Below are 144,179 nucleotides of genomic sequence, written 5' to 3' on the forward strand. Positions count from 1 at the left end.
AGACCGCCCCTCCCCACCAGGTAAGATAGTCTTCAAAGTATTTAGCTGCTGGAACACACATATGCACTCACATGCACACACATGCACACGTGCCGCTAGGGCAGACACCACTTTTCAGAGTTTCCCAGCTACCTGCAGTGGAGCCAGCGCTGAGCTTCCGTTCTCTCTTCCCCTCCCTCCACACCGTATTCACTGGGCCCTGCTGGAAAATAGGAATCTATTTTACTCATGACCAGTATCTCTCGTTTTTAAAATTTATTTATTTATATGTATTTTTTACAACATTGTTCATTTTTAAACAAAGTTTGCTCTCTCTCTCTCTTTTTTTTTTTTTTCAGGGTAGTCCCCATAGAGTTTCCTTCCCCAATGCACCCATGCTCCTCCCTCCCTCCCTCTGATCCCTCTCCCTCCTCCTCCCCTGCAGGATGTCTCTGCTTTATAATTGTCCATTTTTGCTTTGTTGTGCTTTGTACTGTTATTATTTTTTTACACTGATGTTTTATTGGGTTCCCCTATATTCCTGCTATAAGTGAAACCATCCGATATTTTTCCTTCTGGCTTATTTCACTGAGCATAATTCCTTCTAGTTCCATCCATGTTGCTGCGAATGGCATAAGTTTATCTTTTTTAATTGCTGAATAGTATTCCATTGTGTATATATGCCCCCAAATAGATGGCTGGATCAAGAGGATGCAGTGTGTATATATATATATATATATATATATATATATATATATATATACACAGGATGGCCAGTGTCTCTTAGTGAACGTGCTTCTACCACAGCCAGGTCAAGAGGAATATCCCAGCTGTGCTGGGGGATGGGAGGGTAGCCTGGTTAAAGTGGGGGTCACCTGTATTGAAAGAGGAATAAAGAAGAAAGATAAGAGCCAGTAAAGACCAAACTAGAAATAGCACCCAAAATGCAAGCTCTAGTGATGAACACACCCGGGGTTGTGCTTCTCACTCGCCGGCCTGCTGTGTGGGTGCCCCTGCGAGAGGGAGCCTGGGCAGGAGAGCAGACAATGGGTGGGGTGGGGGGCATGATGGTGAAAGGCATAGCCCCCACATCAAACCAATGGTACCCCAGTATCAAAGAGCACACCTGTGCCCAGCCCGTGGTTTCTAAACACCATTCTCCACTCCAGGGAACTAGGGCTCCCTGGGGAAGGGCAGCAAGGGCTGAGGGAGAGAGAACACAAGATGGGCCTGGAACACCTGGTGCTGGTGAGCGCTCCCAAGGGTAGTGGGATGCGCCAAGGGACAAGAGCCAACTCGAGAGGTGCTCACCAGACACAGCTTCAGCCTCAAAATACATGGCAGCAATCAGTTATCGGACATGGGAAGAGGAAGACCCCCTGAGTCCCCGCTTTGTTAGTGACCAACGGGGGGAGAAGGGAAATCAATTACAGGAGAAAACCAGCTCATACCTGTTGGGGGAGTGGTGGAGGTGGTGCCACTCTGTACCACATCGGAGCACCAGGGACTCCTGAGGAAGCAGCAGGTAAAAATTTGAAGACAGCTCCCCGTTTCCGTTCAGTCAAATTACCCAAATTACTTACTAAATATCAAGGGAAAAGTAGCAACCTGTACTAGAGAAACCTGCCAGAGCACCCCCTAATCAAATGCCTAAAGCTCACATTGCCAGAAATGGAGCAAACAGCATCATGAGTCTCCAGATGAAACTGAGAACTTATCATGACTGTGAGGGATTCCTGCCTTAGATGCACAACCTGCATTTGATTATGAGAAAATATTGGACAGACCCAAATAAGGGAAATTGGGATAAAAAGAACAGCTGTTCAACAATGTCAATATCACAAAAGTCAAAAAAGTGTCAAGGAATCATTCCAGATTATAAGAGACTAAAGAGCGATGAAAACTGCATCAGAAACTAACAAGAACTGTCGATCTATGGAATTTACTCTACGCAATTAGTTCACAGAGCTTTCCAAAGTGAACTGCAATTGCACGGCTTTCCAAAGAACAAATACAGCACAGAGTTACATGACTGTTCCACCCACTGCCTCAAGTTCCCGTCCTTTGGTATCCCAATATTCTAGGGCTAATCCCTCCCATCTAAAAGCCAAAGTCTGAGCATCCTGCCCTGACCCCGGAACAGAATGCAGACGCATATGCTGAGGCCCTAGGGTTGTCCCAAACCTCCTGAAGGATGCAGAGCCTCACTGCAGCCCTGCGTGCTGGGGAGCACACTCACTCAGGTCCCGGAGGGAATCAGGGGGTCCTTAGGCTTCAGGGGACATTCTTTCCTTCAGATGTTACATAGTCCTGATATTTTATGCCCAAATGGATGAGGAATTTCAGTGTGACTGATTTGGGGCTCACTCAAAGCCTTTTTAAATAGTAGGTTCTTTCCCCTACGATGGCTGTTCCTTCTCAGCCCTGGTGCTCCTGTCCTGTTAACTAAAGCACTGCAGACTGGGGAAAACAGAGGGTAGATAATGGGGGGGGGCAGGTAATGGGGGAGCTGAGAACTAAAATGTTTGCTTTTTTATTGAGTCATAAGTCATCCCTGTATAGCATAAGAGAAGAGAAACAAAACTACAATTAATTCCCCAACAGAAAATTTTTCTCCTTTTTCAGCAAAAAACAAACAACAACAACAACAAAAAAACCCTCCGCTCTGATAAAAATTCATCTGATTTAATAAGAATATTGTGAAAAGATAGAAAATATATTCTGGTCTCTGTTGCCAGCTTTTGACACAAGTTTCCTGAATCCCTTGTGATTTCCTGGGTGACAGGAGTGTCCTTGGTCCTAAGGCAGGAAAGACCACGCCGGGACCAGAAGCTAAGAACCATCAGCCCCTCCCTCTGTTCTCTTGAATGGAGCAATCTCTGTGTGATTGCTGTGTGATGAAGCCCCATAAAAATTCCAAAAATATGAGGTTCAGGAAGTTTCCAGGCTGGTAAGCACACCCAAATACAAGGAAGAGGATACACCCCAACTCCACAGAGAGAGGAGTTTCTGCATGCGGGACCCTCTCAGACCTCACCTTCTCTCTCTCTTTCTGGGAGTTCATCTGTATCCTTTAAAATATCCTTTAATAGGGCCTCCCCGGTGGCGCAGCAGTTGAGCGCTGGGTTGCGAAGCTGCTTGCAGCCTCTGCAGCGCCGCCGGTTCAATCCCCAGCTGCTCCCCGGCTACCAGAGGCGGGTCCCACATGGCGCGCAGTCCTCTCCTGCCGCCTGCTGCTCCCCTCAGCAGTGTACTTCGGTCCTTCTGCCTGCTCTGCTCCCTGCTCTGGCTCTGGTGAATTCTCTCACCCTCCCGCGCTTCTGACTGTACCCAGTGCTTGTATAAATAAATAAATAAATCTTTAAAAATATATATATCCTTTAATAATTTGGTAAATGTGAGTTTTCCCTATTTGTGTGAGAAATTCTAGCAAATTAATTGAATCTGAGGAGGGGCTTTGGGCGTTCTGATTTGCAGCCAAGTTTGACAGAAGTTGTGGGCAACATAAGGTCCTAATGCTGACTGGGATGAGGGGGAGGCTTATGGGACTGAGCCATTAGTTTGAGGGGACTGACAGTATCTCCAGGCAGAGTTAGAATTGAGTCAAAGTGCAGGACACCCGACTGGTGTCCAGTAAATGACCTGGTGTGGGGAAGGCCCTCCACACCTCGATGACCAGAAGTGCCATAAGTGAAAAGCTTTGTCTGCAACTGAGGGAGATAGACTGGGGGAAGCAAGCAGTAGCAAAGAACATGGCTATTCCCTACACAGAGAAAGGAAAAAAAAACTGAGTTTTTCCTTTATTTGCATACACACACACACACACACACACACACACTATGAGGAGCTTCAACAGGCCATGCCAAAAGCTTCCAGATCCTTTCACCAAAGGCCTGGTGAAGACGCTTAACACAGGTTGCCAGAGTGCTGGTTCACTTGCAAGAGTTTTGGCCCTGACAGGCTCTGGTTGTTTGGATTCAGCACCTTCTTCTCAACACTCTATCCCCGTGTAATCATAGTGCTTTCTTTGTCTTCGCTCATGCTCCTGCTCAGACTCCAGCCCTCCACTAGCAGCCCATTTCCTCCAGTCCCTGTTCTGCAGTGACCCCGGGCTGCCCTGCTCTTCCAAGGGTGCTTCCCCAGGCTTGGCTCCCCGTCTCTCTGCTTCTAACCCAACAGCAATGACATTAATCCCCACATGACAATAAGAGTCATATTTGGTTGTAATACTGACTATAAACTTTATTATACTTCTGGATGATCCGATATCATGCGTCCTGTGCTGACACACAGTAGGGAGTTTCTCCCTGAGTCTTCCATTGAAATGAAAACACACTCCTGCCTTCTTCCTCTTCTGAGTCTAGTCTCCTCTTCCTCTCCACAGAGGCTGGTTTCCTCTTCTGCCACATCAGAAAGGTAAGAAATGAAGACCTTGACCAAGTGACCCAACAGCAGAGCTGCAGTGTCCTCCCCGCTAATAACACCAACTGAGGGGTTTGAAGTGAGGTAATCCTGTCGGTAGCACAGTGGCCCTGGTAACCAGCAGATGAGTCCTTATAACCTTATTGTTGCTATTTCTTGCAGGGTGTCCCCCAACCTGTGGGGACAAGGTAGAGGCAGAGGCAGAAAACCCCAACTCAGCAGCAAGTTCTCTGGGTCCCACGAATATCCAGCTCTCTCCGTCAGTGGGGAACCAGCCCCCTGGGACTGTTTTGGAACTTTGTGGTGTTCTTGGTATGAAGGGTGGCCCTTCTGTCATTCGTGGAAGGCTGCCACCCCCACCTTTGGATGTGCTGCCAGGTATTCCTCCAGGCAACCCTTTACTTTTTTTTAATTTTTAATTTTTTTAAAAGATTTATTTATTTATGCGAGAACCAGGGTACAGGTCAGATGTGCAGGAGGGTGAGAGAATTCACGAGAGCCAGAGTGGGGAACAGAACAGGCAGACTGACGAAGTACACTGCTGAGGGGAGCAGCCGGCGGCAGGAGAGGTCTGCGCGCCATGTGGGACCCTCCTCCGGTGGCCAGGGTCGAACCGGGGCTGCAGAGGCTGCGGGTAGTTTCGCAACCCAGCGCTCAACCGCTGTGCCACCGGGGAGGCCCGGAAGTATCAATTCTTGATCAAGAATTGCTCTTCTTGGGGTCAGCCACGTCACAGCACAATGCCTCAAGACCATGTCCACACAGAACACCCGGCTGCCTCTGCACTGGAGGCTGTCACAGCGACCCACGGAGAGGCACTTCCGTGTGCTTGTTCCATAGCAGCCCTTACTTCAAAGTGCCAAACAGACAGAAAACCTTCAACAAAATGACTATCTGCTTTCCAATTTTATTCATTTTAAGTGAGGACCAACATCTAATCCTTTGACTAAATTTTCTAGCAGTCAGGTGTGACCATTTACATGTTACAGAGTATATAAATTGCTCATAGATTGCTTTCCTTTTCTTTCTCCTTTTGCTATAGTGCTTATGGTTAGGACTTCATTGACTTTCTTAAAAAACATGTATCCAGGCAATTTATCCTATTTTTGAATTTCATTTTGTATAGTAGAGGGTAATACTTTCTATGAAGGGCATGTTGTGCCTGACAGTGCTGAGAAGCACTGCTCTGTATTTATTACTTAGTCCCAAGCATTCTGCTCTGTAAGAAAGCCCCTTTAATTAAGAAGGGTTGGGATTAGCTTGTGATGGGGATAAGCTAAGTTGAGGCTGAGAAGATAAAGTGAACTAGACACACATTAAATATTAAGCTGGATTAGAAGAGCTGAAGCAACGTCAGCCTGGGGTTTAGCACAGGCAACAGGAGACATTTCCATCAGCCAGATGTCAGGGTGTCAGCTCTCAAACAGACTGGAGACAGGTTAGCACCAATTTTGGTTTCTCATTATGAGTGAATATCAAACCATCTTAAGAAAGGTTAAACTATCAGTTAATTCTTACAAGGGATAAGAATTTTCATCTGAATTAACAGTACTTATAAAGCTATTGTCTCAATGACCTTAGGTCTTCCCTGTTGACCACATAATTGATGCTCAAGAAAAAGTGAAATAATGAATGACCAAACAAGTGAATGCATGCATGATTTCACAAACGCTGAAGCCCACCAGCCGACAGAGTGTGGGAAGCATCTGGTTGGGGATCCATAGCCATTTAACTATGCAGAGTCTGGGCTGCACCTACCTGGCCCCTGGGCAAGAGTCCAACCCTCTCACTGTAACTCTACCCCCCAACAGGGCACACACCCCTACACTAAGGAGAGGTGAGAGTTGTTTCTAAGGGAGACGGCACCTGGGTGAAGGGCTCTACTATCCCAGGGCCCTCCTGCCAACACTGTGGGCCAGCAGCTGGCCCCCATAATACCATGGGGGGGGAGGGACTATGAGTGGGGCAGCATGCATGCCTTGCACTTGCACCCCCCACTTCCCAGACCCTACGGCTACCACATTGAGCCAACAGCCTCCCCTGGCCTGTGCAACTCCTGGGAATAGTAGCCTCAGCTTCGCTTAAGCAGCTTGTTAGGATTTGGGGATGAAAGAACCAGATTCCATAATTCCCTTTTGGATGAGTCAGCAAACCCCTGCCACTCCCTCTTGCAGGTGTTCACCTCAGAAGACTCTGCACCTGCACTCCTGCCCTAAGACCTATCTCTGGGGAAGGGGAAGCTTTGGCTAAGCACCCAGTCTGCACCTAGGTTAGAAATGAAAACTTTAATTAAAGTGGATGTATCCTCTATCTAGAAAATCCTACAGAATCTTCAAATGAGCCTTACACTATGCTAGCGAGTTTAGCAAATGTATAGGACACAAGATGATTATACAAAAATTAATTTCTTTCCTATATATTAGCACGAATCAAATGGAAACAAAAATAACTATGAATAACAAAAAAAAACCCACTATGAGATAAAGTGTAGCCTGCTATGATTTGCTAGATTTCTATCCAGAATGCATAAAACATTGCTAAGAGTAATTAAAGATGATCTAAATATATGGACTGAAAATAGTACCTGGGTCAGAAGATCAGGTGAGGCATAACTTCTCTCTAGATTTATCTGTAGATTCAACAGCATCCCTAGCAAAATTCTAGCAGCTCATCAATTCATTCATTTATGTATTTATCTAGTATTATTTGTAGAAATGGAAGGAACTTTTATTTATTTATTTTTATTATTTTTATTTTTTAATAAATTTAGCGATTTTTATATTCCCCATACAATTGCAACCCCCTTATTTTGACCCCAATCCCTCCCCTCCTCACCCCCATCCCCCCAAAGAGTGTGTCTGGTTCCTAGTTTTTTGTTGATTTTGATTTTTTGATTTTCACTTTCTTATAGTTATTCATTTTCCTTGTCCCTTATTTAAGTTTTCTAGATTCCTGCTATGAGTGAGACCACCCGGTATTTTTCTTTTTCTTTCTGGCCTATTTCACTGAGCATGATCCCTTCCAGCACCATCCATGTTGCTGCAAATTGCATGTGTTTATCTTTTTTGAATGCTGAGTAATATTCCATGGTGTATATGTACCACATCTTCTTGATCCAGTCATCTATTTTTGGGTTGTTTCCAAAGCTTAGCTATTGTAAACAGTGCTGCTATAAATATAGGGGTGCAGGTAACTTCCACAGATACAAGAAAAGTGAGATCAGAGAGAGGACGTGGTTGCTCAGGGTCTCAGTACAAGTTAAATCGCTGACCTCCTGCCCAGTGGTCTTTCCTTGACAGTGGATGCCAGTGTGTTGAATCAGCCACTGAGGAATTAGCATTCCTTTGCTTGTCTTTTATATATAAAAAAATATATATTCCTAAGAGTGGATTTGCCTCATTAGCTATTGGGAGAGGAATTTGTCTGGGTGGGCAGTTGAGACAATATAAGAAAATAATATCCTTTTTTTCTCCAAGCTCAGAAATGTGAATATGGTAGATGAGCTGTCACTGAAGCTGAGATGAGCAATATTAAGCTATAGCATCGAACTGAATTAAAATAATTGATTCTGAAAGAGAAAATGATGTCTTGAGGCTGGGAAAATCCCCAGGTATAGAGACAGATGTAAAATCAGGTAATTTGAGAAAAACGGGCAGTGTCAAGTGAGCAGGTACTAACATATGGGTGATGAATCACAGATTTTCTCAGGTTCTTAGGCGCCTTTCAGTGAGGGATCTGTCTGGCTTTTCATGTTGAGAAGGACAGTGGACAGGCCTTCTCTATCAGTTTCTTCGAGGCTCCCAAGGATGTGGGTCAAAAAATCTTGGAAAAGGGAAGTTTTTTTTTTTTTTTAATGAAACGTTTAATCTCAAAGCACTTGTAGATTCACATGTAGCTTTAGAAATAATGTAAAGAGATCCTATGTGCCCTTTACCCATGTACCATTATATAAGGTAATCTTGGGAAACTATAATACACAAGTATAACCAGGCATTGATATCACCCACAGGTCTTATCTAGACTGCATTAGTTTTTTTTTTAAAAAAGGATTTATTTTATTTGTGCAAGAACCGGGGTACAGGCCAGAAGCACAGGAGGGTGAGAGTATTCACGAAAGACAGAGCAGGGAACAAAACAGGCAGACTGACGAAATACACTGCTGAGGGGAGCTGTGAGAGAGACAGGAGAGGTTTGCCTCTCCATGTGGGATTCTCCCTCGTGGGCCGGGAATCGAACTGGAGCTCAGAGGCTGCGGACAACTTCACAGTGCTGTGCTCAACCACCTGCACCACCAGGGAGGCCGTAGACTACATTAGTTTTACTTGTACCCAGTGTATGTCTGTGTGTGTGAATGTGTGTGTACATGCACATTTTGCTCTATGCAGTGTTAGCTTATGTTCCCGTAGCCACCACCACACACAAGATATGGGGAACAGTTCTAACAGCACCTGGATCACTTGTGCAAGCGTTTATATTTTTTATTTTTTAAAGATTTCTTTATTTTTGCATAGAACTGGGGTATAGGCTAGAAGTGGGGTGTGTGTGTGAGAGAGAGGATTCACCAGAGACAAAGTGGGGAGCAGAACAGGCAGCTCTACTGTAATACACTGCTGAGGGGAGCAGTGGGCGAGGCAGGAGAGGTCTGCTGTGCCATGTGGGTAGCTCCCTGGGTGGGGATGGAGCTCAGGCCGCAGTGGTGATAGTGTTGAGACTTAACACGCCAGCCACCAGGGAGGTTGCTCTTCTACTTCTTTTAAGGATGTCAGTCATATTGAATTAGTGACCCCCATGAGCTCATGTAACCTTAATTATCTCTTTAAAGGCTTTATTCCAAACACAATCACCTCTAATACAGGTAGTGAGGGCTTGAACATGAATTTTGGAGTGGGAACAATATAGTCTAGAACACTGCATTCTCTGGAACCTCAAAATTCAAGGCTTCCTTACATGCAAAATATATTCACTGCCATCCAACAGCACCTAGAGTTGTAAACCATCCAGCATCAATTCTAAATGCATAGTCTCATTTAAATGTCCTCTCAGTCAGGTGTGGAGTATGATTTATCATGAGACAAAATTCCTCTCCAGCTATAAACCCATGAAATCAATCAAGTATGTGCTTCAAAATATAACGGTGCGATAGTCATAGGATAGATATCTCCATTCTTTGGAGGAAAATTGGAAAGAAAAAAGGGGTAACAGATTCCCGGGACAAACTCCATGAGATTTTCAGGCTTGAGAGTAATCTTCTGTGACAGCCTTTCAGGCCCACTGGGGTGTCAGTGGTGCCCCCTCTGTGTGGGTACCACCTCATCCCACCCCTTCAGCTCTGGCTGGTGGTCCTGTCCCTGCAGATCTGGGCAGCAGCCTTCCTGGAGACACTAGCCTTATAAAAATGAGGAGACAGACTTGCTTTCCAGGCCTGTGGTAGCAGTGGCAGCCATGCCAGTTTCTGAATCAACTTCCAGGTCATTCTTCCCTTACCTTATAAGATAACACTGTTGTCTCATCCTCTAAAATCTTGTGTTTCCTTCATTTTGTCCTGTGGTCCTCTTTAGTACAACCTGGCAGTGTCTCCCTGGCATTATCCCATTTATATTCCTGACTTCTACGAAATGACCAATTAAATCCAAGGCACAAGCCCATGGTCTCTTTATTAAATGATTTTCTAGGCACATCCTTGGTTTTTTCTTCCAGAACATGTGTTCTTGGTTTGGGTAATATGGATGGGCTGAGAACTTGTTAAATCTTCAAACTGAGTTTCCTTTTTGAAGGAGTTTAACAACTCCTTCAATTTATCTCTCTTCCTGCATTTTACTGTAGACAGTAAGGACAAACAAGGGCCTGACTTCAATGCTTTGCTTGGTTAAATACCCAAGTTCATCACTTTTAACTTCCACTTCCACACTAGAACACAATTTAGCCAAGTTCCCTGGTACCCTATAAGAGGGTTTGGTTTGCCTTTCCTCCTTGTTTCTAAATTCACGTTTCTCTTTTCCACCCGAGATCTCTCTCACTAGAATCGCCTTTAATGTTCACATTCCTACCAACATTTTCTTCAAGGCAATAAGCTTTTTGAAACACACACTTCAAAATTCATCCACTTTCTACCTATTGCCTACGTGCAAGGCCACTTCCACATTTTTAGGCTTTTATTATAGCAGTAACCCCCTCTTGGCACCTGAATCTACGTTAGTCTCCTACGGTGGTCACGACAAAATACCATTGACCAGGAAGCTCAAATGAAGAGTTTATTTTTCTCACTGTGCTGGATACTCAAAGTCAAAGGTGGAGGCAGTTTTGGTTCCTCCTGGGCATGTGTCCTGGCCCAGCAGGTGGCTGGCTTGGGGCTGAGCTCTCACATGGTCTTTGTTCTGTGTGTCCACCCCTGGTATGGACACACACTCATTCTGGATACCACTAGGATAGCACTCATATTGGATTAGGGACACACTCTTATGGGCCATTTAAACATTATTATCTTTTTAAGGGCCCTATCCTCAAATGCAGTCATATTGGTGATTAGGACTGCAACATGAATTTTAGGGAGAAACAACTCAGTCCATCATATAGATCTATTCAAATTTTCTGTATCTTACTGAGTCTCTTTTTTTTAGTTTGGCTGTATTATTAGGACTTTGCCCATTTCATCTGTGTTATCTAGTTAGTAGGCGTATAATTGTTCATAGCATTCTCTTACAATGCCTTTAATTTCTATAATATTGAAAATAATATTCCCAGGTTCATTTCTGCTTCAATTTATGTCATCTCTCTTTTGTATTGGTTAAATCAGTTAAATTATTGCCAAATTTCTGATCTTTTCAAAGAACCAACTGTTGGTTGTAATTATTATATCGTTTTTCCGCTCTCTATTTTGTTATAACTGCTATAATCATCACTTTCTTCCTTTTGCTAGCATTGGACTTAGTGATTTCTTTTCTTCCTACTTTCTCAAGGCATACAGTACTTTTTTAAAAATATAAGTGTTAACCGCTATAAATTTCCCCCTAGGTCCTATCCTGCCTTTGTTTTCCTCCAACTTTGAGTATTTCTTATCTCCCTATGAATTCTTATTTTATATATTAATGATTAAGAGTATGTTGTTTAATTTCTAATTATTTATGAAATTTCCAGTTTGCATTTTATTATTGATTTCTAGCTTCTTTGCATTTTGTTTGTAAATGATACTTTATATGATATTAATCTTTTAAAATTCATTAAGACTTCTTTGGTGGCCTAACATATCATCTATCATGGAAAAACGTTCTGTGTGCTCCTGAGAAGAATGTATATTCTGCCATTGTTGGATGAAGTGTTCTGTTCATGTCTGTCAGACTCAGTTGATTTTGTTCCGTCCTCTATTTTCTTATTGATCATCTGTCTAGGTGCCTATTCATTATTGAAAGTGGAATATGAATATTTTATTATTATAAAACTGTATTTTTCTTTTCAATTCTATTAATGTTTATCTCATATATGTTTGGACTGTTGTTGGTGCTATAAACTATATTGTTATAGCTTATCACTTGTAACAGTAAGTAACTTTTGTCTATTAATCTAGTATTTATAGTTACCCCAGCTCTCTTTTGCTTACTATTACATTAAATCTATTTTTGTTCTTTGACCTTCACTTTCACAACATTTTGTCTTTGAGCTAAATTGTGTTATTTGTAGACTTTTTATATTTGGATGATGTTTCTCAAAATTCATTCTGTTGACACTTGCCTTTCTAATGAAAAGTTTATTTCATTTACATCTTAAGTAATTGGTGAGAAAGGACTCACTCCTGCTCTTTTGCTATTTCTTTTCTGTATGTTCTACATAATTTTACCCTATTTCTTCCATTACTGTCTTCTTTTGTACTTACTTGAATTTTTTTGTTATATGCCTTTAGAGTTTCTTCTCATTTCATTTTGTGTAATATTTTAGATATTTTCTTAATGGCTTAAGAGTTAATATAGATTTATAACAATTTGTTATAAGCTGTTGCTGTTTATTACAATAAATTCAATTGATAACTTAATTTCATAACATACAAAATTTCTGCTTTTAAGCTGCTCTATCATTTATGTAGTTATCATGAATTATACCTTTACATATTGATGTGTCCAGTAGCATAGATTTGCAATTATCTTATCCATTCATCTTTTATTTATTTTTTTAAAGATTTATTTTATTTACTTATGCATACAAGAACTGGGGTGTAGGCCAGAGGTGCAGGGGGAGAGGTGAGCAGATTCACCAGAGATAGAGTGGGGAGCAGAACAGGCAGATCTACTGAAATACACTGCTGAGGGGAGCAGCACGAAAGACAGGAGAGGTCTGTTGCACCATGTGGGTCACCTCCTTGGCTTGGGATCGAGCTCAAGCCACAGTGGCTGGTGATAGCATGATAGCATTGAGAATTTAATCCCTGTGCCACCAGGGAGGCCCTATCCATTCATCTTTTAAATTGTGCCAGTAATAAAAAGTGGGCTTAGAAACCAAAAATGCAGTAATGCTGTCTTTTATATTACCCTGCATAATTAGCTTTACTCCTAATTTTTTTGTGCAGCTTTCAGTTAATGTCCAGCATCCCTTTCCTTCTACCCAGAGAACTCTTTTTATCATTTTTGACAGGTGGGTCAATGATTAATTAGACCCTCAACTTTTGTTTATCTGTGAATCTCTAAATTTCTCCTTAACTTTCTGTCAGATAGTCATGCTGAATGTAGAATTCCTGGTAAATCATTTATCCTTTCAGCTCTTTACATTGTCATCCACTACATCTGACTCCTATGGTTTCTGGTGAGAAACTTGTTGTAAATCTTATTGAGGATTCCTTGTATATAATGAATCCATACTTTCTTGCTGTTCTCAACGTTCTTTGTCTATGTCTTTTGGCAGTTTGACTATAATGCATCAGTGTGGAACTCTGAAATAACCTGTCTTGGATTTTGTTGAGCTTGAATTTGTATGTCTATGTCTTTCATCAAATTTAAGAAGTTTTCTGCTATCATTTCTTAACATTTTTCTCCTGTTTTTTTTTTTTTTTCTCTCTCTTTCCATCTCTCGGTCACCCATCAGCCTATGTTTTTCTGCTTGATTGTGTCCCTCAGACTTTGTTGACTTTCCTTCCTTCTTTTTCTCTCCCCTACTCAAATTAGATAATTTGAATGATCCTATCAAGTATGCTGAATTTTTCTTCTGCCTGCTCAAATGTTGATCCTTTTTGGTGAGTTTTTCATTTTCATTATTATTCTTTTCAGCTCCAGAATTTTTGTTTGGTTCCTTTTAAAATTCATATCATTTTATATTTCAGTTTTCTTTAGTTCATTGTCCACAAAGACTTTAGTTCTTTGGATGGTTGATTTTTAGTACATGTGGTAAATTCAGTGTTTGGGCATCCTCAGGAATGGTTTCAACCAATTTTTCTGTGATTTTTTTTTGGTTGAAAATTTAACATGAATATCATTTAATGTGAATATTATTTAACAGGAATATTTGAAAATCAGATTCTCCCCTTCCCTAAGCCTTCCCTTTTTTATTGTTGAAGGTTTCAATTTTCCATTTGTTTAATGACCTTTTCAAATAGTTTTTGCAAAGACTCTATTCCTTGTGATTTGTGGCCTTTGAAGACTGTTATTTTAGCTTTCAGATAGGGATTAGAAATCTATTTCCTTGAATCCCAACCACCAAAAATAATTTCAAATGCAATCATGCCCTGCTCCCCAACAAACATTAATGACAGCATCATCATCATCATCATCATCAACAACAACAACAAAAGCCCCACTCCCATTCTTTGCAGTTTGGCTCTGAGGTTTGATATTCTGTCATCACCTACTCAGGTTATTTGATACTCTGCGTAGCCTTCATTTCCTGCTTCTACTAGAGATAAGCCAGAGGTGAAAACTTAGAATATTTTTAGGTCTCTTTTGATCATGCAGCCTGCCCCAGCTATGTGTGGGAGAGCTAAATCCCTCCCACATACACAGGTGCTTTTTGAATGCCCTAATTTCTCAAAGAAACTCTTTTTCCAGCTTTTTCTCCTTGGTTTTAGATGTCCTATGTATATGTCAATTGGATACTTTCACCCCAGGAAGATGCAGATGTTATGTTTGACTTACATATTTTTTTTAAGATTTATTTATTTGTGCATACAAGAGCTGGGGTATTGGCCAGAGATGTGGGGGAATGGGGGGTGAGAGAATTCACCAGAGACAGAGCGGGGAACAGAACAGGCAGACTGACTGAAGTACACTGCTGAGGGGAGCAGCGGGCGAGTCAGGAGAGGTCTGCTGCGCCATGTGAGTAGCTCCCTGGCCGGCTGGGGATCGATCTTGTGCTGCAGAGTCTGTGGATTGCTTCATAGTGTGGTGCTTAACCCCTTGCACCACCAGGGAGGCCCTGACTTGTATTTTTAAGCCATTTCTGTTCCTTTTGTGCACCAAATGACTTCTGAGTTGGTGGAAACAGAGACAAGCACCTTCTGTCTGTCCTTTAGGTAATCTTATTACCTTTGTTACAACAAACACAATGATTTGAAAATAAATTCAATTTTATCTCTCTGAATGGAGGAAATTTATCCTACTCAGCATGCAGGTTGTTTTCTTTAAGACCATCCCTGAGCTGATAAGGGGTTGGGTATGGGCAAGTAAAAAATGCCACAAAGCTTTCTTATTATTTTAAGTTGCCTTTTTTTGATTCAATATTTGCTTGGTTATTTAGAGTTCCTTAGCTTTTTTCTATTTTTCCTTCTCTGTTCTAGGATACATCCAGGACTCCAAATTATATCTAGATGTCTGTTTCCTTAGCTTTCTTTTGTCTGAGCCAGTTCTTGGCCTTCACTAGTTTTAGATTCTCTTGACAGCTTTGAAGAGTACCATTTATGTATTTTGTGGGATTGTCTGATTTTTCTTTCATAATTAGGCTATGGTTATGGGTTTTTTGAAGGAAGAACATAGAGATAAAGTGCTCCCTTCACGCATTATATCAAGGGTGTAAATTACCAACATGATTTATCACTATTGATGTTAACATTAATCAACATTAAAGCTGAGATAGTGTTTGTAAAATTTCTCCACTGTAAAAGTTATTCTTCCTTAGACCTTCCCCTTTTGTACAAGGTCCCTTTTGGAAGTAAGTGACTAGCACTAGCAGTCAGCACTAAAGGATCAGTGAATTATGCTCTACCTTCTTGAGAGCTGAATATCTACATAAATGGGTTGGAAATATTTGTGGGAGATTTCCCTTTTCTTAACCAAATAACTGTTAATGTAGTCAATCATTTATTTATGTCAATATGGATATTCATGTTATACGTTGATTATAATCTAATATTACATTATTTTGCTTAAGTTGTTCAGACTTTATCTATGGGCTCTTGTGACCTTTTGGTACACCCCCAATATTGTGGATTTATTTTCTTTTTTTTTAACATATACTTACTTTCTGGCATTACAGAACATTCTAGACAGTGCAGGATATTTCTGTCCCAGGCTAAAATCAATAATCTCTTTAAGAAGCCTAGTTCTTCTTGTTGGAGAATGGTATTAGAAACCAAGTTATGAATATTAGATGTGCTCATTGTGAGTACATGCCTTTGCTTCTAGGTCCTCTAAGCTGATGGAGCAAGGAAATATATGTGAGCACACTAACTTGTGTCTATCTATATACATCTAACATATTTCTAAATGTAATCCATCTTCATTTATACTATGATAAACATGAGTTCATACTGATTACCCAACTCCAATCCAGTACCATATTGATGATATTAGAATCCTTCCTTTGTTTATCTGAAAACTCTCACTCCAAAATAAAAAAAAAAAAACTTGCCTCCTACCACTTCCCATCCTTTTACATAATTATTCAATTTCATTATATGTATAGAGAAATATCAGAATTGTTAAACAGTACACTGTGTGAAAAAAACCTTTATCAGCTACTGTCTATATTTCTTTGACCTTTAGTCTTGTAGACTTCACCCCAAAGTGACTTAAGTCAGCACCTTTTGTTTTCCCACTCCATTCAGTGAGGTTGTTCCATACGTTTGTAATACTGTGCAATTCTTTTGTTACAGTCTGCATTGTATCCTGGGATTCTGCAATCTCCTAAATGACTGTATTAAATTTTTGCATGCATTAGGTTTCACTTTGCATACTCTAAAGTTCTATGATTTTTGACAAGTGCATAATGTTAGATAATCACTGTTTCAGTATTATGCAGATTACATTACCACTTAAAAAATTTCCTCAGCTTAACCTATTCATCTTTCCTCTCCCCTTAAACTCTTGGCAACCCCAACTCTTTTGTTATCATATAGTTTAGACTTACTTTTACAATGTTATGTAGTTGGAGTCTTATAGTATGTAGCTTTTTTAGGCTGACTTATTAATATATATATATTACATATATATGTAATATTTATCCATCCTTTTTGTAATTAGTAATTCATAAGTATTTGTATTGCTGAATAGTATCCCATTATATAGCTATACCAGGGTTTGTTTATCCACTGACATATCAAAGCTCACCTAGGTTGCTTAGAATTTTGACCATTGTGAATAAATCTTCCATGTAGGTTTTTATGTTTTCATAAGATTTATATTCATTTGGTAAATACTTAGGTATGCAATTTCTGTATTGTATTATAAGACTATAATTTGGCTTCCTAAAAAACTGTCAAATCGTCTTTCAAAATGTCTTTACCATTCTTCATTTCCACTAGCAATGAATGAGAATTGTTAATTTTATGGATTTTAGTCATTCTAATAGATATGGAATGGTATCTCATTGTTGTTTTAATTTGCAGTTCCTAATGACAACATGAACATCTTCTCATAGGCCTATTTACCATCTGTATATCTCCTTTGGTGAGATGAGTATTAAGATATTTTGTCCATTTTTTTATTGTTGTTTGTTTTAATAAAGCTGCCTTTTGAACATTCTTATATACTAGATATGTCTTTTGTTTACTGTGCATATTGCAAGTACTTACTCCCTGTCTCGTGGTTTTGAAACAGCACAAAGACTCTTAAAAGCATGCTCAAACAGTGCTAAGGGACAGGGACCAAAGAGGGGGACAGGTCACTGTCAATGAGTCCTCACCCATGTGCACAGCTGTGAGACCACTCAAGCTCAGGGGCTAACGACCACAGGGTTTATTTAACAAACAGGAGATCAGGGAATAGGAAAGAGCATTTAAGACCACAGTGGTTGCCTGTCTCACCCTCAGGGAGTAGCCAGAAGTCCCAAACAAAGTCTCATTGTGGAAGATGAGGCGACACTGCACAGTCCATAGTCACATTCTGAAATCTGGGCCAGATGTTGACCCAGAGAGTGACAGACTCAAAAGCCCCACGAGGTGGTACCAGAGAACAAAACCTTTGACATAGTAGGCCTACCCAGGGATCCTGAGGCAGGTGTAGTGGCTGAGTCTCTGTGAGAGTAAGTGGAGGTCTGGAGTCTGGAAGTCATCTAGAAGTTCTATGGAGGGCTACAGAAGTTTGCTGAATCCTCTTGAAGTTGACTCCTTGATGCTTCTCTTTCTTTAGAGGCCATTGCCAAATCCTTTTCTGAAGGTTGTCCAATGAATCCTTCCTCTTCGAAAACTGGGACCATAATCTTTTCTTCAGAAACCAGGAGCAGAATGAGTCAAGCTGACCCTTACTCTGCCTTATATCCCATTTAGGGTACTCTTCCTACAAGCCTGATTGAACCATTTCAAACCTAAGTGTTTCATTGGACCGTGTAGCACCAATCACCTAATTTTCTATTTTTCAATCCTAGTAATTAACTAATGAAGTGAGATTTAACCTGATTGGTCCACTTAGTTCTCACCTGATTCCTCCACTTTAGAACCCTACTGCCAGATGTAAAAGGGAGAACTGCCCAGTCTTACCTGCACTCAGATTGGGGCAGGCTGGTGGGCCTGTTGGCTCCAGGGAACCATGCCTCAGTCAGCCTTGCTGGGGCTTTGGGAAGGAGAATGCCCACAGGTGGTGGGCTGGGGCTGGCAGGCCTCAACCCCAACAAAGCAGCCTTGCCCTGCAGTCTGGGAGCTGTGGGGATCCATTTACAGTGTAGCTTTTTTTTCTCTTGAGAACTCATTACCAAATCCAAGGTCTCCTAGATTTGGGAGCAGGCTTTTGATATGAAAAATTCAAATTTTTGTTCCTTATTGTATTTTACTTGTAAGTTGCATCTAACAAAGTGGATTTCTCCTTCCTGATATACTTCTTATAATTGAGTATTCGGACACCACACTCTGTTTTTTTCTCCTACACTATGAATTATTCTTTGTTTTCCTGGCTGATTTCCCCTTAATTCCTTAATCTTTTAATGGAGGAGTGCCACAGGCATCTGTTCTATGATCTCTTTACCCTTTTTTTTTTTTCACATTCACAGTCTTAGTGAGGCTATACAGCCCTGTGTCTTTAAACATCGTCTATATAATGTTTACTTACAATTGTTTATACCCTTCTAGGCCCTCTTATCTTAATTACAGGTTCACATGTGCCTGATTGTATCTCTACACTGATTGCATCTGGAGTTTAGTGGGTCTTAATCAAATTCCTCCTGTCTAGTCCCTGCGCTTGTGCTTCCTGGCAACTTCTCATTTCAGTTATGTGCAGCTGCCAAGGGGTCAATATTTTCCTGGATGGTGGAAATTAAAGATGGTACCATTTTTATGGAAATAGTCTGGGAACTGGTATGTAGAGGAAAAAAGCAATGATTCCTGTACTTGTTTTCTGTGGAAGATGATTAGCCTTAGGGTTGCCTACATCATTTTCCTTTATATACTATTGAGTCTCCTCCCATGTGACTCCTGGCTCGGCCATGTGACTTACTCTGGCCAACAGGATGTAGAATAAATGATATTGTATAACATCTGAGCCTCAGCTTCCAGAGGCTTTACAGCTTTTGTTTTCTTTCTCTTAGATTACCTCTTCTGGGAGAACCAGTTGAAAAAGCCTGGCTTAGCTTACTGCAGGGCAGAGCAGAGATGAGGCTTCCAAGCTGAGAGACCCTAAATCAACCAACTACCAGATGTTGACTGAAGGACATCTTGACCTCCAGCCCCAGTTGTGTCACTGGATGACTGTGGTTGCACATGTGACCCAGGCAAGATAAGGAGCTGAACTTCTCAGATGAGACCAGGCCAAATAATTGACTCATAAAATTGTGAGCAAATGAACTAGTTTTTTGTACTAAATAGGAAGGTTTGGAATGGCTTGTTTTGTAGCAAAAAATAACTTCATGGGGGCATCCAAGCTAAGCTTTTTATCCTCAGTGTCTCACAAAGTACGGTACACGTTTAGGGAGCTGTGGAATGTGTGTTCACTGGGACCTCACCAGCTGGCCTTGTTCTGTGAATTGAGCAATATTTTTTCTCAAAGAAAGTGCATTCTGTACAAATCATGTTCAGCTTGTGGACATAAAGGACCAATGTACCAAGGAAGGTTGAAGGTCTCCTGGAGTCAGTGTGGGGCTTTCAGTTGGACCAGAGGGAGAGAATCCAGATCCAGCAGAGGTGAGACTGAGCAGAGTCTGGTCATTCAGTTCCAATTTCTTCCCTCACAGCAAGGTCTAAAGACCTTACTTGTTGATGGCAACTTCTTCCTTCCTATAATCCTTTGTAAGCTCCATTGTCCCCATCTAGGTGTTGGCTCCTTACTCATCATTCATTCATTCACCATATAGTTATTTAAGATCATCCCTAGCGTCAGTCCCTGTGGACCAAGCATCACAGAAATTACTTAATTTCAGCCCAAGGAACAGACGAATAATAAGATAATTTTAATATTGTCTAGTAAGCAGAGTTAGAAAGATCAGGACGCATTTTGGGGACATTGAAAGGGAGCATGGAGTCAGGAAATAGTCTCAAAGGTGATGGCACCAGGGTAAGTCCAGAATGGAATGGGAAATAGAGGGACAGTTTCCAATCTGCAAGGACATCGAAGGCTGGTGGGGAAAACATGTAATGCCAATATGGAAAAATCTGGTGGTCCCAATCAAAGCTGAGATCAGGGTCCTGATCTCAGCCATGGCCCTGGATCCATTGCAGGGGTCTCTGCCTGTACTTTTGCTTGGAACAGGCCTGTTGGTTCACTGCTGGCAACATTCCATGATAGGTCCACACATAATTCACATTTCCATTCCCTGATGATGGTGTAGTGCCAGGATAAGCACAGAGCAGGGGTATCTATGATCCGAGCAGATGGGAAAAGGAGAGTCCTGGAGCCCTCGGTGGCTTTCTCAGGCTTTTATTGAGCTTTTACACGTAGTGCATCAACCAGGTACACAGCAGGCAGGGGTACGGGGGTGGCAGGCCCCCAATCCCCCAGCAAGTCTTCACTCTGGGCTTCTTTCTCCCCTTCTCTCTCTTCTGCCTCTTCTCCTGCTTCTGCTTCTCTTGGCAGATATCTCAATACTGCAGCCATGGCCCACAGAAGTAAACACAACTATAACAATGTAACAAACGCAGGTGCCCCATCAGGCAGGGCAATCCCAATGGCAGGAGGGCCTAAAAGCCTGAAAATCACTTACCCTACAGATGGACATTTGGTTTCACTATTCTGGAACTACTCTAGATAGTGCCAGAAGGAACACATTTGAGGATGTTACTTGGTGCATGTACACACACATTTCTGTTTGGAATATAACTAGCAGTGGAATGAGAATGTTCAGCTTTAGTAAATACTACTAAGCATTCTTCCAAAACCGGGTTTCACTTGTTTATTTATTTTGTGGTGAACCAGTCTGATTTTATCCATCTGCTTTAACTGAAATTGTGGCAAGGGTCCCAATCCCCCAATGGTCTTGGTGAACCTTTTTGCCAGCTCTAAAATTACCAGTGGGCACTGAAATATTAGAACATGAAAGGGTTTTGGAGCCAGAAAGGCTTGGTGTCAAATCCTGCCTCTGTGACTGGTTGGTGGAGGACCCTGAGCAAGTCCTGTGACTGCCTCAAGGGTGCTTCCCTTATGAGGTTGGGGTTATGGTGCCAACCTCATCAGGCTGTTGAAAGGAGTTAAACACAGAGAGCCTAGCCCATAGCCTGTATACACTAAACCAGGCCCTGTTAGTAATGTTGCAAATTTTTTTGTAGGTGATGACCAAAGATGCACTAACATGGTGCAGCAGACCTCTCCTGTCTAGCTCACTGCTCCCCTCAGCAGTGTATTTCAGCAGATCCACCTGTTCTTCCCACTCTGTCTCTGGTGAATTCCCTCACACACACCCCCACCTCTGGCCTGTATCCCAGTTCTTCTTTGCAAAAAGAAATAAATTAAATCTATAAAAAAATAATTCTCTGGAGGAGACAGAGACTACAAAGTCATGTGAACTTTCTCAAGGCCTCCAGGCCTTCACAGTTCACATCCTCCATGGACACAAACACCTCACTGCTCAGAGGTGAATGGAGTTGGCACATATACCTGTGGGCCGTCTCTGTGCTCACATCCCCAGTTCCCCCCACTACACACACACAAGGAGGGGCTCCAGCCTGGGTGTGTCCCAGCCTTAAGTTTTTTAGGAAAACAAAGGTAGATTGGAAGGATTTACAACTTTCAGTTTTGTCAAATTGGGATATTTTTTTTTAAATTGATTGTTAGTTATTGCTAATAATTTCTCTAAAAAAAGGGTATTTCATTACCAAAAGAAAGTATCTCAGCATAAAGGGCAATCCTAACTAAAAGTTTCTGGTATTTTCTCTTTTTCTTTTTTCTCATTTCTCCAAGAACTAGAAATCTCATTGTGGACCAGGACAGCTAAGAGGATTTCAGGTTGTCCCAGGTTCAAAACTGTAGGCCTCAGAAAATATACCAGTCTTTGGGTACAATACTTAACCTCTCCAAGTGTGGTAGGGTTCTCTGGAGAAATAGAAACAGTAGGGGGTGTGTGTGTGTGTGTGTGTGTGTGTGTGTGTGAGAGAGAGAGAGAGAGAGAGAGTGATAGGACTGTGTGCATATCTGAGTATGTGTGCAAATGTGTGTCTGTCTGTGTCTGCATATATCCCAAAGGCTGTTTGCTGGTTGAATTCTTTTTTACTTAAGAAAACTAAGTCATTGTTCTATTCAGACCTTCAATTGATCAGATGAGCTCCTCGTACATTACAGCAGTCAGTCTGCTTCTCGCAGAGGCCACAAATTTAAATGTCAATCTCAACCAGAAAACATCTTGACAAAATTTGATCCAGAACAATGTCTGACCAAATATATGAGACATGCCATTTATGGGCTCGACCAAGTTGACACAGAACGTTAAACCTTCATACTGAGCTTATTCTTTAAAATTCAAAATGATAATAGTCGTTCTTTATGAGTAAGATTGGTTAAGAGGACTAGAAAATAGCACACACAGGTTGCCCCAGGAAGGCTGCTCAGACCTCTTCCAGACTCTAGGGAGCCCCTGTGAACTGAGTCCTAATGCTCTGGGGTGGAGCTGATAACCCTCCGGAGGCCTCGCCCAGGGGCCTCAGCCAGCTCTGCCGTGACTTTGCCAGGACTGCCTTATGCTGTACCTGATGCCCTACTGACACTGTGTGGAGAGACTGAAGAAATGTATACATGAGGGCATTAAAGGTGAACTTGGGGTGCTCTCAACAGCTTTCCAAAAGCTGGGCTCACCCTTTGCTCCTGCCTCTGCCTGCTTCCGCCCTCATGGCTGATAGGTGGATTCCAGCCCTGGGTTCTGAGCAATCATATCTTTCCCAGACCCCCTTCCCCTGTGTCCACAAAGGACAACCATCTGTCACCTACACATGCCAGCTGTCTTTCCTGACCTTCTGTGGCCCCCTCCAACTTCAGGAGTCTCTCCAGCCCATGCAGGGCTGCCAAAGGGTGTGCACTGTTCCTCCTGAGGGCTTCAGGGGTCCTCTCTCTGCTCCCCAGAACCTCCATGTATCTCCCCACAATCCCAGATGATGGTTCTGTGTTGGTATCCTGCTTTACTGGCTTCCGCTTTTCAATGGGCCTGGCAGGTACCATGAACCTTGCCCACCTCAAGCACCGCACTTCACTGGGGACGCAGAGAACGAGCCCCTCCCTTCTCTCCATGCCCCTCCCGGAGGCCCCTGCATGCTGGTGAGCACCTGCCATCCTTTCCACCTGCTCTCTGTCCGGGGAGCAAGATGCCTCCTGCTGAAATCAATCCCGCCCACCCCCTCCGCCCCCCTGAGCCCCGCAGCCTTGCTGAGCAGAGCAAGATGGAAAAGAAAATGTCTGCGGAGTCAGATGGAGCCACTTCTTTGGAACTTGGGGCAAAGAGCTTCGCATCTCTGGACCCCCAAAACCTCATCCTTCATTCTTGTCATTCGGTGAAGTCACGACCTGGAAGACATAACTACTAAGCTTTCAAATGCTTGGCAGGGCTTGACACAGACAGGGGCGTGGGGGTTCCCACCACAAGCCTTGGCTCCCCAAACACTCGACTCCCCCGCCCCCACTGGCGTGAAAATAAGCCTCGGTGTCTATGATTATCTGTCCCCTGCTCCCCCTTCCCCACCTCCCCTGTCCCCTCCACTGAGCGCAGGACAGAGCTGCCCTCTTTCTTTCTTTCTTTTTATTTATACAAGAACCAGGGTACAGGCCAGATGCACGAGAGGATGAGAGGATTCACCAGAGACAGAGTGGGGAGCAGAAGAGGCAGACTGACGAAGTACACTGCTGAGGGGAGCAGCGGGCGAGACAGGAGAGGTCTGCTGTGCCATGTGGGTAGCTCCCTGGCTGGCCGGGATCGAACCGGCGCTGCAGAGGCTGCAGACAGCTTCACAGTGTGGCGCTCAACCACCTGCGCCACCAGGGAGGCCCAGCGCTCCCCTCTTTCTCCAGCAAGCAGAGTGAGGGTGGTCACAGGGCCACTGTGGCCTGGGAGCAACACCCCGTGGCCGGATGGCCTCCCTGAAACTGGCCTGGCTCCCACTCACCCCATCTAATCCTCTGCCCACTGTTGTCACTGCCCTCCCTCCTGGCTCTTCTCTGAGGGCCTAACTCCCTTGGGGTAAGTTTGACCTTTGCTCTCTTGCCCGGGATTGAGGCCTGTCCTCCCCATGGCCTGCAGCTGTCTCCCAGGGCTCACACCACAGGTGACCCTTCACCCCACTGGCCTGGTTCCACTCCAACATCTGGGAACCTCCCAAACCAGCTCTGCGCCTCCTCCATGCCAAAGGCCCCTCTCCGCGTGAGGCCCCTCTCCTGGTAGCCGTCTGCTCAGCCCACTAGCTCGGCCGCAGCTGGCTGGCCAGTGGGGAGCAGGGACTGCCCGAGCCTGCGCCTGTCATGAGGGCCCCACCATGTGCTTTCATTGACCAATTAAGACTGAATTATGTAATGACAACTAATTAGCAGGAAGTTCTGGAAAAAAATAAAAAGACGGGCTTGCAAGGTAGAGACAACTTGATTTGGGTTATTTATTCAGTGGTGGAAAGAAAAGTGTGTAATTAAGCATTTACTGAACATCAGGGCTCATCATTAGAGTTTCTGCTTCAAGTGCAAAACTTGCTGCAGGCTTAGGGCTGTGCTCATGCCACCTGCCGGGAGGGCCTGGGGTGCATGGTGTTTGTTGAGGGGCCTCTGGTCGTTCCACAGGGCAGTCCCTGCGATGGCCAGTGCGGGGGGGGCAGTCTCCTGACACCAGTTAGGGGCGGACGGAGCACTTCTGAGTCGGATGGAGCACTTCAGCCCAGCATGGCGCCACCACTCAGTAGTTTCTGTCTCCTTCCAGATCTGGTGTTTGATGAGTGCTAAGCTGCTCCATGACTATTTCTGTTTTACTTCTTCCTGCAGTGGAGTAGGATCTGCCCAGGGACACGGGGGAGAGTTGGGGCTGGATCCAAGGAGCTGCCCACCCACACTGGCTCTGTGCTCAGCCCACTATTCTAGTCCAGCACCCCAGGAAGGGCACTGAGCCGTGTGGGCGTGCCGCCAGCCCTGGCATCTCCGCCACATCTTCCTGTCTGTCTGTCCTAGCATCCTCGAGCCACACATTCAGTGCCTGGGCACCTGGGGAAGCACCAGCCCACTGGGCTTCCCTGCTCGGGGCTGATCCCATCGCTAGCATGCTGGCAAGTTGCAGACCGTGGTTCTCAAGCTGCAGTGGCCTTGAAATTACCCAGAGTTTATGATTTAGGAGGTCACTAACCTTTGCCTTTCCAGCAAGGGTCCAGATGCTGCTGGGGCTGCTGCTGGCTGTAGGGCAAGTGGGGGCCACAGTGGATGGGGAGAGCAGGGCCTGGCTGGAGTGGGCCAGGTGACTCTGCTCTCTAGTTGTGTGACCTTGGGCAAGAGCCAGAGGCGCTGGGCTGACTCCCCTCATTTCTAAAGTGGGATGTCCACATGTGTCTCGTGCCATTGTTTTGGAGGGACAGGAAGGGCAGTGGTGATGGGGATCCCCCTTTTGTCTTCAGGCAGGTATACCCTCTGTGTCGGAGTCCTCAAGTCCCTTTGGCCCCCACCCACCAGGGTAGAGGTGTCTCCTTGGGCCTCCTCACAGACAGCACGCTCCAGGAACAGGAGGAGGAAGAAGTGAGGAGGCAGAGTCCTACCCACCGCCCACTTTCCCTGTGATGGGAGAGTCGTCAGCAAACTGCAACTACAGGTCAAACACAGGAACATAGCCGAGTAGCGCCCAGCTCGCACAACCGCAAGCTGGTGTTTGGTCAGAATCCTTGCTGCCCTATGCGGTCTGTCCATTTGTCTCCTCCAGCTTTGCAGGGTGCCGCACTGAGCCCCAGGCACACACTGTTCATGGGGATCCAGGACTGGTGGCCAGACAGCCTGGTTGGGAGCCTGGGGCCACGAGGCCCTGCACTGCCTCTGGTTGGGGCCCTGGCCTTGCTCATGACAGCTGTCCTCCTGACCGCTGTTCCCCCAGGAGCACTCCGCAGGCAGCACCGCCCTCCTCCACCCCTCCTGCTTCCTGTCCTGTGACCTCAGGCACCCTGTGGCTGTGCCACGTGCTCTGAACTGGTATTTCACTAGCCCAGGGGAGCTCAGTTCTAAATTCCATTAACCACAGAGTTCCCTGCAATCCTCCCTTAGTGCTGTCCAGCCTCCTCTCACTTTTCTTCTACAAACACCTCCCAGGAATGGTCAGCCTGGCCTGTGTCGGGATCCAGCCTCTTCTGGAAACTTGGTGGAGGACCCACAGGCAGAGAATGAGGTGGTTGATAAGAGTAGCTGGATTGCAATGTCTCCTGTGTCCGACTCTGAAATAGCAATCCTGGCTGACTAGACTTTGTGCTTATATTCCTCCATCTAAATCTGTTCTTTTTCAAATGAAGAAACCCAGGTGCAGGGTGTTGGGTAACTTGCACAAGGTCATGCAGCAAGAGAACGTCCTTGCTAATAGTCTGGCTGGTGAGAATACAGCCTTCACCAACATGCATCCTACCTTTGCTTGGTTGGTCCTGCCAGAGCACCCCAGAAATCTCCTGCGAGGAAGTGATTAGAAGCCAAAGCCTTTCCAGACAACCTGTCTCCCCAGCCCCCAACCTCCCTGCGGGTGGCTGAGCTAACCTGCCTGGTGCCTGCTCAGCGCTGCTGGTCTGTGCCTCGGTTCCAGGCAAGGGTGCCGGATGCATCACTGTACCTCTTCATGGAGCCCCACACAGCTCTGTCAGCCACTGCCTCCCCTTGCTGACTGTCCTTTGTCCTGTTGGAGCCCACGAATGCCACAGAAAGAAAATTCTTTGCCAGAGAAATTCACTGTTCATCCTTCACAACTCATCCTAAGACTGCTCTGTCCTAAAGACCTTGAGATTTTCCTTGAGGCTCTGTGTTCTGTGCACATGTGGCCACTCAGGTGGAACTGAGCTGGGTATCCAGGGCCTGCTGACCAGGTCCTGTTGGCCTCTGAGTACCCAGCCTTTCTAGGGTGCACTTTAGCACATTACAGGGTTGCTGGATGGGGCCAGATCACATGGGGGCCTGTGATGCAAGTTGGAGCTTGCGTCAGGCAGTTCCTGTGGGAGCCGGGAGCAGTTGTGGGAGACGGGGTGGGCCAAGGCCTGATGGCCTTATATCTCACAGTGATCATTTTCATGACCACTTTCAAAGCTTGGGGTGCTGGGCTGATTCTCCCCTCCTGCGCTGATGGAACACTTTGGGGTCTGTGTCTTTGTAGAGAGGACAATGGGATGCAGCCTCACACTCAGGGAAGGTCACGCCAGATGATTTTTCCTTCATGGGAACCAGGAACTAAAATCATCAGGATGGATCTGAAGACAAATATTTCAAGAAATCCTTCAGGATCCTTAGACTGAAAGCAAAGGTGCCCTCACTGAGAGCCGTGTTAAGAGGACAGACGTGCAGGTCGGTGGTTCCAGAATCCATACGGTACTCCAGAGGTCTGGGGGGACCCAGAGGTCTTCCATCTTTGCCCTCTGCCACGCTGTCCTTGCCAGGGATGTCACCCCCTGGATGAAGGCAGAACACACACAGGCTTCCTTCAGCAGGAAGATGGAGCACTTTCCTGACACCCCTGATCAGTAGGGAGCACCTCTGCCAGGAGCCCCACAAGGCTCCTCAAGTGTCATTGGCCAAGACTAGCTCCCCACGCCCGGGGCTCTGCAGCAGCATGGGGAGTGTGAGCGTGGGTGCTGCCCGAACCTCTGGAAGGCAGGCGGGCTGAGCTAACGAGGGGCCCCGATGGTGTGAGTACCCCCAGCTCTGCCACATCCCATCATTCAACCCCATCAGGCTCATTCCCACTGCCTCTCTGTTGGGACTCACAATGCACTTCTTATATTAAGGGGGGTGGGGAAGGGGCCTTATTTTTATCAGGATGGGAGTGAAAGGTTCGTGTCCTGTTTCACAGCCAGGCTTGGGGAGCACCCATGGACCGCAGGGTCACTGAGATAAAGGAGGCAGGCTGAGGGAAGAAGAAAGAAAGGCTGAGGGCTCTGTCCTGCAATCCTGAGCAGACCAGCGGTTTAATCAGCTGCCAGGAGGCGTTTGGAAGTGGCCATGCCTAGTCCTAGGGAAGAGCTAGGAGCTGCCAGCGTTGGAGAGGTTGCTGTGAGCCAGTCAGCGTGGGAGGTCTGTGCCTACACCCCCTAGCACCCCCCAGTCTAATCTGGCCAGGTGGGCGTCACATCTGATTACCAGTGAGGCCTGGCACCTGGTGGCCGATAGCGCCTTCTCTGTTTTCCTCTCTCGGCCCCAGCCTCAACCTTTCCAGGGGACTCTGCATTTGTGGTGATGCCTGATTTCTTGGGAGGGAGGTATCCTTGTTCTGGGCTCCTTGCTGGCCCAGGAGCTCAGCCTGAGACCACAAGTAATGACTGCTTGTGATTGTTTCAGGGCCATTTGCATTTTGCGTGAGCATTTGCGTGGTTGTTAGCAAAGGGCCCAGCCCCCATGGAGCTGCAGTGAGGAAGGACAGAATACTAGCACTGCAGACTCCAAGTTCTCTACCCTCTCTCTGCCCAGCTCTGCTGAGAACCCCCCTTGTTCCCAGAGACCTCTGCTGCTCTGCAGATCTGCCCTGGTCCACTCTAGTCCCCTCTTTCTGGGGCGATGGCTTATCTGCTGATTTCCCTTGTCCTCTAACCGCTTGGCCTCCGCCTTCTCCCGGGGTACACGCATAGCCCTCTGCATGGTGTCTGCTCCAAGGGGGCATTTTATAAAACTTCTCAGACTTGGGCACCACTTGGGAGGCGACAGCGCAGGAGACGCGAGTGTCATGCTGAGTCTCATGCACGTGGGCAAAATGTCTGAGGCCTGACCTGGTCTGCGTAGCCTCGTGAAGAGCAGGGTGTCAGGGTATGGGGGAAAGGGAGACTTGCTTTGTGGTTTGAACTTCCACAATTTTGCACTTAAAATTTTGCACCACATGCTTTTATATTCCCTTTCCAACCCAATCAGTCTACCAGGAAAAAGCCAGGCACTGCTGTTTCTGCAATCTAGGAGCCTTCAGAGGTCTCCTGTGTCCCTACTCTGCCGTCCTGCGGGCCTGTGTCCTTCCCCGGGACCCAAGTCCTGGCGCACTGTCAGACAACAGCAAGAGCCTCTCTCCCCTCACGTGTCTCCTGGTTGTCCCCTGAGCTGTCCTGACCCCTGGGCAGCGAGGCTGGTGCTCCACTATGTAGTGTACTCTCACCCCGGCTTCAGTTTCTATAGAAGAGGATCTGAACTTAAACTGCATAGCCCAAATTTCCATGGAAGATTTTGCCTCATATGGAGATGTCCAGAAATCAAAAGTCAACTGAAGAAAGTTCTGGAAAGAAAGCTGAAATTTTTAAGTTTATTTTTTACATCATTGTTCATTTTCAAACAATGTTTGCTTCCCCCCACCCCCTCAGGTGCAGTCCCCATAGAGTTTCCTTCCCCAAGGCTCCCGTGCACCATCACCTCAGTCCCCTGTGCTCCTCCCTCCTTCTCTCCCTCTGATCCCTCTCCCTCCTCCTCCCCTGCAGGATGTCTCTGGTTTATAATTGTCTGTTTTTGCTTTGTTGTGTGTTGTACTGTTATTATTTTTTTACACTGATGTTTTATTAGGTTCCCCTATATTCCTGCTATAAGTGAAATTATGCTCATTTCACTGAACATAATTCCTTCTAGTTCCATCCACGTTGCTGCAAATGGTGTGAATTTATCTTTTTGGATTGCTGAATAGTATTCCATTGTGTATATGTACCACATCTTCCTCATCCAGTCATCTATTTTGGGGCATTTTTGTTGTTTCCAGGTTTTAACTATTGTAAATAGTGCTGCAATAAACATAGGGGTACAGGTGTTCTTTTGAATCACTGTTTTTGTGTCCTTTGCGTAGATCCCTAGGAGTGGAATTGCCAGGTTGTATGGTAGCTCCATTTTTAGTAGACTGAGGAAACTCCAGACAGAGAAAGTTAAATTTTTGCAGTTATACGGGCTCTTGGAGATCTCCTGTGCATCTGACCAATGGAGATGTTGAGAGTCTGTGGGGAGACCGGACTGGGGCTTGAATTCCTCTCCATACAGAGATCCCCACTGCTCCGTCACAGGAGGGCATCCCTGCATCCAATTCTCTCTGGATCTTTGGGATGCAGAGTGGTGTCTGGGGTGCCTAGAGTGGGATCCCCCTCAGCTCAAGTCACTGCAGAGTACTCACACGGTGGGAAGAGGACAAGTTCAGAGGCTTATCTGGGCAGAGCTGTGGCGACTGGGAGGTGCCGCAGCACTGAGAACAGGTTTGTGGGAGACAGGGGAGGGCCCCTTTCTCAGAGACTGCTCCTTCTTGAGTCTCCGATCAATCCTAACTGCTCATTACAACTGTGTGAGACCACTTGTTAAGCCTATAAATACTGTAAGCCCCTAAGCCACTGGGGAGAATAGTTCAGTTTTAGGCTGACTCTGTGTTCCCCCAATCACAATTCTTTATACCCAACTAATTTTCTTCACAGTTTTCCCTCAATTTTTCACACTCCTACCTCTCTCAAGCTCCAAAGGGGCCTTCTCCCTTCACCTGGAACACTCTTTTGTGTTCACCTCTTTGCCATGTCTTTCTTCCAGCTGGGAGTACCCAACCATCTTCATGCTCAAAAGATCCCCTGGTAAATTCATCCCAGTCCCCTGTGTTAACCTCAAACAAGGAACAACTGGTTATTTCACCAATAAGATGGATTTATTCAGAGACAGAGATAAAAAAGGGATTGTAGAATGAGCAATCTCGGGGGAGACACAGACCCACTCCACAGAGCAAAATCTGGAACCAGTTTACACATTTTTTTAGTGGGAGTGTTATAACCAAAAAGTTCATTGGCGAAAGCTAGAAGTTTGCCATGTGGTGGCTATTTATTAGTTGGTTTGAGGCATTTACTCATTGGCTGAGATGTTGCTGGGCAGAGAGAAACTTCAACTGGGACAGGAAAGCAGCATTACTTGTTGACCATGCAAGGCATTTGGGGTCTGTGGTTTGCTGATTGTACTTACGTGAGAACTCTCTTCCAACTTCTTTGCCTCAATTAAAAAAAGGTTTTTGAATATTAATTTTCGTGCTTGATTCCCTATTACTTTCACAAACTATGGTTTGGGTTGTATCCTACTTCACAATTTAAAATCGGATAACTCTCCAGTATGTTGACGGTGGTCCCACACTGTCTTTGGTCTTTTTAATAATATTCTCTTGAATGTTATGTTCACCAAAGCAAGTGGCCACATGGAGAATATCCATACAGAAAAGCTGCCAATGAATAATATCTTGCCATGGAGCATATGACTTAGCAAGGAATTTCTTCACCAAATGATGTTGGGAAATTGGACAGCCACATGAAAAGAAATGAAACCGGACAACTATTTAACATCACACACAAAAATCCATTCAAAATGGATTAAAGAATTGGTGGAAAACCTGCAATTATAGAGGAAAGAATAAGCAATATGCTTTTTGACATTGACTTCAGAAATGTGTTTGCAGACTTGACTTCATTAGCCAGGGGAAAAAACCCAAAAATAAACAAATGGGGCTACACCAAACTAAACAAACAAACAAACAAACAAACACATACGCAGTGGAAGAAATTTGCCTAAAAACAAAAGCATCCCACTGAAAGGGAGAAGATAGTTGCACATCATGTATTTGACAAGGTGTTAATATCCAAAACATATAAAGAACTTCTAAAACTCAACAGGAAAATCAAACAACTCAATGGAAAATCAAAACAGACACTTTTACAAAGAATAGATACAGATGGCCAAAAGGCACATGAAAATATGTTTATCATCTCTTATTATTGGGAAAATACAAATCAAAACAACAATGAAATGATGAGATATCATCTCACACCTCTGAGATCTGAGAATGGCTATTATCCAAAAGATAAGAAACAAGTGCTAGAGAGGATGTGGAGAGATGGGATTGTAAATCCATGTGGCCATTACGTAAAGCAGTATGGAGAATGCTCAAGAAATTAAAAATAGAAATTCCATATAATCCATTATACCACTTTGAACATTTACCTCCTTCCAATATAAAAACACTAATTAGAAGAGATGTATACATCCGCCTGTTTATTACCCTACTATTTATAATAATAAAGAAATGGAAATAAGCTCAGTGCCCCTCACAGACAACACATAAATGTATAAAGAAGATGTGGTATACACACACAGTGGAAGACTACTCAGTTAGAAAAAAGGATGAAATCCTGTCATTTGCAACAACATGGATGGACCCAGATGCTATTATGCTTAGTGAAATAAGTCAGATAGAGAAAGACAAATGCCATATATTTTACTCGCATATAGTATACAGAGAAACTAAACAAAGGAAGGAATTAAATAAAACAAAAGCTTTTAGACTATAAGCCTAATTAGTGGTTATCAGAAGGAAGGGGAGAGAGAGGTTGGTATGTTGGGTACAGGGTATGATTATATGGTGAAGGGTAGAACTGGATTTTTTAAAAAGATTTATTTTATTTATTTATGCATACAAAAGCTGGGATGTAGTCTATTTCTACTGAAATAGACTGCTGAGGGGAGCAGCGGGCGAGACAGGAGAGGTCTGCTGCGCCATGTGGGTCACCTTCTGGCAGGGGATCGAACTTATGCTGCAGTGGCTGGGGATAGCTTCACAGTGCTGAGATTTAACCCCTTGAGCCACCAGGGAGTCCCAGAATTGGATTTTACTGGTGAATTTAATGTAGTATATACACATGACAATATTCAATGAAAATGATGTAATGATATAAATGCTATGATACTTCAATAAAAAAGAAAAAGCTCTTTCCATTGTAATCCAATTTTTGATCATCATATTTAAATAAAATTTTTAAAAAATGGCAAAAAAAAGGTGTTTCTGAAAGTGGTATCTACAGGATGCACTCTGTAGAGTATTTGTGGAAAGAGTGGGAAGAGATAACTCCTCTGTATTGCATTCTGAGTTTACAAACACTTATAAAAAAGTGTTTAAAATGTGTTTCCCATTCATTTGAAGTAAACAGTGTTTTTTATGTGGAAGAACAGTCAGATGATTCTTGCCTCTATGTTCTATTTTCATTTCCTTGAACACCTAGGCAAGTGTTACATTTATTTAGAAAAGGAAATAAGACAAATGAATGCATGTCCATACAAATGAAGGGATGTAGGCAGAAAGAACAAATAATGAGGAAATGATTGCTGAACTGGTCCTCCCTTCAGCTTACCCCCAAATAGCCAGTCCTGGTGACTCACTTTTGTCTTCCTTCCTGAGTCTCCTCCTTCTTTATAAAGTAGTTGAGATAGGGGGATGACTTAATTTGACTTGATTTCATCAGTTCGATACTTACTAGCTGAATCCAGTGAGTTCAAATAAATCTTTTAAAATCAACCTCCCCCTCCCCATTTTATTGTGTTTATCCCCATTCATTGCTTGGTGGATAGCCCCTTTCTATCCTGGATTTAGAGAACTTGCAGATGGGAGGGGCAACCTGAAATCTGAATTCCATAGCCAGATTATCAATGGCCTCTGCCCACTTTTTCCTGCAGTCTGTTACCCGTGCTAGCTGAGCTATTTATACTTTGTCAGTCAGCTGCCTTGGAACAATGCACTGTAAGCAGTTTAATTCCTTGGCTAACTTCTTTACTCACTGAGTGTTAGAAGAAAGCTTGAGGAGTGCTGGGGAAGAGGGCGGGGTGGCCCTGGTCTTGATGCTATGGACTTGTCAGCACCTCGCTCTCCAGCAAGTCATACATTGCCAACACCTAAATTCCTTGTGTTCCTTGATCGGTATTTCCCAGGTCATTTCAAGTGTCCTAAAGGATTTGGGTGATTACCAAGGACTTGTAACCACCCATGGGTGTATGGGTTATTCTATCTGGGTTGTGATATAGGTGACAACTTGCAGGGAGATCCAGGGGACTCCATTAGCGTAATGACCTGAGGTTAGATGCAAATAGTCCAAATGCAATGTCCACCACCCTCATCACCCCCATCCCTTGATGTCCATGTTATTTTTTTGAGTCCAGAGAGGTTTCTATATAGAAAGTCACATTGAGCATATCGATAGTCAAGGGCCATTCAAACAATGGACATTTATTGGGCATCTATGAAGGATTAATGTGGAGGCGTGAGCAAGAGATGATCAGGGCAAAGAACCAGGAGCAGAACAGCATGCGGAGGAGGTGCATTTGTGTGAGAAGGAGCCAGAGTGTTCCTGAGAAAGGAGTTAACACCTGCAAAGGTGCTGAGGTGGGAAGAACTTGCCCTACCTGAAGAATACATAGGAGGGTGCGCTGGAGCCCTTTGGCCTTGTTTACTATAGGGTAAAATTATACACCCCACCCATCCTTATATTAGATTAATTTGGATCCTGTGTGCTTAACATCTGCTATCACACTTAATGCATGCTTTGCATGTGCTAAACACTAAATGAAGAGCTGTCAGACATTACATTTCTTTGCCTTTAAAATCTTTCATCCTGATGCCTCTTCCAACTCTTGGCAACTCATGGCTGGTGGGAGGATGTGATGACTTTGATAAGCAGGTGAGTGAGGATGGCATTTATAAAGTAGTTAGTGAATTTTATTTTTTTACTAGAAACTGTGAGAAGTCAGGTTGAGGTGGGGAAACCAAGACTACAATACAATTTGTATTCCTCTCCTACTAGATCCTGCCAATGAAAGTGTACCACTTGGATATGCACTGTTTCTCGAAAGTTTATTTAAAAAAATCTTGGAGAATGAGGTATTTGACATTGTTGACCACAAGCCTCTAAGGGACACAAAGCAGGGTTTTTGTCTTTCATTACCAACCCTCATGATTTAATTTTCCATATGTAAATATAGATCCCAGTGACCACCTTCTGTTAATGACACAGAACCTGCTGTTTAGGTGCTATCTGCTGACCTTGAGTTTGAATTATAGATGCTTCCAATGATTTATATTCTAGAAGAGATGTTGCAGGACAGAATAACCAGAAGTGCCAGGCCTGTGTTATATGGAGTGAACTGGGTACAAGAGTTGACAACTATTCTCTTCGTAATGACATCTTCAACTGCATTTTTTTGCTACAGGTTCTGCTTGCTCGTTAATCATGTAGAAACACTCATTCCTTCTACAAAGAAATGCACTCTTCCAAACTTCCTGAAATGACCAGACCTCCCACTCTATCTTCCATAATGAAGCAATGCAGGAACAGTGATAAATGATAGTCAGGAAGTGATGGGGGAGTGGAAGGTCATGGTCACACAGAATGAACCACCGACAATGGGCCGCCATCACTTACTTCCAACATGCCAGAAAGGGAAAGTCCAATTTCCTGCTATTGTGATTTTTTAAGAGAATCTAGAAATCCAAATATTTATAGGATGTCTTCTATTTCTAAATGTGGGAAAGTAATTCAATTTTTTTTTTCAAAACTCATTGTAGAGGTTTGTGTGGTCCTCATGGGTGGAATGTGGAGCTCTGATCTGGAGGTGAGAGGAGATTTGCTGACTCTCTCCGAGCTTCTCCAAGTGTGCTCTCTGAGGACACAAAGTGTGACACAGCATGTGATGCCTATAAACAAGGGGTTAGATTACCGTGAGCGCCTCAGAATTTTATTTACAAAATTAAGAATCTGAGGATGAAAGATGGCATTTGAGGCGGTTCCTTGCTTTGCTTCCCAGAGGACGATCTAGACTAACCAGTGGAGTGCTGCACCCAAAGACCACTGTGACGTTGAACAGAGCTTGAACACCTCTCAGACATCAGAGACCAGGCACACTGCACCAGAAAGGATACAGAGGAGATTCATGCTTTACTGAACAAGAAGCAGACATGAGGCTGTGGTTAGGGCAGGAGGAAACCATAATGTGTGTTTCACTGCCACTTGACCAGAACCCTGGGGAGGAAAGAGTTGAAAGGTGTGGAGTCACACATCTTTGACCAGGGAATGCATGTAAAAGCAATGCTTGCAGGGCCTCCCCGGTGGCGCAGCGGTTGAGTGCTGGGTTGCGAAGCTGCCCGCAGCCTGTGCAGCATCGGTTCGATACCCAGCCGCTGGGCAAGGGTCGCACATGGTGTGACAGACCTCTCCTGCCGCCCGCTGCTCCCCTCAGCAGTGTACTTTGTCAGTCTGCCTGCTCTGCTCTTCCCCCTGGCTCTGGCGAATTCTCTCACCCTCCCGTGCTTCTGACTGTACCCAGTGCTTGTATTAAAAAAAAGACAGTGTTTGGGCTGTGATTCCCCTCACCCACCTCTTGGGACTCATCATTGATGACAGCAGAGTCCAGAATCTGAACCCCATAGAAAGGGGATATTTGTAGCACCACAAATAGGAACCTGCCCCACTGCAGGAGATTTATACGAGTGGCTTGACCCCTTCAAGTTCCACCCCTACTTCCTGAGTCAACAGTTATAAGCTCACGTTCCAGAAATACAGAATCTCAGAAAGGTCAAACACAAAAAATCACATACAAAACCACAATACCACCTGTAAGAAGGGTATAAATAATATCTCTAAGATCTACAGCAGCAAAGTGGGTCAAAAAAACCACAACACATGGTACCATGACACCTCCAGGGAATATGACAATACAAGGAGAGAACAACTATCCAGAAAAAAAAAAACAAAACACAAAAACATGGAGGATTTTATTTTCCTAGAAAGTAGAGTTCAAAATTGCCATATTAAAAGAGTTCAAAGAGGTGGAAGAAAATGCAGAAAAGTAAATCAAGGTGATATCAGAGAATTTTGAAAATCTAATAAAAAAGATACACCAAAATTCAGAAAAACAAATCAATGTCATGAGGAGTACAATTAATGAGCAGAAAACAGAAATTGAAGATTTAAATAAGAGAGTAATGGAGTTACAGTATGTAAAAAGATCCATAGAAGAGATAAAAAACATTCTGGGGAAAGCTGCGGCAGTGGAACATACCAAATGGTAGATCAAACCGGTGCCCTTGACAATAATAACACTCAAAGGAACCAGGAAGAAAGTGATATATGAAAAAATAAATGAGAAGAAACACTTTGGGAGCTATCTCATTCCATTAGGAGAGGCAATATAAGGAGAATGTATATTCCTGAAGGGGAGGAGAGAGAAGGGAGTGGAGAACTTATTCAAGAAAATGATGGATGAAAAATTCCTGAATCTGAGGAAGAAACTAAGTATGCAATCCATGAAGCTAAAAGAAAACTGGTTATCTAGATGAAATAAGACCTACATCAAGACTCACAGTCATGAAAGCATCAAGAAGTCAAGAAAAAGAAAGAATATTGTAAGTTGGCTAAGGGGCACTCAACTCCAATAGAGAAATAAAAGTAAAAATAAACAAATGGGACTATATAAACTACATGCTTCTACGCAGCAAAATAAACTATCATTAAACCAAAAAGACACCCTACAGAATGTCAGAAAAGATGTGCACATCATCCATCTGACAAGAACATAATATCCAAGACATACAAAGAACTCATTCAACTTAAGAACAACAAAACCCAGTCATAAAATGGAGAGAATTGTTAAACAGACTATTCTGCAAAGAACATTCCCAGATGAGCAGCAGGTACATGAAAAATGCTCATCATCCCCTATCATCAGGGAGATGCAAATGAAAAAGACCAGAAGCAGCAAGAGTCAGCAAGGATGTGGAGTCTGAATTGGTGGGAATGGAGACTGGTTCAGCCCCAATGGAAAAGAGTATGGATATTTCTCAAAATATTATAAATATGTCTACCATGTGACTCAGCAATTCCACTCCTAGGTACCTACTTGAAGAATGCAAAAACACTAATTTAAAATATTGAGTATGCATTTCTCTTCACTGCAGCACTATTACTATGTAAGCTTCCTAACTTCCTCAGGGCACGTGAATGGATTAAGAAGATATGGTACAAGGGCGTCCCTAGAGGTACGAGTGGTTAAGATGCAGCACTGTGAAGCTGTCCGCAGCCACTGCGATCCCTGGCCAGGAAGGTGACACACATGGTGCAGCAGACCTCTCTGCCTTGCCCGCTGCTCCTCTCAGCAGCGCATTTCAGTCAATCTGTTTGTTCTGGTGAATCCTCTCACACACCTCCACACACCTCTGGCCTGTACCCCAGTTCTTGTATGCATAAATAAATAAATGTTGAAAAAAGAAGATATGGTCCATATACACAATAGGGTAGTATTCACCTATAAAAACGGATGAACTCTTGCTACTTGTGACAACAGTGGTACAACTGCAGGGCATTATGCTAAATGTAATGAGTTAGAAGGAGAGAGAAAAATGCTTCATGGTTTCACTTATATGTGGACTATAGAGAAACAAACCCTTGGGTCAGACAAAACAAACCGAAAATGTAACCTAAAAATATGACTGCAGAACTGAGGCTACTGGAGGGGCAGCAGGAGGATGGAGAGCAGATGTGGGTGGGGACAGCGGACCATGGTGGAGAACGATGTGTGCCTTGGTGGAGGATGTGTATGGTAACAGATCTGGATAGATGTGATCCCTCACCTCTGCATCACACACATGATTGTAAGCCAATGTTACATTAATTAAAAAAAAAAATGAATCTTGTCCGTTTAGCCCAATGTGGGGGACATTTTTGTCCAAAGCCCTACACCTGGCATCTGGGTCATTTTGCCTGGCCCACCCGTATGGGAGGACTGTGCTGTGTTCTCTGCACTCAATTTAAAAACCCCATAGAAAGCCTCAGTTCAACTTGAGCCTAATGCCCTCTTCTGGATGAGTCATAGAGGGTGGTACTTGAGCTGTGTTTCACTTGACTTGGGTCAAGGGTTTCCCTGGACCAATCAGCAGTGACCAATGGGCATATCTCTCTGAATCTGGTGGGTCCTATGCAAATGGCATGGGATTGGTGGCAGGGAGAGGGGGGTGGTAAGATAGCGGGGGAGGGGGGGCAGAGAGGTGTGTCCTTGAAGAAGGGAGGAGCACTGCGCAAGCTGGTTTGAGGATATTCCTGACAGTGAAGGGTAGTGTGATCATGCTGTCATGATCTGAATGCTTGTGACTGCCTGAAATTCATTTCTGAAGTCACACCGCCAATATGATGGTATTTGGATGTGGGATCTTTGTGAGGTCATTAGAGCTAGATGAGGTTTTAGGGACCCTCTATCCTCATAGGGTTGCTAGTTGGGTTTATAAAATAAATGCAGAGCAGATTAATATGAGAATGAGGTATACACATTTATTAATTTTTAATATTATATTAACAAGAAAATCACAGGGACAAAAACAAATGCCCTCAAAATCAGTGCAGATTGAGAGTTTATATATCATGTTCAATCAGGAAAGGGAGGGAGATGGAATTGACATAGGAAAAATGAACGTGTCCTCAGGAGAGTAAGAGGGAGGCATGTGTTGGTGACAAAGCTTGTCTGGGGTGGTGTTGACCTCTAGTCTCTTCTCTGACAAGACCCAGCTTTCCCTGATTGATGAATCTCCCGGGGAGTATATTTAGGACAACTGAGTCCCTTTTGGAGAAGGATCCTTCTTTTGATAAATAAAGTTCAGAGAAATCTGCTCCCTGTGCTCAGTGTTTTTCGAGTGTCTTTAGCTCAAAATAACCACTGTGTCAAAGGGGCATTCATTTCCTGAATACCTTCAAGGTGAGGAGGACGGGATTTCACGTCGGGAATTCTTGTAGGATTAGCGCCCCGACAAGAGACCAGAGTAAGCTGGTTCTCATCAGGGCCAACCATGTTGGCCTTCAGTAGCCAGAACAGTGAGAAATAAATACTCTTTTAGACACCCCGTCTGTATTTGTTGTAGTCGTCCAAGACAACGAATGCACTGCCAGAGGCAAATGAGATTTTTAGGAGAATCACTCCTGTCATGTCATTGCACGTGAACCAATTGTTGAAAACAAGCTGTCCTAACACCAGGCTTTGGTCTCGGCCTTAGGACTTACTAGTTCTGGCACCTTGGACAGGTTTTCTGTTTTGTTTTGTTATTTATTGTCTCTCTCCTGAGATGGTTGTGAGACTTCAATGAGATGCTGCATTTTTGGTACCTAGTATAGTCCTTAGCATACTAAATAACAGGGAGGTCCTGTTATTATTATTACTGCTGCTGTGGCTTCAGTTGACATTTTTTCTTCTAGATTCATCTCTTGGGGTTTGGGTTCTTTCTTCCTTTCTTTCTTTCTTTCTTTCTTTCTTTCTTTCTTTCTTTCTTTCTTTCTTTCTTTCTTTCTTTCTTTCTTTCTTTCTTTCTTTCTTTCTTTCTTTCTTTCTTTCTTTCTTTCTTTCCTTCTTTCTTTCTAAAATTGCAGTGGCTCTTTTTTTAAAAAAAAATTATTTATTTATGTGTTTATTTATCTTTAAAAAAAAAAAGATTTTTTTTTTTATGTGTTTCCTCTCCATGGCAGTGACAACCAAATCCCGATTGCTACTTTCCACCATTTGCAGACCCATCTCACTTACTCCTTACACCCACCAGCCTCTCTCAGCAGGATCCCCTCCTTAGGTCTGGGTCCCAGATCCGGACAGAGGGGTTGACAAGAACTGGGGTATAGGACAGAGGTGCAGGGGGTGAGAGGATTCACCAGAGACAGAGTGGGTTGCCAAACAGGCAATGAAATACACTGCTAAGGGGAGCAGCAGGAGAGGCAGGAGAGGTCTCCTGTACCATGTGGGTTGCTCCCTGGCAAGGCTGGGCATCGAACTCATGCTGCAGTGGCGGGATAGATTGATAGTGCTGTCTTTAACTGCTGCGCCACTGCCATCAGGGTGGCCCTGGGGTTTGGGTTTTCTAATTTCTACAATTAAATTGTAGTCTACTGCTTCCTCCCCCACATTTGCTAAGTCAGTGCTGCTTTGGTAGACATATGAACTGACCATTGTGCATGCCCTGTGGCACTCTGGGAAGTTGGGCAGCAGCAGTGAGAGGCTTACAGGTAGACAGGGGTTGTTGGAACATATCAATAATGATGGGTGCCTTGAGTGACCAGTCTCAGGAGGCATCGTCCACACACGCTGCTAGAGCCAAGCTCAGGCTTTATTCAGTCCCAGTTGGCTGAGGCCTATTTTAACATTGGGTGGAAAAGACCATGTTTCTTGGTCATGCATCAAGACTGCAGTCCCACACCTGAGACTGCTGCTGTCCCAGAGCCTCCACTGGCATAAGGCTGAGAGAGGTGGGGAGTGCCCTGAGCCAGGCTTCTGCGGTGTCTGGGGAAGGAATCCCTAGCAGACAGAGGGGTTGACATTGGCATGTCTGAGTGGGGTAGTGGTGGGGTGTCTGATGAAGAGGCTTTACGTGAAGAAACGCCTGAAGTGAGATGTGGGTCAGAAGCACAAAGGAACAGGGAGTCAGCAAGAGGGACCCTGGGCACCGTGGGCCCGAGGCACTTGCCTCCTGTGTGTGTCAGTTTATTATCAAAGCTCTTGTTTCTGGGCCCTGAACTCTCCTTCCATAATTCCCCTTGCGACACTGGGTGTCTAAAAGAGTATTTATTTCTCACTGTTTCAGCTAGTGGAAGTTCAAGATCATAGGCTGACATGGTTGGCTCTGATGAGAACCAGCTTACTCTGGTAACAAGGTTTGCAGAGTCCCAACTTGGGCACCACCTCGCCATGTTTCCTCTCCGTGGCAGTAACAGTTTCTTCCTGAGGCAGCAACCAAACCCCGATTGCTGCTTTCCACCATTTGCAGACCCATCCCCCTCATTCCTCACACCCCCTAGCCTCCCCAAGCAGGACTGCCTCCTTAGGTCTGGGTCCCAGATCCATGGAGTTGCCTGAGACCTCAGAGACTCCAGGACCAGTGGCAAAGATCAAGATGCAGGAAACTGTGCACCCCTTATTTGCTCTAAAATCTACTTTCACCTAGAAGAGGAGCTTGTGCGCCCTGTCGTTGCCTGGGTCTCCTGCACATGTGGCCTGTCACTCGGTTCCCTGTTCCTTCCCATTTGTCTTTTCTCCCCTTCCTGCTTCGATACTTCATTGTCTAATTACGTGACATTTGTCATGATTTCTGCATAGTATCTGCCAGGATAATTCTTCTCACTTAATTTTGCTTCTTCAAGACTATCTTTGCTACTCTTACTCTTTATTCTTCTGCGTAAAGATCAGAAATGACAGGCCAAGTTAGGCAACCACACACATGTCAGAATGAAAGAACCACACATCTCAAGCACTTCTGGGTTTTTGATTAGAGAGCATTGAAGACAGAAAAGTACTGTTCTTTAATCCAGTGTCTAATTTTGTCTATAGAGGTCATTTATACCCACTGTTAGATTTAATTATGTTGACTTCTTATTCTTGAGACAATTTTAAATGTTATAAAAGAAGCATTTTTGCAAATGATTGTTGCTAGTGAGTAGAAATGCAATTTAAAAATCTCACTTTGAGTTTAATTAGCTTGCTAAAGTTACTTATTAATGTAATCATGTGACAGTGTATATAGTAAACCCAAAGAATTTACAGATGAATTATTAATGCAACAATTCATCTGTAAATTCTTTGGGCTTACTATATACACTGTCACATTATCTGCAAGTAATGACTGTTTTGGTTCTTCTTGTCCAATCTTTATGACAACATTTCTTCCTTGCTTTCTGTGCCAGCTGGGACATCCAGAGTGATGTTCCACGTAAATGATGGGAGTGGGCCTTTTACTTATTCCTAATCTTAGGGAAACACTTTGAAAGTGTCACTATTGTACATGATATTTGCATTATCAAATTGAAGAAATTTCCTTCTATTTCTAGGTTGTTATGAATTTTTATAAGGTATACATGCTAGTTTTATCAAATGTGTTTTCTTCATCTGGTAGAGATATTTTCTCTTAGATTTGTTAGTGGATGACTTGAATTCATTGATTTTTTTTTAAAAAGTTCAATCAAAACTTAGGTTCCTAGAATAAACCACATATATCATATGGTTTTTCACATGTGTTGCTGGCTTCAGTTTGCTAATACTTTTTTTTAGGATTTCTTACATCTATATTCATGAAAAATAGATGGCCTACAATTTAATTTCCTCATACTACTGAGGTTGAATCTGAGAAACCAGTTTATGTCAGCCTTAGCCAATGGGCCCTTTGCCCTTTCTCTGGAGTTGCCGGTAGAACTAAAAATGTGTATCTCCTGGATATCTGGTGTCCTTCTGTGGACCCATGCGCCCGGGTGTCTCTTGTGGGAGGGTTTAACTATTGGCCCATATTCTTTAATGGTGATAGAAAAACTCACAATTACTGTTTCTATTTTTCCTCAGTGCTGACCTTGTAATATTTTTTAAGAAATTGAGCATTTCGGGCCTCCCGGGTGGCGCAGCGGTTGAGTGCTGGCTTGCAGAAGCTGCCCGCAGCCTCTGCAGTGCTGGTTCGATCCCTGGCCACTGGACAAGAGTCCCACATGGAGCACAGAGCTCTCCTGCCACCCGCTGCTCCCCTCAGCAGTGTACTTCGTCAGTCTGCCTGTCCTGTTTCCCAGCTCTGGCTGTGGTGAATTCTCTCACCGTCCTGCACTTCTGACTGTACCCAGTGCTTGTATAAATAAATAAATCTTTAAAAAAAAAAAAAGAAATTGAGCACTTCATCTAAGTATTCAACTTTATTGCTATAAAGTTGCTCATAAAGTCATTGTATTGCCTTTTTAATATCTATAACATTTAAAGCTATGCTTTCTGCTTTATTTCTAAGTAATTTATTAATGCTTTCTCTCATGCTTTTCTTGAGTACTTTTGCCTGAAGTTTAAAATTGGCCTTTTCAAAACAGCCAATTGTTGGCGTTATTTCTCTTCCTAGTGCATGTTCTTATTTTAATTGATTTTTGTTTTCAACCTAAGTATGCTCTTTTTTCCATTTTCTTTAGGTATATTCTATTGTTTTTTCTTCTTATTTTAGGCTATAGATTCCCATCTATATATCAAACTACTATTCTATTGTATTTTGATATGAAGTCTTTTCTTTTTTCTTTAAGATTTATTTATTTATTTATATAAGCACTGGGCACAGTCAGAGGCACAAGAGGGTGAGAGAATTCACTAGAGCCAGAGCGGGGAACAGAACAGGCAGACTGACGAAATACACTGCTGCGGGGAGCAGGGGGCGACAGGAGAGGTCTACGTGCCATGTGGGACCCTCGCCCAGTGGCCGGGGATTGAGCCAGTGCTGCAGAGGCTGCGGGCAGCTTCGCAAGCCAGCGCTCAACCGCTGCGCTACTGGGGAGGCCCCTGAAGTCTATTCTTAACTCTGTTTTTAATTCTTGCTAATATCCATTTTTATTTTATTTGCTCATGTAAAGTTGTGGAAATTATATATATGTAGTAATTATATTTGTTATTGATTTGTAACTTAATTACACCATCATCAGACAATATAGTTTGCAATTTGCTAAGATACCAGTGCTTTAAAGAAACTGAGACTTTCAGTCTTTTGGTCTTAATACGTAGATAATTTCTGCAACTCTTCTATATACAACTGAAGAAGCTGTACATTTCTCCATTTCTCAACTGCTGAATGCTTTGGATATTAATTGATGATCTGTCTTTCTATTTATATATTATTATCATCATCATCTATCACCTATCAATACCTATTACATCCAGATTGATGTCTGTTTTTCAAATCTTTTGTCTCTGATATTTTTGGCTTGATTAACGTACAATAGCTATTCCCAAGAGAGTTGTGTATCTCATAAACGAATGTTTGTTTTGTCTTTTGATCCTTGCAAGTCTTTCAGTAGTCACTTTACATATCTTTAGACCATACTTTTAAATGTATGTAAGTTTATAATTTTATGCTAGCTTTTGAGGGAATCAACATTTACTTGGTATATCTTCTCACTGCTCTACTTTTTTTTTTAAATGCATCAGTATGTTTTAGACTTGTTTCTTGTGAACATCTATTTTGACAATCCATTTTTTAAAAAGCAAAATGAAGAAACTTTTCATTTACCATTTTTCTGAAATAATTGGATTGTTTCCAAAAACCCACTTTGTACTTTCTGTCCAAACTCTTCCATGTTTATTCTTCTTGTTTTCTTTTGAATTCATGAAATATTTTTCCCTCATGTTCTTTTTATACTTCTAGTTTAGAATTTATGTGTTTTCCTATTTTACTTAATATGTGTATTTAAATTATCAAAGTCAGAATTTAATTAATATCACTGTCATTTTTCCAAACAACACAAGACCCAAGAATATTTTAATTTTAGCTCTCTTTCTAAAGATGGTGGTTTTGTCTAACAGTTTAGTTAGAAGGCGTTTTTAGTCTCATATTATTATTGTTGCTTTATAAAGTAAGCATTGACTTAGATTTGCTTGTGTATTTACCACATTTTTTCATTTATAATTTCATCCTTTATTTTATATTTTCCATTTGGAATTCTTTCCTCCACCTGAATTATTTTAGAATTGCCTTTAGTGAGAGTTTCTCACTTTTTGATAATTACACCATTCTACAACTCTTTTTTAAAAAAAATGAAAAAAAAAAGTTGTTTTTTACTAAGGAAAGGAGGAAATTAAGCAGACACAAAATATTTTCCAGGCCGCATTAGTTTGCAGGCTTCTGACCCTTCTTGGCACAGCTGAGAAAAATGTAGCTGTTTAACCAGAACCAAGGTGTTACCCACAACAGAGTGTTCATGGAAGACATCGAAGCCCCACCCAAGGGAGGTGAAGCTGAGCGGGAAGAAGAAGCTGGACAGGAGACTGGGAAGGAAGGAAGCAGGAGGGAGAGCAAGAAGGAGACTTGGCGGAGGCACATTGTGCAGAGAGACAAGTGAAGAAGCTGTGCTTGGTTCTTAGCCTTGGACTTGTGTAAGGGACTTTGGGGGATATGGAAAGAGACACTTGAAACAGGCAAGGGTGAGAGACCAAGGGGGAGGTTAACAATGACAGCTTTGATTTTGCTCTATTCCTTCCAGACTTGTCTGGGGGTTTCTGACTCTTTTTTATGGCTTCCTGCTGGAAGGTGCTTTAGACTTGTGGCAGGCTTTCAATACTTGCTTTGGGCCAACCCTGTTTGGCTGGACATTTAGCCATGAAGGGATGGGTAACTTCAGATGCTGGACTTGGAAACTATGTTCTTTGTCTTTTCTTTTTTGCACACTAATCGTATATAAGTTCCTTTACATTAAAGGCCTTGTATCTTATGCCTTGATGTGGTGGATGGCAGAACCTATTTAGGATAGGCAGGTTTGAAGATTCAGGGGTAACCCTCTCCCTGACCTGTAACAATGTTACTTCAGTTGTATGATTTCTTTTTTTTCCTCTTGACAAGAAAAGATTTACAGATTTTTATCTGTAAAAATCATTGTTGATACTTTTAAGATTAATCTATACTTTTGTTCATTACTTCTTCTTGTCTACTATGATTTGCCTAACTGAAGCTACACAAAGCAAAGGTGTACCCAGGAATCCCAAGCTTTTAAGGGTAAAACCCATCTTCTTCATGCTAATGGTTTGGCCATTTGCATACACAATGGCAAAGAAAGTAGGTTTCTGGTGTGTGAAAGCTTTAATTGGTATGGAAAAGGAGAGAGAAGAAAGGGTTTCAAATAACAGGTTCCCAATCAAACCCTGAAAATCACCTCTCATGGGCAATGCATAGTCAAACAGGTGTGCTGCAAAGCTGGATGGTTGAGATCTGAAAGCACCAGAACAATTCTAAAGCATATGCCGGAAGGAACCAGGAGGAAAAGTTGAGGCAGGGACTACTTTCTAGAAAGCTGGGACAGAGGGAGAGGTCTGAAATTCAAAATATACCATAGAAACCACCATAAAGTCAAAATAATGGTTGACATCGTCTCTACTAAAATGCTAAATTCAACAGAAACAATCACCAAGGTCTAGGATCAGCCTCCCCATGTGTCTAACCCACGTCTCCTTGTCCTCTTTTGTTCTGCCTCCAATAAATATCACTTTGCTCCTTCCTCCTTCCAGCTGCCCTCCCCACCATTCAGGAAATCTGGTTCACAGCAGGCTGGAAGTTGCAATCCAAGGTTGCTGCCTGTAAGTGGGGACAGGGAAGATGATGCCCATTCCTTGGATGGCACTGCTCCTCCCCCAATGCAGAGATATATTCTGTAACATGATTGTGAGCTGTTTGTATGATCCTACCTGGTGGGAGCTTCACTGTACAAGCTCTGTGACTTGGAGGAGGATATTCTCCTCCCGGGGTGTGCAGGAAGTGAATTTCCTTCTCAAGGTCCCACAACTTCAGTTCCATCGAGGTCCACTAAAGCTCCCTGACTCACTTCCTGGGCAACACTATGCCTCAAGGGTTCCTGCTATTTTAAGAATGAGTGTACCTATCTGTGTAGGATGTTTCTGGAAGGCAGTCCTATGCTCTCTGTTGCTCCATCCCATTCAGACATTGCTGGTAAAGCAGGGAGATCCTGAAGGAACCAATGAATGGTGGTTGGGGGTGTCTCTGAGAATATTTGCTTGTCTAGTTGGACTAAATGCCAGCTCAGCAGACAGTGATGCTGGCCTGGCTGAGTCAGAGTTCTGGGAACAATACTGAAGGCCCACAGCTCCCACTTCCTTAGAAACTCAGCGTAACTCTTCCATTCCAGAATTAGCAGTTTCTTAAAAAAAAAAAAAAAAGTGTGTGATTAGTGTGCAGGCTGAACCTGGGTTCAAGTCTTGGTTCTGCCATGCCATGTTGTGCTAAGAAGCCTAGAGGCATTTCCTAGTATCTTGGTTTTCTTATCTGTAAAAGGGAGAAAAAAGATAATAATGGCTACCTCAAAGGTTATTGTGAGGATTAAATGAGTCAACAGATCCTAGCTGGTGTGTCAGTGAAGTTGGAAAATGTTAGTTGTGCATTGTGTTGTATCAGGCCGGTCTTACCCCGTCTGTCTTCTGTCTTCCTATCTGGTCAGTGCACAGGCTGAGTTATATCAACGCTTCCATGCCTTCTGGCGACGAGGCCTTGTGTTCTCCCATCCCACTAACCTCATACCCAGCTAGTTTGCAAAATCAGTGCATTTACCAAATAGCGCTGTGGGTATAAGTCTGGATCCCTTGGACCAGAATGCCATGGATAAGTCCCAGGGCATGGGGGGAGGTGGGCGCTAAAATACTTCACACCTGCAATGCCAATTCTTAGGTGAGGCTCATTTAATTTATGCTGCTTTGGACAATTTGGCAAAGAGTTCGATAGGAGGAATGTGTCAGGAAGCTCTGACTCAGACCTATTACTGTCTGCTGAAGACCTCTAGATCAGGAGACCACGCCTTCTGCAGAGTAAGAGGGACATAGATGGAGGTGCCGGGTTCGCAGACTATCTGGCAGTGCTGTACCTTTGATGGGGTGAAGTGCCTATACCTGAGGGCAAAGAGGCAGAAACCACACTAAAGCTCTGTCACAGCAGGCTCCAAAGAGTGAGGAGTCTGGAGGAGGCATCCATGATTCCTGTGGAAACTTCTCTCAATGATCTTAGCGCTTTCAACTGTGACTGTCAGTATGTAGCTTTCCAATCCTTTCTGTGTTTTCTGGCATGCCTGAGTTTGCACCGGCTATATTGTGTATTTTAATGTTTTTCATTTAACATTACACTATAAGCATTTCCCCGACTTATTAAAAATTCTTTGTAATGTCATTTTATTGCAGCAGAATATCTAATTGCATATCTGCATCATAGTTCTCTTAATAGTACCCTAATGATAAACACTTAAACAGTTCTGTATTTTCCTTACTGTAAATAGAGCTATTATGAGACTTTTTTTTTTAACCTGAAATTTTGGTCTGTGTTTCAGTATATTTTCTCAGGATAGACTTCTAGAAGTAGAATTTCTGGGTCAAAGAATATGACTAGCAACGCGATTCTTGGCATACTACCGCCTTGCTGCCAGAGAACTCATGCGGGAGTCCCCCCTCTCCGCCTTGTGCCCCTCAAACCCTTATTTGCCTTGGATAAACTCCTCTTAGGTCTTAGTAGGACAAGAAAGACGTACGTATGTGTAATGCATGCACACACACATATATTCCCTTTAGTAGGAAAGCAGCTGCACATTCTTTCCTCTTAGGATCATTGGCAGGTGATTAAATAGTAGGTGGAATAAACAAATCAGAGACCTTCCTTCTACCTCCCTGGGGGGGTACCTGCCGTTAGCTGCCAAGAATTCCATCTCAGCTGGACAGTTCTAAATTCTCCAGTCCCCTCCCCACTTTTTAAAAATCAAACATGTCAAACTTTGGGAGTGTGAAGGGAACCCTCCATATAAACAACCAAAAATATCTTTCTTACGGTATATTTTAACAGGGTATTTAGAGAAAGGAAAAAAAAAAAAACTCTTTGGCATTGGCTCATTTGAAGTTCCGTGAGCAGGGGCGGGGCGGGAAGGCAGGGGTTTCACCCCCTGTTTACTAGTGAGAAAGCCAAAACTTAAAGAGAGAGCCTCCTGCTGGTGTCGCCTCCTACTTCAGGTGGTGACAAGCCAACAGCAAGGGGCCCACCTGTTCTTTCTGCTGGTTCCACATCTGAGGTGGGAGGCTGACCCACGTGGGGGCACTGCCTCAGTGGAGAGTGTCATCATCAATCAACAGAGCCCACCAGGGAGCAGGGGGACTTTTGCTGATACCCCAGATGGCCTAGGTGCCAGTGTTGCCAGGAAAGAAGCATGTGGCAGAGGGATTTGTAATTTTCACAATTATGTCAGAAAAGGATTTTGCCTCCATTCCAAGGGGTCTGTTATAAGGTATTTTCCCTATTCAGGCCGCAGACATTTCTTGGCCATCTTTCTCTGCAGAGGACCCCTCTGATTCATCCTCACCATTATCTTCAAAGTGATGCATAGACCTGACCATATCTGCACCCCGTTTTTTGCCTGTAACCCCTCCAATGGCTGTCCATACTTACGGGGCATCACTCAGGTCCACAGTCTGTTTCTAGACCTTCTCATCTGGCTTTTTGCATCCTCTGGGTCCAGCCTCATTCTTGGTCACCTCCACAAAGACCTCTAGGAAAAGCAGCGTACTCGAAGTTTCATCTCAGCTGATTCACCTCCAGTTCTTGGCTTTTCTCTCCGAAGCATCTGGTTAACTCTTTCAGAATTCCTCCTCTAAGACTCCTTCCCTGGCCCACCTCAGACTTTTCAGTTTTTTACACTGTGGACCATTTACAGCCTGAGCTATTATAACCCATTTCCTATCATAGCGAGTGTCCTCCAGGTTGCTGGTGGGCTTTGCTCAATTCCAGAGCCTGGGTATTGTGCCACACGTTGCATGACGCCAGTGCATGCTTGTGGAGTGAAGGAAGGAGGACGAGCAGCTGGATGCAGGGGCTGGCTGCTGACAATATTGTTTTGTCCTAATGACGCCACTGGCGACCTGTGGAACCCAGTGTGAACCCTGCAGACTCCATCTCGTCTCTCTGCCTGCTGAGGCTGCCGGGGGAGCCATGGAGACTGCCTGACTCAGCAGGTGGTGACTGCTGAAGAAGCAGGAGACCATGTGCTCCTTGTCACGACAGACCCTGCCCTGCAGCCTCTGGCCGAAGTCAACCAACTGTAACAGGGTGGTCCCCAGGAAAGGGGGAAGTTCCAGGTTCCCTGCCCCACCCAAGGGAGGGTGGAGCTGAGCAGGAAGAGGAGAAGCGGCAGAAGAGACTGAGGAAGGAAGCAGGATGGAGCCAGGAGACCTGGAGGAGGCGCGTGGAGCCTAGAGACACGTGAAGAAACAGCTTGTCTTTTTGGTCGTGGACTGGGTGACACAGATGTGGGTGAGACCCATGGGGAGGTGACAATGGCAGCTTTTATCTTGGTGTTGATTTTGCTCTTTTCCTTCCCGACTTGTCTGGTTGTTTCTGACCCTTTGCTGTGGGTCCCCACTGGAAGATGCTTTAGACTTGTGGCAGGCTTTGGGGCCTTGCTCTGGGCCTATCCCATATGGATGGACTTTTACCCACGAGGGGATGGGTAACTTTGGGTGCTTCATTTAGAAACTAGACTCTTTGCCTTACCTGTATTGTTTCCTAGTTTTATTAAAGTTCCTTCCCACTAAAGTCTCCTATGTTTTGTGTTGATGTGGCGGATGGCAGAACCCATGTAGAATAGGCAGGTTTGCGGGGTTTGGGCTGCCCCTCTCCCTGTCCTATAATACAACCACAGGAAGACAAGTAGACTTCAGACCTAATCCAGAAGTTTCCCAAAAAGTGACCCAAGCTCAGATCATTTCTCTGTTTGACCCTGTAATGCCTCTCCGTCCTGACCTTTGTGGAACATACCTTGGGGCTGCCCCTGGGTAGTGGACCTGAATGCTGATCCCCATTCTCACATAGATCTTTATTGATTCTACTACAACCTGATTATTTCCACTCAACACACCCTCAGAAGACAATGTCTGATGAGCAGCAGATGTGAAGGGAGTGATCCTTCTCTGAGGTAAGGGCGTGGTGCCCCTGAGGCCTCCAAACCGGCAGGCCTGGAACTGCTGTATCTCCACAGAGCTGAAGGTAGAATTCCTTCCCAAGTACTTTTTGACTTTGAGAGAATAAGAAAATTATTTTTCATTATGTAACAAATAAATGGTGGCCAAAAGATTTGTTTTGAAGTTCAAGGAGAGGTCTGTGTAGCACGCTCGGAGGTCTAGGAGGCTGGCAAGAGAGAGCGCTGATTCCAGAATAGCCTAGCAGTAGAGGCAGGCAGGTTCTATGCAACTTCTCCAAGGCTCTAGATTTATGAGTTCATGCATGGGCTAAGATGTTCCCACAGGGCTCCTGTGATAAAGTACTGAAAACACAACCAAACCTGCAGCCATGTCTCTCTTATACTAGCAAAAGGACGGCAAAATTTTTTCTACTTTAAATTCCCCCACCCCCCCATCCCCCATGCCTCAAAGCAGAAGATGTTTTCTGATGTGTTCACAAAAGACTGAGTACTTGAAGGGCAGCGTCCAATAATTTAGAGCATTGCTAGGGTTTCATGAAGTGCACTTTGTACTAATAAAAGTATTCCTGGAGCATTCCTGGGTTGCTCTGGACTACCTACTCAAGAATGTTTGGATAGCAAGTAACCTTGGAAGATGGGGCTAGCCTCCCTCCAGAGCAGAAGGAAGGCATGTTTACCTCTGAGTCTCTTAGCTCAGGGTTTCTCTTCTGGTACTAAATCCACTGTGTGCAGAAGGCTCCATCTAGGACCATGCACTCTGTCCACATGGAAATTGGGGACAAGAAAAACTCACATAAATATGGTTGTGTTCCTTGCCTTGCTGGCCTTGCTGTGACCACAGTGTTCTCACATCTTCCGTCAGCATCCACAGAGCTGAGGAAACTGGCCTGTTAATTTGCAAGCAGGTAAAATCTCAGAGCCTTCCTGGCCCTTGGCAAGCTCATGTTCTTATTGAATTTATTATTCAAAATGCTCCCAATTCAAATGTTTATTTTCAATTTTCTGATGAGAAGACTGGAGCGTAGAGAAGTTAAGTAACTCTTCCTCCTTCACAGAGCTAGTCAGTGAGAAGAGGGAGGTTTTTGTTCAACTCTGTCTGATTCCAGAATCGTCCTTTCCATAGCATTCTGTTGACATGTTCAATAGCAAGAAATAAAGCCCTGAAGTTCCATTTATGGCACTTGCCCAGTTAAAACCATCCCCATTGCTATGATGATAAAAATGCTCAGGCAAGGAATGTAAAGAAAAAGAGCAGCTTCTCCTTGAGAAGAACATAAACAAGACAAAATCATCAGGATCTCCTTCCACTGAAGAAAAACTTCTTTAATATTTACTTAGCAGTTGGCTGGAAGCCTCGACCTACTGCTCTTTCTGCTGGTAAACAGATGAGATCTCCTTCCCAGCAGGCAGGATGGGTTGTGTCCTGTGAAATCCAGACTAAACAATAGGGCGGTTGGAGTAACGTCCAGGAGGGCCGTGTCCAGCACCGTGAGCAGTGTCCAAACCTTGATAAGCCTCTGGAAACCCCTTGCACATTTCTGCAGTGCATTTCCATCTTGCGTCCTGTTTAATTTGATCACTGCATAATCCTTATGGTGGCGACTGAACACTGGCTGCCTATTTCTTCAGTGGCTATAGCTATTATCTATGGGACAAAGTTCAAGTTTCTTGCAGGGGCCCAAGAGGCCTGGTCCCTATCTGCTGGGCAACTGACTGAAATCTCCCTTCTCTTTCCTAAGTACTACTCACTCTCCAGGTGGAAGCTGCCTCTGTATCCTTGGGATTCCACATTGATCTGGCTTGCTTCTCTTACAGAATCTGTAACACTCTGATACCACATCAATCCATGCATTTATCTCCTCCACCAAGTCACCAATGTCTTTAGGCAAGGCCTGCCATGGTCAGGTAGTTAGCCAGGCCCCTAGTACTTCTCAGTGGATTGCAGCTATGTACTCAGTCACATGCACAAGCAGCTGTGCCCACATGATGCTATCTCTTTCGGGGTCTGGAATTCCATTACTAAATATTCTTATATTGGGGTCGAACACTTTTTTTAAATGACACATCATCCAAGAAGTGTTCTTAGGGTGGTCTCATAAAATGTCATCTGGCCGATCATTTTCTTCTTTGATAAAGGTGTCTTGAGTGGCAAGCTGTAAGTGTTTGCGGCTGGGTGAGGGGCACTGCACCTGGGTCGCTTGCCATCTTTTTTGTTAATCATCCTGCCTTGCTCCACAGTCCAGAGTTCCACTTCGTCACCACCTCCCACCATTCAGAGTTGCTCAAGTCAGTACTCCCCAGGAATGGGGAGGTGGGCACAGACACCAAGGTCATTGCTGGCCAAGATATCAGACTGCAAAGATCCAGCAGAGATCCCAGCACCGGAAGTACCTCCTGGATCCCCGAACCTGTGATTCCCATGAAGCTTTCTTGAGGACTTGCCCCAGCAGTAGGAGGAAGGAGGCACTTCTCTCTCCTGACCTCTGGTTACACAGACCTGGGGGCCATAGCTCTCCCTGCCATTGGAAGCTCTGTGCCCTCCAGCAAGCCAGTCAGTCTTTCTGCAATCTCTGTAGAGCATCAGCGTCTACAGGTCTAATGGGAGGAAGAGGCTGTTCACCTGCAAGTGTTATTATGGGGATAAAATGAGTCAGGTGCCAAGAAGTTGGGCTTTCATCCAGAATGTCCTTACTCCTTACCCTATTCATCCTGTCCTCCTTCCTCTTCCTCCCCCCTGTCATGTCCCTTCTCTCTTCCTTTCCTCTCAACTCCTACCTTCCTTCTTAACAGTTTTCACCCTAATTGATGCCATATTGTTTTTTTTTAAGATTTATTTATTTACTTATGCATACAAGAACTGGGCTGTGGGCCAGAGCTGTAGGGGGTGAGAGGACTCACCAGAGACAGAGTGGGGAGCAGAACAGGCAGATCAACTGAAATACACTGCTGAGGGGAGCAGTACTCGAGATAGGAGAGGTCTGCCGCGCCTTGTGGGTAGCTCCCTGGCTGGCCAGGGATCAAACTCGTGCTGCAGAGACTGCAGACAGCTTCACAGTACTGTGCTTAACCCCTTGTGCCACCAGGAGCGCCCTTGATGCCAGATTGTGATTTATAATAAATTCGTATTTGGTCACTCAAATGTCCAAAATATGTTTGTCCTCTGTTAGGTGTTCATCCACCGTTTCTGACTCACAGTTACCCAAAGCTTTGGAATTTCCAGAATGTTAGAGAGTAATATAGGTGTCTTTTGTTGGGTGAATGAGGTGAGTTTTGGAAACACTAACGGATGGGGACTGGGTGCCAGGGGAACTGCATGTGATTAGAAGTTTGGTACATCCGGTCCCATACCAGACCTCTGGGGAGGGGAGAGGACTTGGAGGTTGAGTTCAGCTGCCAATGGCTTAATGAATCATCCCTATACAATGATGTAAAAACCCCAAAGGAGGGGGTTTGGAGAGCTTCCAAGTTGGTGAGCAGGTGGTGCTTCGGGGTGTGTGGCTTGCCTGGAGAGCATGGAAGCTCTGCGCCTTCCCCCATACCTTGACTTATGTGGCTCTTCCATCTGGCTGTTCCTGAATAGTATCCCTTGTAATAAATTAGTGACCTAGTGAGTAAACGGGTTTCTTGAGTTGTGTGAGCTGCTCTAGCAATTAATCAAGCCTGAGGGGTTCTGGGAATAACTGACTGATAGTCATTTGGTCAGAAGCACCTGTGCGAGCCTGGGTTGGCATCTGAAGGGAAGTGTCACCTTGGAAGACTGAACCTGTCGAATGTGATGCCGTTTGCTGGACCCCCCCACACCACCACCTCCACACACACCTTGGGATTGGGTCCAGGGGCACTTTCTGCCTGATGTGTGCACTTAATTACCCTGATCCACCTTTGCTGCAGGCCTTCTGTGTAACAGCTTGAGCGCACGATTGCTGCAGGAACCCAAGATAAAGAACGTGTTCCCTGACCTACACAACAGCGCGCATGGGATGCATGTGTGTGACTCGCAGAGTGCTCCATCTCACTGTCCCTGCACGCTCCAGTGTGCTGGGCTGGTCTCTGGTCAGCCTGCGGCACCTCCCTTCTGGTTGGCCTCTGACTGGGTCACTGCAGAGCACCTAGCCCTCTGGCTTCTTTGTTACCACTCTAGCAAATTCTGGCTGTACTTTGGGACCCTGTGGGCTGGGGAGCAGGTCCTGCTTCAGTGCAATTTCCAGGACACTGGGCAGGCAGGGAGGTGGAGGTGAAGACAGAGAGGCCAGTTCTCTGAAAGCACAGTCTGCCCAGGAGGCAGAGAAGGAAGGAGGGACAGCCATCCTCTCCCACCAGTACCAGCCCTCAGGAAGGCCCGGGGCCCTCAGCTCACTGGCATGCCTATGTGCGGGCTCTGGGGGCCTCTGTGCCCACTGGGGAGTGAAACGTGCTCACAGTCCTTGAAGACAAGGCCATATGTGCACCTTGCCTCAAAAATCCTGAGTGATGTCAGCACAGGAAGGGGTGCTAGGAGGCTTTTAGTGTTTCTCAGACACTAGATCCCAGGAACTTTTGATCCAAAAGTTTCTAACAGGTTTTCTGAGAAGAAAGGGAGTCTTTTCCCAATGACATTTGGAGAATGCTACATAATTCTCCTTTCTCCCTAGGACACATTGGGGAGAATGTGAAGCCCTGCCCTGGCTAAGCTTTGCTTAAGATGTTGTTTTCCACTGGTTTTATACTTGGAACAAACTTTTTTTTGAGCTTTTCATAGCCATTTTACCAAGCTGGTGTTCTACAGATCACAGTTTGGGACAGGTGGGTAGTTGCAAACCTCGTTACAGATGGAAAGGTGGAGGGCCAGCAAGCTTGGGTGACCCATGGAACCTTCCACCAAGTTCCTTCCATCTCCAGCTCTTCTCTGCTCTTCTGCCTCAGAACACCTCCAGCTCCTCCTCGAGTTGGTGGCCCTTTCCTGACTAAGCGTGGATCCCCCTACCACAGGGGGAGAGTGATGGTGATGCACAGGTGAAGACTCGCAGCCTCCAGAAACGTGAGCTCTGGAAGTGTCCGGCAGCCAGGGCTGCCGTCTTTGACCTTGGAACTGAGGGCCTGGAGGGATGGCTGAGCTTCTGGGAGCCTTGGGAAGAGTCTCATTAGGAGGTTGGCTAGCAAGTTCATTCTAAATTATGGCCACTCCTCAGAAAGCATTTAGAAATGGCACCATGAGGAGAGTTTGTTGATCTACACACACTCCATATATCCGCCTATCCGCCATCACGCCCAATGTCAGAAGACAGTGCCTGCCACAGACCCGCTGTTCCTGCCACCAACCCCATGTGTCGGTATCCCAGAGCCACGCCCGCCGGAGACGCGTCCAGGACCAGGAAAGGAAAGACCGAACCTCGGTCATGGCCCTGCTGGCTGCGCTCTGGTCATGGCTGCCTTTGCCGCGGGCTGTGAAGGGGGAGGAGGAGGGCTGACTTGTGTTTGTCAACAGGACAATTGTCTCTGCTGCTGCGCAGGAGAAAATCAACACTGCAGCTGAGCGTCCAGCCCTGGCCACCGTGACAAAACATTCTAGAGGGATGCTGTACCTTATATGGGCTTCTAGAAGTGGGTGCCTGTGTGGGGAAAGGCGGCTGGTTACAGCCCCTCTGTCCTTCATGGCAGGCCCAGCGCCTGCTGCACTGTCTGTGCTCGCTGAGATCTGGAGCCGAAGGGACCGTCCCAGGCCTGTCGCCACGCACACTCTGTCAAGAACACGAGTGCACCTGTGAAAGCCAGCCCAGGCGCGGATCTCTCCCCAGACAAAGGTAGCAATGCCATTTGACTCTGAATGCTCGCTTACATTTCAAATTTATTTCCAATCGTTTAGAGCTGGATCAATGGAAGACAGGGGTGCCTTTTAGCTCTGGCACCTGCTGTTCCCCCCAAATGTCAAGGACTGACATTTGATGCCCTGAGCCCCAGTCAGCCTGCGGATGACTCCTGCACTTGCTTCCCGGGCCCCTGCTACACCCTGCAGCAAGGGTGTCCCCCCGTGCCTGCGACAAAGTACTTTTTGTGCCAAGTACTGACCCAGACTTCCTCCGTCAGAGCAGAGGTTGGGCTTCTGCATGGGTGCTGCACCCTGGGTCCCTGGGAGAGGCCCATCCTGGCTGATTCCTCCTCCGTTCCTCCTGCCTGCCAAGGCTGGTACCTTGTGTGTGCAGGTGAGGTACATATCTCGGCACGAGGTGGGTGCTCTTGCTGTCTGCTTGGTAGTGTAGGTGGTGGGGTGGGGCAGTGGGGTGCATTTCCTTTTGTGGAATTGGAGGAGGTATTGGGGGAGCTAGAACTGGTGCCCCTCAAATAAAGTACTCCTTTCTGCTGCTGTCGCCAGCTTCCTGGAGGTATGGGTCGTCCTGCAGGGCTGCGTCAGCACTCTCCGCAAACTCCGTGCCCTTGGCCTCGTTGGTGTGGTACGTGCCCTTGTGCCGGTACATGTAGTGCATCATGACGACGAGGAGGCAGACCAGGACGAAGGCCACAGCAGTGATCACACCTGCAGGCAGGAAATGCAAGGATCTGTCTGGGGCAGGGGCCAGGACCCAGGGCTGTGCAGGGCAGGTGTGCTGCTACAACAGCTGGAAGAATGGGCTGGGCCATGCTTGCCTCCCTCTTCTCTCTGCCCCTCATCTCTCCCATCTATTCTTATCCCCTCTTGCCCTTCACACAATAGTCTCCCGAAATGGAAATTGATTCCTCACAGGCACCCATTGTCTACTGAGGCAGTCACTGCATAGTGCGCGGAATCTGTAGCGTGCAGCTCTGGGGATCTGCCTCACATTGAAGGGCTCATGGGACTCAGCACTTAGGCCTTTAAAACCAAGACAATCTGCCCTGAGGGGCTGCCCCAGACACAGGACTCCCTGGGTACAAAGCTGCAAGTGCTAAAACCAGAAAAGTACCGGAAACTGGGTGGAACTGGCTGCCTTTGAGTGTGGGCTCACTGGGGAGGGGCTGGCTGTTGGAGAAGATGAGGGTGGGGGGCGCCGAACCTTCCCAAATCCCAGCTTTGTAGACCAGTGTCAGACTTCCTCCTACCTTCGCGGGGATGCTGCTACTGTCATTACATTTATAATATTGTCTAATTGCAAGACACTAGGTGCCGATGTGGAGAATGTCTGGATAAACAGAATCCAACAGGCGTCTTTTTTGCCTGCCCTTCTTTCTCTAACTTGAGAGGTCATTTTGTTAGGGGAAAATGATGTCCTGAGCTAATCCCATACAGGCTTTGTGGACTCCACCCCCACTCCAGACTAAAGCCATCAAGACATTGGGAAAGACAAATCCCATCACCACCAAAGGGAAGGTGGCTGGGACCTGAGGGTGGAGTGAAGCAGCCAGGTTGGGTATAAAAATCAAACACGTGGGCCTTGGGTGGGCTGGCTGTCACTTGCCTCCTGGCTTCACGGCTCCTGGCTTGCAGCCAGCACTCAGAGTGCCATTTGGGATTCCAGACTGGCGGATCAGGTAGGACTTATTTAAAACTTTGTCTCCCACTTTTCTCCCTGAGCTGTACATTTCCTCATTTCTCCTTCCCTTGTAAATAAACCTTTTATTAACCTTTCGCGTGTGCCTGCAGTAGAGCATTGATAAGTCCTTTTAAGTGTGCGGGTGAGGACCCACAGTCAGGCACCCCGTTTTGTATCGGGGCTGCCCTATAACAGTTTGAGTTAGTAATGAACAAGCCAGAAGTGTATCCCTAAGAAGAAACCAGCAAGCTCCCCTCCCGGTCTTAGCTGTTCCTGAAACAGTTTGGGGTCACAGTACACGACAGAAAACAGGGCTAGGGCAGGACCAGATTTCCCTTAGGATGGAGGGGTACGGGCAGGAGCCCCAGGCCAGGGATAGTGTGGGAGGAGAGAGACAGAGGCCAGGGACTGTGGCCTGGCCAGCCCACCCAGCCCCTCAGCCGCCCCCACATCTCCCTGTGTGGCCTCTGGAGTCCTGTGGATCTGCAGTCCTGACTTGAGTGCCCTGGTCCCTTCCTCGCCTCACCCCCACTCGTGGGGCACTATATGGCACGTTCTCTTGCAAGTACAGACTCTTCCACTCCACATGCATAGCCACGTCTGAGGGAGGGAGAGCCACAGCTTGCCACTCCCACCGTGAGAGGCGCTGGGTGCTTCTTCTCACCCTCCCAGTTACCCGTGGCCCCAGGACAGCTCACCTGCGATGATTGCGATGTCCGCTTCTGAGGAGGCCACCCCGGGGTCAGGTTCTGTGAACAGAACAAAAGCGCCTGAGATGAGAGGGGAAGACCCCAGCCTAGCAGCACCTCCGCGGGGCCTGCTCTCTGCTCACGTGTGCGCTGCTCTGTTCAGGCCTGGGCTGAACAGGCATTAGCCAACAGGTCACTAATGGGGTGCACAGAGCCTGGCCCAGCTGCTGACGTGCCCTGGACATGGACTACCTGTTGCCTCCTTTACCTGATGGAAGCTGCTCCTGCATCTGGCTGAGGTCAGCAGACACCCCCAGAGGCATGATGGAAGGTACTACGTGGTTGGCGCAAGGGCCCCCTGCCTCTCGGGACCTCAGATTTTCCTTCTTTGTGGAGAGCCTGCTGAGCATGCCATGAGCTGGGTAAGCTGCCTTTCCTCTATTGTAGCTCACGGTCTTCACAGCATTCCCAGGAGGGCTGCGGCATTATTCACCCATTTCACAGATAGGACGCTGAGGCTGTGGGTGCTGTGATGACACAGCTCATCCATGGTTGGCTGGGACTTCAGGGCCTGCAGGACACCCTCCCCCTAGGACACACTTTCTTTTACTCTCCTGGAGATGCCTGTGTCTGTCTGGAGTTTCCTCCCTGGGCTCCACCTAAGGTCTCCGCAGCTGCTCTCCTGTGGGAAGGCCTGTCCCGAGGCACTATTCCAGCACGGAGTGAGATCTGGAGCTCAGTGGCCTGGCCAGAGGCTGGGGTGTCAGGGAGAGTAGGAACCTGCATGGTTCCTCGAGCCACTGCACAGAATGTCTCTCTCCTCTGGGAGACGAGTGGGGGAAGGATTTCTCAGATCCCGGAAACATCAGTGTGAACATGGAAATCCCATGCTCCGGTTACAACACCTACGCATATTAAAACAGAGAAAGCTGCTTCATAATAGTCACTTCCGCTCAGATAATCACTTTAACTATAGTGCAATGAGGTCATTCTCCCCAGTGCTGCCAGATGCTGCTTTCTGATAAGAAACTGACTGTTGGTGCCAGATCTCAGGAGGGCAGGGGAGGGAGGGAAGTGGAGCCTCCAGGCCAGGGACCTAGCGGAGGTGGGGGAGGTGGGCTGGATCTGGGGTCAGCATGGAGCCCGGAGGCAGGAGGAGAATAAAACAAGGTCTTCAGTCACAGAGAGAAGAGCAGGCCTGGAGTGAGGGCAGAACAGCTGCTTCCCACAGTGAGTCCTGAGTCAGGAGGGGTAGGAAGGTCACATGCATGTGGGACATTGTGATCTAGGCTGTGATTTCGTATCATGCACATAGTAGATACTTACTAAACGTCTGCTGAATAGGTGACTGCATGAATAAGTGTATGCATGTATGAAGGAATGGATCCTGTCACTGGGTTTCTAGACCTCACTCGCTCATGAAGCACCACACGGTTCAGTAAGAAAGAATAGTCTCGTTTAAGCCAGCATGGATGGTTACCAAGGTTCAATTCCCAGAACTGCCCTTAGGAATTTTCCAGGGGTAGACCACCCTTCCCCATGTCAGTGTGTCCCATGCTGCCAGGGATAGCAGGAACTGTTATTTCCTCTTCTTTTAAAAACAATTAGCACTTGCTTGCCAGTTTTTGACATGCTTTAACTCATTTAGTCCCCATGACTGTCCCTTCAGTAGCAGCTCCTTTATTCCTCTTATACAGATTGGGAAGTTGAGCCCCAAAGAAGTGCTATAGGGTTTCCTGGCTCATATTACTCTCGTGAGAGTCAAGCGTCAACTAACTCAAGCCTGAGGCTTCAAAACAGTGTGTTGAACTCAGCAGGCACTGCCCAACAGGTAACAGGTTAAGGACCAGTCAAGGTACGTACTTGGCTGGAATCACTGAATGAATTTCCTGACTTGCGGTTAGAGCTCCTGTTCCCAGGCCTGTCCCTGGGGACACTAGAAACACTCTGGGAAGGCCAGCGGGACTGAGGCAGCATGGCCTCCCTTGGAATTCACAGCCATGGAGGGGCCTGCTCTCCTTGCCCTGCACCCCTTCAAGCTGAGAAGAGCAGAATTTATACAAGTTGCTCAGCATGAATGATCCCAGTAAAGGTGCTTCAGCAGGACCAGAACTGACACCTAGGTCAAAACTGGCAGAGGAGGAAGCTCCGTTTGAGAAGTTGGGAAGTGAGGCAGCAGTTCCCAGAGTGTGGCCTTCGGACCAGCAGCATTCTCTGGGCATCTGTTAGAAATGCTAGTTCTTAGGCCCTACCCCAGACCTGCTGGGGCTGGGAATCAGCAATCTGTGGGACCAGGGGATACTGATGTACACCCAGAATTAAGAGTTGCTGGGGTAAGAGAAGGCTTCTCTGAGGGGTTATATCAGGATTGGCCCTTGAAGGATGAGGAGGAGTTTGCTGCACAATCATGTGAGCATTCCAGGTAGAGAGCACCTAAAGAAAGGTGTTGGCCTTTCTCTCCTTACCACCCATGACACCAAGGATCCTGAAGGCTCCCTTTTGCTCTCCTGGCTCTGGAGGTGGTGGGTGAGAGCTCTCCCTTGTGCTATTTAATCCATTCAACCAGCAGCCATGCCGTGGCATATTTGGAAACGGCTAGTTGGAGTGAGCGCAGATCCTGCCCAGGAAGTTCACTGGTTGGAAATGCCCTTGCTGGACTTGAAGGGCAAGTATGTGGTGGGGGTTAGGATCATTCTGGGCTCAGGATTTGGGCATGTGTGGCAGAAAGAGGTCTCATTCATGGCAGGCGTAGGTCTGCAATCAGAAATTGACAAGCGTCTCGCTCTTAAAATGGACAAGCATTAGAGACCCCAACCCATCCTGCAGAGACCCACGGACCCCACATTTTCCTTTCCTGGCTTCCATAAGGGGGCAGCCCCCTATCACACCAAGAGAAAGCACCACAGCCCCAGAACCTTCTCTTGCTCACAGCTCTGCGCCCAGTCTTGGAGGGGTCCCTGGAAATGAATAACCATCGCTGAATGTTATTTGAAAGCTGAGTCCCTACTGGGGAACCAGGACCAAACTGTCCATGCCATTGTGAGGACAGTTTGTGGGTCCAAATTTGACAGCAGTGTGTTCAGCAAAATATTTACTATTGATTAGCTTTAGTGTCCATGGATTTACAGCAAGGGCAAAAACACCCACCCTGTGGCAGGACATGGGAAGGGTACACGCACGTATGGGTAAGTATGGGTTACCTGTCTTATATATCATGCAGAGAACCACATGTTCTGTAGCTCCAAGAGGTGTTTTCCCAGGTATAGTCATTATTTTGATTTCCAATCTTATGATCACTCTGTACCTAATTCAACACCAGTCACCGAAGTGACCAGCTCGCAGGCGCCGGCACCTACGCGAGGCTGGCACACGGGCTCGGACCATTCGGGTGATGGAGAAACAGCACGTGGTGCGGAGCTTCTGTGTCCCCCACATCACCGCAGGGGCTGGGGCAGGTGCTGAGAGATGGAAAGTGAGTCTCTGATTCCAGGGGTGGATGCGTGCGCGATTCAGGCAGAGTTTGTCGAACAACTGGGTGGGTCACACTTGGTGACAGAGATGGGGGAAGAGGGAGAGAAATGGGGGGTGGTCATGCGAAGAGGGAGCAGGGAGGCAGAGATATGCAGTGGGGGGAGAGGGAGAGGAGGACGAGAGAGGGAAGGATGGAGACAGAGCAAAGAGCTGAGCGAGCCTCAGATGTCCATGTGCTGTCACGAGTGGAGTGTGAGGTGGGGCTGATTCGCTGGCACACACGTCACAAGCACATCTATCTGTGTCTCTCGCCCAGGAGACCATGACTCACAAGGCTTTCAGGGGGGCTGGGTTCGAGGGGAGCCCACCACCAGGTCAAGAAGAGCAGACAGAGCGAGAACCAAACACCCTTCAGTCTGGGCAAAGGAGAAAAAGTGGGCCTCCCTGGTGGCACACGGGGTTAAGTCTCAGCACCATGAAGCTGTCCGCAGCCTTTGCAGCACTAGTTCGATCCCTGGTTGGGGAGCTACCCACAAAGTGCAGCAGACCTCTGCTGACTCACCTGCTGCTCCCCTCAGCAGTGTATGTCACTCAATCTCCTGTTCTGCTCCCCACTCTGTCTCTGGTGACTCCTCTCACCCCCTGTACCTCTGGCCTGCACCCCAGTTCTTGTATGCATAAATCAATCAATCAATCAATCTTTTTTTTTTTTTTAAAAAAAGGTAAAAAAGTAGCAGAGTCGTGTGCCAGCTCTGGGCTTCCGAACCCCAGTGTGCAGGACTTCCCACAGCTGCAGGACTTCCCACAAGGCCCAGAGCAGGGACCACAGATGCTTCCTGCCAGTGGGCGGATCCTGAGAGGAAGAAGAAAGGGAAAGACTGAGCCTCACAGGCCTTCCTGCTTCCACACTCACCCTGGGGCATCATCACCTCTAGGAGCGCAGGGGAAGGCACGGTGAGGCAGCCGAGGCACCCACGGAGGGCTCAGACAGTCTGGGTGTGGGAAGGACGTCGCCCTGACTGTGGCAGTGATGCCAGTACTGGGGGCTCAGCCAGACGAAGCTACTAGAAAGGGGCACGCACGCAGGGTCCCGGGTGGATGACTGGGCACAGGCACTCGGCCAAGTGGCCACTTAGCTCCTCATTTAATCCTTCACTGAAGAAAGGGCTTTCCTTCTTCTAGTCACAGACAATGAAATGCTCACTCAAAGAAGTCAAAAGTCTTGTTGAGATTTCACAACCTGGATAGGGGGAGCTTGTGTTCTAACTTGGGGTTCTTCCACCAAAATGTTCCTGCTCTCTCAGTGCCAGCTGCCACGAGTCTCAAGAGGCCTGGAGGACAGGCCTGACTTCTCTCCTGTGGAATCTGCATTTGGCTGCCGCCAATCCCTGCTGCCTCTAGATGGCAAAGGGAGTGCTCCACAGCCTGTTCTCTGGTCAAAGGCAGCATCCCAGGAGGCAGCAGGGTGCACAGGGGCTGAGGTACAAGAGATGGTTTCTGCCAGCTGGCAGCATGGGCACAGGTAACAGGACACTGGACTCTGTGGCAGCTGGCTCTTGGGGGTGGGCTTGGTAGGGTTTCTCGGAGGGTCCCAGGGACACATGTCCACCCCCTCTGCATGCAGTGGTGCAAAGGAAGAACTTCTTCCCAGAAAGGGCTTGTGGTCATGTCTCTGGGCCATCTCTAATTTGGGCGACCTCTAATGGATTTTCCTTCTGCCTCAGGGATGGGAGGAAGCTCCCATTTCCAGTTCCCATCTCCCAGTGTCCCAGGGGGAGCATCCGGGAGCCATCAGAGGACTCTCAGAGAGGGTGTTTCCTTTCAGTGGAGGGAGAGGCTGGTTTCAGACTGGAGGTCAAGATGTTTTGAGAAGAGGATGATTATTTTAGCTTTAAAGGCATGAAGGGAACGGGGTTTGTCATGGAGTCCCTGGAGGCTTCCCGCCATGACAGCAGAGAAGAGGACAGTAGCAGGGCTGCCAGGGGCTGGCGAGGCTCTGTGCTTTGACCGAGAGCACTGCATTGCAAGGAACCTACAGCTCCGGTCAGATACTCACTTCACAAGTGGTGTCGGGAGGCCAGGCCTTCATGTGAGCCTGCCTTGGGCTCGGGAAGAGGACAGCTTCTGGGCAGGGACCGGAAACTCTGTGGTCACAGAAAGTTCTCCTTGGCTCACATTAGAAACTCTTCTTCCTGCTCTAGATTCTGGCATCGAAGTCCTTGTGCAAGTGAAATGGAAACTGGTTGACAGTTGAAGTCTATTTACTAACTTTGGTTAGGGAAAAGGTCAAAAGCATTTGCTTTTCTTTGATGGCTTATTGTTAACGATCCCTGAAAGACTGCAACACTCAAGATACAACTGGGGGAGAGATGGTCTCAGAATATAACGCCCCAAGAGATGAACAGATAGCTTTCTACCCACCACCCATCGCACTTGCAAATGAGCCAGTGTTCACTGAATAATTAGCAGTCACCCAGGCCCAGGCTTAAGGGTCTGTCCCGGGAGGCTTATGGCTTAGGTCACCCCAATATTCTCAGATAGGCTTCCCCAAGATGTGTCGCTTGGGCATGTGGATCATTTCAAGCTGAGTCCTAAAGATTCATGAGAAACTTCCCTCCCCCTGAACAATTTGGAAGACTAGAAGTCGGGCATCTTACAATTACAGTTTTCGCCAGGAATAACTTTCCTATCCAAGAACCCCGTCTATGTGGCAGGACAATCATCTAGTTACAGAGCATCTGTACCTCATCATAGGAGCGTCCTTCTCCTAGCCCTGTGCCCCCTCTGCCTTGCTTGAATCCCAGCGCCATTAGCCCATCCCAGGCTCTTTTTGTTCCATTGGCTTTAGAATCTCCATGCACACAGAGTCTCCATAGTAAATTAAGTTCGTTCTTCTACTAATCTGTCTGGTAAAATTTGATTGCCAAGAGAAGCAGCCAGAGGGTTAGGGGAAACTTCTTCTCTACCTCTTCAGAGACAAGGGTCAGCTGAGCAGTGAAGGGGCCACTGTCAAGGTGGGGATTCTCCTCTAGAAGGAGGGACTGGTCAGCTTTGGATTGTGTGGTGGCTGGGTCTAAGAAGACAGTAAGTATCCTCCCTGATTCCCTAGATGAAGGAGGAGGGGAACCCACCATTCCCTTCTTTGCCATCCACAGCAGACACACCCCACCTTAGGACTTTGAGATGAAAGTTAAAGTTGAAAGAAATAGGAAGGTTGCAAGGAGGGGGCTGTGGACATAGCAGTCAGCCTGCTGTGTCTGGCTCCTGGGGAGGTGGGTAGTTGCTTGGGAAGCTGCTTGGGGCTTGATCAACATCTGGCCTCTTGGTGGGGGGCAGAGGCGGGAGCAGGTGTCTGGTCTTAGCAAGCAACTGAAAATGTTCAGTCTTCAGACCATGCTAAGGCCACCAAAAGGGAGCTTAGTAGATTTGTTCTTCGAAGGAAGAGAAAATATGGACTTGAAACAGTTGGCGTGCCCTCAGCACAAGAGGAGAGGAGGCTCAGCTATTTAATCTCTAACTTGCACCTGTCTTTTTATCAAATCTTGGATCTTCACATTGCAAGGAGTACAAAGTCCTTAAGAGAGGATTGATGCTGAGGTGGAGAGACTCCGGAGGCGTAGCTGCAGCCAGAGAGCCCACAGCATCCAGCTGTGACCAAGGCTGGGGACCAGTCTCAGGAGGGGGGACAGATGGGAGCTGTCCCAGTCATGTGCTTGGGGGCACTCAGCCTCGACGCTGCGTGGTTTGTGCAACACCTGTTCTCTGTGCGCAGCTGGCTGCAAGGTCCTTTATGGGGTTGCTGTGTTCCCCAACTGATGTCCCTGACCTCCTTACTCCATCCAGCCGGTCCAAACAGCAGCTGAGATGTGAGCTTTGTCCTCACTGCCAGGTCTGCAGCTCCATCTTGGCCCACAAGCCCCAGATGAGGCCCAGTTTTTAAGTCCCATGCTCACCAGGCTGGAAAGAGCTCCAAGGTCCCTGACACAACTCCCTCCCAAGGGAGGCCACTCAAAAAGACAGTGAGACTGGTAAGGGTGTTTAATTCCTTCCCCCCTCCATACCTTGCATTTGTCCTCAGCAGATGGTGAATACATTATCCTCCTTTAGCCACATTTCAGTCAGCACCCACCTCATAGTGCCCTGCTCCCTGTCCCCCCAAAAGAAACAGCTGCAAGTGTCTCTTCCGCTCCCTACAGCAGTTCTCTGCATCAGCTCCCTCACTGCTCTCCAACTCCCTGCACTCAGTGTTTCCCTCCCTCATTGGAGGCTATTTTGCTTGCTATTGGGATCTTTTTGCCTTATCTCGGAATAGGTGGAGCTACTGGAGGGTGTGAAGATGTCAGAATAGGCCTCCTCAAGATGCTCAGGGCTGGCTTCCTCATGACTCCCACTCCTGCACGTGGATTTAGACTTGAGGTCACTTGAGACCCTGAGGCTAAGGAAAAGCTGTGGGAAGCCATCAGAACAGCTTGGAACAATGAAGACTGGGGTGCTACGCAGCTGAAGTGTTACATGTAGAAATGCCTTCTCTGTCTGAGAAATTGATCAAAATGTGCAGAGAAACAACCACCCCCTCTTCGTCATGTGAAGACCCTCTCCTCTCTCCTTGCTGCCCCACGAACTGACCCCCGTCCATAGTTCTTTTTTTTTTTTTAAAGATTTATTTATTTATTTATACAAGCACTGGGTACAGTCAGAAGCGCGGGAGGGTGAGAGAATTCACCAGAGCCAGGGCGGGGAGCATAGCAGGCAGAAGGACCGAAGTACACTGCTGAGGAGAGCAGCGGGCGGCAGGAGAGGTCTGCGCGCCATGTGGGACCCTCCTCCGGTGGCCGGGGAGCAGCCGGGGATCGAACCGGCGCTGCAGAGGCTGCGGGCAGCTTCACAACCCAGCGCTCAACCGCTGCGCCACCGGGGAGGCCCTGTCCATAGTTCTTGATTAAAACCCTGTCCTCTCTTAAGGCAGGATGCAGTGGAATCCACATAACCTATGTAGATTCTCCATGTGCATGTTACTAAATCGAATTGTTTCTTCTGCTGAAACATCTGATGCTGTTTTGATGACTTGATAGCTCCGATGAACCCAGCAGAGGGGGGGATTTTCCACTGTGCCCCAACCAGAGCAGCCAGCAAGTGAAGGACAGACTCTGATCTGTGGGTGCTGTGGGCCAGGTGCCTCCCTGAACTCTAATCTGGCGCAGGGTAAAAGAACTCCCTAGTAAAAGGATTACCCTGGTTCTCAAAGTGAAGAATCTCCGGGGTATGTCCACCCCTCAGGGGTGAACATACATGTGTATGTGTGACCGGGTACAAGGTCCATGACCTATGGTCCTCCAAGGAGGGGACATACTTCATATATGGCTGTTTCTTTTGGGGGGACAGGGAGCAGGGCACTATGAGGTGGGTGCTGACTGAAATGTGGCTAAAGGAGGATAATGTATTCACCATCTGCTGAGGACAAATGCAAGGCCTGGAGGGGGGAAGGAATTAAACACCCTTAGGAGTCTCACTGTCTTTTTGAGTGGCCCGCATGCATCTCAGGGAGGATCACTAATTTCTCAGGCACTGGTGCTCAAAGATGCCCATCAGAATTGCCTGGGGCATTGGTTACACCACTCTGGATCACCATCTCCACCCCTGCCCCCACCTGTCTCAGCCTCAGGATTAACATTCCTAATATCTGAGGGGTGGGGGGCTCTGACTCTGGTGGCCTGGACTCTGAGAATCACTGGGTTTAGGAATCTGAGGGGTTATGGACCATGTGGCCCAGTCTAGACGTTATTATTGCTCACCACCTTGGCCAGGAGTTGTTAGACTTCAGACTATAGAACTGGGGGCTTTTCCCCCCTCTCAGAAATGCAAGCAAGAAGCCACAATCACAGCTCCTCCAGCCCCAGCTCAAGCCGGGTGTCCTTTATTTTAGGAGCCAGCTGGTGCAGTGGAGGCCTGGTACAGTGGGAAATGAGAATCTGTCACCTCTGCCAGCAACCTGCCTGCTCCTTGACTGTTTGGTGAGGGGCAGGGGTGCTGTGCGGGGTCTGGCAGACGCACAAGCCCTTGAGCAATGACTGGTGGGGAGAAGGCAGTCTCCTTAACATTATTCTTTGCACATTCTCAAGGAGTCTTCAGCTGCCCCAGTGGATGTGATTTGTATGCTGAGTAGCTCAGACTTACTGGAGGGAAAACAGCCACTGATGACTGATTTAAGGTCCCCTGGGCTCTGGATGCAGCAGGAAGCTCTTTCCCAAAAGAAGATGTCCGTGTACCCACACAGCACAGGAAATGGATGCCTGGAGACATTTTGAGGAGCCCAGAGGGGGCTGCATATCCCAATCAGTGTTTGCTTGACTTCCCAACTCTGAACTCCACCAGGAGTGACCCTGGACATGCCCACTTGTAGATCTGAGGGGTGTGCAGGTGTCAGGATGTCCCTGCTCAGCACTGGGTGCTGCCTGCAGACCCCTGGGGAGAGCACCTGGCGCAGGGGAGGGGGAGCAGGTGGAGTGGTTGGGGGAGGGGTAAGAGCAGAGCTCGCACAGGCCTGCAGTCACACTTAGACTGCAGGGGCGGGGCAGGGGGTGTGGGCTCCTGGACCTCAGTTTCCTCACACACAGAAACCCCACCATGGCAGTGGGTACTCCCAGCACAGTACCCAGTGGAGGTTCATCCTTTGATTATTAGTTATTATTATTGTTAACAATGTTGACACAGCCTTGGTCAAAGTGAGGTCCTCAAAAACAGGCTCCATTAATGCTTCCACGTGCTACCTAACAGTGTCTCACCCTGTGAACCAAGAAAAATCATTTCTAGTAATTGATCTTAGAGAAATAATCTGAAACAGAAATAAAAATTCATGCTAGGGAAACTGTATTGCAATTTGTTTTAAAATGGAAAATAAAAGAGAGAGCAATCTTAATGGCCCACATTAGGGAACTGGCTGTGGAAAGCACAGTGCCCTCGTATCTGGAATATCACGCAGCGACTGAAGTGGTGCATGGGAATCCACAGTGACAGGAGGGAATGCTACAGTTTAAGGAAAAGGATAGATATTATGTCACATGTGCAAAAATAAGTCTTAGGAAGAGGAGCAAAGCAAATACAAATACAGTCCACAGGTTGAGGTGGTGGCTTTGGGTGATGAATGGAGTGATGGGTGGCATTGGCTTTTCCTAATGTATATCGCTTTCTCTACTTCCCAAGCCATCTACAATGAACAGATGCTACCTTTAAGGTCAAGGACTAGGAGTGGATTTTCAAAACTGGCTATGTCTCCCGGGTTCTTGAAAGCCTCGGTCCAGGGCTTCCCCTGGTGGCGCAGCGGTTGAGCGCTGGGCTGCGAGGGTGCCCGCAGCCTCTGCAGCGCCAGTTCGATCCCTGGCCACCGGCAGGGTCCCACCAAAAAAAAATAAATAAAATAAATAAATAAAAAGCTTCGGTCCAGAGGGCCCCTAAAGGTCTCTCGCCCCACCTGGCCTGCCTTTCCTGCCTTCACCCCAGCTAGCGTCTGCACCCCTTCTGCAGTATCTTCCACAAGCCACCACTGCCTGTCATTGGCGGTATACTCTGGATGAGTTTGCACACCTTTGCCTAACCTGGCAAGGAGATCCTTGTAGTCCATAGTTGCCCTTGCACAGAGGCAGGCGTGTTGCAGAAGAGAGCATGCACAGTAGGCGACCACAGCCTCTCACCCTTTGTTGGGCTGCCATTATGAGCTGAGAAATTCCAGTCATGGCTTAAGCCCAAATGTCCTCACTGAGAGCCTTTTCTGCAGGTGGAACAAAGAAGCTGCCCTCTCAGGGGAGAATCTGAAGGTGTATTAGAGAAACAGTAGGGCTGCCAGCTTACAGGCTCATTTCTTTCCAGCTCCCAGAAACATTCATGTGTTCATGTCAGCTGCCTTCACAAGGAGTCCCACATTTGAGCATTTTCCTAAAGATTTAAAGGGTCCCTCTGACTTCATAGCTTAGTTGAGAGGCCCCAACCAGGACAGTAAGGGTGATGAGGAAAGGGAAGATTTTGGATTTATCCTAAATGTGGGGCCAATAGGACTTGCTGGTGGCTGGATGTAGAGTGTGTAAGCAAAAGGAAAGGTGTCAGGGTTTTGGCCTGAGCAAGTAGGACGGGGTTGCGGTTCCAGAGGAGGAGATGGAATTGGGGGGTTGCTGCAGGGGCAGGAATTGTGCTGGGCAGCCCTGGAGCATGCTGGCCACTGGACAGGGCGTCTGGAGCACACTGGTGGCACTCACAGCCATGGGTTGGGCAAGGCCTCTAAGCTAGCATGAATGACAAGAAGAAAAGCAAGAGTGGGCCCTGGGGGAGGAAGAGGGCATGCCGTTGGAGGGGAGCGGACGAGGCAGGCAGTGAGCCAGAGGGAACCACAGAGAGCTGGCTGGAGAAGGTGCGGGCACCCCTGCCGGCTCACTCAGCATGATCACAGCTTCCTCTGCTGCTGTGGGCCACTGCCCTGTGCTCCGGGGCCTCGTGTGTGTCCGAGGCCCCACCTGCTCCTCAGTAACCCTGAACTTCTCTGCTGAGATCCCCTGTGCCCCATCTGCATCATCAAACTGTCCCTCCAGCAGGTCACCCCAACGCATACCTTCTTCAAACAGGAAACCTTCCCTGAGGCCGCTTCTCTGTCCAAGTCCAGCCCCTCTCTCTGTGGCCCTTTAAAGCAAAGTTCCTCAAAAGAATTTCTGTACCTGCTTTTGATATTTCAGGTGCTTCTTTTTTTCCAGTGACATAAACTGGAGCGAAGCTTTCTTTGAATGTTGGTGGTTAGAACGGGGAGAGACAGGATAAGGGTTGGAGAGAGGAAGGTAGGGCTTGCTGTGGTCACGGCCCTGAGCTGGGGCCATCACTGGGGGTGTGTGTGCTTGTGGGTGTGCATGTAAGGATGGGTGAATGGGTTTGTGTGAGTGAAGGTGAGTGGAGTGTGCAAGAGAGAGTGTGTGAAGGTGTGTGTGTTGAGCATGCTTTGTGTGTGTGTGACTGTGTGCATTTACGTGTCCGGGTGGGGTGTTTGCAAGTGTGTGCCTGTGTGTGGCATGGGGTAGTATCTATCATGGTCAGCTGTTTGTGTTCAGGCATGTAGGAGGAGGAGGAGCTGGATGCATCCAGATTGAGCCGGTAGAGAGGAGGAGAAAAGATCAAAATAATTCACTTATTCTTTCAACCAAAAACCATGTAGGGGGAGAGGAGTAAAAGAAATGGCAGAAAGTTCTTGTGCTTCTGGAGTTCACATGCTGGGGAAGGGAGAGAGACTATGCCAAGAAGACAACAAGCTACAAAGCACGTTAGGCGATGCTAAGGAAAATGGAGAGAAGGAGAGGGGAGAGCTGTGGGTGGAAGTTGAAAATGTAAATCGTGTGACCCAGGAAGGGGTCACGTAGCAGCTGGCATTCGGCCAAAGCTGAAGAAAGCGCTTGAGGGAAGTCTGTGGGTAACTAGGCAGAGCATTCCAGACAGTGAGAACAGCAAGTGCAAAGGCCCTGAAGCAGGAGCCGCCCTGCTGATTTAGGAGCAGCAGAAAACAGATGTGGCCAGAGTGAAGTAAGCATGAGTGAGCCTCAGAGATGTAGCCAGAGAATTCACAGGAATGGCCCTTGCAGGACCTGCCAGAGCTGTCCAAGCTCCCCGTCTCACTCTGACATAGATGGAGCCACAGCTGGACAGCGAGCAGAAGAGAGCCATGAACTGCCGGATATGCTGACAGTATGGCCGAGAAGATGCCTGAGAAGAGGCCAGAGGAGAAAGGATAGTGCCTTGGACTTTAGCGGAGGAGTAAACAGTGATGTACTTACATTTTTATTTATGCATACAAGAACTGGGGTGTAGGCCAGAGGTGTGCGGGGATGAAAGGACTCACCAAAGACAGAGTGGGGAGCAGAACAGGCTTATTCACTGAAACACACTGCTGAGAGGAGCAGCAGGCGAGACAGGACAGGTCTGCTGCGCCATGTGGGTAGCTCCTTGGCTGGCGATCATAAGGTCATAAGGGTGATAGTGCTGAGACTTAACCCTTAGGCCAGTAGGGAGGCCAGATTTTGCAATATATTTTATAGGGATTGACATGCAGGGATTTAAGTGACAGAACTTAAATTAGATAAATCACCTTTGGGTGTGTGGACAGAGCAAAGGATAATGAAGGTGGAGATATTTGAAGGACAAGGCCCCGAGGAGAACAGGATGTATGCTTTCTGGAAGAAAGGAGAACCAAGGAAGGAGAAGGGAAGGAGAACCAGTATCTCGGAAGTGGCCACTATCTCCACTCTCTGTTCAGAGAGTGAGGGAGAGAAATGGCAGGGTCTGTGGCATCCTCGAGGAGTCCCTACTCCCAGGAAAAGGTGAAGGTCCAAAGAGGACCTGAGGTAGGGGATTGATGCAATCTGGGGTGCCTGTGGGCAGAATCAGGGAGAGGTGAGAGACTGGGGTCAGGAGCCATGGGTATAACAAGAAGGAAGGCTTGGGTGTCGGTTGTCTGCGTGCCACCCTGTGTGCTCCAAGAGCTGTCTGCGTGCTCTTCTCTCCCACATCTCTCTCCCCAGGAAGGACCCTTTGGTGATTCAAGGGCTAAAGTCACTGGTATCAAGGTAACAGGCTCAGCTGATCTGGCCTTCCCCACTGCCTCATGCTAGAGACAGCAAGCTACATCTGGCCAGATGGCTGTTGGTCCTTCTGCTAAAGATCTAGTCTAAGTTCCACTGCCTGAAATTTCTGAACCTTTGGGCTGTCATTTTCAACAAGAATCCTCTAAATACGCTTCATTATTTCTGGTGTGTGGGTCATTGGCTGGAAGGAAGCTGTTGGGAAGCAGAGCTGCAGGGTGCCTGGAGCTCTGGGTCTCTGCAAACTCCTGCTCTGCTGTGGAGTCAGATCATGTCACCTCCGAGAAGCCTTCCCTGACTGTCACAAAAGGTTGGCCCTTTTCATTATTCCTGCAGGGGGTGGCAAGTTTTCTTGTATATACTTTAGGCTTTGTAGGCCCCATATGGTCTCTGTTGCACATTCCTCTTTGTTTGTCTCATTGCTTTGTTTGTGTTTTCTACAACCCTTTGAAAATGTAGAAAACATTGTTAGCCAGTTGAATCTACCTAAACAGGTCACACTGGATTTAACCTGCCCACTGGGGTTTACTGCATAACTTGTTCAAATTATCACTAAAATGCTTTGCAGTTGTCTGTCTCTGCACTATTTTTTGAGCTACTAGAGAACAGGGCTATATTTTATACCTTGATATCTGACACAGTGTGAGGGAAATGAGTAAATGATATTGTATAAATAGTCTCCGACATGTCCCAGGAGACTCTTTTATCATGATTTTTCTTTGCACACCTGCCTCTCACATGTAAAATAAATAACCTCCCTAAGAGACTCCATACCAATCAGTAAACAGTCACTCTGCAGATGTACTGGTGGCTGTCATTCATTAAGTTCTAGTCTGTGGCAGGGCATCGTAGAGTTCGGAGGACACAGAGGCAGGGTGAGCATCCTCCGTGTGAGCATGTGTGCGTGCAGGCCCTGTGCACATGCTCATGTGTGCACTGTGCTCGCTGTGATTCAGGCAGAGACGGCTCAGTCCCTATGTCCAGAGCCACACTCATGTGTCCTGCTCTGCCAGTCCTGCTCTCTGGCTGGATCACATGTGCTAATCCCCCCACTTCTCTGGAGGACTTAATTTACTTAAAAAATCATATAATTACATTTTCAGCATAATTAGGTACCTAATTACATGATTAAATGTCCTCGATCAGGCTGCATGTGTAAATAATGATGATTTAGTTAGCCACACTTTGTTATTGGGTTTCTGGAAAGCTTGTCTGGGGGCAAACAGGAGGAGGCTAAGGTTTTGCTCCCTCTCTCTCTGGGTTGAACAGGCAGGAGCAGTGGGAGTGAGTGTCCTGTTGTGTGAGGACAGAGGGCAGAGGGGAGACTGGTTTTGCAGCATCATGTATGGCCTCTCAGCTGAGTGTCTGCTCAGACAGTAGCATGTCCCATGCACATGCTAAGAGGGGACCAAATCACCCAGAGGAAGTGGGATCCCCAGTGAATTGATCAGAAGGGTAGAGATGCAGCAAAGGAGGAAGGGAAGCCCCAGCAGCAGGAAGCCTGCGTCCTTCCTCTCTGCCCTCTAGAATGCATTTCCTCCTCCCAAGCCAGAGCGGATCTCCAGGTAGGGCCGCTGCAGTCCCCCACAATGGGAGGCATGCTGAGGCTCACTGTTCTCATGTCTGCAAGGGGCTGTGTGAGGACGACCTGAGACGACACATGGGTGGTTCAGGAGCATTTATATGCATCATATGTTTGAGGATAATGTGTGTGGTAATTCTGTGATTTTTTTTTTCCTGTTACAGCAGTGCTTGAAAAGGGAGTGAGGAAAGAGAAGCTGCATTTTGATCAAAATACTGTGATGCACTGTTGGGGTTGGTAGTGAAGAGCAAATGCACATTAGTAACTGCTTTCTAGAAAAATTATGCTAAAGTGCTCAAGGCAGTGTCTTGGTGCACAGCACAGAATGCTGGCTTGTGAGCCAGGGACATGGCTGTGAGGCCTGGCTCCACTGCATGTGGCCCTTCAGCCCTCAGCTTGCACTGCTGTTGAGAAGGGTACACCTGTATGGGTCCCAGAGGTCCCAATACACACACACACACACACACACACACACACACAAACGGGCCATTTCCTGTGATCTAGGGGACAGGGAGTGCTTGCTTATCTCTACAATAGCTGGGCTTCCTGAGTATTTCCCTCTGTGCTGTTAGTCTTCCTTTGTCCTCTGGGTATCAGGGCAGGAAAGGGGCTTCAGGAAAGAGCCAATTTACCCCCTCATTTTGCCTCTGGTAACAGAGCTAGGAAACTGCCTACCCTAATTCGAGGCCCTGTTCTGTCTGTACTTGGGCAGGAAATGCCATTTATCTTCACTGCTCTTACCCCCTTTCCCCCCACTGTTTCTCTGGCTGATGAAGATCCTCTATAATAGGTCTCAATCCATCACCAGCACACTCCTGCTGTCTTCCCTGCCCACCCTCCCAACACCCTGTTCAGTTCTTGTGATTTATATTTCCTCAGCATTAATCTTTTAAAAGCAAAGAAGTCACAAACACATACATAACTCTTCATTCTGTCAGTTGAAATCCCATGACACAAATCAACTGCCATCTAAATTAAATGTTTCTTTCATAGAAAGTGATAAATGCCCTGGGGACTAATCAAAGTAAATCAACAAACAGCCTTTGTTTCACTTCAGAATTTTGAAGGTGGTGTGGTTAAAGGCTGACAACTGGTTAACAGCTAATGACCAAGTGGAAAATGAACTGTCACATTCCTGCTGCTTGCACACAGCCAATATAGACAGAAGGCCTGTTCTATTTTTTTTCATCAGGGATCTTAGCCTTTCAAAGAAGGTTTAAGATTTAACACAAAATCTTAGGGGAAGATGGGTAAGTATAAACACAATTTACTATTCTGTCAGATGGGAGCACTAATTTTTTAGACAAACCAGCCAGAAAGTCATTATCTAGATATAGGGTTGGATCTAGTGATCAGGACTAGGGAATCCCAGATAAGCCAGATGGTATAAAACAGTGCAGATTTCAAATAATTTTATCATTTTTAACATGGGTGATTTCATACTGAAACAAAGCCAATTTTTTTTTTATTTTATAACATTCAAATAACTATTTTTAATTTTGGTTTGGGAAATAAAAATCTTGTAGTTTTAAGAAAAGGAAGGCATTATATGAATGGTTAAATCCAGAGCACGTATTGAGTTTATTTTCCTCTCTTTCTTTTCCTTGTCTTATTACTTCTTCCACCATTACAACCACAATCAATATCACTGATAACTTTATTATTCATCTGTTTGTGGGTAAAGGGCAATGAAAAGTCTCAAAGTTCAGGTTAAAGAAGCTTGATATTCTCTCATTGGCAATGAGTGGGTAAGAGGTTTACTAGAAATTTTAAAGTTATAAAAAGAAAGAAGAAAAAAGATAAACCAGTTCTCTTTCAAATTTAGAAGCTCATTTGAGAACTATTAAAAAAGAATCAGTAGGGCTTGGTGAGACACCAACAGGATTAAGAACAATGAGTGTGAAGAGATGGGGGCTCCAAGAGGGCCTATGTGACAAGACTGGGAATCTTGAACATTTGAGTCTGAGGTTCTGGCAGGAGAGTGCATAAAATTTAATAAAGGACAAGTTAGTGTGAGGAAAAAAGAAGATATATTAATAATGATTTCTTATTTTGTATTTAAATATGTCCATTTACATTCACTTGAAATTATGTAAAGGTTATATTGTAATTATATAAAATACATTGTTACAAAATAAATTATTAAAAGTTATAAGGTTTAAGATATATCTCAGTTTTTTAAATTTGTGTAGAAAATACACTTTTAACCATTGTTAAAGCATCCAGGAGACTGAAGTAAAGGATGAATAAGAAGAGAATCTCTAAAGGTGTCCCTGAGGATGTATTATAAGGCTAGAAATGTTCCTCACACATAGACACCTTACAATTGGAAGCTTGGCCTGGAATTCAAGTACGCTGGATTGCAAGCAGCAGGAGACTCTTGCATTAATAATGGTTCTCAGCTCTGGCTGCACATTAAACTTACATGGGACCCTGTAAAAAAATAGCGATGCCCAGATCTTATCCCCCTAGGGTTGCCAGACATAAATACAGGTCACAAATTAAACCTGAATTTCAGATAAACAACAAAATTGTTAATGTACATATATGCCACCAATTATATGCTTCTCCACAGATAGCTCAGTTCCTTGTCAGGTCACCAAATGCACTGGTTTCTTAAGTGAGCTACATCAAGAGGAGAACAATGGTGTCCACCAGGCCTGAACCCAGAGACACAGGTGTGTGTCATCTCGAAGTCCTTTCAGCAGACCAAATGGAAGGGCAACAGGAAGTAACACCCAGACGAGTAATTTCTTTGAAAGCAAGAATTTGCAGAGATTGCTAAACCACATGAATCCAGCATCCCCTGCACGCTCGGTGTAAAGCCACCATTGTACTTTATCCTCCCAACCCTGCAGAAAACTTTAAAACACACCAGTCCTTTGACTACACTGATGAGACTGACTGGTTCCAAGAAAGATAACTGAGGAGCAAGTCTGGCCCTTCTCCAGACACCAGCTCACATGAGCAGCCCTCCTGGCCATCCTTCTGCCTGCCTTTGGCCTGCCCTTGATATTCCAGGTGTCACTCCACATCCCAAGCTCAGGTTCCATCTCAGGATGGACTGTGTGTCCCGGCCTACTCTGGGGATCTGAGTCAGCAATTGCTCATCCTGGTTATGAAGCCACTCTTTTGGATCTGCTTTGCTGGAGCAGCCTGAGCATGCTGGTGCATCATCTGAAGACAGACATACTCCTCTGCACCCATCCTGCAGGAGAGACCCTCTGGGTGGCAGTAACTTCAAGGAAGGCTGCTGTCACTGGGCCAGAGTGCCAGGTGGCCTTGCCTGACCCACACCACGTGGAAGCCTGCTGTCCCTCTCTCTGTCTTGGAGCACCCTGCGGCCTCTGTCTACATCTGTGTGCATCGGAGCCTGGGCGGGGTGCAGCCAGGAAGTCAGCCGGACACTTTTCTTTCTTTCTTTTTTAAGATTTATTTATTTATGCATACAGGAACTGTGGCACCGGCCAGAGGTGTGGGGGTGAGAGGATTCACCAGAGATAGAGTGGGGAACAGAACAGGCAGACTGACAGAAATATACTGCTGAGGGGAACAGCGGGTGAGTCAGGAGAGGTCTGCTGCACCATGTGGGTAGCTCCCTGGCCTGCAGGGATCAAACTCTGCTGCAGTGGCTGCGGACAGCTTCATAGGTTGTGTATTAACCCCTTGCGCCACCAGGGAGGCCCAAGCCAGCCACTTTTCATGGGTCTGCACCATGCTGGGGGCTCACTTTGCATCATTTCACACTCATGATGCTACTTTCTTCAAAGCCTGCTCTCGTGGAAGTCACAAATCACAAGCATCACTCATTAGCTGCAATTCCCCAACCACTTTCCCAGCAGGCATTTGTATCCCCACATTATAGAGGAAAAGGTTGAAGTTCAGAGAGGTTGTGCCCTACCAAGGACAGAGGCAGGATTCAAACCCAGGCTCACAGCCTCCCACAGTCAGCACCTGGCCCGGGTTCCACTGTAGGGTTGAGCCCGGTGATCCAGTGGGGCCCTGAGTGCTCACCGTGGGGCACTGGGCATAGCGACTCAGCAAGGCAGGGGTGATCTGTCACTTTACAGGACAGACAAGGTTAGAGGGGTCACGTCACTTGCTCAAATGCTCAGTCGGCTAACCCTGTCTGCTCTCCCCTAAGGACAAGAATGGGAACAGCAGGGCTTGCCTCATGGGGAATTTTGTGTGGGCTCAAAACACACACATGACTTGATATGCCTGGAGGCACCACCTTCTACCATCAGGCTGGGAGTCCTGTGACCTCTTCAGAGTCCCCTTCTCCATTAATCCTCCTGGCCACACAAATGGGGACAAGCCACTTGTTCCCCATCAGGCCTACTTACTTACTATGGTCACAAGAAATCTCTTTTGGTGTTTAAAAAAACAAACAAACAAACAAACAAACAAAACCTCACTGCCCCTATTTCTGAGGGGCTGGGCCTGCAGAACTTGTGAAAAAGCAGCTGGTGAGTGCTGGACCCAGTCCCCTTTATCAGCACCAGGCCTGTACCAGATGCCCCTGCAGCTGACTGATAAGATAAGGCTTCCTCCAGGGCCAGGGCTTTATCAGAGGCTGGCCTGGTACCGGAGCCAGAGCCGTTTTGGTCTGCTGGAGTAAAGGGGAGGGGAAAGGCCCCAGAAGAAACAGAATGTCCCTATCACTATTATTGGCTCTGGAGCGCTGGAGTTTTGAAGGAGGGCGAGTGAAACGTGCACATGTGGACATGGGAAGCTTTACTCCCCAAGTTATACAGCTCTGTAGACTAACTGCCAATCAGGAAGATTTGATTAAGTGAATAAAGGAAAAAGAAATAGAATGCCTTTGCACCAGCATGCATTTGTGAGGCTAAACCCTCTGCTGCTGGCACAGACAGGAGGTTAAGGCAGACCACAGGCTTCCCTCCTCGGGAGTGATGGGCAGCCTCGGGCCCAGGGTCTGGTGCTCAGCAGAGACCGGAGCTGAAATCAAGAAGGTGAATTCTACTGTTGCAGAAATAATTTCTAGCCTTTTACCCAGGCAGGGGAAGAACAAGCGGTACTTTTAGCAGTTCCCTTTTACTACAAGGGTGGAGGGTGGTGCCGTTGATGTGTCCTGGACTGTGTGTGTGTTTGTGTGTGTGTTGGGGAAGAGGCGGGCTGTACTCAAACATGAAGCCATTTGTCCCCATAAAATTGGAACCCATGAAGCATGGCACCGTGGACAGGAGGGTACTGTCTAGTTGCCAATGAGCCTGTGGGTGCGGAGGCTGTGGGGTCAGACACCACCTGAATTGCCGTGTGGCTCTGCCATTTGCTACTGGTGTGGTCTGGTACACTCACTTTACATACTTTTTCCAGAACACAGAGGATATCAAGTTGGAGGAGGGTCCAGGGCCCTCTTCTTTCTTTTGATTTTTTTTTAATATTTTATTTTATATAATTCTTACATCATTTTTCATCTTTGCACAATGTATGCATTTTCATGTTGGTTATATTCCCATACAATTGCACCCCCCCCCTTATTTTGACTCTAGTCCTTCCTCGCCCCACCCCTCCCCCCCAAATCAAAATCAACAAGCAGCTGTAAACCAGAGACACACACACACACAAACACACACCCACCAGGCCCCTCTTCTAAGCAGGGGTATAACAACACTTCTGTGAGCGCAGGGCACCTCCAGACCCCATCCTGCAGAGAGAGAGCACAATCCATGCCAAGGCCCTCTCCACCCTCTGCCTCCCTACCCTACGCGTGAGGAGGGTGAGATGGTGAGGTCAGGACCGTGCATGTGCCTCAGTGCGTGCGATTCCCGCTACAAGCAGACCCCTGGGTGCCCGCGTTCCCACAGTACCTTTAGGGGCAGACAAGAAGTCAGTTCCTTTGGTAGCAACTGGATCCGTGCTCTGGGGTCACATGCTGGGGTGGGGAGGGGTCTCACCAGATGCACTTCTGTGCCAGTGTTTAGGTAGCTTTTGTCATTTAACCAAGTGTTCCTCAGACTAAGCAGAATGGCCTGCAAACAGAAAGCCAATGGAAAGAAGCTGCCACATCCTTCTGGTCTTATGAACCTGACGGCTAATGAGACTGGCCTCTGGGGGAGTTAAATTAATTTGCACCTCTCACATGGGGGAGGGTGCAATCCTGAGTCCTAACCTGAGCTGTAAGTGCCTGAACCAGTCTCTTGTACTCTTTGATTTGAAGGAGCCGCCCCTATTTCTGAGGCCCTACATGCCCTGTGAACTGCAGGCACTGGGGGTTGGGGGTCAGGGGCCCTGACCTCATCCTCCTTCCCCACAGAGCCCAGCACAGGCCTTGGGGGGTACAGAAAAGCTTTGCCTAGAAGATGCAACTGGATATTTTAGAGAGGTTTCTAAAAGTTGGTGTGTGTGTGTGGGGGGGGGGGAGGGCATGTGTGTGCCCGCACATAACAACTAAGGGATCCAGAACTAAGGGATCTTTTAGAAAAGCTGAGAAGAATTTGGGCACTTGTTGAAATTCCTTCTGTCCCCCACTCCCTCCTCTGCATTTCAGGGACACTTTTAAAGTTCCTTACCAGCCTCTCTCCCTTCTCAGCATCTACCACATGCCGTGGCTTGGCTCGCAGACCCTTGATAGAAAGTTAGCCAGTTGCTAAAAAGGACCACTTTCAGAGTTACAAGCATTCTAGAAGGGTCTTGTGCACCCCTGTAGCAATAGGATGAACACAGAGCAGGTTTCTATGATCCACGCAGACGGGGTAAAGGAGAGTCCTGGAGCCCTCGGTGGCTTTCTCAGGCTTTTATTGAGCTTTACATGTAGTGCAGCAAACAGGTACACAGCAGGCAGGGGTGCTGAGGGCCAGGAGGCCAGGAGGCCATGAGGCCTCCAACACACCCCATCCCCAGGTCTTCACTCTGGGCTTCTCTGGCTTGTCTCTCCCCTTGTCTCTCCTGCCTCTGCTTCTCTTGGTGACTATCTCAATACTCCTCCCATGGGCCCCAGAAGTAAACAACACAACAATGTAACAAATGCAGATGCCCCATCAGGCAGGGCAATCCTAGTGGTGGGAGGGCAGAAAAGCCTGAAAACCATTTACCCAACAACCCCCAGACTCAGGAGGAAAATGGAAGTGGGAGGTGAAAGAGATGAGCAGATGTGGGAGATTACCATGTTACTCTCTGACATCACTTTCCTAACTATCCAGCTCCACTCACCTCATTCACCTCACTCTCTCCTGACTACTCTCAACCCCCTTCCCCAGTAGGCCAGGCTTGCTCCTACCTCAGGGCCTGTGCCCTTGCTATGCTTTCTGCCTGCTGTGTTTTCTCTCAGACCCGTGCTTCGCTCCTGGTTTCAGTCAGTCTTCCTCAACACTGCCTCCCAGTGAAGACTTCTCTGGCCATGCTTTTTAAAATGGCACCTTTTCATCCCTCAACCTAGCCAATCTCTTTCCAGCTTGATTGTCCTCCCTTGCTCGTAGTACCATATGATTTATCTTTCCATCAAAGATTGAGTGATATAAAGCCAAATCCCTGCTGAGAAGGGCTGGACAAAGCCTCCCGTGTATATTGGCTGCATTGAAGCAGCATGACTGACGGTGCCTATTCTACTCTTGGTGGGCATTAGACAGAAACCAGAAGTCAGACATCAATCTTAAACCATCTACCCATGCGTCTGTGTCTGTCTGTCCATCTCCACTAGAATGAAAGCTCTCTTTGGGGTTACTGTTGGCTTGCCCACTATCACATCTTCAGGGCCTTTTCCGGGCCTGACACGCACTTGGGGGGTCAATGCACATCTGTGGTACATGTCTCCAAGGTCCCAGACTTGCTGGTGTGGGTGGTGGAGCAAGGGAGCACAGCATAGAGTCAGGGAGACCACAGCTGACCTCCGGCCCAACATTTCATAACTGGTCACACACAGACACACGTCGTCCCTGAGTGTCTATCTCTAAGAGGTGTAGTAGCCTCCTGACATGTTTGTGTGCAGTCAGGGGCAATGTGCCTGGGGAGCTACCGGCAGTGTGGAAAGGTGTCTCCCTTTTGCCTGGACCCTGGTGGGAAGCAGTTTCTGAAGGTAGGAGTGCGAGGTGGGAGTGAGGGTTTTCTGCAGCAGCAGCAGAGCTCCTAGTGCCTGTATTTACAGAGAGAGTAACTGCAGGGCAAGAGAAGGCGGAGGCCCCAAGCAGGCCCCTCCCCTTGGTAGCCCGGGTAGTGGCAGATCAGGTAACAGAACAGGTGTCTCCTGCATGCCCAGGATAGAGATCTGGCCCAGTGGCCTTCCTGGCTGCTGTCTGGCCCCTTGACCTCAGCCACAGGTCCTTCTTTCATGGCTTTTCATTTATGCGTGAGGCCATGGCATCCCTTGGACAGGTGTGGTGGTGGTTGGGGAGGCTCGAGGCTGAGAAGTTGAGCCATAGAGAGTCTCGCAAACTTATGATAACAGGCCATACAGTAAATAGTTTAGGCTTCAGGGCCCATATGGTCTCTGTTCCAGCTTTGCCACTGTCCCATGAAGGCAGTCATGAACACCATGTCAACAACAAGGCACAGCTGGGAGCCCATAAAACAGACAATGGGCTGGACTTGGCCTGTGGGCTTTGGGCTAGGGACCACCGCTGGTGTCTCTATGGCACTGAGTCTCTCTCCTCCCACTCAGGCTAATATTTACCAAACACTAGCCCTGCCCTACACCTGGTCCTTTATCTGCATTTTCTCATTTAAAGGAGCCCATGGGACTGAGCTGTACCTTGAACCCCAGTCTGTCACAGTGGAAGCCTATGCTCTTAACCTGTGTAAGGCTCAGCTGCTGGATGGCAGGCAAGTTGTGTGCGGCCGCGGCCCCCACCCACAAACCAGAGACTGGCGCAAGTGGGCTTAGCGCATCCTAAACACCCTGTGCAGTTGTGATGATGCAGCCATAGGCAGTGGACTTCAAAGGGGGCCAGGTCACCCTTTCCCAGGCATCCTCACTAGCTAATGGAGTCAAGACAACAGCTGGCAAGGTAGCCCAGGCAAGTGGGGGTCCTTCCTCTGATTTAAACTATGCATAGGCCCAAAGGCAAGTCTGTGGCCAGGGCTGTGGTCTGGTCCTCTCTGACCTGGCTTTGTAGGCCTCCCTGGAAAAGCCCTGCCTCAGAGGGACACTCCAGGAAATCCTGAACCCCAGGGTGTTGTGTTCCAGGACAGGAAAATTGGAATATCCAGTGGCAACACTCGGCCTTGTCTAGGGATGCCTGAGAAGGTCCAGTATGTGAGCCCCTGAGTGGGGCTGCTGACTCAAGGGACATCATGTACTGAGACAGAGGAGGCCCACCCTGGGTGGGGACACACTCGGTCATGGGCGGGACAGGAGGGCTGAAAGGAGACCCTTGGAGACCCTGAGGGCAGGAGAGAGGGCAGTGGGAGTTCAGTCTTTTATCTGCAGACAGTCAGTCTCTGTCCTTACAGTGCTGGACAAGGAGGGGAATTCAGATAATTATGCCTCCGGCTTGGTACAACCTCAGAGATGGCTTTTACCAGAAGCACCTCCCTGGAAACAGAGGGAGAAAAGATTACTGAAGAGAGTCCACAGAGACCAAAGCCTCAGGAAGTAATCTGCCCAGAAGCGCCCAGGAGTAGAAACGCAGGCTCAGAGGACTTGGAAGGAAAAAACACCCTTCCATCTACCTCTGACCCCGGCCTCCTCAAAGATGCATTTTGACTTGTTCCAGCATTGTTTGTTTTCTCAGTAAGCGGCAGTGTCTTACTCAAATGAGTTGTTTAAAAATAGCATGTTCCAAAAGGTCTTTTCAGAAGCTCCTCCGTTCTTAAATAGGAAATGACCCAGGGGTAATTGCCAAAGTCTGATATAAATAAATGTAGCGACAAAGCCCATTGGAATCAACTTTCTTTCACTCCTCCTGTGAAAAAAAAAACTTTGCTCTCCTTTGAAACTCCCAGTTTCTTACCCACGGGAAAGGTGGTAAGAAGGTCTGCGGGGCTGGACCACCTGGTGCCACCCACAGCAACATCCTGCATCTTGAGGATGGGGGTGCTGCTGGCCAATGATAAGTGAGGCCCACTAGCTAGCACTTGTCAGCTCGCCTGTGCACGGTTTAAATCAGAGAAAGGACTCCAGCCCGCCCAGGCTACCCTGCCGGACCAGGTCTGCTCACCCAGGCACCTCATGCATTTGCTTTGTGTGTTAAGTCTCTTAACATCCTTGCAACTTGTCTTCACTTAGTCTTTCCCCAGCGCTAGAACAGTCTTAGCAATCAACAAGGAACATTTACAACTTGTCTCTTCAAGTACAAAATCTAACCACGATAAAACTGTTAAGTAGTGACGTAGAAATTCACCATAATTTACCCTTAACTATTGATATTAACTTATATGAAGCATCAGTTTAATTTTGTGGAGTACGTTGCTTGAATGGTCTTCAAATACGTAAATGTCTAGCTTTTTCAGTGAATAATCCCAGGACATAGGCAGTTCTATCTGAAACCTGAATTCATGAGATAAGAAATTTCTCACGACGGGGATTGGATGCTTATTCCTGTCAGGATGGTGTCTTTCTGCCCTACGTGTATCCACAGCACTCAGAGGGCAGGGATCGCCTCTTAAACTTTCTTTGTCTCCCCCTCAGTCCCTCTGACAACTGTCAGGGTGAACACATTGTAACCTTATTCTGTAGTTTCTATTGATGTTCCCATCAGTGGTGCAGATGGTGATTAGCAAACATTAGTGCATCAATTCTTTTCATAATAGGATCTTCCATCTGGTTTCCTTTCTAACTTTCAGATTCAGAGCACAGGGTGCCCAAAGTTTGATAAGAAGTTCTCTCAGGGAATTGCAGTAAACCCTTGAACAACGCAGTTACAAGTGCTGACCTCCCCCCTGTACACATAGAACATTTTTCTTCCCCCAAATTTATCTACTAACAATCAAGCTTTGACCAGAAGACTTACTGAAAACATGAACAGTTGATTAGTACAGATTTTGTATGTTATATCCTTTTGATAGGCAATGGTATTCTTATAATAAAGATAGAAAGAGAATGCTATTAGGAGAATCACAAGGGAGAGAAAACACATTTACAGTGCTGTCCTGTATTTATCCATAGTGGAAGTTTACATCATTTGTTTATAAGAAAATCCACTTACAATGCAGGCCAAATCTGAATTGTTCAAGGGTCAGTGTTGTAACAGGTAAAGTGATGGAGAGCTGTGTGCACATACAGTTCTGCTATCAGCAGACATTTAACCTTAGTAAGGCCATTTGATGGCTTCATGTGATAGAAACACCCTCAAAGCATCACTATTGAAAAATAACGTCTGGGATTAGTTATTTTATTGTAATCTGCAGGCAAGGGTTTGCAAACTTTGTTACGTGACGACCTCAGTGTCCAGTGATAACTTACAAGTGGACCATCATAAAAGACCCGGGGGTGTGGTCACCAGCCTATCATCCCCAAGTCAAGCGCATTAGGTGGTCATTATCTCTTTTAGGTCACCAAATTTCATCTAAGAATTTACTTTGTAGAAATGTCATTTCGGTTAAAAATAATTGCAGTGGAGATCTGTCACTCCATTTGGAGAGTTTGGAGGATTGTGGCCAAGGGGGATGTGACGACTTTCATTTCAGAAAGGACCAGCACCATTACATGCACTTGAGCTGTGTGGTCAGTGGCCTGCTGGGCTGAATGCTCTGACGCTCTGACTGCTGTTTGACTTGTTTTTCTGTAATGATCTTATCCTCCCCACCCCAACCAGACCTAAGACCCTTTGAAAACAGAGTCTGTGTCCCCTGTGCAGCCCCTTTTTCACAGGTGCTGCTCTTTGGATCAAAATCAAACTGGATCTTGGTGATCAGAAAGTGGCACACTGGCCTGAATTCACTCTAAGTAGAGGAAAGTTGAAGGTTCATGGCTTGTGTCCTGCCTCTCTAGGGGTGACTGAAAACCTTGGATTTATAAAAGGCCCTCAGGTCATGTGATAGACTGGGCACAGACAGGAGTGTACATGGAGGTCAGATCTGGAAACTGAACCTGAATTAACCACTGGTGCATGTATATGCCATAGAGATACCTGCCAAGGGAAGGCTATCCTTACAAAGAGACTTAGCAATAGACTCTCTCCTTCATTAACAGACTTGAGGCGGGTTCCAGGAGGAAGGGATGGGAGAGGAAATACTGAAACCAAGCCCCAAATGAACTTGTTGAATCCTCCAAACCTGTGCACCCAGGTCTGCCACGTGAGGTTAGAGGGATCTGGCCTGAACATTACACTAACCTTGGGTGTCACCACAGACAAAGCATTGGGAAGCAGAGCACATTGCTGATAGGGTGCTGAAGGCACGCTAGAATGAGACAAAGAAGTGGGAATGGTGTCTGAGAAATGGTGTTATGGGGAAACCTTTGAAAATCATGTCCAAGGCCAAAGACTCTGTAGGCTGCAGTTCTCGGTTTGTTTCCAGTTATCTTTGGGAAGTTATAAGGGTCCATGGACCAAATATCCATCCTGCCCCAAGCTAGATCAGATTGCCAAGAGAGCTCCCCTTTGCCCGGCGTCTGGGGGTGATACAGGTCTATTGTTGAGGAATGCAAGGAAATGGTAAGGAGTGTATGTGCACATACAAGTGTGCCTCTCTCTGTCTGTGTGTGTGTGTGTGTGTGTGTGTGTGAAAGTTTGTGTGTGGGGGGGGGAAGGGAGGGTAATAGCACAGGAGTCAAAGGTCAAACCTCAAAGTTTCTGCCTTTGGTGACCTTGCAGTCCCAGCATTGGCACCTCAACATCATTGTTATCCTGTCCCCTCTTAAAAACCTGATGGCAGAGTGTCTATGGTGCACCGTACCCCAGAAGGAATTCAAAGACACCCAGTCTCGTTCCATCTACCACATCCGGCTACGTGGAGTGACTTACAAGTCACTCTCTGAGCTTCACTTTATTTACCTGTCAAAGAAGGTGAGTAACACTTCTGGAATGAAGAGAGGAAATGAATTTGCAACAAAGTATAAGACAGTGCAGTCAAGGCCCCTTGGTGTGTGATACTTCACAAAAGACAAAGCTGCCAGCCCAGAACCCAGGGGTGGTTCTGTGGTAGAGGTATTCCAGGAATTGGCCAGAATTGGTGGGGGCCATTATTTTTTCCCATTGCCCTTGCAGTGACCCTGAGGCAGCCACCCACAGCTTCTCTGGGGGAAAGCAGGACCTATGTTGGGTTGGCCTTGGCTGCCAGTACTCCACAGTCAACAACTCTGTCCTTGTGTGTCTCTATGAGCATTTTAGCCGCAGCTGCTGGGCGTCAGGTGGGGGCAGCAGTGGTGGGCAGAGCGAGCACAAGTGGCCTGGGGTGGGTGGGTTAAGAAAGGCCTTTTCTTAGGAGGGAGGGAGCTGCATGGCGATGAGAAGAAAGGCGTGGAGTCTTGGGGTGCCCCTCATAGCACTGCAGGTTGCCTCACCCCAGAGGTGGGGAAAGACACCCCTGATGGAAGGCTGACCAGTGCCGGTGATGCAGGGAGTTTGTGGGGAAAAGATTTCTTCCTATCGTTCCGAGATGGAATGAACAATATCTACTTTCATGGAAGGTCTTAGAATTAGAGATGTGGTGCATTTCCTCACTGCCAAGAGCTGTTCACCATCCATCCCTTTGCACCTGTGGCAGACCACGTGATGCCATCTGTACCTCCATCGAGAATGATCCTGCTCCCTCATCAGGTTCTCCCAGAACCCCCTGCGCCCCTCAATGGGTCACCTCTTGACACTGAGGTTCCCTATCTTCTCGCTCAGAGCGCGCCCCTCCAGCTGTCACCTGCCTGTCCCACTTGCCTCAGAGTCAACTGCACCTCAGAGAGCACCTGCCTCCTTCTTCCTGGACTTGTATATATTGTTCTCCAGGGGATGAGCTGCTTCTGCAGCCATGAACCAGAACAAAGCAAATGTATGTTTCAACTTTTCTGCGACCGGCAGCTACTTCTGGTTTATAAAGCCAGGCAGTAAGAGCAGGACAGCGCTGGAACTCTCAGTACCCTGAGGCATTTCCTTTTGACTGAGTCTCCAGAGAACATCTCTGAGGCCCGGCGGGCACCTGGCCCCTTGACCTTGGGGGGCAGTCAAGGGCGGCAGTGGGGCCTTCACGGGCTTAGTCGCTTTACCTTTGTGGTCCTTTCTCCCCCAGAATATGAAAACTGTGTTTTATGGCGGCATTGCTATAAAGATAGATGAGATGTTTAATTTTAAACGTTAAACTTTTCTGTGGATTTCCAAAAGCACATGGGCCCAGCGCGGTGCTTCATGTGGGGTCTGCCCGGGCTGAGCCCCTCCCAGAAAAACCCTCAGTAGCAAGTGTGAGGAGGCAGCTGCGACTCTCTGCAAGTCCCGTTGCTTCCCGAGTTTCAAGTTTCAGTATCATCACGTGCAAAATGGAGATAAAAATACCTCCCGTAGGATGGCTAGAGGCTGAAATGAGATAACTTCTGCTACGTGAATCCTCCTTTCTATGCTGAGTTACGGGTACAGTCGCCCTAAGAAGAGAGTGGGTCAGGGTAATTTATAAAATATTTTTGAAATGGAAAAAATTTGAAAAAATCTGAAAAATAAAGACTACTCAGGATTTCCAGCTATAGCTGAAATTAATTTTACTAAAATCAGACCTTTGGGGGAAGCTAAAGAAGGGTAATTCAATGCAAATCAGCCTTAGGGCACTATCAGGGGTGATGAGACCCAACTCTCCACACGTGCTGTTGGGCCTGGGGGGTGTGCTGGAAAGCATGAGAAGGAAGCCCCCTTCTAGGAGCGAGGGGTGTCCAAGCTTTAAAGGGCATCTGAGATCGTCCCAGCCGAGAACCCGTTCAACTGTAGCATCAAGTTAAAGAGAAATGACAGGTAAACAGAAGCATTGAGAGACGGAGCACCCGAGGGCCCGGTGAGAAGGGCAGGAGGCTCCGCAAGCACACAGGTTTGGGTGCACAAGGGGCAGAGGGCTGCAAGGACAGACAAGTGGGCTGAGCCAAGAACAGCAGAGGCCACGATGGGCCACTAAGGCGGCAGAGCCTTACACAGGACTGTGAGGGGTGCAGATGATGGGGACCAACAGCACTCTGTGTACCTCAGGCTCTGCCCACACTGGTTGAACCTTCCCATCCAGCTAGCCATCCATCCATTCATGCATTTACCCACCCATCCAGCCACACTGTTTTTAAAAAACCCCATGGAGAACCCTATACTATAGGGCTATTATTCCGCTGAGAGGCTAGGGGAGTGAGGATGGCTCCACCCCATGCCCCCCAGGATGCTTTGCAGGGAAACTGAACAACAGAAGGTAAAGGGTTTGCTGCGGGCGAGGCCTGTGTGCTCTCCAGGTTGCCCTCACCACACCACACCCACTCTGATAAGAACAGGAGGGAACAGATGGGCTGAGGCAGCTGGCATTGCTCAGAGGGGCCAGCTTCCCAGAGCTATAGGGGAGCTACTGAGATCCCTGCTGGGCTTGAGGGCCTTGTCCTGGTTCTCTAGGACCCAGAGAGAGTGTGGCATCCTATTCTTGGGATGGACAGAGGCAATAATAGAGATAAGGTGGGGAGTGGAGGTGGACCAGCAGCATTCAGGACACACACTCAAGCAACTTGTTCCAGGCACAGCACCAGGATTTTATCTATGACAATAAATTTTATCTGAGGGGAAAATGATATTATAACAATTTACTGGTTCAAGACTGGCTACAGAATTTGTTAGGTGCAGTGCAAAATGACCCTGGGGGGCCCTTGGTCAAAATTTAAGAATTTCAAGACAGTGACAGCAGAGGATTAAACCAAGTGAGTGCAGCTGCCCTCTGAGGGTGACAACTCAGGTGAAGCCACAGAGCTGGTCCTGGCCTGGACCCTGCACAGAGCTACAACGGGAAGTGCCAGTCAGCAGTGATGTGGACATGGGGGTAACGTGCCTCTATCAGCTGTGATGGGTGCAGGAAAATAGCTGGGAGGCCCTGCCATGGAGGTTCTCTTCCCAAAGAGACCTGCCTGCTGAGTCCCAAGCGGCATCCTGGACACAGTGTTTTGGCAACAGGGGAAGAGAAGTGTGACTTAACAGGGGAAGGGATTTGTTAGAGAAGCAATGATGCAGAGAATATAATAAAGACTCATAAAAGAGTTACTAATCCTGCTTGTTTAAAAGTCTCAGTCTGACAGTTTCAACATCCCTGCCGTGGCTGATACTATACTTGCTGTCTCTTCAGACCTTGTTTTTTGCCTTTTCGTATGCCTTGTCATTTTTCTTGACAGCGGATGCCCCGGGTAAAAGAATCTGCTGCAATATGAGGAGGCAAACTTCCAGAGTCCCAAGATAAGGTCTTAGTCTTTTGGGGAGCCTGCGCCCCTCGACTGTGAACTTCCCATATTTCTCAGGTTTCTCCCCCCTTGACATGGGAGAGGATGGCTGGAGTGAGAAGGGTGACATGGGGTTGGTGCTTCGTTCCACCCGCCCAGTTAGCTCTGCTAGACCCTCACAGGTTAGCCTCTGATGAATTTCCTCCGGACCCTTGTTATGCACAGGTGCTCTGGAGGATTTCAAGTATTTCCTTCCCTTTTCACTCCGCACTTCCCACCCCACCACCCTTACAAGTTCAGGGGGGGTTTTCTGGATGTTTATTGTGAACACCTGGTCATGCTCCAGGAGTTTCCTACAATATTGTAGGGTACCCTCCCTCCCCATCACTGAATACGTTTGGAGGGTTTAACTCTCAGAGTTGTCTACACTGAGTCTCCAGCAACTGGCCAAATTTAAAGCGTTATTAATGAGGAGCCAGGAGAACAGCAGGGCCCCAGACCAGGCAGGTGGGCAGCTAGTCCTGCTGATCCACAGGACAGAGTCTGTTCAAGCCCAGGCCTGCCTGTGGAGTAGTGATAAGGGCACAGGCGCTCTGGTGGGGGTCAGGGAGGCCCTGCCTGGGATGACGCCCCATGTCCTGGGCATTAGCTCTGGCGGGAGGAAGCCAGCCCTTGTCAGAACCTGCCATTAGATAACACTTTGCACACTAACATTTGTTCTGAAAGAATGTACAACACTTAAAACTTATACTAGCCAAGGGCAGGAGCTAGCATTCTCTCAGAAGTTCAGATTACCAATAGGTCTGCAGAAAATCTGAGTAAAGACAGGGTGGGGAGGAGAATATGAAACAGGAGTCTTTAATGGAGGGGAAGGAGAGCTAGGCGGTGGAGCTGGGGCCCATCAGTGTGTTCTTAGAATTGGTTTTCATTTGAGTTTCTGTCCATTTCTATTTCATATTTACTGCCCTCCATCTATGACAAGTTCTGGGCTAGAAGCTACTGAATTTATGATTTTTAAAGGGCCTTTCAGTGTCTGGAATGGACACAGGCCTGGAACTTTGACCATGGATTGTCCATGCAAAGCCCTTTTATTTCAGAGTTACTCACTTGGGTGGTCAGAATTTTATGAAGGGGTACACCTAGGAATCTTGTGGGGCTGCAATGTATCCCCAAGGTGATGTGCATTGTCTTCTAATGTCCAGAGAAGGCACAGACTGGGCCTTCATGGGCAAGCATGGTGTGGGCCACATGGACAGAGTGTATGTATATGTGTGTGCTTATATGCATGCATGTGTATGTGTGTATATATGTCTGTGCATGTGTGGGGGGGCACCAAGAGAGCCTCAGAGGCCTGAATTGGGTAGTTGTGAGGGTAAAGCTAGAAAGGTGGGGAGATCCCAGCATGAGGAGGCCCAGTAAAGGACAGACCCAGTCTGTTGTGGATGGCAGAGTGGAGGGCAGCAGTGCCCACTGTGGTCAGGCCTGGTCACAGAAAGAGGGAGCACTGTGAACTGAGGTTGGACTGCAGGCCTGGCTGAGGAGCTTGGAGTGTTTGGCAGATTCTGAGCACACATGCTGCATGCAGACAGTCCCTCTGTGTGCAAAACTACAGTGGTTATTTCCCAGACACAGCCTGGCACACCCAAGAAGCAGCCCCTCCCCTCCCCACACCACCCCTTTGAGTTGATTGCAATTGTTTCTGCATCTGACAGCTGGTATCCACAACCTGGCTGCATCCTCAATACTTGGGATCCCTGGGGTAGGTCAACTCCTGGATCTCCAGAGTTTTAGCTGCAAAATAGGGAAGAAAATGCCTCTGATACTAGAGTGGAATGACCACCCAGGCACGGGCCACCATAGCCACAGCGTTTGACATATAGAACTGTTGTGGCTGTTGTTACATTTTAAGAGTAAAAACCAGCAGCTGCCTGCCAAGGAGAGCAGCAGCACATGCAGGGCAGGTGCGCTTTGATAAATTCCGTTAAAAACATCAGCCACTGATACCAGTCACTGGGCAGGGTGCCAAGCCCGCAGTCTCTCTTTCATCATCGCGGGGTTCCTGTGAAATGGCTGTTATTATTCCCGCGTGCAGGTAAGAGAACTGAGGCTCTAGGTACCTCCTGGGAGCCAGCACATGCTGGAGATATGGTCGAGCCCCACGACACAAGGGTCTTCCCCTCTGCTCTGCCTTGAGGGCCCCAGGAAAGGAAGGACACGTCACTGCCTTCTGGGGTGTATTTCCTCCTGGGGCCAGAGGACTGATGGGAAGTGGGCGAAGGCCATGAGCAGGTACTTTCCAGAAAAACACAGCATCTTATGAAGACATGAACACATGCTCAGCTCACTTGAAATTGTATAGACACTTTCAAAAGTGGCGTGTTTACTCGGCAGATGGGTCAAAATGAAACTATACGTGAGTGAGGATTTGGGAAAACAGCAACTTTCATTAGCTACTGGCGAGTGCTAGAAATTCACATGATCTCTAAGAAGGCAGATTCAGTATCTGACATTTTAAATATACACAATTATTGTCCCAGACACAAAATTCTGGGGCTTGAGGGGAATTTATCTAAAAGTACATAAATACAAGCACATTAAATGATACTTAGAAGAGTTGTGATGGTAGCACTGTTAAAACAAATCAAATAAAGACTGTACACAAGCATATGTCCATTTGCAGAGGAATTGGTTAAATCGAATGACCAATTCATTTGTATGTTCATACAATTCACACAATGAGAAAGTGGGCTAGTCTGTATATGGGGATAAGGTACAATTTTCACAATGTATTCTTAGGAATAAAGCAAAATGAAGTAGAATCCATAAAATAAGTTTTGTTGTTTGGCATCAAAAGTAATTATTTGCACATATAATACTTTGATTTTTTTTTCCCTTCGGCCACTTGCTTGTAAGTTCTCAGTTTTCCCTTTTTTTGGGAAAATATGGTGGTTTTATTTTTTTATTTAATTTAATATATTTTTTACATAATTTTTCATTTTTGCACAGTGTATGCATTTTCATCTTGGTTATATTCCCCACACAATTCCCACCCCCCTTATTTTGACCCTAATCCTTCCTCCCTTCCCCCCCTGCAGTGTGTCTCTGCTTTATAGTTGCTTGTTGATTTTGATTTTTACTTAATTATAATTAGTCTTTTTCCTGGTCCCTTATTTAGGTTTTCTAAATTCCTGCTGTGAGTGAGACCATACATATAATACTTATAGAAGGAATTTCATAAATCAATAAAATAACTTCCCTCGAGGTGGGAAGTTATCTTTCTCTTTCCTTTTATTAACTCTTCATTGATTGTTCAAATTTGTCTGTTTTGTTTCTAGCTCGTGCTGGCTGGGCTCACCATGTTTTCTCAGTCTTGGAAGGTGTTCTGCTTGGGGCCACCACAATCATTTAGTATATATGTCTGCCACTAAAAAGGCAACCTGGCCCTCCCTAGTGGTGCAAGGGGTTAAGTCTCAGCACTATGAAGCAGCCACTGTAGCATGAGTTCAATCTCCGGCCAGGGAGCTACCCACATGGCACAGCAGACCTCTCCTGTCTCGCCCGCTCCTCCTCTCAACAGTGTATTTCAGTCCATCTGCCTGTTCTGCACCCCACTCTGTGTCTGGTGGGTCCTCTCACCCCTATACCTCTGGCATATGCCCCAGCTCTTGTATGCATAATTAAAAAAATATTTTTTTTTAAAGGGTAAGGTGACTTGATTTGTCACACCCTCCGTGATGACAAAGGGCCTTTGCTACTCATTGGAGACAGAAAATGTTCCCACTGCCAATGCACAATCCTTTTACCCCTCTTTTCCCAGGGTGTGCTCCCAAGGGACTCTGCAAGCCCCACAAATACCTGCCCACTCGGGCACCCTGTGAAAGGTCCAACTGAGGCCTATCCATGCCATGTGACTCCCAGCACTTAGGTATCTGGAGGAACTGAGCAACGGCTGAGATTTCTTTTGGATCTTCATGCAATCCTTTCTGTTTGGCCAGGGGCGCTAGGTTCTATATAAAGCTGCCAAACCTGGCCATCTCCTTACTTAGCGTGGATGCCCCCATCCAAGGGCATGGCCATGGATTTCAGCACATGACTCATTTGAAAGAATTGTGATTTTCGGGATTTTTGGAAGTAGCTGAGTCCAGCTGGGTAGGGCAGGCCTGGCCGAGGGAATGGTGGCTCATCTCCATTCTAACTCCCAGTTGTGAGGAACATGTAAAACGAGACAGGATAAAGGCACATCCTGCCTGAACGAGCAGCAAGAAACAGGGCTCCACAGTTCTCCCACAGCAGAGATCCTGCTATAAATCAAGTTCTCAGGGTACTCTGGAATGGTATGCAAGTAAATGGCTTCATCCTCATCAGCTTCCAGAAGGGAGTTATCTGTAGCCACTCATTGGTCAAGGTCTGAAACTCGAACCCCAGAGAACTGCTAGGTAGGGGGTGGAGGGGTGGTAGGATCCGGGTTCAGTGGTGGGCAAGTCAGTCCTTCAGGCAGGGGAGAAGCTGTAGGCCTGCACTTCCTCCGTGCCTTACACACTACGGTCTCTCTCTCTCTCTCTCTCTCTCTCTCTCTCTCTCTCTCTCTCTCACACACACACACACCCATAAACTCATAGATGCACAGTTTCATGAAAAAAAAAAGAACTCAGAGATGCCTCACATGCATCCACCATGTAGCACGTGTCAGTCTGTGCTGATCCATTTGTCAAGCGTTCAGTTCTCACAGCCCTGTACAATGGACCATGACTGTTGATGATGGCTTGCCTCTGTGGCTTGGCTAACGGGTGGCACACATGACCCAGATGCAGGTAGGGAGGCCCTCACTGCCACGATGCCTGCTGTGCACATTCAGACCCACCAGGCCAGTGTGCACACTCGGGGACACATAATGCACAGATAGAGACCCACACTCCTGTATCTGGGTGAGGGCACATGCCCGCCTGGATTTCAAAGAGTGTAAACAAAGAGGCGCCTTCAATGCCCATATCATTATCCCATTAATCTCTTAATGTGATTATACTAATGATCCAGAATATCTCCTATCTGACAGCTTCTAATAATGAACCAGGGTGGGGATCAGGGGCATAAATACTCATCTCAGTAAAATAAAAAAGTTAGCTTTTTTCATGCAAAGGCCCAACGACAGAGGAGGCGTGGAAGAAGCTCAGCGGATGCTTCCCAACATCCTCACAAAGAATCTCATGGTATATGATCTCCTGTCAGCAAGAAAACATGTGCTGGTTTTCAAAAAGTAAGCTAGCCAGCTCTGCCGGTGCGCTCGCTCGCCAATGCTGCCGGCCAGGCCGGCCCTGGGATCCGGCCCACATCTGCGCGCCCCTCCCCGCAGGCGCGCAGGAGAGAGTCCCCTGGAGAGATGCCCAGGCTCCGCGGAGTTCAGAGGGGGCTGAGGCTCTGCCCAAGGCCTGATCACTCCCGGCCTGATCACTCCCGGCTGCGTCCCTGCGCCTCCCTCCCGGCGGAGCCTCCTCCAGTCACCGCTTGGGGGAAAGTTTCTTGCCCCAGATACTTCCCAGTCTTGGCACAAAGAAACAGAAAGCCGGCGGGTGCTCGCTCGCAGCGAGGTGGCTCTGGCGGCTTTTCCCGCGAGGAGGGACTCTGGACCCGGACTCTCGGCTACCAGGGGACCCCAGCCCCGCGGAGGGAACCCCCAACCTAGAACCTGAAGACCCAGGTCTCCGGGCCGCCCTGGCACCCCCCACCCCACCGGTACTCACGCTGGCGGGGCGGCGACGTGCCGTTGGCGCTGCTCATCCCGGAGGTGCCGGGGCCGGCGGGCAGGGCCGAGGGCGCGGGGGGCACGGAGGGCGCGGGGAGCGCGGGGGGCGGCGGGGCGCTCGGCGGCCGGACCCGCGGGAGGGCGCGGCGCCTGGTCACACCCTCTGGCGCGCGCCGCGGGGAGGGCCGCCGGCCGCGGAGAGGCAGGCTTCATTTATGTTTTTCTGCAGCCGGGGCTGGTGGGGTGTCCACCCCCTTTTTTTTTTTTTTTTTAAGCACATGCACCCGCCCACTTTTGAACTCTTCTGTGCGCCAACTTTCTGCGCAAGAATCCCATTTTTTTCTGCTTCTGTTTCTCTCTGCAAATACCAGATACTGAGGCTGTGGTTGAGAATTCCCCTGCGCTTGGACTGAAAAACTCCCAGATGTGACAGATGGCCTGCCCAGGGGCTGGCGGAGACAGCGACCGCATAGGTCCAGACCTGCACGGGAGTGTAGGCTGCCACCTCCAGGGGCTGAGCCTTGGTAGCCTGGGGGAGCTCCAGGCTTGCCGGCCCTTCAGGGGCACTGTCCCGGTCCACGGGTCAACATTTGGGAAAGAGTCTTAGAAAAGAAGTTGCTGGGAAAAGGTCATGTGATTTATTAGGATCACCTTCGTTAGAGGCTTCCAGATCTACTGGAAAATTCACTTTAGTTAAAAGTGGACATGGAGGGGGGCCTCCCTGGTGGCCTAGGGGTTACGTCTCAGTGCTATCACTGCTACAGCCTGAGTTCGATTCCCCCGCCCCAGCTACCCACATGGCGCAGCAGACCCCTCCTGTCCCACCCGCTGCGCCCTTCAGCAGTGTATTTCAGGAGATCTTTTTCTGTTCCCCACTCTTTGCCTCTGCTGAATTGTCTCACCTCTGCCCCCCTGGCCTACACCCCAGTTCTAGTATGCATCAAAAAATAAAAATAGATCATCAAAAAAAAAAAAAAAAAAGCAACAACAACAAAAAAACCGGACATAGATTTTGACACCGGTTAGTTAAATGGACTGTACCTATGCCATCCACAAAGAATTTTATATATTATGTGTAAATGAACTTCCAAATGGGATAGCAGAGAAAATGATTATCACCCTGATTATTCTATCTCCTCCCATTCCGGTCTGAGGAAGGGAAAGTGAGAGCACTTGAGAGGTGAGAGCATGCCAGCCTTGTTTTAAATCACAGCCCCCGGAGCACACCCAGTGTTTCTCAGGTCTGATGCCCGAGCCTTCCTATGGGGCTTTCCATTGTCTATTTGATAGTCCTCCAATAAACTGCTGAGACCTCTCCTCCACCTCTCCACTAATGTTGCTCTTCTGGGCTCTTGGGGCCAGGGAAGAGGAGACTGTGCGTTTGTGCCAGGGGCACCATGCCAGCCGTCTGCACAAGCATGCCCTTGGGAGGACCATTTACATGTACACAACCCCGAGCTGCCCCCTGGAGGTGTGCACTGCAGATTTCAGCCCAGCTTTATGTGGACTGGCCAAACTCCAGGCATCTTTGTTAGAACCGCCTGTTTGACACAGTGGAAAAGTATTCATAATTCCCTCAGGATGTGAAGAACCCCTCACTGCTGATAGATCTTTAATCAAATCCCATGCTTGATAGATACATGATTTGAAATGAGCTATACACAGAATGCCTTTGGCCAGGTGTGGAAACTTTGAGTGTTGGTTTTCTGGTCTCTAAAATGCAGACAAGAACATGTACATTCCAGAATTTTAGGGAGAGTGGGCCAAGAGAGAAGATAGCAGTGATTTAATAGAAGCTATTAATGATTATGTAACAGTTGGACATTTTGTTTTGTAATAAAAGAGGTGGATAATAGTATCCCTAATGTTCCAAGTTCATAAATAAAACATCTTCAATTATCTGAAATGCAGCTGGGGAGCCGGAAGGAGGCCAAAAGACACCCTTCCTAACCCCCAGGAAATCAGAGAACAAGTCACCAGGTCATTGTACCTCACTTATGGGAGGACTTCTTGGAAGCTCATTTACAGGCTTTTAGACATAATCATAAGCAGTTTTTCGAATTTCTTTGGGTAGGACAGGTTAAAAGTGCCAAAATGTAATAAGAATTCTTTAGGAAACAAAGCCAAATGAACTAGCTCACTAACTAAACAGCTAACTACTGAACAACAAAGGTAAAAATCCTACAAGCTACAAAGGCGAGACATAAGAACACAGTAGCACTTGTTACAGGACTGAAACATCTGGGCTCCAGCGGTAAGCCAGGCTGCTACAGTAACCTGGTCTAGCTCCCCAGGAGGCAGGTCTTGGGAACTTCATCAGGATTTGAATCCTTTGTTGCCTTCTTGCTGTGAACTTTCAGCATTTTGCTTATCTTCCCTGAGCCTTATTTTTCTCATCTATAAAACTGAAACAACTTGATGTTAGGTTGTTGTGAGTGATATATCAAGGCAATCAATCATTAATGGTGTAATTACCTTGTTTCACTCAGCACATACTTGACTATAATGATCTTTCCCTCACAGGGACACTTGGTTTATAGTATGAACTTCAGGCCATTCTGAAAAAAAGGTGGATCATGTTTAGTAGTCATGAGTAGTTTAGCTTGCAGGAAAACAGTTGATATATTTCAGAAGATTAAACCATACATGAGTCTAATGTAAAAGAAACGAGGCATATTTAAGGAGTAAAAACATTATCTGACAATTAGGTTATGTGGTAGGAGTCTGACTTTAAGTCACAGAAATTCATTATTAATATTTCTTCATGTATTGGCTATGTATTAGAAAGAATGAGTAGAAAGAACTCAGCTATATCATGTAACAGTAAAATAGTTTTTATCTCATTTAATTCCCATATATACCATTAAAGAGGGTACAGATTTTCTCTGCTGTCCCAAAGAGTAGCTTTCCTTTGAAATCTATTCTAGGCCAAAATAGTTTAAATCAAAGAAGCAATTATCATTAATTCAATATGGAAATATTGTTAAGTCTTCTCAGACCAAAAAAATAACTTATCAAGTCACATCAAATAACATATAAAACCTAAATAACACCAACACACAGTGAAACAGGACTGCTATAATCAAGACACTGCTATAATCAAGTCATTGCAGGGAAGGAGCTGGTAGGGATACTCTTGCTGCTTGGGGTTCAGCTGCTTCTAGAATGGCTCCTGCAAAACAAATACTGAATACTATTTTCATTTTTCACCTTTAGTTATAAAAGGGAAAATCCTCTTTGGTTTTTGAAAGGTCCATGCAGCAGGCCTGAATGAAAAAGCCTACCCTGAAGCCCACCTGGGGGGCAGGAATGTGGATACCTGCCTGGAGGATTCAGGCAATGAGCCTCTCCCCTTCCCCTATGAGTCTCTTCTCAGACAAAGAACCTCTACCTGCCCCAAGAAACTCCTCCCACCCAACAAACTTTTTCCCACCATAGGAGCCCAGTTTCCCACCTGACCTCTCCTCACCTTATAAAACCCTGCTTCCCCTAAAAACTTGCACGGCTTCACTGACCCCCACCTTGGGTGCCTGAGGTCCGCTGGGGGTGCAATAAACTTTCCCTCCCTTTGAGAAATTTAGCCTGGCTCTCCTTTTCTTTACCGCGCCGAACCTTTCAGTTTTCTTGTGTTAGTGAAAACAGTACTGATGGAGGTTCTTTGTAACTGTGAAGTAGTGTAACGTGAAAAGCAGGGGAATCCTGTATTAACAAAAGTGAGAAAACTGAACTTGACCCAGTGTCAAGAACTGAGTCAAGGCGCATCCTGGGTGGACTCAGCTCCAGCAGGCTCTGTAATATCTATATGTCACGCACATTATTGTATATTTACTTTTAACCTTTTTTTAATGCATTTGTAGACATTTGATTTATACTCTAGAGATTTTACTAAATATGTGATTTTGAATTCTGTGTTTTTGCTATCAAACATTATAGCACAACCCTTCCCCCAAACTAAAGTATAAAAACTCTTCCATTTCAATATTAGGTTGTTTCCTTTTCTTTGTTAAAATTGTACTGTGATGACCCATGTGAACATAAGTATCTACATTTCATTTTTCCTTCCTTTAAGTATCTACATTTCATTTTTCCTTCCTTAGCTTGTATTCTAACAAATGGAATTACTGGATCAGAGTTTAGCAATGTGTTTAGTGCTTTTGACACTTGTCATAATTTGTGGCTATAACAATTTATATTCTCTCCCCATTCAAAAGGAACAGTGCTCATTACACAGTCACCTGCCAGAATTAAGCTTTAGGTTTTATCTATCTATCTATCTATCTATCTATCTATCTATCTATCTATCTATCTATCTATCTATCTATTTTGGTAGTACTGTTATAGGACAGCCCCGATATTGAACGGGTTCCTGGCTGTGGGTCCTCACCCGCGCGCTTAAAAGGGACTTATTAATACTCCACTACAGACACACACAAAATGTTAATAAAAGGTTTATTTACAAGGGAAAAGGAAATAAGGAAAATGTACAACTCAGGGAGAAAACAGGGAAATAAAGTCTTTAATGCGTCCTACCCGATCTGCCAACCTGGAAACCCAAAGTCACTCTCAGAGCTGGCCAGATGCTGCTAGCTGGTGGAGAGCCAAAATGGGGGACCCCCCCAAAGCCCACTTGTCTGTCTTTATACTCACTTGGCTGCTTAACCCCACCCTCAGGTCCCAGCCACTTTCCCGTTGGTGGTGATGGTGTTATAGGACAGGGAGAGGGGCAGCCCAAAATCCCGCAAACCTGACTGTTCTAAATGGGTTCTGCCATCCGCCGCATCAACACAGAACATATGAGACTTTAATGGGAAGGAACTTTAATACAACTAGGAAACAACACAGGAAAGGCAAAGAGTCTAGTTTCTAAATGAAGCACCCAAAGTTACCCGTCCCCTCGTTGGTAAAACTCCATCCATATGGGATCGGCCCAGAACAAGGCCCCAAAGCCTGCCACAAGTCTAAAGCATCTTCCAGTGGGGACCCACAGAAAAGAGTCAGAAACAACCAGACAAGTCGGGAAGGAAAAGAGCAAAATCAACATAAGATAAAAGCTGCCATTGTCACCTCTCCACTGGTCTCACCCACATCTGTGTCACCCAGTCCACAACCAAAAGACAAGCGCAGTTTCTTCACGTGTCTCTAGGCTCCATGAGCCTCCTCCAGGTCTCCTGGCTCCATCCTGCTTCCTTCCTCAGTCTCTTCTGCAGCTTCTCCTCTCCCTGCTCAGCTCCACCCTCCCTTGGGCGGGGCAGGGAAACTCCCCCTTTCCTGGGGACCACCCTGTTACAGTCCCCCCTTTTAATTTTTATTCCACCATATCTGTGGTGGCACAGATCTCATGGTGTAATCTTAGGATACAGTCTTTTTTTCAGGGTTACAATGTGTGTAAGAGAAGCAGCAATTAGTCAGCAGCATTGTCCATGAATGTCCAGTATGACAGTTTTCCATTCTGAAAAACAGTCCATTAGACCAAATTTGTACCTGAAGCCTACAATGTCCAGATGCCACCAGTTCACTCTGATCCTATATGGAGTATTTCAACAAAGCCAGCTAAAAATTGCTGTTAGTTATTTTCTGCCCTGTGATTTTATGCAAAAATAGAAAAAATGGTTTAAAAGTAGATTTAGTTTGCAAACTTTTGCTATGCTGTTAAAAGTTTGGGTTCAAGTTTGAGAAAATTTGTGTTTTACGTCAGTTGAACCATTTTAACATTTTTTTTTCCTGTGATTTTGACATATCTACTGTCTTGTTTTGGCTAATGCCTCCAGATGGTTTTTTTTTTTTTTTTTTGGCTTGAACTGATGAACTATTTTTCCAGGAATAGAGGACTTTTGCTTTCCACAATGGACCTGGAGGGACTGCTTTTCTTTCACACTGGAACCTGGTAAAAATGTTCATCTGAGACTGCATCCCAACATCCATATATTCGATCTTCATCACCATGGAAATGGTGGCAAAAAGTGAAAGGGGGGAATTGTTAGGGGAAAAGGATGTCCTAAAGCTAATTCCATACAGGCTTTGTGGACTCCACCCCCACCCCAGGCCAAAGCCAAAGACACTGGGAACTCCAAATCCCATCACCACCCAAGGGAAGGTGGCTGGGACCTGAGGGTGGGGTTAAGCAGCCAGGTTGATATAAAGGCAGACACATGGGCTTTGGGGGTCCCCCATTTTGGCTCTCCAGCAGCTCACAGCGTCCGGCCAGCTCTGAGAGTGACTTTGGGTTTCCAGGTTGGCAGATCGGGTAGGACGCATTAAAGACTTTATTTCCCTATTTTCTCCCTGAGTTGTACATTTTCCTTATTTCCTTTTCCCTTGTAAATAAACCTTTTATTAACCTTTTGTGTGTGTCTGTAGTGGAGTATTCATAAGTCCCTTTTAAGCGCGCTGGTGAGGACCCACAGCCAGGAACCTGTTCAATATCAGGGCTGCTCTATAACAATGGGATTTGGAGTTCCCAGTGTCTTTGGCTTTGGCCTGGGGTGGGGGTGGAGTCCACAAAGCCTGTATGGAATTAGATTTAGGACATCCTTTTCCCCCTAACAGTACAATTTCTATTTTTAATTTTTTAATTTGCATATATAGTTACATCATTGTTCACTTTTAAACAATGTTTGGTTCCCCCACCACCCCCAGGTGTAGTCCCCATAGAATTTCCCTCACCAGTGCACCCGTGCACCATCCCCTCAGTCCCCTGTGCTTCTCCCTCCCTCCCTTTAGGTTTTAAATCATTTGTAATTTTGCAGATGAGAAATATGTATTATTATTTGTGAAAGGTACTGCGCGGTAAAGAAAAGGAGAGCCAGGCTAAATTTCTCAAAGGGAGGGAAAGTTTATTGCACCCCTGGGGACCTCAGGCACCCAAGGTGGGGGTCAGTGAAGCCGTGCACTTTGTTAGGGGGAAGCAGGGTTTTATAGGGTAAGGAGGGGTCAGGTGGTAAGTTGGGTTCATAGGGCGGGAAAAAGTTTGTGGGGCAGGTAGAGGTTCTTTGAGAATGTTGTAGAGCAACCCCGATACAAAACGGGGTGCCTGACTGTGGGTCCTCACCCACGCGCTTAAAAGGACTTATCAATGCTCTACTGCAGGCACACGCGAAAGGTTAATAAAAGGTTTATTTACAAGGGAAGGGGAAATGAGGAAATGTAGAGCTCAGGGAGAAAAGTGGAGACAAAGTTTAGCTCAGGACATCATTTCCCCCTAACAAGAAGAGACTTGTAGGGGGAGGGGGGAGGCTCACTGCCTGAATCCTCCAGGCAGGTATCCACATTCTTGCCCCCCAGGTGGGCTTCCTGGTTGGCTTCTGCATTCAGGCCTCCTGCATGGACCTTTCAATTTGAGTTTACATTTTCTTCCTAACTAGTGAAGTTGCATATATAGTCCTATGATAATGTACAATTGCATATTCTTTTAAGTAAATACTTTGTTTCATGCCATTGCTTCCTTTGAAGAAATGGCAAATGTTTTAATTATTGATTTATTTAAAATCTTTATACACAATAAACACCTTTTCTTGTCTATTGCAAATATTTTCTCCCTGGGCCTTTTCCCTGTTCTTTTCCTATTAGCACAGAAACATAGTCTGACTTATCTGATTGGCAAGTTGACAGCTTTCAAGAAAACTAAACTGTGGCTATGCATATTTTAAAAGGAGTGAAAGAAAAAAAAAAAAAAGGGTTTGGTTTGTTAAGGCTGCCACAAGCTGTGAGTAATGAGGAGCATGAGCTGGGGAAGGAGGCACAGAAAGAGCAATGACAGCAGACTCTGCAGCCCTGACCAGAGGATGCCCCCCACTCTCCCAGTAATGGTGGGGGTCTTCCTGAGAAGAATCTACAAGTGAGGAGGTTTGAAGATTGAACTGAGCACTTCTGAGTGAAGGAGGAGAACAGATTTTCTGGGTAGGGCTGCACTTTACGGCCTTTTCTGTGGACACTTTGCTGAAGGCTAGTTCTCAGTGTGCCAGGCAGAGGGCTCCTGCCCAAGGTCAGGGAGCCTCATTGCAGCCCCCGGGTACAGCTCAGGTGCCTGACTTACAGTGGCACCTGTGAGCAATGTGGATCTTTCATCACACGGAATGGCCTGCCTCTGGAAACTTCCTGAGAGAGAAGGAAGAATTAGGAAACCGAGTGGGAACACCAGGTGGTCTGGGATAGAGGGAACTGACCTGACCGTAGGCAAAAATCTCATGTGTTGGTGACAGCATTAAAAATCAACGTGTTATGGATCAGGGTTGAGGAAAGCAGGGAAACGTCAAACTGATGGGGGTGTAATGGGGTGGTCCTGAGGGAAAAGGGAGGTTCCAGATTCCCTGCTCTACCCAAGAAAGGTGGAGCTAAGCAGGACAGAGAAGAAGCTTAAGGGAAGATTGGGAGGAGACTGGAGAAGGGGAAGCGGGAAGTGATGAAGGAAGTGATCGACAAGGAGACTGGGACGTGGCACGTGGCACACAGGGACATATGGAGAAGCTGTGCCTACTTCTTGGCCTTGGAATTTACCAGGGACTTGGGGGAAAAGGAAGGAGACACTTGACACAGACGTGGGAGAGAGAGCCGTGGGGAGGTTAACAATGGCAGCCTTTATCTTGATTTAATTTTGCTTTTTTCCCTCCAGACTTGTCTGGCCCCTTCTGCCTCTTTCCTACTGGTCCTCGCCAGGAGGCACCTTAGACCCGTGGCTGGGTTTTGGACCTCAGTGGCCCTGATTCTGGACAACCCTGTTTGGCTGGGCATTTACCCACGAGGGGGTGGGTAATTTTGGATGCTTGATTTGGAAACTACTTTATCTACTCTTTCCCTTCTCTTGCCTTCATTGCACACTAAGTGTATTAAAGTTCCTTTCCATTAAAGGTTTTATGCACCAGATTATATTTTGTCTTGATGTGGCACATGGCAGAACCTATTTAGAGCAGGCAGGTTTGGGGGTTCTGGGGTGCCCCTCACTCTGTCTGGTAACAGGGGAATGTGCAGGTACAGGGGACTTGGCTCAGGCTGAGGAGCCAGTGAAAATGACAAGCACATAGATCAGCTTGCGTGGCTCCCACACCACAACATGTATGCGATTTCCCGCAGAAACACATTCCAGCAGGCTCAGGAAGACACAGAGAGCAGCAGTTTCCTGAGCACCCAGAATGTGCCAGGTCAGGGGCTGTGTCCCCAATATGAGCTTATTGCTCATGTTACAACACTCTTACAGGGAGGTGGGGATTTGGTTTTGTTTTTCTGCTTCCCTGTTTATTTTATGGAAAAGGCAACAGGACCAAAAAGGTCTAGTAACTACTCGTGCTCACACAGCTACTCACACTGAAGTGTGAACCGCGTCTGCCCAGCTCTAAAGCTTGGTGGTGAGGGCAGTGCTGCCCGGTCACTCGCCTTGGCACCCCTCCTGGATGACCCTACGTGACTGGTAAACTCCACGGTCCCCAGCAACCGCCGTGTCTCTAGAAGAATTCAGTATCCCTGATGGGCCTCTGGGTCCCTGGGGCACTCCCTGGGGTCCCTGCTTCATTGTAAGATCCCAGACACAGAAAAGGGAGCAGAGATTGGCTGAGGGAGTGTCCAGTGCTTCCCGTTAGGACGTGTAAAGATGAAAATCTTCCAGCAATTAGAGAGTGAATTACTATCAGGCATCCTTCTATGGATCACAGCCTTTTTTCCCTTTGGGCATTAGTTGTTGGATTAAACTGAACTAAAAATGACATTTCAGCCTTTCCCAGCTGAGCGTTTGAGCTCTCTAAGGGAAGGGAATAGCTTTCTCCTTAGACCTTTTGTTGTGGTTTTTATTTTCCTTGACCAAGAGGAGGGAGGAATTTAGAGTAACTGGCTCTGTGATTAAGAAGGGAGAATAGGAATGGTAATTCATCTGTGAAACTTTTGCTATCAGATCGAAGTAGTTTACCTCATTTAATTTCCAGATGAATCTCATGAGCAATGAAATAGTGGATTTGCAATGTGCCATATATGGCTCTTCCTGCCTCACTCCTTGCCACTTTGTTCAGTGGCTTTGTAACAGGGGCTGAAGTCAAACACTGTTAAAGGTGGCACCCCTTGGAGGGAAAATACTAACAAAATATGGATGGGGGTGGAGACTATGATAAGAACTATAAGGTGGGGGGGTGCTCCCTGGTGGCCTAGGTGTTAAGTCTCAGCGCTGTCACCACTACTGCCTGAGTTCGATCCCTGGCCAGGGAGCTGACCCACATATGGTACAGCAGACTTCTCCTATCTCCCCTGTTGCTCCCCTTGATACAGGGCAGCAAGGGGCATTAAAACTGGCCAAGAACACTGCCCAAGGAGTTTATCAGTCACTTTCTGAGTTCTTTGGCTGTGTATAATTGCAAGATGACTCATGAAGACAACAGTAGACGCACCAGGAGATGCTCCCCAGAGCTGCTAAGATGCCCCAGCACAGAACCAGACAAGCGACACTCAAAGCCGCAGCTACAGCGGCCGAATGACCTGACAAACAGCCACACTCATGCAGCTCAGAGAGGTCCCCAGCTCTGGGTCTTCCCCTTCTCTGCCAGTCTGGGAAGCAGCAGAATCAGAAACAGTTTCAATCACTGGACTACTTGTAAAGCCTCCAAGATTTTCTCTGCTGCAGGCTTCTTCACCTCCTTCAGAGGCCCACAACAGCCTTCTGGAAGATTGGTGCTGTGGGGGCAGAAATCTCTGAGCCTGGAATCACTGAAGATACGAAAACACTGAATCCCAAACACTGAATGCTCAAACACCGAATCCTTAACACTGAATCCTGGGGGCTGCTTCTGCAGTCCCTTATATTTCTTATCAGAGTCTTCACCCCAAATGTGATATATTTTAGCATTTTCCCTGGGGCTATTTATCCTCACCAGCACCCGACTCCATGGGGCACCACCTGTGACAGTCTGTGGCTTCAGCTACCAGTTACCCTCTTAGCAGTGCATTTCAGTCAGTCTACTTGTTCTGCTCCCCGCTCGGTCTCTGGTGAATCCTCTCACCCCCTGCACTTCTAGCCTGTACCCCAGTTCTTCTATGCAAAATAAATATTAAAACAAAGAAGAACTATAAGGGGCTGCAGAAGCAGCCTCTAGGATTCAGGTTTGGGGTTCCAGCATTTTCGGATTTTCCGCCTGAAGGGAAGACAAGGACCCGGAGCCTGGCCCCTCACTGAGTTGCGTGAGTGTGGCCATTGGTTGGGTGGTTTATCAGCTGCCGCTGCTGTTTTGAGGGTTGCTTGTCTGGTGCTGTGCTGGGGCATCCCAGCAGCTCTGTGAGCACCTCCTGTTGTGTCTTCTGCTGTCTTCATGGGTTGGATCCCAGCTTGTAGTCTGACTGCCACGTGCTCCAGGCCCTCCATGGCGGGAAGATGCCATCTTAGGAGTCTTTGTGTTGAAGACTTTAAAACTTTGGCCACTGCTTGGGGGGAGGTAAACAGCCATTTGTGGCCTTAACGACTCTTTGTTTTTCCTTGTTTGTTAAATTACCCCTGTTATTGTTGTTTTCTGAAACTGAGTAGTCTTGCAATTTTGCAGGCCTTTAAAGAACTCAGACAGTGATAAGTAAACTATTTGGGTGCGCTCCTTGGCCATTTTAGTGGCCAAGTATCGGCTTATTGCCCAGTATCAGCTTTGCCTACAAATTTTCTCATGTGCAAAGTGCTGTAAATGTTGCGTACACCTGTATTCTCTGAAGGGTCTGTTTGTTTCCCCTTGGAGGCTTGCACGTATAAATATTCATGTATCAGTCCAAACAATTGAGGGATATTACCATAAATATGAGTGCGACTGTAAGGATTGAGTCTTGATACTAATAAATCTTAAAATTTATTACAAAAGAAAAAGATGATAAAAACAAAATCTTCATAGCATTGTTGAAAAAAAAAAAAGTAAAGACCCCTATTTATATCCCCACTAGCTCTAACTATGTGTACCTAGCAGTGGGCACGGCCAAGCCAAGGCCATGGATGAAAGGGTGAGTGTTTTTTCTTTCTCCCTTTTATTAGTACTTGCAAGTGTATGACTCAAGACAATAGAGTTAGCATGTGTTATGTTCTCTCCCTTTCAAAAGCTCATTGGAATTATATTAAAGAAATAACAAAAGAAATATATTCACAAAGTAAAGAGGCTCTAAGGGTATACTTCAGTAACTGGGGGATTTTTAGGATTCTAGAACAAAAGGATTGTTTATGGGGCATGTTGGGATGGGAATTAGAGCAATGGAGACGGTAGCCCCGAGGAAGTCTAAGGGAGCCTGTGGGGGAGGCTGTGGTCTGACTGTGTGTTTTGTGCGTGTGCGTGTGTGTGTGTGTGTAAGATATGGGGTAGGGACAGGGCTAAGGCCATCAGGGGTCTTCACTGACTTGAGAAGTTGCAGAGTGAAGGCGGGCAGTGAGGATGAAGAGGAGGAGATTGGCAGGGGCGGGGGTGAGGGTGGGGGTGTGGGGGGGACTCTTCCCCATTACCCCATCTTTGGTAAAAACCTCAGGCCGACTGCAGAAGTTTACCTCCAAGGGGAAAAAATAAAAATGCTGGACAACTCTAAGAAAATTAAGAAACTTTAAATGAACGAGGCTGCTAATGTGGAAAGGATCCTCTTCAAGTAAAATCCTCTTCTTCCTGGCATTCGGATCCTATAGCCTATCTGGCAGCTCTGTCCTAAGGCAGAGCTTAGGTCCCCTCTGTCCTTGGGGACCTAAGGCAGAGATCATGTGATCTAGACCTCACACTCAGATTTCCGGAGAACAGACCACAGAAACAGAAAGCCCTCACAACACTTGAAAATCATCAGCTTGATGATTCATTTTTAAGCATGATTCATGACCATGTATTATGACAAGAAGCCTCGTCATGTATGAGAAACTGATCATGGAACAAAAGGGCAAGTTGAATGAAGAAAAAACTAACCTCAGTAAAAACAGAGAGAATTAAGAAGATAACTTAAAGAAAAAAAGGAACAAGGCAGAAATTTAATATGCTCAGAGACTTGAGAAAATATTAAAAACCACAAAATGTGAATATGTAATGAAAATGGGAAAATGGGAAAACAAATAATAAGAAAGAATTCTGTCAAATTAGCTATATAATAGTGGAAATAAAAATTCAATTAAAGGGTTGAAAGTTAAAACTAAAGAAATTCTCCTAGACTCAGAGCCTAACAAGAGAAAATGAAAAAATGAGTTGACATAGGAAAGCCAAGGAATATGAATTTCTCAGAGAGAACAGAGAAGATGGAAGGGAGAAAAACCTGATACCGGAATTGTCAGGCCTAGTCTCCCAGCCAGGAACGGATCCCAGGCTGCAGGGCAGCACTGAGTCCCGGCCACTAGACCCCCACGGGTTGGTGTCTCACGAAGCCGCAGCAGGGACTTCGCAGATGCTCAGGCAAGCAAGCAAGAAGAGGCAGGTCAGGTTTGTTTAGAAGAAAAAGTTTATTGAGGAGGAAAAGAGCAGAAATAAAGTGGGACTCCCAGGCCAGGGAACCAGGCCTGGGAGGGGCAAGGAAGCCAAAGTGGAGTCGTGTCTCAGGGAATATATACCTTCTTTCCCTCATTATTCTAAAGCTCCACCAGTCTCTCTGTGATTGGTTAGTTCTCCGCTGTCTCACTTAATTTGTTACTGAGTGCGGGATCTTCACATTCCCTATCTAACAGCTTTCTCTTTCCCCATTTGTTGCATCTTTAAATTTATGGCCCAGTCTTCTGGATGGGCATCCCTGCACTGAAGTTAAACAGCTGCCCTTCTAATGTGTCCATAAATTAAACCACTCTCCATTTCGCCAATCTCCGCCTCCCTTTACCACCTGAAGGAAACCAGGACTAGCATTAACAATGTTGTCCTTATCTCTGAAGCCTCCCTAAATTTTTCAGAGGTCCCCTCCTGCACTATCCCTAAAACTGCCTAATAACCCTAGCTTGCCCTGTCTCAAACCCACATTAATTATGTGGAGGACAAAGAAGAATGAAGAGAAGGAGGAGTAACTGTATAGAGCCAAAGAAGAATACAGGCCTTCAGGCTGAAAGGGCTGAATTTATAAAAATGCATATTATCTCTATATGATATAACTTCTGAACAAAAAAATGAAAGATTTTTTAAAGCTTTCAGAGACAGGTAGCAAAGGGGTGGGTGCGGGAGGGGATTGCCTCTGCAGAAGAAAACTCAATCTGGCATCAGCACTCCCACAAACAATGCAGAGTGCTGGGAGGCAGCAGAGCAGGTCTTGCAAAGCAGGGCGTGGAGGTGACAGAACCTTTATTCTTAGGCCTGGCTTAAAGAGCAACTGATTGGGGAGAAGTACAAAAGTGCCTTTGGAGATCTAGAGATTCAAAAAGCTTGTTTCTTATGAAAAAGTCAGCTATTGGGGTATAGTATCTGTCAGAACAATAGAGAATGCCAAGAAGCGGAGCTTCAGACCTGCAATGGTTCAGCTGCCTGGAGCAAGCTGCTGGGAGATTGCAGGTTCTTCACTGAACTTTACAAAGGATAATGCAGTAGAAAAACAATAAAAAGGAGACTGTCACGGATGAGACTAGACAACTGAACAGTTGGATACTCCTGAAAATATGAGAATGCATGTGTTGCTTCTCCACAAGGAAAAAGTTGTTGACTAGTGTTGTGCAACTGTAACTGGTGGCTGAAGCCCCCTGGGGGGGTTCCTGATGAGGATCCAATAGCCCCAGGGACTATGCAAACAACAAAGCATGGGTGTGGGTGGAGAAGCTGATTGCAAGAGTAGCTCCTAAGATTCAACCTTTGGGATTTCAGTCTTTTCTGATCTTCTGGGATTCCAGGTCAGCTATTTCTGCCCCCACCATGCCAATCTTCCAGAAGGCTGTTGCGGGCCTCTGAAGGAGTTAGAATGGTTTCCAGCAGCCAACCTCAGAGAGAAAAAGTTTGGAGACTTTGCAAGTAGCTGAGCAACCGAAACTGTTCCCAGCTTTGCTGCTGATAAAGCCTGGGAAGGAAGGCGAGGACTCAGAGCTGGCACCTCGCTGAGCTGCGTGAGTGTTGGGTCCATTGGCTGCTGCAGCTGCTGTTGTGCTGGAGCATCTCAGCAGCTCTTTTGAGCATCTCCTGTGCATTTCTCCTGTCTCTGTGAGTTGGATCCTGGCCTGTAGTCTGGCTGCCACGTGTTCTAGTCCCTCAGAGGCAGGAAGATGCCATCTAGGAGCCTTTGTGTTTAGGATTTTAGTACACTGGACCCTGTCTTGGGTGAGGTTTTTGTCCTCAGTAACTCTTCGTTTTCCCTGGTTTGTTAAATGAATCCTAGTATTGTTGTTTTCTGAACCTGAGTAGTCTTGCAATTGTGCACATGGGTGAAGGACTCAGGCAGTGACCGGTACTCTGTTTGGGCGCTGTCCTTGGCCAGTTGTCCCTTGCTGCCCTGTATCACAACCATCTCAGGCCAGGCAGGTTCATTGTCAGTTCTCACAGATGAAAAGAGAATTCTGGATTCTTTGGTGGATTTTGCAGGCCTTTAACGCTGAAACAGGGGACTGTATCCACAGGGGAAAAGAGAGAGAGGCAGAGGCTGACTGAACAACAACCGAGCCTCCTCACTCCCCTTACCGAAAGGATTGGCGCTGTAAAGAGAAGTTTCTCACAGCCAGGAAATTTATTGTACTCCTGGGAAAGGTTCGCCAACCCCCGCGGGGGTCAGAGAAGTTGCCCCCATTGTGGGGGGGGCATGTCCTTTTATAGTGTGAGGAATGGTTAGGCGGGAAACTGGGGATGTGGAACCGAAGTTGTTTATTTGTTGGCGGTTTCTGGTTGATGCTCCCCGGTCCTGCTTGTGTGGGGCGGAGGCCTCCGGCTCCAGGAGCTGAGACAAAGGTGGTGGAATTCCTGCTGCGGTGTCCAGGCCCCTCCTGTGCCCGTGGCCTGAGGCCTTCACCAGGCTAGTGCACTGAACTTACACTTACCCTTAAGTGCCCATAGCCACACAGCGGGTATGCAAGGATGTCAGAAAGGTCAAAAACATAACATCGCAAGATTATGAGTTGTCTGTTGTTTGGAAGGTGAAAAATAGCTTGATTGATACATTTTCCTTACGACTAGAAACCCCCAAAAAACAAACAAAAAAATAAATCATGGTCCAAAGATGAAGTTAACTCAACTATGATCACTTTGGGCCACCAATGAAGTAAGAGGAAAGAGCAGTCATCTTCTCTCTGGGGACATTTTCCTTCGGGAAATGTAGGGGCCAAGACGTTGAACCCCAAAACAGGTGATCCAAACCTGCCACACCTCTGAGTTCCTCCTGGAGCTGCCAGACACACTCATTTTCCATTGGTATTCATGTTCAGAGGAAGTCTTCAGGGAAAAAAAAAAAATCCCAGGAGATTATTGGGGTCACTGAGCAGACTGCAGTTTCTGATGACAGTGACATTTTGCAAGTTCAGGTGCACAGGTGAGGTGGCAGAGCTGGAAGGGGGTGAAATGTGGAGGGAAGGGGGTTTGCCAGATATTCTCATTTTACACAGAGGCCTGACACAGGTTGTATGACTTTAGCATCTCATTAAAGTGAAATCCTGCCATTTGTAGCAACAAGGACATTCCTGGAGGGTGTATACTTGGTGAAATAAGTCAGGCAGAGAGAGGCAAACATCACATGACTTCACTCAGCTGTGGTGTAGAGAGAAAACAAGCGGATAAGCTCAATAAAGCAAAACATTATAAGAACCAAGATAGTTGTTAGCGGAAGGCAAGGGTGAAAGAGGCTGGGAAATTGAGTAAAGGGGTCAGTTGTATGGAAAAAATGGAACTGGAGGTTTCAGTGCTGAGCTTGAGGTAGTTTATACACATGTTGTTTAACAATGGTGCACACCCGAAACTCACATAATGTTATAATGTAATGTATGTCAATAATTTTTTAAAAAGTTACAAAGGCAATAAACCAAAGAAAGAAACAAACATGAAATAATAAAATTACTTGAATGATATTTGGATGAAAAGGGGGAAAGGTGTGGGAATGGTGTCAAAGAGCTAACCTCGTGCCATAGGGGAGGGTAAGGAAATGAGGGTCCTGGTGGCATGCTTAAAAGGAGTTTTTTTTTTTTTTTTTAAAGATTTATTTATTTATTTATACAAGCACTGGGTACAGTCAGAAGCACAGGAGGGTGAGAGAATTCACCAGAGCCAGGGCGGGAAGTAGAACTGGCAGACTGATGAAGTACACTGCTGAGGGGAGCAGCGGGTGGCAGGAGAGGTCTGCGCACCATGTGGGACCCTTGCCAGGGACCCGGGATCGAACTGGCACTGCAGAGGCTGTGGGAAGCTTCGCAGCCCTGCGCTCAAACACTGAGCCACTGAGGAGGCCCCAGGAGTTTTTTTTTTTTTTAATTAAGATTTATTTATTTATACAAGAGCCGGGGTACAGTTCAGATGTGCGGGAGGGTGAGAGGGTTCACCAGAGACAAAGCGGGGAACAGAACAAGTAGACTGATGAAGTATGCTGCTGAGGGGAGCAGTGGTTGAGACAGGAGAGGTCTGCTCCATGTGGGATTCTTGCCAGCTGGCCGGGATAGAACCCGCGCTGCAGAGGCTGCAGACAGCTTCACAGTGCAGCGCTCAACTGCCTGGCCACCAAGGAGGCCCTTAAAAGGAGTTTTGAGGGGTGTGAAGGGATAAGGACCTCAAGTCATAGGGAGAGCACTGATCTCAGGTCTTAAAGAGCAGGAGGAACAGTGTAGAGGGGGCCCTCCCAGTAGCTGTGATGCTAGAGGAACACAGTCTTGCAGACCCACAGTGGGGTGTACTGGTAAACCAGTCTGGGTGTGATCACCCCACTTCACTCTGCCCTGTCTTGTGCTGGGACTTTATTTGGCCTTATCTTATTGGATGCTCTATTACTGAAACCCTTATGCCTGGGGATGTACTCATGGGAGAATGGATCTGGGTGGGGGTAAATGAAGTGTAACTGGCATGAGAAGTCATTGCACATCCTCTGAAGCTGGCAAGTCAAAACCTAGGATAATAAGCATATTATCTAGAGAAATGAAGCAGCCAACTAGAAGACCTACTATTAGTGGTGGTGAAAAGAGTCTTTGAAGGGCAGGGCTGTGGGTGGGTGAGTATGTGGGAGGGGAGGGTGGATTTTAAAGCAAAAGCTATCTCTACAATTTGAATTTTTGTTTTTGTTTTTGAAATTATATACTTCAGATTTTTGCATTTTATAACAATATGTCCACAGAGTTAGATGACAAGATGGAGAATTTTTCAGGGAACTATTAAAAAGATTCTGCAAACATTCTAGGAATAAAATTACATCTTGTAAACCACAGGGAAAACCTAAAACTTCAGCAGAAACTTCAGCTGGTTGAGAGAATGAGCTTGACTTAACAAGATGAAAGTTAGCAGCAATTAGTTGAAGCCCTTGACCTTGTTTTAAAAAAAAGTGCACAGCATGCTTGAAGAGGTGTGCATTAAAGGGGGTGTCTCAACTTCTGTGGTCTCCTTGAAGCCCTGACTGTCCTCCTCCCCACCCTGACCCCCAGTCAGTTCCAGTGGCAATGATAACCCATCTTCCCCCAGTGAACCATCCAGGTCACTGTCACTGTTTCCCCGTGTGCTTGCATCACCCCAAGACTTGTCAGCTTCCGCCCTGCTCATCCCACCCAGGTCTATTAATGGGAGTCTTTTATTCATTCCTTCCAACTCTCCAAACCATTCCATCATTATTCTGGAACTCACATTTCAACAAGCAATCTTCTCTGTATTCTGTAATTTTTTTTTTTTTTTTTGTGCGAACCTAGCCGGCGGCCGGGGAACGAACCAGCATTGCAGAGGCTGCGGGCAACCTCTCAGCCCAGCACTCAAGCGCTGCACCCCCAGGGGAGACCCTGTATTCTGTAATTTTTATTAAATGCTACTTTCATGCGTTTGTTCTTTCATGAACCTGGTTTTCTTTAAGCACATTTTCCCCTCTTTGCATGTCTCCATCTCCATCTATTTATTCCAAATTAGGAAGGAGTGGACTTGCTGGGTTATAGTAGTGCAGGCATTTGAGTATATTAGATAGTGTCAAATTGTTTCCCAAAGTGCCAATTTCCATTGCCACCAGTAGTGGATGGAGTTCTTGATACTCTATATTTTCTAAATACTTGGGTGTATTTTGAGGCTTTAAAATTTGGCTATGCAGTTTGGCATGTAAGAGTATTTGATTGTGGTCTTAATTGGTGTAAATATATCAATCAGGTTAGATTGCTAATGAGGCTGAGCATCCAAAGAAACTGGAAATTAGATGAGGAGAACTGATTTTGACATCTCTTTCTGGCATGAGCCAGACGCTTTCTCCCTTTGATCAGCTTTCTTGCATGTGATGTGGGCGTAGTAACTCTTCACCTAACAGATCTGCAATGAGGTCAGAAACGATATATAGGAAATGGTTGGAACATGTGTGGGGTGGTAAAAGTCACTGAGGCATAAATAGTAGGCAGAAATTTTTTTTTTTTTTTGGTTGAAACTTTCACAAGAATGGAAAATGTTTAATGTACTCATGTGGTGGATTTATTGAATTACAGTTGTAACGCACCACTATAGACACAATAATGCATTTGCATGGCATGCTACCACAGAAGCTTTATTCAGAAAACACTGGAACATTTCAGTTGTAAATTCACAGATACAAGCTTTGAAGTGTAAAGTTGCATAAAAAAATAAATATAGGTAATATTTATAACAACCTATAATACAAACTAACGATAAGCCTCAAGTTCTCAAAACTTGCAAACATTTTACAAATGGTCAGCCTTTTTTTTTAGGCAAAGTAATTTTTGATGGTAAACAAATTAGTAAATGCATGCTAGAGTGAGAGTAAACTATTTTGAGATTGTGAGGAAGCAGCAGGTGTCTTGAGAGTTAACTTTTGAATGACCCTGGTTTTAGCCTGTATCATTATCCAACAAATATTTACTCTTCCCTTCCCCAGCATGAGAGCCCAGTGTACTGCCCACCCCGTGGATATCAGTTTTGGCCATGGGATTTGCTTTGGCCAATGGAATGTGAGTGGATATGACCCAAGCCACATCCCAGCAGAGGCCGAGAATGTGCTTGCATGGTTTGTCTTGATCTCTTGTCCTTGAGTCCTCCGCCATGGGAAGCGCATGCTCCAGATAACTGTGCTGTGTTAGTCTGACGAGTGTCTGGAAGTCTGACTGCCTCTTACTATGTAATCTCGATGCTTTGATTTAGCTGTGTGTGACTGTGTTGGGAATTGCTGGCAATGATGGCCATCTGAAATGTGTCAGAATTTCACGGTATATAGCAACAATAAAAAGTAATAAACATGAAATAGACTTTCTTTGCAGATAGGAGCTAATATGACAGTAGACAGGTACTCTTTGTGCTTGAAGCTGTTAGTGTTTGGTTCCTCTGAAACATGAAGCAAGTACTAAGGAGATTTCTGCTTTGTAAAGAGAAAAATAAACTAAAGAAAACAGCATCATTTTAATTACAGTTTTCTCTGAAATGCTGAAGCTTATACAATTGTGGGAATACATTCCATAAAACTGGACTCTTGAAGGATAGAAAAGAGTTAGATCAGAATATAGAAATATTTTCAGAATAGTAAACTTTAGACACTTCTAGTGCAATCCTCTTTTCTACTTATGACAGTTTGTGTTAGATATGAGGTATTCACTTATACGTTCACTCACTTGTTCCACATTCATGTAACCAAACCAATCATTCATTTATTCAATAGTTACTCACTAATGCAATCATCGTGTGCCAGACATTGTACTAGGTATGGAGGATACAGAATGAATCAGAATTACCATCAGAAAGAGTCAAGATAGGCAGTGGAGAGGAACACTTGATAGAAGGTGCCAACCTAGTGCTTGGATGCTGCTGAGGTGGACACGCCTTCTTCTCTGAGAGGATGGGGCAGTGTGCAGTGATGCCACGCAGTCTAGACCCTTAGAGTCAAAGAATAAGTCATGCGCTTCTTAAGATCCATGGAAGTTAGCACACAGAGATGGCAGGTCATTGAAAATACTTGGTGTGGAGTTAATAGACTCTTCTACCATAGTTAGCACATATTAGGAGCCTGGCTGGTCCAGCCCTGTGGCTTTATCCACCTGGTTCCATGTCATAGTCCCTTGGCCGACCTGGGTAACACTTTCTGATCTATGCTTAGTCACTTCTATTCATGCATTAAAAAAAAAAAATTGCCTCTTCTATTTGGTGTTAAAGCAAAATCAAGCATTATTTTCCCCTTTGAGCTTGAGTTTCTTACTTCAACTACCATTCAAACTGGAATGTTTTTATTGCTTCCATGTTATTATGAGAATCATATGAGTTAAAACATGTAGAGGACTAAAAGTAGTATATGGTAAATAGCAAGTGCTTAGCAAATGTTGATATTATTATTATTATCTTTGTGTGCAATGGAATTGCTGAATCAAAAGGTAGATAAATTTTTTTTTTTTCTGCCTGTCACCATTCACATTTTATTGAGAATAGTGGGCAGGCAGGAAAAGGTAGATAAATTTGAAACACAGAAAGCTATTTGGCAATTACCAACTTTCATTTCCACTTCTGACATATATAAGGGTATCACATTATAGATCAATGATACATTAATTTCTAGCTTTTAGTAGAACTCTGATGAGAAACTATATTTTATTTTGTATTTTCTTGATGGTGAGCCTGCACATCTATCAGGTTTACTCATGCGTAGCCTACATATATTCTGCCTGCTTGGGTTTTTTAAGATCTTTCTTTCTTTCTTTCTTTCTTTCTCTCTTTCTCTCTTTCTCTCTTTCTCTCTTTCTCTCTTTCTCTCTTTCTCTCTTTCTCTCTTTCTCTCTCTCTCTCTCTCTCTCTCTCTCTCTCTCTCTCTCTCTCTCTTTCTCTCTCTTTCTCTCTCTCTCTCTCTCTCTCTCTCTCTTTGCCTCTCTCTCTCTCTCTCTCTCTCTCTTTCTCTCTTTCTCTCTTTCTCTCTTTCTCTCTTCTCTCTTTCTCTCTTTCTCTCTTTCTCTCTTTCTCTCTTTCTCTCTTTCTTTCTTTCTTTCTTTCTTTCTTTCTTTCTTTCTTTCTTTCTTTCAGAACTGGGGTGCAGGCCAGAGGTGCAGGGGTGAGAGGATTCACAAGAGACAGAGTGGGGAACAGAACAGGCAGATCTATTGAAATACACTGCTGTGGGGAGCAGTGGGCAAGACAGGAGAGGTCTGCTCAACCAGTGGGTTATCTCCCTGGCTGGGGATCGAACTCATGCTGCAGTGGTTGGTGATAGCTTGATAGCTTAGACTTCAACCCCTATGCCACCAGGCAGGCCCCATATTCTGCCTTCTTAGATCCTTTGCCCATTTTTCTTTTGTTTCATTCCCTCTATTCTTAATGATTTGTTAGAACTCTATACATTGTTAATAACTGTATCTTGATCTAGTAGGTGTTATGTCAAGAAGTACCTATATAAACACCCATATAATTGTGTACTTGAGATTTTTTCACTTTAATGTGAGACATTTTTAAACTATAAAATCAGACAATAAAAATATAAGCACAAAAATTCAGTTATTGCATTTATTAGCTATGGATTCTATAATAATATACTTAAGAGATTAGCTGACAAAGTGGGGAATTTTATCAAGAAACTATTGAAATGATTATTTGAATTCTTGAAGTAAAAATTCAATAACCTATATAAATTAAAAAATCAATATATGAGTTTCACAGCAGATTGGACAAGCTTACAATAGAATTAGCAGATTGGAAATCAGGTCAGTAGAAAATGAAGCATATAGAGGAAAGAAGGTGAAAAGTACAGGGAAAGAATACGAGACATATGGAGCATGTGAAAATATATAACAAAGAGTTATATAATTGGAATCCCAGAGGGAGAAGAAAAATAATTGAGGTAGAAAATATACTCCAAAAATCATAACTGAAAATTTTTGTCAAATGACAAAAGACATCAAGTCACCATTTAAAAAAGTGCTATAAACCTTCAGCAAAATGAAAGCTATAAGTAACATTACATATAAACACATCACAGGAAAACCATTAAGAACAATAAACACAGAAATCCTAAAGGCAGCTAGAGAGAAAGGACATGTTACCGTCAAAGGAGCAGTGGAAATAAACTTGATTTCCTTTTTGTATATAAGTTTTAAGCAATAACCATAAAAACAATATAAACCTATTTGTACGTAAGGGGAAATCCAGATATTGGGGCATCAACTGTATTCCAGACATGTGATTTTAAAAATTATTTTCTATTTCATTTCAACTTTCAAATGTCTGTAGATTTTATATGCCACATGGAAAAATAGAGAATCTCTTTCTTTTTATTTTATTTTAAAGATTTATTTATTTATTTATACAAGAACTGGGGTACAGTCCAGATGTGCAGGAGGGTGTTTTTTTTTCTTTTTAAAAAAACAAATCCATCCAATAAGCCACACTATTTGTTAATTTTAGTGGTTCAGATAAAAACACGATGGCTGTTCTTTTATTTCCTTCTTGCCACGTTTTTAGGTGCAAAGGATTTTAATGATACCTTGGTCTTTTTTTGTCTCCATTTTATTGAGATACAATTGATACCTACTATATAAAATCAAGGTATACAACAAAATTATTTATATACTTTCTAAAATGATTGCCACAGTAAATTTAATAAGTATATCTATATCTCATAGAGGATGGAAAAAAAAGAAAAAAATATTTTTAACTCGTGATGAGAAAGTTTCGAATTTACTTTCTTAGCAACTTTGAAGTATACCATAAAGCAGTATTAACTACCATCCAGCGGTGTTAGAGCCATCGCATTTTACATGACATTCTTAGTATTTTTAATCTTCTAAGATTTCTACCCCTTTCATCTTATTCCCTCAACCTCTACCACCTACTTTGGCAAATACCAATCTAATCTCTTTTTTATTATGAATGTGGTTGTTTATTTGTTTCAGATTCCATATCTAAGGGACATCATGCAATGTTTGTCTTTCTCTGATTTATGTCACTTGACTCAATGCCCTCAAGATCCAACTGTGTTGAGACTAATGGCAGGATTTCCTTGTCTTTTTATGGCAGAATATATATGTATAGTATTTTATATAATATATGCAAATACTATAAAATATAATTTTGATCCATTTATCTGTTGATGGATACTTACGTTGTTTCCATGACTTGGCTATTGTAAATAAGGGTTTCATTTCCTTTGCCTATATTCCCAGAAGTGGAATCACTGCATCCTACATTATAGTTCTATTTTCTAAAAAGATTTATTAATTTATGATTACAAGAACTGGGGTATAGGCCAGAGATGTCGGAGGTGAGAGGATTCACCAGAGACAGAGTGGGGAGCAGAACAGGCAGATCCAGTGAAATCCACTGCTGAGGGGAGCAGCAGGCGAGACAGGAGAGGTCTGCCCCGCCTTGTGGGTAGCTCCCTGGCCGGGGATCAAACTCACACTGCAGAGGCTGCGGACAGCTTCACAGCGCTGTGCTCAACCCCTTGTGCCACCAGGGAGGCCCATTATAGTTCTATTTTTACTTTTTTTTTCAAGGAACCTCTATGCTGTTTCCTATAGTGGACGAACCAATTTCCATCCTCACCAACAGGGTACACGGCTCTCTTTACTCCACATACTTATTATCGGTATCGGCACCCGCTTTCTCTGGTTTTTGATGATAGCGATTCCATTAGGTGTAATATCTCATTGTGGTTTTGAGTTGCATTTCCCTAGTAATTAATTAAGTCGAGCACATTTTCATGTACCTGTTAGCCATTTGAACATCTTGTTTGCAAACATAACTACTCATGTCTTACTACTTGAATTGGGGTATTTGTTTATCTGCTATTGAGTTGTATGAGCTTTTATGTATTTTGTGTATTAACCCTTTATCTAATAGATGATTTGCAAAATTTTTTCCCACTAGACAAGTTGTCTTTTCATTGATGATCATTTCCAGTACTATGTGGAAAGGATGTTGTGCGAGTAGGTATCCTTCTTGTTTCTGATATTAAAGGAAAAGCTTTTACCACTGAGTTTACTGTTGCCCGTGGGCTTGTCATGTATGATGTTTAGTATGCTGAGTTACATTCCTTCAATGCTCCAATTGTTAAGAGATTTTATTATGAATAGATGTTAAGTTTTATAATTTTTTTGCATTTATTGAGATTATCGTGATTATTTTCTTTTATTCTATAATGTGATGCATTACCTTAGTTGATTTACACATGTTGAAATGTTCATCCCTACTCGATTATGGTGAATGACCCATTTAATGTGCATTGAAATCAGTTTGCTAATACTTTATTGAGAATGTTTGCATCCATACTTATCAGGGATATTAGTCTGTAGTTTTTTTCCTTCTGTAGTGTCTTTATCTGGCTTTGGCATCAGGATAATGTTGGCCTCACAAAATAAGTGTGGGAGTCTTCCCTTCTCTTTAAGGCATTTGAGAAGATCTTCATTATTCTTTACACATTCGATAAAATTTGCCAATGAAGACATGTGGTCCTGGGAGGTACTTGATTATGTCTTCAGTCTTCTTACAAGTGATTGGTTCATCCATATTTTCTATTCTTTCCCAATTCAGTCTTGGTAGGATGTAAATGTCTAGGAATTTATCTGTTTATTCTCAATTGTCCAGTTTGTTGGCATATGGGTGTTGATAGTAGACTCTTGTGACCCTTTGTATTCTGTGGTATCAATTTAATGTCTTCTCTTTTTTGTATAATTTTGTTGATTTGGCTCATCTCTTTTCCTAGGTCAATCTAGCTGGTCTGGTGCCTTTCTTTAAAGTCAAAATCTCCCAGAAGGAGATGTATTTATTCCAGGAGGCTTAAAAGAATTACTAGAATAAGTGCCAAGTCTCAAAGGCAAATATTTTGAAAGATAAAAGTGCTTATTGGGGTCAATCTGCCTATGTAGCTATCTATCTTGTGCCTAATAGGTATACATGTTTAATAAGTGTGAAATGAGAAAAGTGATTTATAATTATTAATGGTCTGTTAATTAGTATGGTTTTATTCATTATAATCGATGAACTAATATTCATACATTATAATTAACTAAAGTTCACAGGTTACGTAAAGTTTCACTGTTTATGTTGTGCAGCTATAGTGTTTTCACAAGTGAATCATTATGTCTCCGCCGTGACATTACCATATAGTTTTCCTGATCTAAAAATCTCCCATGGTCTACTTATTCATCATCCTTAAACTCCTGACAACCACTAATCATTTTGTTTCTGTAGTTTTTCCTTTCCCAAAAAGTCTTTTAGTTGGAATAACACTGATACTGCCTTTTCAGATTGACTTTCTTCACTTAGCAATATTTAAGTTTCTACCTTGTCTTTTTGTGACCTGATAGCTTGTTTCCTTTTATTGTTGAATAATACCCCATTGTGTGGATGTACCAGAGTTTGTTTGTCCATCTATCTATTGAAGAATATCTTAGTTAATTCCAGTGTTTGGAAACTCTGAATAAAATGCTATAAATATTTGTACGCAGAATTTGTGCGGATATGAATGGTAAGAACCTGGGACAGCTGGGTTATACAAAACTAGATTTAGTTTTGTAAGAAACTGCTAAGGCGTCTTCCAAATTGGCTCTATGAGCTTTCACTCCTAGCAGCCATGATGAGAGTCCATGTGCTCCACACCAAATGCTTTTGTTAGTGTGTAGCAGTATTTCATTGTTTTACCCTAAAATGCACTAATGGCATATGAAGTTGCATACATTTTCTTATGAATAGTTGCTGTCTATATACCTTCTTTAGTGAGATGTCTGTCCGGAACTTTTGTCCAGTTTGTAATTGATTTTTTTTTTTTTATTGTTCAGATTTAAGAATGCTTTGTGTTTTAGATACAAGATATTTTTTTAATAGAAAAATTTCTTGATTTACTTCTTATGAGACTTTAGAACAAGTATATTTTCCACATCTAAAGGTGTTATAGGGCCTCCCCTGGTGGTGCAGCGGTTGAGCGCTGGGCTGCGCAGGCTTGCCCGCAGCCTCTGCAGCGCTGGTTCGTTCCCGGGCACCGGCAAGGGTCCCACAAAAAAAAAAAAAAAAAAAAAAAAAAGGTGTTATAAAAAGCAAATATGTACATTTTCTTTTTTTTTAAATTTTTATCTTTTATTTTAACATTTATCATTTTTAATTTTTTTAGACAATATTTTCTTCCCCACCCCCTCAGATTAAGTCCCCATAGAGTTTCCTTCCCCAAGGCACCTGTGCACCATCACCTCAGTCCCCTGTGCTCCTCCCTCCCTCCCTCCAACCCCTCTCCCTCCTCCTCCCCTGCAGGATGGTGCTGGTTTATAATTATCTGTTTGTGCTTTGTTGTGTTTTTTACTGTTATTATTATTATTTTTTACACTGATGTCTTATTTGGTTCCCCTATATTCCTGCCATAAGTGAAACCATCTGATATTTTCCTCCTTCCTTCTGGCTTATTTCACTGAGCATCATTCCTTCTAGCTCCATCCATGTTGCTGTGAATGGCATGAGTTTATCTTTTTTGATAGCTGAGTAATATTCCATGGTGTATATGTACCACATCTTCTTGATCCAGTCCTCTATTTTTGGGCATTTGTGTTGTTTCCAGGTTTTGCCTATTGTAAATAGTGCTGCAATAAATATAGGGTACAGGTTCTTTTGAATCACTGTTTTTGTGTCCTTTGGGTAGATCCCTAGGAATGGAATTGCCAGGTAGTATGGTAGCTCCGTTTTTAATAGACTGAGGAACCTCCAGACAGCTTTCCACAGTGATTGGACTAATTTGCACTCCCATGAGCAATGTAGGAGAGTTCCTTTTTCACCGCATCCTTGCCAACATTTGTTGTTGCTTTTTTTTTTTTTTTTTTTTTGTTATGTGCCATTCTTACTGGTGTAAAGTGGTATCTCAGTGTGGTTTTGATTTGCATTTCTCTGATAAGGAATGTTGAACATTTTTTCATATGCCTGTTGGCCATTTGCATTTCCTCTTTGGAGAAATGTCTTTTAAGTTCTTCTGCCCATTTCTTGACTGGATTGTTTATTTTGTTTTTGTTGAGTCCTGTGAGTTCTTTGTATATCTTTGTGATCAGTCCCTTATCAGTTGAATGCAGTGCAAAGATTTTTTCCCAATCAGTGGGGTGTCTCTCTGTTTTGGGTAATGTCTCTTTGGCTGTGCAGAAACTTTTCAGTTTGATATAATCCCAGGTGTTTATCTTTGCCTTCACTACCACTGTTTTGGGTGATGAGTCTTTAAAGATATTTCTGAGATGGATGTCTTGTAGTGTTTTACCTATATTTTCTTTTATATATTTTATGGTTTCAGGTCTTATGTCCAGTTCTTTTATCCATTTTGAGTTGATTTTTGTGCATGGTGAGAGGTAGTGGTCTAGTTTCATTTTTTTTGCATGTGGAGGTCCAGTTTTCCCAGCACCATTTATTGAACAAACTGTCCATGTTCCATTGCATAATCTTTGCTCCTTTATCAAAGATTAATTGTTCATATAAGTGTGGCTTTATTTTTGGGCTCTCCATTCGGTTCCATTGGTCATATTTATCAGACATGTCTTACAACAATTTTCTCCCAGTGTATGGCTTGTATTTTCATTATGTCATTGTTCACAGAAGTTTTGAATTTTAATAATGCCCATTTTAGCATTTTTTTCCACTTGAGTCATGACTTTGGTGCTATATCTAAAAACTCACAAGACCAAGAGAGCTATGTTATCTTTTGGAAAGTTTATCACTTTGTGTTTTATGTCTGTGATCTATTTGAGTTAATTTTTGTGAAAGATAGAAGGCCTAGAGTTAGATGATGATGATTCTCCTTCTTTTATATGATGACGTACACTTGTTACAACAGCTTCTGTTGAACAGACTACACTTTCTTCATTAAATTGTGTTTGCTCATTTGTCAAATTCACTTCACTGTATTTACATGGCTCTTTTCTGGGTTCTCTGCTCCCCTCATCTATTTGTTTGTTTTCACCAATACATGCTGTCTTGCTTACCTCAACTTTATACTAAGTCCTAAAGTTAGATATCATGCATTCCTTAACTTTTTCTTCTCTCTCCATATAAACTTGGAATCAGTTTCTCAACATCCACAGAATAACTTGCTGGGATTTTTTATGAGCTTGCTTTTAATTTATAGGTCAAGTTGGGAAGAATTAACATCCTAACAATATCAAGGCATATTTCTCTATTTATGTAAGGATTTTATTTCTTTCATCAGTTTATAGTTTTCTACACATAGATTCCGAATATATTTTATTGCATTTATAACTAAATGTCTCACTTTTAGGAGCTAATAAAAATGGTATTGTGTTTTAAATTTCAAATCCCAGTCGTTCAATGATGATTACATAGGAAATCAATTGACTTTTGCATACTGTAAAATTGCTGTATTCACTTACTAGTTTCAGTTTTATGTTGATTTGGGGATTTTCTATATAATAAACAATCATGTCATCTGCAAATAGTTTTAGTTCTTCCTTCTCAATATGCGTAGTTTTTATTTCCTTTTCTTGTGTTATTTCATTAGCTCCCAGTACAATATTTAATATGAATGGTGAGAAGGGATATTTTTACCTTATGCCTAGTCTTTGGAAAACATTTAGTTTCTCAAGAGTAAGCATTATGTTCTCAGTATGTTTTTGTAGACTGCCTCGATCACACTGAAATACCTTTCGCTATTGGCATGCTAAGAGTTGTTTTTTTTCCTATCATGCAAGAATGTTGAATATTGTAAAATATATTTTCTGCTGTATTGTATGATCATATGGTTGTTCTTTATTTTTTTAGCTTTTTCTTGTGATAGGTTACCTTAACTGATTTTTTTTAATGTTGAACCATCCTTCCATGCCTACAATAAATCCCATTTTATTGTGTAAAATAATTTTAATTATACATTGTTAAATTTGATTTTGTTGAAAAATTGTTTTTATAGTATGTTCATTATAGCTAATATTTTATAGTTGTCCTCCCTTGTAAGGTCTTTATCTGGTCTGGGCATTGGGGTAATGGTGACTCATTAGTTCTGTAGAGGATTTGTATCACTTCTTCCCTAAATGTTTTGTCGAATTCACCAGTGAAACTATCTGGACTTGTTATTTTCTTTTTCAGAAGTTTATTAAATATTGATTAAATTTCTCAAGTAGATATAGGCTTCTTTATATTATATAGTTTCTTCCTTCTTTAAGAAACATTCTTTTATTGCATTTTCATTACACAATTTTGGACCAATTTGCGCTCTTCTTAGCAGGTTCTCCTGGAAATTTGTGTTATGACTTTGTTTTCATCTTCATCTCAGAAACTCAAAATTCCATAACATTTTTGTCCATTTTACCTTCACTTTCTTTCGTGACTTCAATAATGCAATTGTGTGGATAACTGGACATCCTCCAGTGGCAAGCTGAAATGGGGTATATCCTATACAAGCCTTTTTCTGGATGTATTTAGGGAGATATTTTCTTGACACAGCTTACTTTTCTATATCTTCTGGACATATCTTCTATATATTTTTACTTGATCCAGTGAGGGTAGATTGTTAAATTAATTTATTGGGGGTATAAATTAACTACAGTTTTCATTTTGTAGTTTCATTACGGTTTTCTAAATAAACAATAATAAGTGCAAATAAAATGGTTTTACTTTTTCTTTCCAATAGTATAACTTTTCCCATTTTTATTGCTAATCACATTGGCTAGGTTCTCTAGCAAAAATTTTCAATGCTGTGATGATAATTTATAACCTCCTTTATAATCTTTGCTTTGTTCTTGATCTTAGGTAGAAAGCATTGGGTCTTTCAAAGTTGAGAATAGTGTTGGTATTAGGTTTTTAGAGATCCTTGATTAGGTTCAGAAAAGTTTCCTTTTATTTACAGTTTTATGAGTTTTTCTCAGCAATGAAAGTTAAGTTGGGTTATTTGTTTTTCTGCGTCTATTGAAATAATCATATGGATTTTCTGCCTTTATTCTACCATTCTCATTCTTGTGGTAATCTGAGGCACAGATTCCTGTGGTTCCTGCTATCAAAAAAGGAAGTCAACAGAGGAGAGGCACTTACAATATTATAAACATACACTTTCTGTTTGTGAGCATTTACTCATTGGCCTGTCCCAGCTACTGGGAGACCTGAGAAAAGTAGTCTTTTGTACATGGTTGTATCTCCAGATACTGAATTGGTACATAAGAAGGGAGAACAGATGTTGGTGGGTAGGAGAAGAAAGGCCATTTAACATATGTTTGAATGTCTTTAGGGATGGGAAATTCACTAATGAGCAAAGCAGCCAACTTCTTTCTAAAAAAATTCCAAAGATGACATTTTCCCTTTGTGTAGATTCGAATCTGTGTGCATATAGTTTCCTCTAATTTTTCTTATTTTTACCTCTCAAATATAAGATTGTATATTATTTACATCTAATAGATTTTAACTCAATTCATTCTAAGACAATTGATGATTTTATCACCTGAAAACCTGAAAATCCTTTATTAACCTATCTAAGTTTGTGTAAGCTCCTAGGCCTGGTATTGGTGGTCTCTATCTCAGAAGGAGAAGCAGCCAGAGAACAAGGCACCTTGTGTCATTATGCTTTCCGAAAAGCAGGTATAGACTCTTTACAAGGAAGCAGTGAACCTGGCTACTGATTAAGGACTGGGTCCTGTAATTTGCACCTGTCTTGGCAGGCTCTTCCTTCCTCAGTACATCATTTTTTTCCCTGGGCCAGTTTCTAGTGGGTCACAGGATGGCTGCAGCAGTACCAGGACAGACAGATGCAATATCCTACACCCAACTTTATCTGTTTTGCCATTTTGCCATGTTTCCTGAAATGCTATTGTGCACCTTTCATTCCTTTGGCTTCAGATGTGGGTCCCCGCCTAACATGCAAGTCAAAATTTAGACTAAGAGATCTGGAGGAATTGCAGACAAACATGGCAACATAAAATAATTCTCAGTAATTGTAATCTCAGTATGATCCATTTTCTTTAAATGAGGAAACCGGGGTTATGACAAGTTAAGTGATTTGACTAATGCCACTGGACCATTTGATAACAGAGCTGTGCAATCAGTGCTGTCATGTGAGATTGTGACAAGATGGTGGGGAATAAAGTTGCTGGACTCACCTCTTCTTTATACTCACAAGCAGATTGCAGCAGAGCAAAGTCAACAACCCCTGAAAGAAAAATGGACGATCAAAGCACACATTAGGAGCAATGGTCCGATGGAAGGATATGGAAAATAGTTTAAGTGAATGCTGATTGTAGTCACAAGGGGGCAGTAAAACCCACAAGAGGGAGGGGTGGCTGCTGTGTGAAGCCCCTACAGTCGCTGACTCAGGGGCACATGCCAACACTGGCGATCCATGAGATCTGACACTGTGCTGGAGAAGAGGGTGCACAGAATTGGAGCTCAGGACAGAGGATACACTTTAGGAGAACTGTGGGAATGGAGGGGAAAAGCAAGGACCACTGACTTAAGCCTGAGGATGTTAGTTTAGACAGCTAGAGTTTGAGTCAGTGGGGTGAACCGGGTCTCACCTCCAGTGTCTCCTCAGAGAAGAGACTGTTATTCAAGGATGAGGCTGGGATATTCAAAACATCTGCCACTTCCCCACCTAAGATTTAAAATCAAGACAACAAATGAACACTTGCATAAACTAGAGTTTAAGCACTTGTTAATTGCCCGAGCCCGCGGACTGGTCAACGAGGTTCTCGAGGGGAGAGCAGCGACCTGAAGAACAGGGGTACACCACGGAGGGAGACACGTGCACTCTTCCTTCAGCTATCGCAGGTCTCTTTTACTTTCGGTTTCGGCGGGGCTTTATAGCTGGGGACCGGAAGCGGAAGAAGCAGGCCAACAGTGCCTAGCCGATGATCAAACACATAACCTTATTTGGTGCGCCGGAGGCCGTCATGCGCACTGGGCCAAAAGAAGCTAATCCCGGAAGGGCACATGCCCTTATTTGGTGCGCCGGGGGTCGTCATGCGCACTGGGCCGAAAGGAGCACAGCCAATCACGGAAGGGGGAAGTATCCTGATGCCACGAGGTAAGGTGCCAACAGTTAATAATAGGAGCAATCCCCCCACCCCCCAGCCAGGGTAACATTCTGCTCTGAGAAAGAAAAGAGACCAACTCCTGGCCGGTGATCCCATAGCAACTGCAGTCCATGCTCAGCACTGCAGCCGGTGCTCAAAGGTAGCCTCGAGGTGGAACCTGACAGGAGACCACACAGGGCACAGACTGAGCAGCTGCCCTAGAGGAGGAGTTCACTGTGGATCTGCACCACTGTGCCCACAGCAGAGTAGGGAGCTGGAATCCCTGCTGCTCACAGGAGGTGATCTTTGGTGTCTTACTGTCCTCTTTTATACCTACTACCCCTTGCCAGTACCATTGCTTCAACTACTTCAACAGGTGCAAAGGCAACAATCTGAAATTTTGTCCCTATTACCACCCATAAAAACTGAAAACGAAGACAGACGAATATAACAAATGCTGAAGCAAAACTTCAAATTGTGTGTGTGTGCGTGTGTGTGTAATTACTCTCTTGTTTTCATTTAGATGTGTGGTTAATTTCATAACTTATGAAAGTGCTAAAAACATACCATGCAAACATATTAATGTGGCATCAGGGAATTCACTGTGGCTAACTAAAATTTACTATGGACCTCTGATGTCAGATAGAGCTCAGGCTGAATACCCTGTCCCTTGTCTACTGAGCTCTGGGAAGTGATTTCATTTCTCTTGAGCCTCAGTCTCCCCACCTGTAAACCAAGGATACTTTGTAATCCAGGTTTCCTCAATCTTGACATTAACACTTTGGACTGCATAGTTCTCTGCTGAGTGGACCAGCTCTTCTGTACAGTTGTGTACCTGTGTAGGGTATTTTGCAGCACCCCACTCCATGCCAGTCACACCATTCCCCCTCCCCCTCAATTTGTGACAACCAAAACCTCTCCAGGCATGGCCAAATGTCTACTAGGATGTGAAATCACCCCTGTTGAGCATCAAAGTCTTTGCACAGTGCCTGGCTCAGGGCAACACTTTAATTCTGTTACATTTCTATCTTTTCCACAAATTCCCTCCCTTTTCCCCCAGGATCTATTCCATCTACTCTGCTTCTTGCACTTTGAGGAGAAGCTCTATACTTAGGTCTGTGGGAGGAGAGATTTTTCTGGGTTTGGAGCAGACAGTGGATCACCTCTTTGATTCTGCTTCTTAGTCACTCAAATGGATTTAAATTGGAGAACAAATCTGATAGTATCATTTTCAGAACTGCCTCAAATCCTACATTTTCCTCCACATTTTCAATGGACTCATTTGCAAATTGCAGGCTCAGCTAAAAAATAATATGTATTATGCTGGATAGCTGTAATTTTATTTGTGGGGATGGAGCTGAATTTTTTTAAGCCAGAGTAAATGCATGTGTAAAATGTGGACTTCCGGTGCAAGCAGAAGATATGGACAATACTGCAGAGAAATCGAGCCAGTCTAGGGCCATGAATTGCTGAGTGTGGAAGAATTCCAGAGTTTCTGATTAAAATGCAGACTCTGACAAGTTGGGAAAGTAGAAGGTCAATGTTCACATATGGGCACAGGTGCTGATTTCAATATTGCTGGTGGAAGAGCTGTTTGGGAACGACTGAAAGGGGTTTGCCTTGTGAAATGAATGGTGTGGGTGGTCAGAGCTACCATGGTTCAGAGGTGCGGTTCTGAGGGTTTAGGAAAAAAACAGGTCAAGCTGCCTGGGAAAGGGGTGCCTGGCTCTGGACATTAAAGCAGAAGTGTGGTTTAGGGTCCTCTATGACATTCCACCCGGGCAGGGGCAGATCTGAGAGTGTCATCCAGAAATCATAGTAGCAATGTTAAAACTGGAAGCCATTGGAGGAGAAGCCTGGTTCAAGTCTGAACTTGTGTGTATCAAACTGTGCAGGAGACTCTGGTGGTTTTCTCCGTCTGTGTGAGCCACAGAAGCATCGTTAACATGGCGGGTCATTGTATTGAAGAGTTGCTGGGTCCTGGATTCAGCCAGCAGAAAAATGTGGTGACAGCTATATCTTCACACTTCAAATATGTAATTTCAGCTTTGAAAACCTAGGAAGCAGATATTTTGGGATTCATTTTACAGGTAAGAAAACAGTTCCAAATAGGATAATGCCGATAAACTATAGTGGATTCAAATTCAGTTCTCTTTGACGCCAAAATCTGTTTTGCCCTCATCCATGCAAAGGCTGTGATCAGGCTGTCTGGTGATGTGAGGATGCCCAGGTAGAACTATTAGATTGCAGGGAAAAAAACAGCCTCCTCCACAGGGGTCACAGAGTCGGACACAGGCACAACCACAGCCAGTGCTTCTCCACCTGAGCCTGCCAGAGAGCCCGTTCAGAGGACCCTCTGAGGCGCCCCAAAGCCTCTGCTCACACTTTTAAACAACAGCCATACCAAATTTCTATGATTCCCAAGCCCAGCATTGGCTGACTGAATAACGATTCCCTGGGGGATGAATTAAACTAGACATTCCAGGACCCTACCCTGGACTTCTGACCCATGGGTGTAGGAACAGAATTCTGGACAACCGTCTGTGAAACGCTTTCAGAAAACTCTGATTTGCTGCCAGCTCTCATTCATGTTCTTTTGCTCTATCTGGAATAAATTTCCCCCCTCCTCAACCCCCTGACTCCAGCGTACACCTGTCCTCAAGTCAGCCTACTCCTAAACCTGACTCAGTAGGTGAAGCTTAGCACCCAGGCCCTCCCTGGCTTTTCTGTGCCCCCGTCCCAAATTCTAGTTTCTAGCTCAGCAAATCATTTGTCTCCTGTTGATCTCTAACATTCAAGAAATGCATTTCTCCACCAGGGGTGATTCTGCCCCCCAAGGAACATTTTGGCAAGGTTGGAGATATTTTGGGTTGTCATGACTAGAAAAGGGGACCTAGCGGTCGTAAGTTGGTGGAAGGCAGGGCCATGGATAAACATCCTGCAGTGTAGTGGAAGTCCCCCAACAAAGAGTGGTGTGTGCCTCAATGTCAAGCACGCAAGCTTGCTGCAGTGGAGGAACTAAGGTCAAATCCTTCTTCCCTACATCCTGACTGCGTCACCCAAACAGCTTTCTGTAATGTGGGTTAGCTGAGCACCCACGCCGCAGCTGCCTTGAGGATGGACGGTGCAGATATGAGCGATGTGTTTGGACCAATGCCTGGCCGGCTGGGGTCAGTGAGTGTCTGCTGGATTCACCATTCCTGGATTCACCGTTCCTGGGTGGAGTTGGGGCCTTTCGGGAGCCCTGACCACCTTTTGCAACAGCTGCTCTGCTGGCCTTCTGGCCAGCGTTCTGCTTGCTCTCTGACCATACTCTTTTCTTTGTCCCACATTTGCCTTTCAAACCCACCTGACCAGTGGAGTTGGCCTTCTGCGGGTTCAGTTTGAACCTACTGGTTAACTCTCTTCCAGAAAACCTGCCCAATGGGAAACACAGACTCAGGGAGGTTCAATACTTGACCAAGGAAGACAATCCAAGGAGTACCTGCTTCTTTGCATACCTGGCAGTGATAAGTGACCCTTTCTTCGCCACTCATCTTTCTCTGCTCCTGTGCTTGGGCATGTAGGGGACTTCTTTGGGAGGAGAGGACCTACGGTGGCTTCTGGGTCTCTCCTGGCCTTCTCTCTGCCTGGTGAGAGCCCACAATCTGGTCCTCATGCCCATAGGCCAAAGCAGGCTCTCTGCCCCACCCCAGATGGCCTTGGCCACTCTGGCAGGGCCTCTTTGCCTGAAGGACGTCTGGTCCTGTCTCCAGGGGTATATTGATTCCCTCCACCTATGCTGTTGGTCTGGCTGGTTTATACCCTGCCCCCAGCCTTGCAAATAATTGCCCAGTATTGTCCTCACAGCTGTCAAACCCGCTTATCTGACTAGCAAGGCTGCAGGAGCCAGGCCATAAAATTAAATGAAATTACTACAGAAACAAGGGTGTTAGTGACAATGAGGTGGAATTATAACTTGGAGAATGGCAAGGGAGGTTTATGATGCCCCAGTGCCTATCTGCAAAGTCATTATTCAAAAGACTTCTGTGTTCCCTGGAAGTTCATGTTTAATATCACCCTTTGGTGGCTTTGAGGGGGCTGGCCGATTGTTCTGCACTGATCTTTCAGGTAACAGAATTTGAACTTTGAAAGGGTCTCTCAGGTTCAGCTAGTTCAACCCTCTCATTTGAGGGATGGGGAAACTGAGGCTCAGAGAATTGTTGAACATCTCCCTGTTCCAGAATGTGTCTGGAAGGAACCAGTCTGCAAACTCAGACCCCACGACTCTTGCCTGAGGCTGCCTTTTCTACCACTTTGGAACACTTTTTTTTTTTTTTGTGCGTATTTTACCACAATTTTTATTTTTTTTAATTTATTTTTAATTTTTTTTTAAATTCAATATTTTTAAATAATAAATTTTATTTTTATATTCCCCATACAATTGCAACCCCCTTATTTTGACCCCAATCCCTCCCCTCCCGCCCTCTACCCCCCATAGAGTGTCTCTGGTTCATAGTTTTTTGTTGATTTTGATTTTCACTTTCTTATAGTTATTCATTTTCCTGGTCCCTTATATAAGTTTTCTAGATTCCTGCTATGAGTGAGACCATCCAGTATTTTTCTTTTTCTTTCTGGCTTATTTCGCTGAGCATGATCCCTTCCAGCGCCATCCATGTTGCTGCAAATTGCATGTGTTTATCTTTTTTGAATGCTGAGTAATATTCCATGGTGCACTTTTTAAGATGAAAGAAAGTGTGCCCACACACCTCCCTGAATTAGTAGACACAGGCAAAACTAGGTGACAGGAGTCAGAAACTAGAAGACACGGGACTCCAGTGAAATGGGGTTTTAACCATTTCACCTTGTCAAAGTCTCTCCAATGGCAAGGAAATTCAAGCCAATATAAAACTGGGAAAATCTGCTCCCACCACCCAAATCAGACACTAATTAATGCTTTTCTTTTGGCATCAACTTGTTCCTGGCTCTTAGGCGATCACAGAAAGCCCAGATCACAGTGCCTGCCCTCAGTGAGTCTATAGGGCAACAGACAAGTGAGAAAGTTATTTCAACAAATGACATAAGCAAACCACAAATGTGCTTTGTATTGAGAATACAGAAGTGCTTAGAGGCAGTTATCTGAAGCTATCGGGGAAGACTTTCTGGACGAGATGTGGCCTGCCCAGGAAAGTGTAGCCGTCTAATGGGACATAGAGAGATCATTACCTTGAACTGAGGCTTGGCTTTCACAGTGCATTGCTCCTCTCCTGGGGTTCACGGCCAAAATCTTGGGGAGCAGAGCAAGGTCTTTTCTTTTACATGTTTGGGCCTTCACCAGCATGCAACTCAGGTGCTTACAACCACTGGGTGCCCAGGACACATGGGGCAGTGGTGCATCATAATGCAAGTCATCATGAGCTTCAGTCCCATCATGTGTTAAATGGAGACGACCATGGTTACCTTGAAGTGTCACTGGAAATTTAAATGTAAATTGCCCTACACTCAGCCTAGATGAGCTAAGTGTTCCAGTGCTTTGTGTGCCAGGCATGGCTATGATTCTAACCTTCACGACCATGAGGCATTCGGTCAGTTACAAACCTCCAACCCCATGTTTCCTGGATTGATGAAACAATGATTTTATTTTTCTTTCAAGAAATAGCAAGTCTGATACCATTGGATAAAACATCCTGGTCTAGTGGAACAGCATGTGGGGAGCGATCTGTAGGGCATGTCCCTGTGGGAATACAGTGCTGCAGAGGGGGCGAGCTGTCTCTGTCGTTTTCAGAACAAGGTAGTCCTGTTTGTGGGAGCAGCTGCAATTAATCCCCATCATCTTTCGGGTTTTGGGGGATATACGGTGAAATTTTAGCTGGGAGAATGATGAGTGTTAACTGGAATTTGCAGAAAATACTGTGTATGAGATCTCATTCACAAGAGCTCTGACCACGTTAATGGCTATGGAGGGATACAGATGGACATGCCTGGATTTGGAAATCACACACAGGTAGTTTCAAATTCTCACCTCAGGACACAGAAATGGAGACCTCAGGCCTCTCCTCTAGACAGTGAGAATATAAACATCTGCAACATACAATCCCTGTGAGGACCGGATGAGATTGTGTATATGTTTGACTCCTAATACCATTGGCCCCCTTCCTGTGTCCTCACATGGAAGAGTCAGGGCAAGCTGGTTCTCACTGAGATCAAATCTCTAAGGTTTGTCTTTTCCTTGGACTATTAACAACCCATGTGTAGGCTGGTGAGCCAAGGGTCTTCTGGGACAGTCTCATACCGGCCTACTCTTGGATGCCTTAAATGAACTCTGATGCCGAACTGTAGGAGAGAGAACAGGGTGGGGAGTCTGGTGTCCTGGCCTTGGCGTCCACTCAGTGTCATTCATACTGGTGAAGGGTCCGGGCCTACACAAACACAAAGCAACACCTCCGGAAGTCTGCAGTCTTTTGGTGGTTAGACCCTGGCTGACGAGGGAGGCTTGCTCAGGCAGTGCCCATAGTTAACTTTGGAAATGGTTAGCCATTCCTTTACAAGAAATAAAAAATAAAACTAAAGTCAAAAGACAAAAACTTAATCCCTCTCTGGATTCCCAGGACACTTTTGCCTTTGGGATTCATGATGGAGGTGTCTCATGCCCTCACTCAACTCCCCTTTGCGTGAGAGGCCCTGGGGCGGCCATCTGTCTTCCCTGAGGACTACTCTACTCATCCTTTGCACCTGACTGCCAGGGTTTTATGGTGTCAAGGGGGAGATGGACAAGTGTGACCTGAACTATGACAGAGGAAGGCCCCGGTCAACATAACTTCCACATTTCTGCTACGATTGTCTTTTGAAGCAGTGTTGGCACCCTCGAAACAACTAGGGAATTACTAAATTATTCATTTGAGCACCTTGGAAATGCCTTTATGTGACATTCTGACCCAGTTTTTCAAGCAAAGAAAAAAAAAATAATAGCACAGATAGGTGGAGACCATGTGAGCGGGATAATCTATGTGCCCCAAGTACAGCAGCTCCTTCTTTTAAGAGTCCCACAGAAAACCAGCCCCCTAGTCTCCCAGAACTTGTCTTTTATAAGTGGCGTTTTTAGATTTAAGAAAGCCCCTACAATGAGGTTTTCATTCCTGCAGTTATGAATAACTTAGAAAAAATCTTTTAGCAGAGAAAGAGGATCAAATGGTTGTATGTTGGGGTAGGAATAAATTTTTTAAATTGTATCTTTTTTTTTTTTTAATTGAGGTAACATGGGTTTACAACACTGTGCATCATTTAGGGGTACAGGTTCACCTCTCCAGATGTATGTCACCACCATCAAGGCACCAAAAATCCTCTACCATAGTTTGTTGGGCCCCTCCCCTCTTTACTCGCCACCCCCACTCTCCCCTAAGGGAGCCTCAATTCTACAGATAGATTTCTAAGGTTTGTTTTGGTTTAGTTTTGTCTGTTCCTTTGTTTTGTTTCTTTGTTTTCCACATGTGTGTGAAATAATTCTGATTTGAGAATTGTGTTTTGTGGATATAGTTCCTGGTGTGCCTCCGAATACCTCGAATATGTAGACATCCTCAAACTCTGCTGAGCTTCACAGTCCACATTGGTGAATGAGAATATTTTTCATTTAGCCATATATCACAGAGATTATGACAATACATTGCCTACCTTATTCATTTTAATGACTAGGTAATGTATTTCCAAGTATTGATGCATCATAGCTTAACAATGTTCATATTGGTGGTATTTCTCAAAACAATGTTACAATGGGCTAGTTTGCCTATCAATCTTTGTAGAGATTAAAGATCATTTTTCTGGAATAAATTTGAAGTAATGTGGCTAGTTAAATGACAGGAACATTTAATATTTCAACATTTTCTACAAATTGTCCACCAAAAATGCGGTATGTAATTTATACTTTCTCTGCCTGTGTGTAATTCAAATCCTTGCAGCATTGCAAGTTCTACATTACTGTGTTCATTTTATTTTATTATTTTATTTTTTTAAAGATTTATGTACTTATACAAGAACCGGGGTACAGGCCAGATGCCCGAGAGGGTGAGAGGATTCACGCTCTGGCCGGGATGGAACCTATGCTGCAGAGGCTGCGGGCAGCTTCACAGCGCTGAGCTCACCACCTGCGCCACTAGGGGAGGCCCACGTGTTCATTTTAAAGACGAGTCAGAGACAGAGAGGTAAACAAAGTATCCCAACATCACACAGGAGTTGAATAATCCAATGGAGATTTGACAAAGATCAGCCTGTGTTTGTTTAACTGTCTATGACATATAGCTTTTTTTGGAGGGAGGGTACTGGTTTTTATTACCTATGAAAATAAGAGTTCATTCATTAGGCAATGAGATGTTGCAGGGATCCTAGAAAGTCACATTATCGTTGGAAGAGTAATCATGGGGTAGAAGTAAATTCACACCTAGACAAGTCTTATTTTTTCCTTTTGTTAAATGTTAGATAAAAAAATAACATTTATTTAATTCTTTAAACATTTATTTATTTATAAAGATTTATTTTTATACAACAGCTGGGGTACAGGCTAGAGGCACAGGAGGGTGAGAGGATTCACCAGAGACAGAGTGGGGAACAGAACAGGCAGACTGACTGAAATACACTGCTGAGGGGAGCAGCGGGAGAGATAGGAGAGGTCTACCGCACTATGTGGGACCCTCACTGGCCAGCCAGGAATCGAACCTGTACTGCAGAGGCTGAGGACAGCTTCACAGCGGCACTCAACCCACTGTGCCATGGGGAAGTCCCCCAAAATAACATCTATGAAACATGTATCATAAATATAAAATAATGCTACATGAATAACAACTTGTTCCTGCAGAGTTTAAGGAATAGACCATGACCACAATCTTTAAGCCCAGTGAGTCCCTTATCTTTAATTCCATCTTTTCTCCTTCCCCAGAGGTAATCACTGTACTGAAATTGTGTTCATCATTTCTTCATAGTTTTAACAACTGTGGTTGCATCTGTAACAGGGTCACCATGTCATGCTTTGGAGAATATGTACTGAACATTTCCAGGGTTTATCTGCTGAGGTGGTGCAGTCCAGATTTGACCTGTGACCTGTGCCTATGACTGCTCTCTCAGACCCCCCATACACATAGCACATAGTGCTTAGTATTGTAGATTTTAAACTTTATTTAAATGGAATTGAACCATATGTACTCATATGCAAATGGCTTTATACTGCTCAACACCCTCCTGAGAGAGAGTTGCCATATGTAATTCATTTATGTTCACTGCTGTACAGCATTGCACGCTCCCAGCCTAGCAGCCTTTATGCGTCTGTCTTTGGGCATTTGGCTCACTTCTGAGAGTTCTACTGCGAACACCATGCAGGCATTCCCTGGAGCACATGTGCACAGCCCATGCAATTCTAGGAAAGGAATATCTGTAGCTTGGGAATACGCAGGTTCAGTTTTACTAGATTACACCAGATTGTCATTCCACCACAGTAGATGGGTTTTTCTGAACATCCTTCTCCAAACTTGATTTTTGCAGACTTTAGAATATTTTGCCAAGCAGATGGATGTAAAAATGGCATCTAATTGTAACTTTAATCTGAATGTCCCTGATTAATGATGAGTTGAGCACCTTTTCATATTTTTATCAACTATTGGTATTCTTTTGTCAAGTATTCCTTTAAAGTTTTTGCATATTTTTCTTTTGAATGATTTTTTTCCTATTGATTTATATCAGTTCTTTATGTATGCTGTATCCTAATTCTTTGATGGTCATCTATATTGCAGATATCCTTTCTCAATTTGTGATTTACTTACATTTTTATAATGTTTTCTTATGAGAAAGAGACATCCATAGTTTTAATATGTCTACATTTTTTTCTCTTTATGATTTGCCTTTTTTGAATGTTAAGAAATCTGTTTCTACCCTGCAGCCATAAAGATAGTCTTCCTTATGGTAGTCTAAATTGTTTATAGTTTTATGGTACACATTTAAATCTTCAAAGCATCTGAATTAATTATGTGTGATGTAATACTCCAATTTCTTTTTCTTCGCACGTGAATGACTGTCTCAGGACAGATTGTTGTAAAGCTCATACTTCTCCCAGTGATGTTACATATCACATTTCTCATACATGAGGATCTGTATATATTTACTATTCTATTCTACTTAATCTGTTTCTTGGTATATCCCTGGACCAATGCCACCATTTCTTAGTTGTTAGGACTTTTTAATATCCCTGGTGAGGGAGAACTCCCAACCTGATTTCTTCGTCCGGGGTCTCTTGGTGATTCTTCCATCTTCATTTTAGAAACTACTTATCAAATATCACAAAATAGCTTTGGACTGGATTTAGACTGAACTGTACATCATTTTGGAACTAGTTTAAGTTCCAAAATGTTCAAGTTTTTGCTCTTTAAAATGTTTAGTCTTCTGATCCATAAAAATGACATATTCCTTCATTATTTGAATCTTCCATAATATCTTTTTCCTTCAGCTTTATCCAGAAATAATTGGAGTATATCACTGTATAGTATAAGGTATAAAACATGATGGTTTGATTTGTATATTTTATGAAATGATTACTGCAATAGATTCTATTAACATTAATTTTCTTATATGGATACAATTAAAAGTAAAGAGAAATGAAAAAGGAAAAAAAAACTCTAGTGATGAGAACTTAGGATTTACTCTTTTAATCTTCCTATCTATTATGAATTGGTTTTAGCAAGGGTCATCGCATTGTGCTTTATATCCTGAATGTTTATATTTTTTATAACTGTGAGTTTGTATTTTTTCCTCTTATTCATTGACTTCACTTTTTATTTTTTATTAATATATTTTATTTTATATAATTCTTACATCATTTTTCATTTTTGCACAATATATGCATTTTCATTTTGGTTATATTCCCCATACAGTTCCACCCTCCTTATTTTCATGCTCAGCGAAATAAGCCAGAAAGAAAAAGAAAAATACTGGATGGTCTTACTCATAGCAGGAATTTAGAAAAGCTAAATAAGGGACCAGGAAAAAGACCAATTATAATAAAGAAAAAATCAAAATCAACAAGCAACTATAAACCAGAGACACACTGGGGGGGAGGGTGAAGGAGATGAGGGATTAGGGTGAAAGTAAGGGAGTTTGTATCCTTTGATCACCTTCCTCCAATCCTCTTTCTCCCTACTCCCACCTCTGGTAACCACCAGTCTGATCTCTTTTTCTTTAATTTCTTTTTTTTTTTTTTTTAGATTGTACATATACATTAGATCATACAGTGTGTCTCTTTCTCTTTCTGGTATTTCACTTAGCATAATGCCTTTAAGAGCCATTCATGTTCAAGTGCGAGAATTTCCTTTTTTTAATGGCCAACTAATACCCCATTGTTTGTGTTTGTGTGTGTATCCCACAATTTCTTTTTTTATTTTTAAATTAATTTATATATATTTTACATCATCTTTCTCTCCTCTCCCCTCCCCTCCCCTCCCCTCCCCTCCCCTCCCCTCCCCTCCTGGTAGGATTCCCACGTCCAGTGCACCCGTGTGCACCCGTGTGCACCCGTGTGCACCATCACCATAGTCCCTTGAGCTCTTCCTGCCCTAGTTTTGATCCCTCTCCCTCCCCTGCAGAATCTCTCTGATTTCTAGTTCTCTGTTTATTTTTGTTTGGTTTTATTATGTTTTTGTTGTTACTATTTTTTCCCTAATGCCTTATTTGATTCCCCTTATTCCTCCTATAATTTCTTTATCCATTCATCCATCAGAAGTCACTTAGCTTGTTTCCATGACTTACCTATTTCAAATAATTCTGTATGAAGGCATTATGTCCATTGTGTCTAATGGGATATTTAAATCAACTATTATTTGTTTACTGATTATTCCTTTTACCCGTTAGCTTTTTTTTTTTATGTATTTACTTCTTTTGATGTTTGTTGCATAAATATTAACAATTGTTATATCTTCTGATATATTGACCTCTTTATTATTAGATAATGAGCTTCTTTGTCTCTATTTACCATTTTCAGTTTAAATTCTATTTTGTCTAGTAGAAGTATGGTTATGCCTGCTTTCTTTGGCTTGAAATATCATTTCCTATCCCTTCACTTTCAGTCTCTCTTTGTCTTTAAGGCTAATATTTTTTTTTTTTACTCTTCTCCTTCTGGAATATTCATAACACCAATACTTTTTACTGCATTCTGTAATTCCTGATGGCAATATATTACTGGATCTTGTTTTTTTAATCCACTGAGATGCTATGAATTTTGAGCAGGAAACCTATTCTATATGTTTATAGTAATTATTGATAGGTAAGGACTATTGCCGTTTTGTAAATTATTTTTTAGTGGTTTTGTAGATCCTTTATTCTTTGTTTCTTACCCTGTGGTCATGTTTGTGTTTTGATGTCTTTTGAAATTACTATAATTTGGATTTTATTATATTATTCTTTTCTTTTCTTATAATGAGTACAGGATTTTTCCTTGTAGTTACCATTAGGCTTATATAAAATATCATATTTATAACACTCTATATAAAACTTAGGATTCATGAGATTTACTCTAATATTTTAGGTTTTCACATTACAATTTGCATATCTTTTATGTTGTGTAATCATAACAAAGTATTATAATTATGGTTATTTTTACTATTTTTTTTAACTTTTAAACTCATTTAAATTTATTTTGCATGATTATCATATTGAAGAGTCTAGCTATGACTATATTTACCATTGCCAGTGAGACTCATGCTACTGGTTTATGTTTTATGAGTCATGTATTTTTTTTCTACTTCCACTCAAAAAAACTTCCTTTTGTCTTTATGTAAGTCAAGTCTCAGTATCTGTGTCTCAGGAGGTCTTTATCTCTTCTTTGTTTCTGAAAGACAACTTTTCTGGGTATAGAATTGTTAGCTAATAGTTACTTTCTTTCAATATGTTATCACATTCTCTCCTGAATTGGAAAGCTTCTGTTGAAAAATTGACTGATAATCTTATTGGGAGGGGGGGTCCCCTTTATGTAAGTCTCTCTTCTTTTGTTGCTCTTAATTTGTTTTCTTTTCTTGTTTTTCTTTTTTCTTGTTTTTCTTTTCTTGACAATTTAACATGTTTCAGTATATCCTTATCCTGAGAGAATTCTTTACCAGTCAGCTCAGTTTGGGTTTCTAGATATGTCTGTTGGTAATGTCCTGGCTAGAGCAAAGTAGCACCTGCTCTTTAAGTGTATTTTGGGGCAAGGCAGTGGTTCAGGCTCTGAAGATGGTGATGAGGGAGTGTGCTGATGACTGAGAGCAGTTGACTAGGACTGGTGGGTCAGTTCCTTACCTAAGTGAGACTATAGTACACGTTCCACAGTTGCCTATATTCTCTGATCAGATTTAATAGTTAGTTGAGTAATATATTTGCTAGTAGATGAGACCATGAATTAGCTTTCTTGCCTTAGTTGCAAAGCTACATGAGATCCGCACAGGCTGTGCTGGCTGTTGGTTTCCTCAGCAGCCAAAGCTTCTGGGATCTTCTGTGGAGCAAAGTTCTCTGATGGGAGCCTCATTTTTGAAATCTACAGGGCTGTGCTTCATTCACAAGGATTGTTAAAGTCTTCAGTAGTGAAAGTTGTAGGGGTCTATTGCAGATCCGACCACTCACAATCATTATTGCTCTGGCTGCCTGGCCATAATGGTAGCCCCTGTCTTTCATTCTGTCTGCAGACCTCTAGGCTGTGCCAGTTCCTTCCAGTAATTCTCTGAAAAGTTGGGGAAGTTCATCCCAATGCTTTTCTTAGTGAAGGGAATCCTCTCAGGCTGGGAGTTC

At 45.1% G+C, this 144,179-nt stretch overlaps 1 protein-coding gene across 1 annotated transcript; it reads right to left on the bottom strand.

Annotated features, from left to right (window-relative positions):
• Positions 1–57,430: 57,430 nt before the first annotated feature.
• Positions 57,431–97,869, bottom strand: GYPC (glycophorin C (Gerbich blood group)). The gene is made up of 3 exons (XM_084247067.1): positions 97,452–97,869; positions 59,802–59,852; positions 57,431–58,130 (listed from the first exon to the last, which is right to left on the bottom strand). Exons 1-3 carry the CDS (start codon positions 97,486–97,488, stop codon positions 57,934–57,936), a joined length of 285 nt encoding a protein of 94 aa, XP_084103193.1. The 5' UTR covers positions 97,489–97,869; the 3' UTR covers positions 57,431–57,933.
• Positions 97,870–144,179: the final 46,310 nt, after the last annotated feature.

This window comes from Talpa europaea (assembly GCF_964194135.1).
Source record: "Talpa europaea genome assembly, chromosome: 1".
In the NCBI taxonomy this organism is placed as follows: Eukaryota; Metazoa; Chordata; class Mammalia; order Eulipotyphla; family Talpidae; genus Talpa; species Talpa europaea.

What these genes read in the sequence shown, in the direction of transcription:
- GYPC (XM_084247067.1), bottom strand. Translation starts at nt 97,488, where the DNA reads ATGAGCAGCGCCAACGGCACGTCGCCGCCCCGCCAGC. An exon ending in CACGTCGCCGCCCCGCCAGC is followed by an intron (nt 59,853 to 97,451) that starts GTGAGTACCGGT and finishes TTCTGTTCACAG; the next exon opens with AACCTGACCCCGGGGTGGCC. An exon ending in GGACATCGCAATCATCGCAG is followed by an intron (nt 58,131 to 59,801) that starts GTGAGCTGTCCT and finishes TCCTGCCTGCAG; the next exon opens with GTGTGATCACTGCTGTGGCC.